This window comes from Phyllobates terribilis, unplaced genomic scaffold (genome assembly GCF_046119375.1).
Source record: "Phyllobates terribilis strain yellow unplaced genomic scaffold, ASM4611937v1 Scaffold_1__5_contigs__length_1240528914, whole genome shotgun sequence".
NCBI classification, from domain to species: Eukaryota; Metazoa; Chordata; class Amphibia; order Anura; family Dendrobatidae; genus Phyllobates; species Phyllobates terribilis.
This window is the reverse complement of record NW_027362761.1, coordinates 619,971,441-620,115,619: the sequence shown is the minus strand read 5'-3', so window position 1 is coordinate 620,115,619 and position 144,179 is coordinate 619,971,441. Positions and strand designations below refer to the sequence as shown.

Genomic DNA, 144,179 nt, shown 5'->3' with positions numbered 1-144,179 from the left:
TGTGGCAGGAGTGATAGCGTGAGGGCAAAGTAAGGGGCAGTATGTGGCAGGAGTGATAGCGTGAGGGCACAGTATGGGGCAGTATGTGGCAGGAGTGATAGCGTGAGGGCACAGTAAGGGGCAGTATGTGACAGGAGTGATAGCGTGAGGGCACAGTATGGGGCAGTATGTGGCAGGAGTGATAGCGTGAGGGCACAGTATGGGGCAGTATGTGGCAGGAGTGATAACGTGAGGGCACAGTATGGGGCAGTATGTGGCAGGAGTGATAGCGTGAGGGTACAGTATGGGGCAGTATGTGGCAGGAGTGATAGCGTGAAGGCACAGTAAGGGGCAGTATGTGGCAGGAGTGATAGCGTGAAGGCACAGTATGGGGCAGTATGTGGCAGGAGTGATAGCGTGAGGGCACAGTAAGGGGCAGTATGTGGCAGGAGTGATAGCGTGAGGGCACAGTATGGGGCAGTATGTGGCAGGAGTGATAGCGTGAGGGCACAGTATGGGACAGTATGTGGCAGGAGTGATAGTGTGAGGGCACAGTAAGGGGCAGTATGTGGCAGGAGTGATAGTGTGAAGGCACAGTATGGGGCAGTATGTGGCAGGAGTGATAGCATGAGGACATAGTATGGGGCAGTATGTGGCAGGAGTGATAGTGTGAGGGCACAGTAAGGGGCAGTGTGTGGCAGAAGTGATAGCATGAGGGCACAGTATGTGGCAGTATGTGGCAGGAGTGTTAGCGTGAGGGCACAGTATGGGGCAGTATGTGGCAGGAGTGATAGCGTGAGGACACAGTATGGGGCAGTATATGGCAGGAGTGATAGCGCGAGGGCACAGTATGGGGCAGTATGTGGCAGAAGTAATAGCGTGAGGGCACAGTAAGGGGCAGTATGTGGCAGGAGTGATAGCGTGAGGGCACAGTAAGGGGCAGTATGTGGCAGGAGCGATAGCGTGAGGGCACAGTATGGGGCAGTATGTGGCAGGAGTGATAGCGTGAGGGCACAGTATGGGGCAGTATGTGGCAGGAGTGATAGTGTGAGGGCACAGTAAGGGGCAGTATGTGGCAGGAGTGATAGTGTGAGGGCACAGTAAGGGGCAGTGTGTGGCAGAAGTGATAGCATGAGGGCACAGTATGTGGCAGTATGTGGCAGGAGTGTTAGCGTGAGGGCACAGTATGGGGCAGTATGTGGCAGGAGTGATAGCGTGAGGACACAGTATGGGGCAGTATATGGCAGGAGTGATAGCGCGAGGGCACAGTATGGGGCAGTATGTGGCAGAAGTAATAGCGTGAGGGCACAGTAAGGGGCAGTATGTGGCAGGAGTGATAGCGTGAGGGCACAGTATAGGGCAGTATGTGGCAGGAGTGATAGCGTGAGGGCACAGTATAGGGCAGTATGTGGCAGGAGTGATAGCGTGAGGGCACAGTATGGGGCAGTATGTGGCAGGAGTGATAGCGTGAGGGCACAGTATGGGGCAGTATGTGGCAGGAGTGATAGCGTGAGGGCACAGTATGGGGCAGTATGTGGCAGGAGTGATAGCGTGAGGGCACAGTATGGGGCAGTATGAGCCATGAGTGATAGTGTGAGGGCACAGTATGGGGCAGTATGTGGCAGGAGTGATAGTGTGAGGGCACAGTATGGGGCAGTATGTGGCAGGAGTGATAGCGTGAGGGCACAGTATGGGGCAGAATGTGGCAGGAGTGACAGCGTGAAGGCACAGTATGGGGCAGTATGTGGCAGGAATGATAGCGTGAGGTCACAGTAAGGGGCAGTATGTGGCAGGAGTGATAGCGTGAGGGCACAGTATGGGGCAGTATGTGGCAGGAGTGATAGCGTGAGGGCACAGTATGGGGCAGTATGTGGCAGGAGTGATAGCGTGAGGGCACAGTATGGGGCAGTATGTGGCAGGAGTGATAGCGTGAGGGCACAGTATGGGGCAGTATGTGGCAGGAGTGATAGCGTGAGGGCACAGTATGGGGCAGTATGTGGCAGGAGTGATAGCGTGAAGGTACAGTATGGGGCAGTATGTGTCAGGAGTGATAGCGTTAGGGCACATTAAGGGGCAGTATGTGGCAGGAGCGATAGCGTGAGGGCACAGTATGGGGCAGTATGTGGCAGGAGTGATAGCGTGAGGGCACAGTATGGGGCAGTATGTGGCAGGAGTGATAGTGTGAGGGCACAGTATGGGGCAGTATGTGGCAGGAGTGATAGCGTGAGGGCACAGTATGGGGCAGTATGTGGCAGGAGTGACAGCGTGAAGGCACAGTATGGGGCAGTATGTGGCAGGAGTGATAGCGTGAGGGCACAGTATGGGGCAGTATGTGGAAGGAGTGATAGCGTGAGGGCACAGTATGGGGCAGTATGTGGCAGGAGTGATAGCGTGAGGGCACAGTATGGGGCAGTATGTGGCAGGAGTGATAGCGTGAGGGCACAGTATGGGGCAGTATGTGGCAGGAGTGATAGCGTGAGGGCACAGTATGGGGCAGTATGTGGCAGGAGTGATAGCGTGAGGGCACAGTATGGGGCAGTATGTGGCAGGAGTGAGAGCGTGAGGGCACAGTATGGGGCAGTATGTGGCAGGAGTGATAGCGTGAGGGCACAGTATGGGGCAGTATGTGGCCGGAGTGATAGCGTGAGGGCACAGTATGGGGCAGGATGTGGAAGGAGTGATAGCGTGAGGGCACAGTATGGGGCAGTATGTGGCAGGAGTGATAGCGTGAGGGCATAGTATGGGGCAGTATGTGGCAGGAGTGATCGCGTGAGGGCACAGTATGGGGCAGTATGTGGCAGGAGTGATAGCGTGAGGGCACAGTATGGGGCAGTATGTGGCAGGAGTGAGAGCGTGAGGGCACAGTATGGGGCAGTATGTGGCAGGAGTGATAGCGTGAGGGCACAGTATGGGGCAGTATGTGGCCGGAGTGATAGCGTGAGGGCACAGTATGGGGCAGGATGTGGCAGGAGTGATAATGTGAGGGCACAGTATGGGGCAGTATGTGGCAGGAGTGATAGCATGAAGGCACAGTATGGGGCAGTATGTGGCAGGAGTGATAGCGTGAGGGCACAGTATGGGGAAGTATGTGGAAGGAGTGATAGCGTGAGGGCACAGTATGGGGCAGTATGTGGCAGGAGTGATAGCGTGAGGGCACAGTATGGGGCAGTATGTGGCAGGAGTGATAGCGTGAGGGCACAGTATGGGGCAGTATGTGGCAGGAGTGATAACGTGAGGGCACAGTATGGGGCAGTATGTGGCAGGAGTGATAGCGTGAGGGCACAGTATGGGGCAGTATGTGGCAGGAGTGATAGTGTGAGGGCACAGTATGGGGCAGTATGTGGCAGGAGTGATAGTGTGAGAGCACAGTATGGAGCAGTATGTGGCAGGAGTGATAGCGTGAGGGCACAGTATGGGGCAGTATGTGGCAGGAGTGATAGTGTGAGGGCACAGTATGGGGCAGTATGTGGCAGGAGTGATAATGTGACGGCACAGTATGGGGCAGTATGTGGCAGGAGTGATAGCGTGAGGGCACAGTATGGGGCAGTATGTGGCAGGAGTGATAGTGTGAGGGCACAGTATGGGGCAGTATGTGGCAGGAGTGATAGCGTGAGGGCACAGTATGGGACAGTATGTGGCAGGAGTGATAGCGTGAGGGCACAGTATGGGGCAGTATGTGGCAGGAGTGATAGCGTGAGGGCACAGTATGGGGCAGTATGTGGCAGGAGTGATAGCGTGAGGGCACAGTATAGGGCAGTATGTGGCAGGAGTGATAGCGTGAGGGCACAATATAGGGCAGTATGTGGCAGGAGTGATAGCGTGAGGGCACAGTATGGGGCAGTATGTGGCAGGAGTGATAGCGTGAGGGCACAGTATGGGGCAGTATGTGGCAGGAGTGATAGCGTGAGGGCACAGTATGGGGGAGTAAGTGGCAGGAGTGATAGCGTGAGGGCACAGTATGGGGCAGTATGTGGCATGAGTGATAGCGTGAGGGCACAGTATGGGGCAGTATGTGGCAGGAGTGATAGTGTGAGGGCACAGTATGGGGCAGTATGTGGCAGGAGTGATAGCGTGAGGGCACAGTATGGGGCAGTATGTGGCAGGAGTGACAGCGTGAAGGCACAATATGGGGCAGTATGTGGCAGGAGTGATAGCGTGAGGGCACAGTATGGGGCAGTATGTGGAAGGAGTGATAGCGTGAGGGCACAGTATGGGGCAGTATGTGGCAGGAGTGATAGCGTGAGGGCACAGTATGGGGCAGTATGTGGCAGGAATGATAGCGTGAGGGCACAGTATGGGGCAGTATGTGGCAGGAGTGATAGAGTGAGGGCACAGTATGGGGCAGTATGTGGCAGGAGTGATAGCATGAGGGCACAGTATGGGGCAGTATGTGGCAGGAGTGATAGCGCGAGCGCACAGTATGGGGCAGTATGTGGCAGGAGTGATAGCGTGAGGGCACAGTATGGGGCAGTATGTGGCAGGAGTGATAGCGTGAAGGCACAGTATGGGGCAGTATGTGGCAGGAGTGATAGCGTGAGGGTACAGTATGGGGCAGTATGTGGAAGGAGTGATAGCGTGAGGGCACAGAATGGGGCAGTATGTGGCAGGAGTGATAGCGTGAGGGCACAGTATGGGGCAGTATGTGGCAGGAGTGATAGCGTGAGGGCACAGTATGGGGCAGTATGTGGCAGGAGTGATAGTGTGAGGGCACAGTATGGGGCAGTATGTGGCAGGAGTGATAGCGTGAGGGCACAGTATGGGGCAGTATGTGGCAGGAGTGATAGCGTGAGGGCACAGTATGGGGCAGGATGTGGCAGGAGTGATAACGTGAGGGCACAGTATGGGGCAGTATGTGGCAGGAGGGATAGCATGAAGGCACAGTATGGGGCAGTATGTGGCAGGAGTGATAGCGTGAGGGCACAGTATGGGGCAGTATGTGGAAGGAGTGATAGCGTGAGGGCACAGTATGGGGCAGGATGTGGCAGGAGTGATAATGTGAGGGCACAGTATGGGGCAGTATGTGGCAGGAGTGATAGCATGAAGGCACAGTATGGGGCAGTATGTGGCAGGAGTGATAGCGTGAGGGCACAGTATGGGGCAGTATGTGGAAGGAGTGATAGCGTGAGGGCACAGTATGGGGCAGTATGTGGCAGGAGTGATAGCGTGAGGGCACAGTATGGGGCAGTATGTGGCAGGAGTGATAGCGTGAGGGCACAGTATGGGGCAGTATGTGGCAGGAGTGATAGCGTGAGGGCACAGTATGGGGCAGTATGTGGCAGGAGTGATAGCGTGAGGGCACAGTATGGGGCAGTATGTGGCAGGAGTGATAGCGTGAGGGCACAGTATGGGGCAGGATGTGGCAGGAGTGATAATGTGAGGACACAGTATGGGGCAGTATGTGGCAGGAGTGATAGCATGAAGGCACAGTATGGGGCAGTATGTGGCAGGAGTGATAGCGTGAGGGCACAGTATGGGGCAGTATGTGGCAGGAGTGATAGCGTGAGGGCACAGTATGGGGCAGTATGTGGCAGGAGTGATAGCGTGAGGGCACAGTATGTGGCAGTATGTGGCAGGAGAGATAGCGCGAGGGCACAGTATGGGGCAGTATGTGTCAGGAGTGATAGCGTGAGGGCACAGTATGGGGCAGAATGTGGCAGGAGTGATAGCGTGAGAGCACAGTATGGGGCAGTAAGTGGCAGGAGTGATAGTGTGAGGGCACAGTATGGGGCAGTATGTGGCAGGAGTGATAGCGTGAGGGCACGGTATGGGGCAGTATGTGGCAGGAGTGATAGCGTGAGGGCACAGTATGGGGCAGTATGTGGCAGGAGTGATAGCGTGAGGGCACAGTATGTGGCAGTATGTGGCAGGAGTGATAGCGTGAGAGCACAGTATGGGGCAGTATGTGGCAGGAGTGATAGCGTGAAGGCACAGTATGGGGCAGTATGTGGCAGGAGTGATAATGTGAGGGCACAGTATGGGGCAGTATGTGGCAGGAGTGATAGTGTGAGGGCACAGTATGGGGCAGTATGTGGCAGGAGTGATAGCATGAGGGCACAGTATGGGGCAGTATGTGGCAGGAGTGATAGCGAGAGGGCACAGTATGGGGCAGTATGTGGCAGGAGTGATAGCGTGAGGGCACAGTATGGGGCAGAATGTGGCAGGAGTGATAGCGTGAAGGCACAGTATGGGGCAGTATGTGGCAGGAGTGATAGCGTGAAGGCACAGTATGGGGCAGTATGTGGCAGGAGTGATAATGTGAGGGCACAGTATGGGGCAGTATGTGGCAGGAGTGATAGCATGAAGGCACAGTATGGGGCAGTATGTGGCAGGAGTGATAGCGTGAGGGCACAGTATGGGGCAGTATGTGGCAGGAGTGATAGCGTGAGGGCACAGTATGGGGCAGAATGTGGCAGGAGTGATAGCGTGAGAGCACAGTATGGGGCAGTATGTGGCAGGAGTGATAGCGTGAGGGCACAGTATGGGGCAGTATGTGGCAGGAGTGATAGCGTGAGGGCACGGTATGGGGCAGTATGTGGCAGGAGTGATAGCGTGAGGGCACAGTATGGGGCAGTATGTGGCAGGAGTGATAGCGTGAGGGCACAGTAAGGGGCAGTATGTGGCAGGAGTGATAGCGTGAGGGCACAGTATAGGGCAGTATGTGGCAGGAGTGATAGCGTGAGGGCACAGTATAGGGCAGTATGTGGCAGGAGTGATAGCGTGAGGGCACAGTAAGGGGCAGTATGTGGCAGGAGTGATAGCGTGAGGGCACAGTATGGGGCAGTATGTGGCAGGAGTGATAGCGTGAGGACACAGTATGGGGCAGTATGTGGCAGGAGTGATAGCGTGAGGGCACAGTATGGGGCAGTATGTGGCAGGAGTGATAGCGTGAGGGCGCAGTAAGGGGCAGTATGTGGCAGGAGTGATAGCGTGAGGGCACAGTATAGGGCAGTATGTGGCAGGAGTGATAGCGTGAGGGCACAGTATAGGGCAGTATGTGGCAGGAGTGATAGCGTGAGGGCACAGTATGGGGCAGTATGTGGCAGGAGTGATAGCGTGAGGGCACAGTATGGGGCAGTATGTGGCAGGAGTGATAGCGTGAGGGCACAGTATGGGGCAGTATGTGGCAGGAGTGATAGCGTGAGGGCACAGTATGGGGCAGTATGTGGCAGGAGTGATAGCGTGAGGGCACAGTATGGGGCAGTATGTGGCATGAGTGATAGTGTGAGGGCACAGTATGGGGCAGTATGTGGCAGGAGTGATAGCGTGAGGGCACAGTATGGGGCAGTATGTGGCAGGAGTGATAGCGTGAGGACACAGTATGGGGCAGTATGTGGCAGGAGTGATAACGTGAGGGCACAGTATGGGGCAGTATGTGGCAGGAGTGATAGTGTGAGGGCACAGTATGGGGCAGTATGTGGCAGGAGTGATAGTGTGAGAGCACAGTATGGAGCAGTATGTGGCAGAAGTGATAGCGTGAGGGCACAGTATGGGGCAGTATGTGGCAGGAGTGATAGTGTGAGGGCACAGTATGGGGCAGTATGTGGCAGGAGTGATAGTGTGAGGGCACAGTATGGGGCAGTATGTGGCAGGAGTGATAGCGTGAAGGCACAGTATGGAGCAGTATGTGGCAGGAGTGATAGCGTGAGGGCACAGTATGGGGCAGTATGTGACAAGAGTGATAGTGTGAGGGCACAGTATGAGGCAGTATGTGGCAGGAGTGATAGCGTGAGGGCACAGTATGGGGCAGTATGTGGCAGGAGTGATAGCGTGAGGGCACAGTATGGGGCAGTATGTGGCAGGAGTGATAGCGTGAGGGCACAGTATGGGGCAGTATGTGGCAGGAGTGATAGCGTGAGGGCACAGTATGGGGCAGTATGTGGCAGGAGTGATAGCGTGAGGGCACAGTATGGGGCAGTATGTGGCAGGAGTGATAGCGTGAGGGCACAGTATGGGCCAGTATGTGGCAGGAGTGATAGTGTGAGGGCACAGTATGGGGCAGTATGTGGCAGGAGTGATAGCATGAGGGCACAGTAAGGGGCAGTATGTGGCAGGATTGATAGCGTGAGGGCACAGTATGGGGCAGTATGTGGCAGGAGTGATAGTGTGAGGCCACAGTATGGGGCAGTATGTGGCAGGAGTGATAGCGTGAGGGCACAGTATGTGGCAGGAGTGATAGCGTGAAGGCACAGTATGGGGAAGTATGTGGCAGGAGTGACAGCGTGAAGGCACAGTATGGAGCAGTATGTGGCAGGAGTGATAGCGTGAGGGCACAGTATGGGGCAGTATGTGGAAGGAATGATAGGTTGAGGGCACAGTATGGGGCAGTATGTGGCAGGAGTGATAGCGTGAGGGCACAGTATGGGGCAGTATGTGGCAGGAGTGATAGCGTGAGGGCACAGTATGGGGCAGTATGTGGCAGGAGTGATAGCGTGAGGGCACAGTATGGGGCAGTATGTGGCAGGAGTGATAGTGTGAGGGCACAGTATGGGGCAGTATGTGGCAGGAGTGATAGTGTGAGGGCACAGTATGGGGCAGTATGTGGCAGGAGTGATAGCGTGAGGGCACAGTATGGGGCAGTATGTGGCAGGAGTGATAGCGTGAGGACACAGTATGGGACAGTATGTGGCAGGAGTGATAGTGTGAGGGCACAGTATGGGGCTGTATGTGACAGGAGTGATAGTGTGAGGGCACAGTATGGGGCAGTATGTGGCAGGAGTGATAGCGTGAAGGCACAGTATGGGGCAGTATGTGGCAGGAGTGACAGCGTGAACTCACAGTATGGGGCAGTATGTGGCAGGAGTGATAGCGTGAGGGCACAGTATGGGCAGTATGTGGAAGGAGTGATAGCGTGAGGGCACAGTATGGGGCAGTATGTGGCAGGAGTGATAGCGTGAGGGCACAGTATGGGGCAGTATGTGGCAGGAGTGATAGCGAGAGGGCACAGTATGGGGCAGTATGTGGCAGGAGTGACAGCGTGAAGGCACAGTATGGAGCAGTATGTGGCAGGAGTGATAGCGTGAGGGCACAGTATGGGGCAGTATGTGGAAGGAATGATAGGTTGAGGGCACAGTATGGGGCAGTATGTGGCAGGAGTGATAGCGTGAGGGCACAGTATGGGGCAGTATGTGGCAGGAGTGATAGCGTGAGGGCACAATATGGGGCAGTATGTGGCAGGAGTGATAGCGTGAGGGCACAGTATGGGGCAGTATGTGGCAGGAGTGATAGTGTGAGGGCACAGTATGGGGCAGTATGTGGCAGGAGTGATAGTGTGAGGGCACAGTATGGGGCAGTATGTGGCAGGAGTGATAGCGTGAGGGCACAGTATGGGGCAGTATGTGGCAGGAGTGATAGCGTGAGGACACAGTATGGGACAGTATGTGGCAGGAGTGATAGTGTGAGGGCACAGTATGGGGCTGTATGTGACAGGAGTGATAGTGTGAGGGCACAGTATGGGGCAGTATGTGGCAGGAGTGATAGCGTGAAGGCACAGTATGGGGCAGTATGTGGCAGGAGTGACAGCGTGAACGCACAGTATGGGGCAGTATGTGGCAGGAGTGATAGCGTGAGGGCACAGTATGGGCAGTATGTGGAAGGAGTGATAGCGTGAGGGCACAGTATGGGGCAGTATGTGGCAGGAGTGATAGCGTGAGGGCACAGTATGGGGCAGTATGTGGCAGGAGTGATAGCGTGAGGGCACAGTATGGGGCAGTATGTGGCAGGAGTGATAGCGTGAGGGCACAGTATGGGGCAGTATGTGGCAGGAGTGATAGCGAGAGGGCACAGTATGGGGCAGTATGTGGCAGGAGTGATAGCGTGAGGGCACAGTATGGGGCAGAATGTGGCAGGAGTGATAGCGTGAGAGCACAGTATGGGGCAGTATGTGGCAGGAGTGATAGTGTGAGGGCACAGTATGGGGCAGTATGTGGCAGGAGTGATAGCGTGAGGACACGGTATGGGTCAGTATGTGGCAGGAGTGATAGCGTGAGGGCACAGTATGGGGCAGTATGTGGCAGGAGTGATAGCGTGAGGGCACAGTATGTGGCAGTATGTGGCAGGAGTGATAGCGTGAGGGCACAGTATGGGGCAGTATGTGGCAGGAGTGATAGCGTGAGGGCACAGTATGGGGCAGTATGTTGCAGGAGTGATAGCGTGAGGGCACAGTATTGGGCAGTATGTGGCAGGAGTGATAGCGTGAGGGCACAGTATAGGGCAGTATGTGGCAGGAGTGATAGCGTGAGGGCACAGTATGGGGCAGTATGTGGCAGGAGTGATAGCGTGAAGGCACAGTATGGGGCAGTATGTGGCAGGAGTGATAATGTGAGGGCACAGTATGGGGCAGTATGTGGCAGGAGTGATATCATGAAGGCACAGTATGGGGCAGTATGTGGCAGGAGTGATAGCGTGAGGGCACAGTATGGGGCAGTATGTGGCAGGAGTGATAGCGTGAGGGCACAGTATGGGGCAGAATGTGGCAGGAGTGATAGCGTGAGAGCACAGTATGGGGCAGTATGTGGCAGGAGTGATAGTGTGAGGGCAAAGTATGGGGCAGTATGTGGCAGAAGTGATAGCGTGAGGGCACGGTATGGGGCAGTATGTGGCAGGAGTGATAGCGTGAGGGCACAGTATGGGGCAGTATGTGGCAGGAGTGATAGCGTGAGGGCACAGTATGGGGCAGTATGTGGCAGGAGTGATAGCGTGAGGGCACAGTATGGGTCAGTATGTGGCATGAGTGATAGCGTGAGGGCACAGTATGGGGCAGTATGTGGCAGGAGTGATAGCGTGAAGGCACAGTATGGGGCAGTATGTGGCAGGAGTGATAATGTGAGGGCACAGTATGGGGCAGTATGTGACAGGAGTGATAGCATGAAGGCACAGTATGGGGCAGTATGTGGCAGGAGTGATAGCGTGAGGGCACAGTATGGGGCAGTATGTGGAAGGAGTGATAGCGTGAGGGCACAGTATGGGGCAGTATGTGGCAGGAGTGGTAGCGTGAGGGCACAGTATGGGGCAGTATGTGGCAGGAGTGATAGCGTGAGGGCACAGTATGGGGCAGTATGTGGCAGGAGTGATAGCGTGAGGGCACAGTATGGGGCAGTATGTGGCAGGAGTGATAGCGTGAGGGCTCAGTAAGGGGCAGTATGTGGCAGGAGTGATAGCGTGAAGGCACAGTATGGGGCAGTATGTGGCAGGAGTGATAGCGTGAGGGCACAGTAAGGGGCAGTATGTGGCAGGAGTGATAGCGTGAGGGCACAGTATGGGGCAGTATGTGGCAGGAGTGATAGCGTGAGGGCACAGTATGGGGCAGTATGTGGCAGGAGTGATAGCATGAGGGCACAGTATGGGGCAGTATGTGGCAGGAGTGATAGCGTGAGGGCACAGTAAGGGGCAGTATGTGGCAGGAGTGATAGCATGAGGGCACAGTAAGGGGCAGTATGTGGCAGGAGTGATAGCATGAGGGCACAGTATGGGGCAGTATGTGGCAGGAGTGATAGCGTGAGGGCACAGTATGGGGCAGTATGTGGCAGGAGTGATAGCATGAAGGCACAGTATGGGGCAGTATGTGGCAGGAGTGATAGCGTGAGGGCACAGTATGGGGCAGTATGTGGCAGGAGTGATAACGTGAGGGCACAGTATGGGGCAGTATGTGGCAGGAGTGATAGCGTGAGGGTACAGTATGGGGCAGTATGTGGCAGGAGTGATAGCGTGAAGGCACAGTAAGGGGCAGTATGTGGCAGGAGTGATAGCGTGAAGGCACAGTATGGGGCAGTATGTGGCAGGAGTGATAGCGTGAGGGCACAGTAAGGGGCAGTATGTGGCAGGAGTGATAGCGTGAGGGCACAGTATGGGGCAGTATGTGGCAGGAGTGATAGCGTGAGGGCACAGTATGGGACAGTATGTGGCAGGAGTGATAGTGTGAGGGCACAGTAAGGGGCAGTATGTGGCAGGAGTGATAGTGTGAAGGCACAGTATGGGGCAGTATGTGGCAGGAGTGATAGCATGAGGACATAGTATGGGGCAGTATGTGGCATGAGTGATAGCGTGAGGGCACAGTAAGGGGCAGTATGTGGCAGGAGTGATAGCGTGAGGGCACAGTAAGGGGCAGTATGTGGCAGGAGTGATAGCGTGAGGGCACAGTATGGGGCAGTATGTGGCAGGAGTGATAGCGTGAGGGCACAGTATGGGGCAGTATGTGGCAGGAGTGATAGCGTGAGGGCACAGTATGGGGCAGTATGTGGCAGGAGTGATAGCGTGAGGGCACAGTATGGGGCAGTATGTGGCAGGAGTGATAGCGTGAAGGCACAGTATGGGGCAGTATGTGGCAGGAGTGATAGCGTGAGGGCACAGTATGGGGCAGTATGTGGCAGGAGTGATAGCGTGAGGGCACAGTAAGGGGCAGTATGTGGCAGGAGCGATAGCGTGAGGGCACAGTATGGGGCAGTATGTGGCAGGAGTGATAGCGTGAGGGCACAGTATGGGGCAGTATGTGGCAGGAGTGATAGTGTGAGGGCACAGTAAGGGGCAGTATGTGGCAGGAGTGATAGCGTGAGGGCACAGTAAGGGGCAGTATGTGGCAGGAGTGATAGTGTGAGGGCACAGTAAGGGGCAGTGTGTGGCAGAAGTGATAGCATGAGGGCACAGTATGTGGCAGTATGTGGCAGGAGTGTTAGCGTGAGGGCACAGTATGGGGCAGTATGTGGCAGGAGTGATAGCGTGAGGACACAGTATGGGGCAGTATATGGCAGGAGTGATAGCGCGAGGGCACAGTATGGGGCAGTATGTGGCAGAAGTAATAGCGTGAGGGCACAGTAAGGGGCAGTATGTGGCAGGAGTGATAGCGTGAGGGCACAGTATAGGGCAGTATGTGGCAGGAGTGATAGCGTGAGGGCACAGTATAGGGCAGTATGTGGCAGGAGTGATAGCGTGAGGGCACAGTATGGGGCAGTATGTGGCAGGAGTGATAGCGTGAGGGCACAGTATGGGGCAGTATGTGGCAGGAGTGATAGCGTGAGGGCACAGTATGGGGCAGTATGTGGCAGGAGTGATAGCGTGAGGGCACAGTATGGGGCAGTATGAGCCATGAGTGATAGTGTGAGGGCACAGTATGGGGCAGTATGTGGCAGGAGTGATAGTGTGAGGGCACAGTATGGGGCAGTATGTGGCAGGAGTGATAGCGTGAGGGCACAGTATGGGGCAGAATGTGGCAGGAGTGACAGCGTGAAGGCACAGTATGGGGCAGTATGTGGCAGGAATGATAGCGTGAGGTCACAGTAAGGGGCAGTATGTGGCAGGAGTGATAGCGTGAGGGCACAGTATGGGGCAGTATGTGGCAGGAGTGATAGCGTGAGGGCACAGTATGGGGCAGTATGTGGCAGGAGTGATAGCGTGAGGGCACAGTATGGGGCAGTATGTGGCAGGAGTGATAGCGTGAGGGCACAGTATGGGGCAGTATGTGGCAGGAGTGATAGCGTGAGGGCACAGTATGGGGCAGTATGTGGCAGGAGTGATAGCGTGAAGGTACAGTATGGGGCAGTATGTGTCAGGAGTGATAGCGTTAGGGCACATTAAGGGGCAGTATGTGGCAGGAGCGATAGCGTGAGGGCACAGTATGGGGCAGTATGTGGCAGGAGTGATAGCGTGAGGGCACAGTATGGGGCAGTATGTGGCAGGAGTGATAGTGTGAGGGCACAGTATGGGGCAGTATGTGGCAGGAGTGATAGCGTGAGGGCACAGTATGGGGCAGTATGTGGCAGGAGTGACAGCGTGAAGGCACAGTATGGGGCAGTATGTGGCAGGAGTGATAGCGTGAGGGCACAGTATGGGGCAGTATGTGGAAGGAGTGATAGCGTGAGGGCACAGTATGGGGCAGTATGTGGCAGGAGTGATAGCGTGAGGGCACAGTATGGGGCAGTATGTGGCAGGAGTGATAGCGTGAGGGCACAGTATGGGGCAGTATGTGGCAGGAGTGATAGCGTGAGGGCACAGTATGGGGCAGTATGTGGCAGGAGTGATAGCGTGAGGGCACAGTATGGGGCAGTATGTGGCAGGAGTGAGAGCGTGAGGGCACAGTATGGGGCAGTATGTGGCAGGAGTGATAGCGTGAGGGCACAGTATGGGGCAGTATGTGGCCGGAGTGATAGCGTGAGGGCACAGTATGGGGCAGGATGTGGAAGGAGTGATAGCGTGAGGGCACAGTATGGGGCAGTATGTGGCAGGAGTGATAGCGTGAGGGCATAGTATGGGGCAGTATGTGGCAGGAGTGATCGCGTTAGGGCACAGTATGGGGCAGTATGTGGCAGGAGTGATAGCGTGAGGGCACAGTATGGGGCAGTATGTGGCAGGAGTGAGAGCGTGAGGGCACAGTATGGGGCAGTATGTGGCAGGAGTGATAGCGTGAGGGCACAGTATGGGGCAGTATGTGGCCGGAGTGATAGCGTGAGGGCACAGTATGGGGCAGGATGTGGCAGGAGTGATAATGTGAGGGCACAGTATGGGGCAGTATGTGGCAGGAGTGATAGCATGAAGGCACAGTATGGGGCAGTATGTGGCAGGAGTGATAGCGTGAGGGCACAGTATGGGGAAGTATGTGGAAGGAGTGATAGCGTGAGGGCACAGTATGGGGCAGTATGTGGCAGGAGTGATAGCGTGAGGGCACAGTATGGGGCAGTATGTGGCAGGAGTGATAGCGTGAGGGCACAGTATGGGGCAGTATGTGGCAGGAGTGATAACGTGAGGGCACAGTATGGGGCAGTATGTGGCAGGAGTGATAGCGTGAGGGCACAGTATGGGGCAGTATGTGGCAGGAGTGATAGTGTGAGGGCACAGTATGGGGCAGTATGTGGCAGGAGTGATAGTGTGAGAGCACAGTATGGAGCAGTATGTGGCAGGAGTGATAGCGTGAGGGCACAGTATGGGGCAGTATGTGGCAGGAGTGATAGTGTGAGGGCACAGTATGGGGCAGTATGTGGCAGGAGTGATAATGTGACGGCACAGTATGGGGCAGTATGTGGCAGGAGTGATAGCGTGAGGGCACAGTATGGGGCAGTATGTGGCAGGAGTGATAGTGTGAGGGCACAGTATGGGGCAGTATGTGGCAGGAGTGATAGCGTGAGGGCACAGTATGGGGCAGTATGTGGCAGGAGTGATAGCGTGAGGGCACAGTATGGGGCAGTATGTGGCAGGAGTGATAGCGTGAGGGCACAGTATGGGGCAGTATGTGGCAGGAGTGATAGCGTGAGGGCACAGTATAGGGCAGTATGTGGCAGGAGTGATAGCGTGAGGGCACAATATAGGGCAGTATGTGGCAGGAGTGATAGCGTGAGGGCACAGTATGGGGCAGTATGTGGCAGGAGTGATAGCGTGAGGGCACAGTATGGGGCAGTATGTGGCAGGAGTGATAGCGTGAGGGCACAGTATGGGGGAGTAAGTGGCAGGAGTGATAGCGTGAGGGCACAGTATGGGGCAGTATGTGGCATGAGTGATAGCGTGAGGGCACAGTATGGGGCAGTATGTGGCAGGAGTGATAGTGTGAGGGCACAGTATGGGGCAGTATGTGGCAGGAGTGATAGCGTGAGGGCACAGTATGGGGCAGTATGTGGCAGGAGTGACAGCGTGAAGGCACAATATGGGGCAGTATGTGGCAGGAGTGATAGCGTGAGGGCACAGTATGGGGCAGTATGTGGAAGGAGTGATAGCGTGAGGGCACAGTATGGGGCAGTATGTGGCAGGAGTGATAGCGTGAGGGCACAGTATGGGGCAGTATGTGGCAGGAATGATAGCGTGAGGGCACAGTATGGGGCAGTATGTGGCAGGAGTGATAGAGTGAGGGCACAGTATGGGGCAGTATGTGGCAGGAGTGATAGCATGAGGGCACAGTATGGGGCAGTATGTGGCAGGAGTGATAGCGCGAGCGCACAGTATGGGGCAGTATGTGGCAGGAGTGATAGCGTGAGGGCACAGTATGGGGCAGTATGTGGCAGGAGTGATAGTGTGAGGGCACAGTATGGGGCAGTATGTGGCAGGAGTGATAGCGTGAAGGCACAGTATGGGGCAGTATGTGGCAGGAGTGATAGCGTGAGGGTACAGTATGGGGCAGTATGTGGAAGGAGTGATAGCGTGAGGGCACAGAATGGGGCAGTATGTGGCAGGAGTGATAGCGTGAGGGCACAGTATGGGGCAGTATGTGGCAGGAGTGATAGCGTGAGGGCACAGTATGGGGCAGTATGTGGCAGGAGTGATAGTGTGAGGGCACAGTATGGGGCAGTATGTGGCAGGAGTGATAGCGTGAGGGCACAGTATGGGGCAGTATGTGGCAGGAGTGATAGCGTGAGGGCACAGTATGGGGCAGGATGTGGCAGGAGTGATAACGTGAGGGCACAGTATGGGGCAGTATGTGGCAGGAGGGATAGCATGAAGGCACAGTATGGGGCAGTATGTGGCAGGAGTGATAGCGTGAGGGCACAGTATGGGGCAGTATGTGGAAGGAGTGATAGCGTGAGGGCACAGTATGGGGCAGGATGTGGCAGGAGTGATAATGTGAGGGCACAGTATGGGGCAGTATGTGGCAGGAGTGATAGCATGAAGGCACAGTATGGGGCAGTATGTGGCAGGAGTGATAGCGTGAGGGCACAGTATGGGGCAGTATGTGGAAGGAGTGATAGCGTGAGGGCACAGTATGGGGCAGTATGTGGCAGGAGTGATAGCGTGAGGGCACAGTATGGGGCAGTATGTGGCAGGAGTGATAGCGTGAGGGCACAGTATGGGGCAGTATGTGGCAGGAGTGATAGCGTGAGGGCACAGTATGGGGCAGTATGTGGCAGGAGTGATAGCGTGAGGGCACAGTATGGGGCAGTATGTGGCAGGAGTGATAGCGTGAGGGCACAGTATGGGGCAGGATGTGGCAGGAGTGATAATGTGAGGACACAGTATGGGGCAGTATGTGGCAGGAGTGATAGCATGAAGGCACAGTATGGGGCAGTATGTGGCAGGAGTGATAGCGTGAGGGCACAGTATGGGGCAGTATGTGGCAGGAGTGATAGCGTGAGGGCACAGTATGGGGCAGTATGTGGCAGGAGTGATAGCGTGAGGGCACAGTATGTGGCAGTATGTGGCAGGAGAGATAGCGCGAGGGCACAGTATGGGGCAGTATGTGTCAGGAGTGATAGCGTGAGGGCACAGTATGGGGCAGAATGTGGCAGGAGTGATAGCGTGAGAGCACAGTATGGGGCAGTAAGTGGCAGGAGTGATAGTGTGAGGGCACAGTATGGGGCAGTATGTGGCAGGAGTGATAGCGTGAGGGCACGGTATGGGGCAGTATGTGGCAGGAGTGATAGCGTGAGGGCACAGTATGGGGCAGTATGTGGCAGGAGTGATAGCGTGAGGGCACAGTATGTGGCAGTATGTGGCAGGAGTGATAGCGTGAGAGCACAGTATGGGGCAGTATGTGGCAGGAGTGATAGCGTGAAGGCACAGTATGGGGCAGTATGTGGCAGGAGTGATAATGTGAGGGCACAGTATGGGGCAGTATGTGGCAGGAGTGATAGTGTGAGGGCACAGTATGGGGCAGTATGTGGCAGGAGTGATAGCATGAGGGCACAGTATGGGGCAGTATGTGGCAGGAGTGATAGCGAGAGGGCACAGTATGGGGCAGTATGTGGCAGGAGTGATAGCGTGAGGGCACAGTATGGGGCAGAATGTGGCAGGAGTGATAGCGTGAAGGCACAGTATGGGGCAGTATGTGGCAGGAGTGATAGCGTGAAGGCACAGTATGGGGCAGTATGTGGCAGGAGTGATAATGTGAGGGCACAGTATGGGGCAGTATGTGGCAGGAGTGATAGCATGAAGGCACAGTATGGGGCAGTATGTGGCAGGAGTGATAGCGTGAGGGCACAGTATGGGGCAGTATGTGGCAGGAGTGATAGCGTGAGGGCACAGTATGGGGCAGAATGTGGCAGGAGTGATAGCGTGAGAGCACAGTATGGGGCAGTATGTGGCAGGAGTGATAGCGTGAGGGCACAGTATGGGGCAGTATGTGGCAGGAGTGATAGCGTGAGGGCACGGTATGGGGCAGTATGTGGCAGGAGTGATAGCGTGAGGGCACAGTATGGGGCAGTATGTGGCAGGAGTGATAGCGTGAGGGCACAGTAAGGGGCAGTATGTGGCAGGAGTGATAGCGTGAGGGCACAGTATAGGGCAGTATGTGGCAGGAGTGATAGCGTGAGGGCACAGTATAGGGCAGTATGTGGCAGGAGTGATAGCGTGAGGGCACAGTAAGGGGCAGTATGTGGCAGGAGTGATAGCGTGAGGGCACAGTATGGGGCAGTATGTGGCAGGAGTGATAGCGTGAGGACACAGTATGGGGCAGTATGTGGCAGGAGTGATAGCGTGAGGGCACAGTATGGGGCAGTATGTGGCAGGAGTGATAGCGTGAGGGCGCAGTAAGGGGCAGTATGTGGCAGGAGTGATAGCGTGAGGGCACAGTATAGGGCAGTATGTGGCAGGAGTGATAGCGTGAGGGCACAGTATAGGGCAGTATGTGGCAGGAGTGATAGCGTGAGGGCACAGTATGGGGCAGTATGTGGCAGGAGTGATAGCGTGAGGGCACAGTATGGGGCAGTATGTGGCAGGAGTGATAGCGTGAGGGCACAGTATGGGGCAGTATGTGGCAGGAGTGATAGCGTGAGGGCACAGTATGGGGCAGTATGTGGCAGGAGTGATAGCGTGAGGGCACAGTATGGGGCAGTATGTGGCATGAGTGATAGTGTGAGGGCACAGTATGGGGCAGTATGTGGCAGGAGTGATAGCGTGAGGGCACAGTATGGGGCAGTATGTGGCAGGAGTGATAGCGTGAGGACACAGTATGGGGCAGTATGTGGCAGGAGTGATAACGTGAGGGCACAGTATGGGGCAGTATGTGGCAGGAGTGATAGTGTGAGGGCACAGTATGGGGCAGTATGTGGCAGGAGTGATAGTGTGAGAGCACAGTATGGAGCAGTATGTGGCAGAAGTGATAGCGTGAGGGCACAGTATGGGGCAGTATGTGGCAGGAGTGATAGTGTGAGGGCACAGTATGGGGCAGTATGTGGCAGGAGTGATAGTGTGAGGGCACAGTATGGGGCAGTATGTGGCAGGAGTGATAGCGTGAAGGCACAGTATGGAGCAGTATGTGGCAGGAGTGATAGCGTGAGGGCACAGTATGGGGCAGTATGTGACAAGAGTGATAGTGTGAGGGCACAGTATGAGGCAGTATGTGGCAGGAGTGATAGCGTGAGGGCACAGTATGGGGCAGTATGTGGCAGGAGTGATAGCGTGAGGGCACAGTATGGGGCAGTATGTGGCAGGAGTGATAGCGTGAGGGCACAGTATGGGGCAGTATGTGGCAGGAGTGATAGCGTGAGGGCACAGTATGGGGCAGTATGTGGCAGGAGTGATAGCGTGAGGGCACAGTATGGGGCAGTATGTGGCAGGAGTGATAGCGTGAGGGCACAGTATGGGCCAGTATGTGGCAGGAGTGATAGTGTGAGGGCACAGTATGGGGCAGTATGTGGCAGGAGTGATAGCATGAGGGCACAGTAAGGGGCAGTATGTGGCAGGATTGATAGCGTGAGGGCACAGTATGGGGCAGTATGTGGCAGGAGTGATAGTGTGAGGCCACAGTATGGGGCAGTATGTGGCAGGAGTGATAGCGTGAGGGCACAGTATGTGGCAGGAGTGATAGCGTGAAGGCACAGTATGGGGAAGTATGTGGCAGGAGTGACAGCGTGAAGGCACAGTATGGAGCAGTATGTGGCAGGAGTGATAGCGTGAGGGCACAGTATGGGGCAGTATGTGGAAGGAATGATAGGTTGAGGGCACAGTATGGGGCAGTATGTGGCAGGAGTGATAGCGTGAGGGCACAGTATGGGGCAGTATGTGGCAGGAGTGATAGCGTGAGGGCACAGTATGGGGCAGTATGTGGCAGGAGTGATAGCGTGAGGGCACAGTATGGGGCAGTATGTGGCAGGAGTGATAGTGTGAGGGCACAGTATGGGGCAGTATGTGGCAGGAGTGATAGTGTGAGGGCACAGTATGGGGCAGTATGTGGCAGGAGTGATAGCGTGAGGGCACAGTATGGGGCAGTATGTGGCAGGAGTGATAGCGTGAGGACACAGTATGGGACAGTATGTGGCAGGAGTGATAGTGTGAGGGCACAGTATGGGGCTGTATGTGACAGGAGTGATAGTGTGAGGGCACAGTATGGGGCAGTATGTGGCAGGAGTGATAGCGTGAAGGCACAGTATGGGGCAGTATGTGGCAGGAGTGACAGCGTGAACTCACAGTATGGGGCAGTATGTGGCAGGAGTGATAGCGTGAGGGCACAGTATGGGCAGTATGTGGAAGGAGTGATAGCGTGAGGGCACAGTATGGGGCAGTATGTGGCAGGAGTGATAGCGTGAGGGCACAGTATGGGGCAGTATGTGGCAGGAGTGATAGCGAGAGGGCACAGTATGGGGCAGTATGTGGCAGGAGTGACAGCGTGAAGGCACAGTATGGAGCAGTATGTGGCAGGAGTGATAGCGTGAGGGCACAGTATGGGGCAGTATGTGGAAGGAATGATAGGTTGAGGGCACAGTATGGGGCAGTATGTGGCAGGAGTGATAGCGTGAGGGCACAGTATGGGGCAGTATGTGGCAGGAGTGATAGCGTGAGGGCACAATATGGGGCAGTATGTGGCAGGAGTGATAGCGTGAGGGCACAGTATGGGGCAGTATGTGGCAGGAGTGATAGTGTGAGGGCACAGTATGGGGCAGTATGTGGCAGGAGTGATAGTGTGAGGGCACAGTATGGGGCAGTATGTGGCAGGAGTGATAGCGTGAGGGCACAGTATGGGGCAGTATGTGGCAGGAGTGATAGCGTGAGGACACAGTATGGGACAGTATGTGGCAGGAGTGATAGTGTGAGGGCACAGTATGGGGCTGTATGTGACAGGAGTGATAGTGTGAGGGCACAGTATGGGGCAGTATGTGGCAGGAGTGATAGCGTGAAGGCACAGTATGGGGCAGTATGTGGCAGGAGTGACAGCGTGAACGCACAGTATGGGGCAGTATGTGGCAGGAGTGATAGCGTGAGGGCACAGTATGGGCAGTATGTGGAAGGAGTGATAGCGTGAGGGCACAGTATGGGGCAGTATGTGGCAGGAGTGATAGCGTGAGGGCACAGTATGGGGCAGTATGTGGCAGGAGTGATAGCGTGAGGGCACAGTATGGGGCAGTATGTGGCAGGAGTGATAGCGTGAGGGCACAGTATGGGGCAGTATGTGGCAGGAGTGATAGCGAGAGGGCACAGTATGGGGCAGTATGTGGCAGGAGTGATAGCGTGAGGGCACAGTATGGGGCAGAATGTGGCAGGAGTGATAGCGTGAGAGCACAGTATGGGGCAGTATGTGGCAGGAGTGATAGTGTGAGGGCACAGTATGGGGCAGTATGTGGCAGGAGTGATAGCGTGAGGACACGGTATGGGTCAGTATGTGGCAGGAGTGATAGCGTGAGGGCACAGTATGGGGCAGTATGTGGCAGGAGTGATAGCGTGAGGGCACAGTATGTGGCAGTATGTGGCAGGAGTGATAGCGTGAGGGCACAGTATGGGGCAGTATGTGGCAGGAGTGATAGCGTGAGGGCACAGTATGGGGCAGTATGTTGCAGGAGTGATAGCGTGAGGGCACAGTATTGGGCAGTATGTGGCAGGAGTGATAGCGTGAGGGCACAGTATAGGGCAGTATGTGGCAGGAGTGATAGCGTGAGGGCACAGTATGGGGCAGTATGTGGCAGGAGTGATAGCGTGAAGGCACAGTATGGGGCAGTATGTGGCAGGAGTGATAATGTGAGGGCACAGTATGGGGCAGTATGTGGCAGGAGTGATATCATGAAGGCACAGTATGGGGCAGTATGTGGCAGGAGTGATAGCGTGAGGGCACAGTATGGGGCAGTATGTGGCAGGAGTGATAGCGTGAGGGCACAGTATGGGGCAGAATGTGGCAGGAGTGATAGCGTGAGAGCACAGTATGGGGCAGTATGTGGCAGGAGTGATAGTGTGAGGGCAAAGTATGGGGCAGTATGTGGCAGAAGTGATAGCGTGAGGGCACGGTATGGGGCAGTATGTGGCAGGAGTGATAGCGTGAGGGCACAGTATGGGGCAGTATGTGGCAGGAGTGATAGCGTGAGGGCACAGTATGGGGCAGTATGTGGCAGGAGTGATAGCGTGAGGGCACAGTATGGGTCAGTATGTGGCATGAGTGATAGCGTGAGGGCACAGTATGGGGCAGTATGTGGCAGGAGTGATAGCGTGAAGGCACAGTATGGGGCAGTATGTGGCAGGAGTGATAATGTGAGGGCACAGTATGGGGCAGTATGTGACAGGAGTGATAGCATGAAGGCACAGTATGGGGCAGTATGTGGCAGGAGTGATAGCGTGAGGGCACAGTATGGGGCAGTATGTGGAAGGAGTGATAGCGTGAGGGCACAGTATGGGGCAGTATGTGGCAGGAGTGGTAGCGTGAGGGCACAGTATGGGGCAGTATGTGGCAGGAGTGATAGCGTGAGGGCACAGTATGGGGCAGTATGTGGCAGGAGTGATAGCGTGAGGGCACAGTATGGGGCAGTATGTGGCAGGAGTGATAGCGTGAGGGCTCAGTAAGGGGCAGTATGTGGCAGGAGTGATAGCGTGAAGGCACAGTATGGGGCAGTATGTGGCAGGAGTGATAGCGTGAGGGCACAGTAAGGGGCAGTATGTGGCAGGAGTGATAGCGTGAGGGCACAGTATGGGGCAGTATGTGGCAGGAGTGATAGCGTGAGGGCACAGTATGGGGCAGTATGTGGCAGGAGTGATAGCATGAGGGCACAGTATGGGGCAGTATGTGGCAGGAGTGATAGCGTGAGGGCACAGTAAGGGGCAGTATGTGGCAGGAGTGATAGCATGAGGGCACAGTAAGGGGCAGTATGTGGCAGGAGTGATAGCATGAGGGCACAGTATGGGGCAGTATGTGGCAGGAGTGATAGCGTGAGGGCACAGTATGGGGCAGTATGTGGCAGGAGTGATAGCGTGAGGGCACAGTATGGGGCAGTATGTGGCAGGAGTGATAGCGTGAGGGCACAGTATGGGGCAGTATGTGGCAGGAGTGATAGCGTGAAGGCACAGTATGGGGCAGTATGTGGCAGGAGTGATAGCGTGAGGGCACAGTATAGGGGCAGTATGTGGCAGGAGTGATAGCGTGAGGGCATAGTAAGGGGCAGTATGTGGCAGGAGTGATAGCGTGAGGGCACAGTATGGGGCAGTATGTGGCAGGAGTGATAGCGTGAGGGCACAATATGGGGCAGTATGTGGCAGGAGTGATAGTGTGAGGGCACAGTAAGGGTCAGTATGTGGCAGGAGTGATAGCGTGAGGGCACAGTAAGGGGCAGTATGTGGCAGGAGTGATAGTGTGAGGGCACAGTAAGGGGCAGTATGTGGCAGGAGTGATAGCGTGAGGGCACAGTATGGGGCAGTATGTGGCAGGAGTGATAGCGTGAGGGCACAGTATGGGGCAGTATGTGGCAGGAGTGATAGCGTGAGGGCACAGTATGGGGCAGTATGTGGCAGGAGTGATAGCGTGAGGGCACAGTATGGGGCAGTATGTGGCAGGAGTGATAGCGTGAGGGCACAGTAAGGGGCAGTATGTGGCAGGAGTGATAGCGTGAGGGCACAGTATAGGGCAGTATGTGGCAGGAGTGATAGCGTGAGGGCACAGTATAGGGCAGTATGTGGCAGGAGTGATAGCGTGAGGGCACAGTATGGGGCAGTATGTGGCAGGAGTGATAGCGTGAGGGCACAGTATGGGGCAGTATGTGGCAGGAGTGATAGCGTGAGGGCACAGTATGGGGCAGTATGTGGCAGGAGTGATAGCGTGAGGGCACAGTATGGGGCAGTATGTGGCATGAGTGATAGTGTGAGGGCACAGTATGGGGCAGTATGTGGCAGGAGTGATAGTGTGAGGGCACAGTATGGGGCAGTATGTGGCAGGAGTGATAGCGTGAGGGCACAGTATGGGGCAGTATGTGGCAGGAGTGACAGCGTGAAGGCACAGTATGGGGCAGTATGTGGCAGGAGTGATAGCGTGAGGGCACAGTAAGGGGCAGTATGTGGCAGGAGTGATAGCGTGAGGGCACAGTATGGGGCAGTATGTGGCAGGAGTGATAGCGTGAGGGCACAGTATGGGGCAGTATGTGGCAGGAGTGATAGCGTGAGGGCACAGTATGGGGCAGTATGTGGCAGGAGTGATAGCGTGAGGGCACAGTAAGGGGCAGTATGTGGCAGGAGTGATAGCGTGAAGGTACAGTATGGGGCAGTATGTGGCAGGAGTGATAGCGTGAGGGCACAGTAAGGGGCAGTATGTGGCAGGAGTGATAGCGTGAGGGCACAGTATGGGGCAGTATGTGGCAGGAGTGATAGCGTGAGGGCACAGTATGGGGCAGTATGTGGCAGGAGTGATAGTGTGAGGGCACAGTAAGGGGCAGTATGTGGCAGGAGTGATAGTGTGAAGGCACAGTATGGGGCAGTATGTGGCAGGAGTGATAGCGTGAGGGCACAGTATGGGGCAGTATGTGGCAGGAGTGATAGTGTGAAGGCACAGTAAGGGGCAGTTTGTGGCAGGAGTGATAGCGTGAGGGCACAGTATTGGGCAGTATGCGGCAGGAGTGATAGCGTGAGGGCACAGTATGGGGCAGTATGTGGCAGGAGTGATAGCGTGAGGGCACAGTATGGGGCAGTATGTGGCAGGAGTGATAGCATGAGGGCACAGTATGGGGCAGTATGTGGCAGGAGTGATAGCGTGAGGGCACAGTAAGGGGCAGTATGTGGCAGGAGTGATAGCGTGAGGGCACAGTGTGGGGCAGTATGTGGCAGGAGTGATAGCATGAGGGCACAGTATGGGGCAGTATGTGGCAGGAGTGATAGCGTGAGGGCACAGTATGGGGCAGTATGTGGCAGGAGTGATAGCGTGAGGGCACAGTATGGGGCAGTATGTGGCAGGAGTGATAGCATGAAGGCACAGTATGGGGCAGTATGTGGCAGGAGTGATAGCGTGAGGGCACAGTATGGGGCAGTATGTGGCAGGAGTGATAGCGTGAGGGCACAGTAAGGGGCAGTATGTGGCAGGAGTGATAGCGTGAGGGCACAGTATGGGGCAGTATGTGGCAGGAGTGATAGCGTGAGGGCACAGTATGGGGCAGTATGTGGCAGGAGTGATAGCGTGAGGGCACAGTATGGGGCAGTATGTGGCAGGAGTGATAGCGTGAGGGCACAGTATGGGGCAGTATGTGGCATGAGTGATAGTGTGAAGGCACCAGGTACTTGTCAATAGATCATTAGAGGGTCAATGTGCTATTTATTGCTGTTATAGACAACACAATGACTGGAAATACAGCCATCTTAATGTGGCCATATATATCCACCAAAGAAGTGTTTGACTAAAGCCCCCCATACAATTTGCATCGCTATCGGTAACCATTGTAATAGTTCAGACTTTGTGGCAACTTGGTATAATGGAAACACAATAAGATATAGAGAAAAACCCTGAAATAAGGAAAGCATATCATTTATTAAATCAGAGATAAACTCAAGTGATGAAGCTGATGATGTAGGAAGTGTTAGTCCTGTGATCTATGATGTCACAGTACATAATGATGTAAAACAGACATCAATTCAGACCTTTATGAGATCGCAAAATGTGATGATGTAAGGAGAGAAGTCAGTCCAGTGCTATGACATCACAGTGATGATGTAAGAAGAGGGGTTAGTCCAGTGCTCTATGACATCACAGTGATGATGTAAGAAGAGGGGTCAGTCCAGTGCTATGACATCACAGTGATGATGTAAGAAGAGGGGTCAGTCCAGTGCTATGACATCACAGTGATGATGTAAGAAGAGGGGTCAGTCCAGTGCTATGACATCACAGTGATGATGTAAGAAGAGGGGTCAGTCCAGTGCTATGACATCACAGTGATGATGTAAGAAGAGGGGTCAGTCCAGTGCTATGACATCACAGTGATGATGTAAGAAGAGGGGTCAGTCCAGTGCTATGACATCACAGTGATGATGTAAGAAGAGGGGTCAGTCCAGTGCTCTATGACATCACAGTGATGATGTAAGAAGAGGGGTCAGTCCAGTGCTCTATGACATCACAGTGATGATGTAAGAAGAGGGGTCATTCCATTGCTCTATGACATCACAGTCAGTAACAGATAAAGTTTAGTTTTAAATCACAACATTGATCATTCCAGGTGAAGTTCTTATCTGTGGCTATGGCAGTGCACATATTGGTCAGGGGATCATCCGGCTCATCCGCTCCCCAGTTCATGTAGTCTGTTGGTTCCTTATCTGTCCAGTACAAGTGGCCCCAAATTCGGTGCCGGCGAAGTCCAATCCACAGTCCAGCAGTTTGTCCATTGATGTTGCCCAGTGCACCGGCCACCAGGCGTTGGGTGCGGTTGTTTGGGACGCTGAATAAATCGGTGTAGTAATGGCGACAATAGCGCAGGGCATCCCACCAGGTCAGAGACATCATCACCAAGTACATATCGCCTGTGTCACCTGTCACAGATAACATGTATCAAGAATCGGAGACGGACACGGATATCACTAGAGCTTCAGTATGACAGCAAATCAAGCTAGTTTTCAAGGCATACATTTTAGAGATGCAAATATCCATGAAACCACTACTGTCCTGTGCACTTTGCGTAAATGTGTCATAACAGATCGAAAATTAATCAAAAATATGTGGAAGAAGAGCAAAGAAGTTGCAGAATTGAAATAGAGGAAGGGAAGGAAGAGTCTTGAGGAGAGAGGGACAGTGAAGACTGCAGGAGAGAGGAACTGTGGAGGCTGCAGGAGAGAATGAACTGTGGAGGCTGCAGGAGAGAGGAACTGTGGAGGCTGCATGAGAGAGGAACTGTGGAGGCTGCAGGAGAGAATGAACTGTGGAGGCTGCAGGAGAGAGGAACTGTGGAGGCTGCAGGAGAGAGGAACTGTGGAGGCTGCAGGAGAGAATGAACTGTGGAGGCTGCAGGAGAGAGGAACTGTGGAGGCTGCAGGAGAGAGGAACTGTGGAGGCTGCAGGAGAGAAGGACTGTCGAGACTGGGGGAGGGAGGGACTGTCGAGACTGGGGGAGGGAGGGACTGTGGACTGGGGAACGGAGAGACTGTGGAGACTGGGAATCGGAGGAGACAGATGAGCCTAGAAGAGAGACAGTCAAGACTGTGAGGGGACAGAGAAGCATAGACAAAAACAATAAAGGAACCTGGAGGTAGAAGTTATGGATTTTGGAGGAAAGAGGGAAGGAGGTGGCGAGAGAGATGGACAGAGGGGACCTAGGAACCTGAAGGAGGGAAAGGAAAGAGGAGTCTGAAGGAGGCAGGGGACAGAGGAGCCTCAAAGAGGGAGAGATCAGATGAGCCTGTAGGGGGTAAGGATGATGGAGTGAGGGTTCATAGGAGCCGGAAAAAGGGAGGGTTCAGAAGAGCCTATAGCAGGGAAAGGATAGGTGAGCCTGGAGCAGGGAGGGGATGGAGGGATTAGGAGTTTAAAAGCATGGATGGAACCGAGGTGTTAAAATTATTTTAGGGATTCAGTTACTCTGGTAGGCATTAGGCCTTAGGTAACATTCACACAGGCAATGCAGTTTTGATCCAAACATGTGCAGTTTTTATTGATTTCCACAGGTTGCACTGCACCAAAACAACAAAATCATAAACATAAATACCTAGCCTTGTCCAGGCGCTAACTAAACAGTATAGACCCCGACTCAGACATGGCTGAGCTAGCCCCACTTTGGTTAAACAAAACTGTCACCTATCATGGCTCAGTTTGGGGATTCAATTCGGTGACCTGTTGCTGTGTGGTCGGTTTCTCTGTCTGCTGAGCTATTGCCCTTTCTTCCCTGTCTAAATGTGATGGTTTCTATTGTCTTTATTTTCCATTATTGGTTTGCTCCTCACCAGATGTTTCTCATTTTTCTGTTTTAGTTTGCCCTATCACATTCTTGGTTGGGTTCACCCTTCACTGCACTTCCTTGCTGGCTATACCTCTTGGTGTATGCGTGTTCAGGAGTTCCAGCTCTTCAGCTAAGGGTTTACCTTGTTTGATAAACTCCAGTTGTATTCCTGCAGTGAATCTGTTTGCTTTCCTTCCAAGCACCTTTTCCTTTTAACACTGTTAGGTTTCTAAGAGGTTACTTGTTCCTTTTATTTTGGTTCTCCTTAGTTTTCCCTTCCTACCCAATATTAACGTGTTTTAGTTTCTTACCCTGGGTTTTCATATTTTACTTCACACTTTCCTCTTCCCTTGTTTGCAGTGTGTTGCAGCCTCCCCTCTGGTTCCTCTGGAGGTACGAGAAACCACTCAACAGCCTTTTCGGGAGTTAGGTCCAAGGTGGTGCTTTTAGTTGTGCAGCTAGGGCCTTTCTAGTCTGTACAAGGACCAGTTGGGTGTAGGTGCGGTGTCTCCCTGTGGTTGAACAGACCTTTTTCCGTTACCCATGTGTGATTGTGTACACGTTCATAACACTATTGTCTATAGCAACCACTGATACTTGCAGTTTGGTGCACATGACCTGTGCTGACTCTTCTCAAAGACATTCTGGCTTGTTTCTGTCTTTAACTTCAAGACACATTCAGTCTGCTCAGCCTCCTCAGCAGACTCACTGCTAGCCAGGTGTATTAATCAAAGCCTATAGAGCTAGGATTTTTGGACAGTGGCAAAGTTCCTGCCACTTTGACACCCTCAAGGTTGGCTTCTGAACGAGCCAACCAGCAAGGGCTTTCGAGCGACGCTCTTTTACTTGTCCTTTCACTTTGTTCCCACGACAAAACAAATCATTATGCCTGGCCCCTTGCGTAAACCAACTATTGGATCCTAGGGAACCCCATTTAAATTTTCCATGGTACCTTTTACTGTTAAGTCTCTAAGCTGGGTAGTCCCATACTTGTCCAGGGACTCCTCCAGGTCAGAAATATTGGCTTCAGGGGAGGCTTCCTCATTCTCGTTTCTAGCCAGTACAGTGAATGAAAATTCTCCATTTACATCATGTGACCTTGTTACCATAGTGACTCCTGGCGACATACCGGACTACTGGGTGTTACAGCTTTAGCCCATAAATCCGAGAATAAAGGAAAATCTCGACCGATGAGAGCACAACCAGAGAGGAAAAAATAGCCTTGGAGGAATGTATGTGCAAATAATTAACCAAATGGGAAAACCTATGTAAATATCCCTCTATATCAGTGTCAGGAATCACCACACAGGGACAACACCGGGGAGATCACGCAATATCTCACCGTGCCGTCACGCTGTCAGTATTTCGTCCGGAGTCGCGAGCACGCGATCCAGACTACTCTCTACGTAGGTATCGGTAAGAGACCAGTGAGCGTATGGCGCAACACCCTGTGTTCCACAGCCTGAAATCCTTTTTTACGTATGGTCACTGTCAGCTTCACGATAGCCCAATTATTAATACTCTCTGCCACCACCGGCCATGTTTAAAATATAATACAGGCCTGGCCGGATGCCTGCGTTTTGGTAGCATATATGGCTTCGGGGACGGGAATGATTACAGAACAAAAGAAACAGGACTATTACATTTTATATTTAATCCAAAAGGGAGGCAGTGTTTAGGAAAAATATATACAAGGATGGCACAAAGGAGACATTAAAATACATACGCAGTTACATAAAATAAACAGGAGGAAAGAAGATAACTTTACTTACACTATACGATCGCTGAGACGATTCAATATAGGTGGAGGAGGGGCTCTCCAGTCGGATTATACTGTTATTGAACAGGACCCGTTGCTTATAATTCTTATTCCCCCCCTGGCAATGAGTGCTCCTGTCTTCTCCATGGATTCTCTTATACCTAAGGGGAGATCTGGCCACATGCCCCTCGTGGTGACATCATGTGGGCCGGTCTCCAGCCTGTACATTTTTATTAAAAATGCTGACTTCTGTGATAACTCATCGCTCGTTGATTGCTGTAGCAGTAGCGTGCAAACTATGCCACTTTTTCCCTTATGATTTTATCTTTATTTAGATATCACACATCACATAGCTAAAGTCTGCCATTCTGATATTTTTGCGCTACAGCTCCCTGATTTTGGTTACAGCCCTGGAAAACTACCTATACATTCCTGGGCTGATTTGGTCACTCTACATATGGGTCCTGTTACTGTCGGACATATGGAACTCATAATATTTCATAGATCATATCGGAGTCGATATGGCTATGGCTGCTGGCCGGGGATTGTTGTGAGTGCCTATGAACTTAACGAACCATTTCCTCTTTCCTCCAAACTCTGGCCTGGGAGAAGGTGTCAATCTATCTCAGGTCTGTGTTTTAATTACCTCCTGCGTCTTTCAGAGACAAGATGCTTGCTTCCTAACAAAGTTATAACACTCCTTGGCTGGCATCGTTTGCATTAGCTATTTCTCAGGCATGTGCTAATTGGGGCTTTTGTGCTGAGCAGAAGGGGAATAAGGGAGGGGGTGAACATCTATGTCAGGCAGATATGGAAGAACATTTTCCTGATACTAATATTTTCCTGACAATCAGGCTATAAAAATTAGCTTTTAATATTTATATTAAAATGTGTAGAGGGTACTAAAATGTTATCCCTAATCTGCCTTTAATAAATATTAAAAGCTAAGTTTTACAGCCTGATATAGAGAGGGATATTTACATAGGTTTTCCCATTTGGTTAATTACCGACAAGAGCATGCAAAAAGTCCTTGACTATTCCACTTGGTGGGACATGGAACCACAGTCAGTGCGTATGACGTCCTGGGCCTTGGGATAGTTCTTGATGTCTCCATGGATACACCTTACCCCACCCCCTTCCCAGGGACTAGCACATGCAGAAATGTGACCCTTGGCAGGTTCACCAAACTCCCTGAGTCCAGAAGTCTCATCACTTGGACACTGTTTATAGTCACCTGGCATGCCTGGGGCTCTCGCCAAGATGAGGAACTGCACTGCAGGCAGGGTAAGCGAAGTAACAGTAACTCCGGCCTACACTGCAGTCCGTCGGCTCTGAGATCAAGGGACAAATGGTGTTACATGCACGCCGCTAGGTTCAGATAGGGCGAGACGTGTTTCATGAATTCTTTGGAATCCTGGGGGAACCGTTACTCAGGGTGACCATAGGCGGCAGCCTCTCTCAGGCACAGAATAGATTCAATTGCTGACCAGACACATCTGACAAGAGTCTTTTTCAACAGTTTAACAGTGGAATTTAATCCAAAGCACGGCCAGTGCAATTCAGGGATATTACAGCAACAATCTTCATTACAGTACAGTCTGAGTTTCTTGAGCAACCGGCTCCAGTAACAATACAGTAGTTTCTTCACAAGGCACAGTATTACAGTCTCTTCAGTAGCATAATTCAGCATAGATTAGATATCTTGGCAGCACACTTCTTTTCATACACAACCACAGGCTTTTCCTTCACAAGGACACAATAGTACACATCATTCTTTATCCTGCATGGAGATGGAGGGGGGGGGATTTGATGAGGGAGCTGATCCCTATGACACAATTCCTTCCAGTCCTTATCTTCTTGCCCAATAATACTCTGCACTGTTAGTTCAGGGAGTTTATCAGACCTGTGTTTAATTTCTCTTCTGATGTGAATCCTGTTCAGTTGCCTTCCGTCAGATTCAGATAACACACCACCACCTTTCTCTTCAGCTTCAGCCAGACTACAATAACAAGTTCCCCACAATCCCCTGGGGCTCTGCTAAAACACTCCCTGTCTCCTGTGACTGTGTTAACCATTCTAGTTGCTGGATGCTTCTGAAGCACAACACTTCTTCTGCATGTCACACTCTTCCCTCCTTTTTGAATGTTGTCCTCAACATTTGTCTTAATTGGTCAATCTGACCAATTCTGAGACAGTGGTGAAAGCTTAGTAACTATATATATATAAATTTGTCATTGTCAAATTGGTATAACATTTATAAACATTGATAATAATCTATTCTTAAGACCTTTTTTTTGTAGGACTCCTGTAAGAAATAAACAATTAACACAATTAAAACAATCAGCATCTCTTCTGCTAGAGCTTTTCGCACGTCTTAAACCAGCTTTTTCTCTCACTAGGATAAAACAAGTCTTTCCATCAGGTAACATTGTCCATACTGTCTCTCGTTGGTGAATACCACTCAAGTGGGCTTACCTGGTCTGCAGACAGAGATACCTGTTTCCAGTCGACAGTCCTTGGCACTTGACTCGGTTTCCAAGTGTCTCATACATCTGCATCACGGGCCTCCTCACTTCTTGAGTCGACATCCTCCTGGTGGGTTGTTCCTCAGATACCATGGGTTCTTCGGTTACAGGAGTTTCTTCTGCTGCACTCATTTCTCGTACTTCCTCAGATGATCTTGGAGCTGCCTCTGCAAGTTTCTGTACTTCTCTTGAACCGTCCGTTTCCACCTGCTCTGGTAATTCTGGTACTCCTAAGTGTCGATTGGTCTCTTCAGTGACCGGTGTTCGATCATCAGATCTGAATTGGACTTTATCTGTACTCCTTGGTACAAACTCTGGAGCCTCAGGATTTAGTTCACTTTCTTGAGGATAGTACGTCCCTCTCCTTGCCAGTCCGAAAAAAACAATGGTGTGCTCTTCCTCATCAGAACTTTCAAGGTCACTATCCACCTCCAGAGCTTCAGTCTGTGGTGGTCCCTTAGTCGATCTCGGTCGATGTCGGTCTGCTTCTGGGAAGGCTTGTTGTGGTGGGAGATAATCACAGAGTAGTAATAAATTCCGATGGACTATTCTGGTTTTCTCGTCCCCTCTTTCCAATCGGATTTCATACACTGGACTGTCATCGGCTTTCCTCTTTACGACCACATACACTTTGTCTTCCCAATACGAACAAAGTTTTCCTGGACCACCTTTCTCACGTACGTTCTTGACTAGACTCCGGCTTCCCAGTGCCAATTCTGCTCCATAACATTTTCGATCATAGTACTCCTTACTCTTGCTCTGTCCTTGCGTAACCACTTTGGACGCTATGTTGTACGCCTCTGCCATCCGCTCCTTCCATTTCCGAACGTACTCCGGATATGTTCTGTAAGTCTCTGACACCGGAGTATCAAACATGATGTCGATTGGCAGTCTTGGTGATCGTCCAAAAAATAGGAAGAAGGGTGAATAACCCATTGTATCGCTCTTTGTACAGTTATAGGCATGTACCACTTTTGACAGAGAACTCTTCCAGTCTTTCTTGTCGTCAGCTGTTAAAGTGCGCAACATTGAAAATAATGTCCGGTTTGACAAAGAGCTGGATCTCAAATTCTCTTCCTTGGTCATGGTGTAACCTCGTAGGGAACCCAAACCTCAAAGCAAAATCATTGAAGATCTTCTCTGCCCCTGTTCGACCAGCTTTATTGGTGGTAGCATATGCTTGGGAAATTCGAGGAAAATGGTCCATCACCACCAATATGTATTCGTAACCACCCCAAATGGATACGTAGTTTGGATGTTGCCCATAGGTGACCGGGTTGATGTGTTAGGACGTTTATCTTTCAGACACCCACACTCCCTGGTCACTTACCTCTCGATATCTCTCTGCATGTACGGACAGAAGAACGTTCACGGATCAAGTTGGTTGTCCTTTCCACTCCCAGTTGTCCCATGTTTTCATGGAGTTCGTTGAAGACCAACTGACGGAATACTCTGGGTAGTACCAACTGCTGGTTTTGTCCTCCTTTACAATACAGGATACCATCTTCACTGAGGTAGAGCTTCGTCCATTCTTTAACTAAAACAGATACTGCTAGTGACTCATTGTCTCTCTCCCGTTTACTTGGAAACCGATTTTGGTCCACATAAAGTAGTATTCTACCAATTACCTGATCTTCCCGTTGTACTCTACGGATTTTTCCTTTTGGTAGTTGTTGAATGGACAGGGGGTGATCTTATTCTCTCGCTTTTATGGTGGTTTCCACTGTCAACGGACACCACAATGGTGCGTCTTCCTCTTGATAAGCTTGCATTGCTTGGGTAGTGCTCTCAATTGCTTCCAGACTGACTTCCTCCGAGCATTCTTGCATGAACTCCTCAGGCTCTAGTGGCATTCTTGACAATCCGTCAGCACAAGCATTGCATTTTCCTGGCCTGTAGTTGATGCTGAAATTGAAGTCAGCTAGTTGAGCGACCCATCTCTGACCCGTTGCATTCAGTTTGGCTGTAGTGAGGACAAAGGTCAAAGGGTTGTTGTCAGTGTATACCTCAAACTCTTTGCTGTAGTAGAGATAATCTCTAAATCGTTCACAGATAGCCCATTTCAATGCCAGGAACTCCAATTTTCCAGAATGTAGATGGTAATTCTTCTCGGTGTCTGTCAACGTTCTAGAACCGTAACCGATGACTCTCAATTTTCCATCTTGATGCTGGTACAGGGCATTTCCCAGTCCAACTTGAGAAGTGACACAATGAAGAACAAATGGTAAGTTGAAATCAGGATATTCCAAGGTGGGTGGTTTTACCAGGTAGTCTACTAGTTCTTTCAATACCTCCTGGTGGTCTGCTGTCCAGAAAATAGGCTATTGGGACGAAACGGCGTTGTTTTTCTCCGTGGGTGTTGTTGACTCTGTCGTCCCCCCCAAGAGGAAGTATAGCGGGGCGGCAATCCTGGAGAAGTTCCGAACAGAAGTACGATAGTAGGAGAGGAATCCTAAGATCTGCCTCAACTCCCTGACAGTAGAGGACTACTTGTCTTTTAAGGCCAGTACCGGAGTGATTTCTCCTGGGTCCATGCTATATATCTTTCTCCGGACACAATTTAACTTAGAAATCGGACTTGCCTTTTGAACAGTTCACACTTCTTTGGGGTCAACTTAACTCCATGTTGTTGATACCGCTGTAATACGGTCCTCACGTGTTCAACATGTTCCCGGAAGGTTTTGCTGTGTACCACATTGTCATCCAAGTACGGCTGGCAGATATCATCCCTCAATCCTTCTAAACATGTCTCCATACTCCTCTGAAATTCTGCTGGAACTGAACTGAGCCCAAATGGTATGCGGATCCACTCATATAACCCCCACGGTGTGATGAATGCAATCAAGGGTCTACTGGACTCTTCAACAAACCCTTGATGGTATGCTTTACCCTGATCGAGGACAGAGAACCAGGTATTTCCTGATAGGCTATCCAGCATATCTTGAATCTTTGGTATCGGGTGCCGATCAGGTAATGACTTTTGGTTTAGTTCCCAGTAATCACTGCAGAGTCTCAACGTACCGTCCTTCTTGCTAACACAAACAATAGGAGAGGAATAAATAAGATGCCTTCGACTTTTGGACCCAACCTCTGTTGATTAGATCTTGTAAATACTCTTTCACTTCACGATGTAATGGCTTCGGCACAGACATGTAACTTCTGATTACTGGGGTCATGTCTTTCAAATTGATTTTCAATTGCAACGACGGGATACAGTCTATATCAGAGTCATCTTTAGAGAATGCACGACACTCTTCTCTCAGCATCCATTTTGCTACCTCTCTATCTTCAGCACACAAGTGTTCCAGGGGTACTGGGGGATCCCAGGACCCCGAGGTGGGTCGTGCAATTTACTCCCCTGGGAAATTCCTGTTCCTTGGTGGGGAGACTGAATTCACGGTAGACCCCTGGGCGGGTCTCACACTGGCTGTATATACCGTTTTAACGGTTTCAATGTGACGTAACACAGTCTTTGGACCCAGTCTAATTTCGTGTTTTGTAGTATTCATCACCGGTACTATAACATGAGCAAACCCACCAGTAGGAATCGTAAGCACAGTCTCACCTTGAACTAGGGCTTCCGGAAGTCCTGAGGAGTCTTTTGGCACAAAGTCTTTTCTGGGTTTTTCCTCCCGGTTCTACCAGGATTCCAAACCTCACCCCCCATTTGGTTTGCAGGGATGATGGATGGGCGTAAGCCTACCTTGACTTCTTTTAGGTCCATTGTATTCTGTGCTTTCTTTACTCTATGAATCACATTTTCCGCTACGGCGTTGGGTATGGCAAGCGATATGGCAATTGCATCCACCACCAGTGTCCCTGACTTGTGTTTCGTGATGACCTCACTGATTACATTATAACCCAGGATAGGATCATCTGCCACGTTCTGATCTCTGGTCATGACAAAAAGTACCAAAAGCTCAATGGCATTGTTCGTGGCCCTCAGTTGGAAAGTCACTTCCACCCAGCCTATGAAAGGGATTTCAGTTTGGTTGACAGCTTTGCCGTGGAGTTCCACTGGTCCTAAGAGTTCTTTAGCGACCGAAGGCAGGTATGTGGCAGGTAGCGTCTTCTCCATTCTTCATTTAAAAGGCTCGCTTGGGCTCCTGTGTCCTACAGTGCTTTTACCAGGAGTCCATCTAGCTGGCACTGTATAAAGCACCTTTCACCGATTAGGCTTTACTGACCGAGGAAATCTCCTCCTTGGAGTAAATTGTTTGACCTCCGCACTGGGCATTAAGTAACTGATGCCCCTGTCTCTCTTGCAGCTGTTGTAGACGGGATCACACTTGGGGATAGTACTGACGCAGCCGTTTTACCTCATGCGCCGTTCTGGGGTTTGGTGAGATTTGGATTTGCTTCTGGGGCCTACTCTGTGTCGTGGTTACGAGTTGCCCCGCACTGGTAACCGCCTGTCTTTTAACCCAGACGACCGTGACCATTGGCATTCCTTGGCATAATGTCCTTCCTCACCACATCTTAGACTGTAGACACACACCGTACTCTGATTTGATGAACAGCATGCTTCACAAGCCGGGTATCTTCTGTTTTGGAACCCACTCCTGGGTTTGAGGGATATCGGTTCTGGCCTGGAACGAATCAACTTTTTCATCTCAATCAACTCAGCTCACAGTTCTCCTATTACTTCCTCCCAGTCAACGCTGGCGGTCCTCTCTTTTGTTGGTGGTTTAAGGTTCCCTCTCGGAGGTGGCACTGGATGGTCTCCATGATGATCTTCGGACTGGCCACCGGGGGTCTCCAACTTCAGCTGACACTAGTGTTGAGCGATACCTTCCGATATCGGGAAATATCGGATCGGATTGGATCGGACCGATACCCAAAAAATATCGGATATCGCCGATTCCGATACCGGAAACCAATGCAAGTCAATGGGACACAAATATTGGAATGAAAATAAACCCTTTCTTTCCTTGTAGGTTAATTCTACATGAAGGAAAACAACTAACAATAATGTAGAATGTATTATGCGAAAAGCCGGCAATTCAGCAGTGGCATACACCGGTACCCTACAATTTAGAACAGAAAGAATAGAGCATCACACATAGATTAGATAGATAGAAACATGTCAGTCACATATATAAGAAGTACAGTGATAGTGTTGATTACTGTACTTGTCATTTAGTGTTAAAATAAAGGATTTATTTAAAAAAAAATTGGCGTGGGGTTCCCCGTAATTTTAGTCTCTAGCGGAGGTTAAGCAGACGGCTGGGGAAGATGTTTGAAGCCTGGGAAGGGGGTAATACCCACGGAGCTTCCCAGACTACTAATATCAGCCCCCAGCTGAATACCTAGCCTTTACTAGCTATTAAAATGGGGGACCCCCAAAAAAATGACGTGGGGTCCCCCCTATTTTAATAGCTAGCAAAGGCTAGGCAGACAGCTGGGGGCTGATATTAATAGCCCAGGAAGGGTGCCATGACTATTGGTCCCCTCCCAGGCTAGAAACACCAGCCGTCAGCCACCCCAGAAATGGCGCATCCATAGGATGCGCCAATTTTGGCACTTAGCCTCGCTCTTCCCACTGCCCTGTAGTGGTGGCAGTGGGGTAATAGGGCTGGGGTTGATGTCAGCTTATAATGCCAGCTGACATCAAGCCCAGGTTAGTAATGGAGAGGCGTCTATAAGACACCCCCATTACTAACCCCATAGTCAAAGTTAAAAAAAACACAAACACCTAGAATAAAGTCCTTTAATTGAAATAAACACACAATTCTTTATTGTTCTAAATTAAACCATACTTACCATCACGCCCATTCCAGCTGAAGCCAATGTCTTCTGCAATAAAAGTAAAATAATAAAGCAACCTCATCCTTACCTTTCCATGGTTCCCACGACGGCTCCAGCTCTGCTACATTCACATGACAGGCTGGAGCGCAGCAGAACGCTGCCATCCAGCTTGCCATGCCGCAGACACTGAGAAGCGCAGGCATGCTTGCGCTCCTCAGTGTCTGGCTGTGACGGCATCCAGATGAGCCGAATTCATTTCCAATGAACTCAGCTCACCTCATGCACGTCACTGACAGCATGGGAGAATTCTACTGCGCATGCGGTGAGCGTGAGAGAATTCTCCCACGCTGTCAGTGACGTGCATGAGGTGAGCTCATGTCCAATGAACTCAGCTCACCTCATGCACGTCACTGACAGCGTGGGAGAATTCTACTGCGCATGCGGTGAGCGTGAGAGAATTCTCCCACGCTGTCAGTGATGTGCATGAGGTGAGCTCATGTCCAATGAACTCAGCTCACCTCATGCACGTCATTGACAGCGTGGGAGAATTCTCCTGCGCTCAGCGCTTGAGCAGGAGCATTCTCCCACGCTGGGATGGCATTGAGATGACAGGCTGGATCGCAACTGAGTGCTGCCATCCAGCATGCCATCCTTCATAGACACTGCAGAGCGCAGGCATTATGGGAAATTCCGATTCCGGTATTCGATATTCTAAAAGTATCGGAACTCAGTATTGGAACTCCGATACCGCGAATATCGGTCGATACCCGATATTTCAGTATCGGAATGCTCAACACTATCTGACACATTTTGGTGATTTTAGGAGCAGAGCCTTTCTTTAACTTCTGTTCACTCTCTGACTCCTAACTAGCGGCCTCATTCATTTTTTCAATTATGACTTCGTCCAGAATGCCAGGATCTTCATGGTACTGTTTCAGCAGCAACTTGAAGTCTTTGCTGATTTACCCCATTCCCAATGATCTCAAGAACTTCTTCTGGACTAGTCTAGCATCAAACTTCTCCTCCGCTTCTACATCTCTGGATGCAAACATCAGTCTATCCTTCAGTTCAATTGCTCTGAACAATAAACTTTGGGGTGATTCATTATTTTTCTGTGAGAGGTTAATGAGTTGGTGGAACAATTCTGAAGTACTCTCTCTACTTTATAGTGCCCTTTTAAAATCATCTTCAGCTGTTGCAAGGTCAATTGACTCTTCATTTCTAGCATACTATGGAAGTTCAGTCCTGGGCTGATCACTTTCACCACCCCCTCGACGATCTCATCTGGTTGGTAGCCTTTCTGTAAGCCTGCATCGATCTGGTGCAACAAATTCCTATAAGACAGTTTCTCTTTCTGTTCACACTCTCCAATCTGTCCTAGAATCTTGAATTCTTTCCTTTTGGTGATTTCTGGTGTTAGAGAGGACTGTCTTCCTGATTTATCTAACCTGAGCAGGGTAAAGGTTCTGTCTGAGTCTGTCACCCGTTCAGAGGTTTTGGTTGATTCCTGAAGGGCTGTTGTTAGGGCTTTGAATTGTTCTTTCAATTCCTGTAGTTCAGTCTGTGGACGGAGATTCCCGCTTTTGGTAATTGGTGCCGCCCCTCCATCCTCCAACTTCAACCTGGTTAGAAACTGTGTTAGCTCCTGGAGGAACGTTCCCATGATGTCTTCAGCTTCTTTCTCCCTCAGCTCATCCATTTTTGCATTAATGGCAGCTAACAGTTGCCTGCGGTTGTGTGCTTTAGAAATCTGTTCTACTGACATCTTTATATGTTCTGCTACTGTTCTCAATACTTCACAGGTTAACTGAAGAATCAGCTCACTAATTCTGCCTATTTGTGTTTCCACATCCATTGCTGCTTAGAGTTTTCTTTAGGGTTGGTCCCCTTTAACTGGTGTAGCAGAGTTCAGTTGAGGTGCTGTGCTGCTGTTTTCTTCCTGATACTTTTCCTCTTCTCCCTCTACACGCTAATTCCCACTCAGGATTCCCTGTATGGCCACCAATGTTACACGCATGCCACAGGGTTCAGATAGGGCGAGACGGGTTTAATTTATTTTTTGGAATCCTGGGGGCGACCATAGGCTGCAGCTTCTCTCAGGCACACAATAGATTCAATTGCTGACCAGACACATCTGACAAGAGTCTTTTTCAACAGTTTAACAGTGGAATTTAATCTGAAGCACGGCCAGTGCAATTCAGGGATATTACAGCAACAATCTTCTTTACAGTACAGTCTGAGTTTCTTGGGGAACCAGCTCCAGTAACAATGCAGTAGTTTCTTCACAAGGCACAGCATTACAGTCTCTTCAGTAGCATAATTCAGCATAGATTAGATCTCTTAGCAGCACACTTAAATTCGTACACAACCACAGGCTTTTCCTTCACATGAACACAATAGCACATAGCATTCTTTATCCTGCATGGAGATGGAGGGGTGGAGGGTTTGATGAGGGAGATGATCCCTGTGACACAATTCCTTCCAGTCCTTATCTTCCTGCCCAATAATACTCTGCACTGCTAGTTCAGGGAGTTTATCTGACCTGTGTTTAATTTCTCTCCTGATCTGAATCCTGTTCAGTTGTCTACTGTCAGATCCACATAACACACCACCACCTTTCTTTTCGGTTTCAGTCAGACTACAATAACAAGTTCCCCACAATTCCCCTGGGGCTCTGCTAAAATACTCCTTGTCTCCTGTGACTGTGTTAACCCCTCTAGTTGCTGGATGCTTCTGAAGCACAACACTTCTTCTGCATATGTCAAAATGGCTAATACAGTTATATGAAAAAGTTTGGGCACCCCTATTAATCTTAAGCTTAATGTTTTATAAAAATTGGTGTTTTTGCAACAGCTATTTCAGTTTCATATATGTAATAACTGTTGGACACAGTAATGTTTCTGCCTTGAAATGAGGTTTATTGTACTAACAGAAAATGTGCAATCTGCATTCAAACAAAATTTGACAGGTGCATAAGTATGGGCACCCCACCAGAAAAGTGACATTAATATTTAGTAGATCCTCCTTTTGCAAAAATAACAGCCTCTAGTCGCTTCCTGTAGCTTTTAATGATTTCCTGGATCCTGGATGAAGGTATTTTTGACCATTCCTCTTTACAAAACAATTCCAGTTCAGTTAAGTTTGATGGTCGCCGAGCATGGACAGCCCTCTTCAAATGATCCCACAGATGTTCAATGATATTCAGGTCTGGGGACTGAGATGGCCATTCCAGAACATTGTAATTGTTCCTCTGCATGAATGCCTGAGTAGATTTGGAACGGTGTTTTGGATCATTGTCTTGCTGAAAGATCCATCCCCTGCGTAACTTCAACTTTGTCACTGAATCTTGAACATTATTGTCAAGAATCTGCTGATACTGAGTGGAATCCATGCGTCCCTCAACTTTAACAAGATTCCCGGTGCCGGCATTGGCCACACAGCCCCAAAGCATGATGGAACCTCCACCAAATTTTACTGTGGGTAGCAAGTGTTTTTCTTGGAATGCTTTGTTTTTTTGCCGCCATGCATAACGCCTTTTTATATGACCAAACAACTCAATCTTGGTTTCATCAGTCCACAGGACCTTCTTCCAAAAAGAAATTGGCTTCTCCAAATGTGCTTTTGCATACCTCAGCCGACTCTGTTTGTGGCGTGCTTGCAGAAACGGCTTCTTTCGCATCACTCTCCCATACAGCTTCTCCTTGTGCAAAGTGTGTTGTATAGTTGACCGATGCACAGTGACAGCATCTGCAGCAAGTTGATGCTGCAGCTCTCTGGAGGTGGTCTGAGGATTGTCCTTGACTGATCTCACCATTCTTCTTCTCTGCCTTTCTGATGTTTTTCTTGGCCTGCCACTTCTGGCCTTAACAAGAACTGTCCCTGTGTTCTTCCATTTCCTTACTATGTTCCTCACAGTGGAAACTGACAGGTTAAATCTCTGAGACAGCTTTTTGTATCCTTCCCCTGAACAACTATGTTGAATAATCTTTGTTTTCAGATCATTTGACAGTTTTTTTGAGGAGCCAATGATGCCACTCTTCAGAGGAGATTCAAACAGGAGAACTACTTGCAAGTGGCCACTTTAAGTAGCTTTTCTCATGATTGCATACACCTGGCTATGAAGTTCAAAGCTCAATGAGGTTACATAACCAAAAAAAGTGCTTTAGTAAGTCAGTAAAAAGTAGGTAGGAGTATTTAAAACAAGAAAATGATAAGGGTGCCCATACTTATGCACCTGTCAAATTTTGTTTGAATGCAGATTGCACATTTTCTGTTAGTACAATAAACCTCATTTCAAGGCAGAAACATTACTGTGTCCAACAGTTATTACATATATCAAACTGAAATAGCTGTTGCAAAAACACCAATTTTTATAAAACATTAAGCTTAAGATTAATAGGGGTGCCCAAACTTTTTCATATAACTGTATATGACCCAGATGCAACACCTCCAACACATAATGGTCCGAGATGTAATCTTTGAACCTGGCTCTGACCCCTCCTGGGTCTTTGTCTGCCCCTCAGACGTGGCCTTGGGCCCTTCTTTTGGGTCTCCCAGAAATGTGACCTCAGGCTCCCTGATTGCTCAGGGAGTTCTCCATGGCCAAGTATCTTTCCACAAAGCTCACAAGGTCATCTGCATTCTGGGGATCTCCTTGGACAACCCAGCTTTGCACGGATTTTGGACGGGAGTGGATAAATTGATCCACCACCATGCTTTCCACCATCTGTACTAGAGGTTTTGAGCTGTAGCCATTTTTGCGCCAGGTGTAACAGGTCGAACACCTGGGACTAGGGAGGTTTGTCCCTTTGTTAGCACCAGAGGTGCACCCGTTGTGCTCGGACTGCCAGGGTGGCGCCCAAATGTGCAATAATCTCTGCCTTCAGCTTGTTGTATTCCTTGGCATCCTGTGGGGCAAGCTCATAGAACATTTTCTGCAGTGCCCCAGTAAGGTATGGAGATAGGACCTATGCTTATTGCTCTGGGGACACTTTCACTCTGTCTGCCACCCTCTCAAATACAATCAGGAATGTCTCAACGTCATCTTCCAGGGTCATCTCCTGTAAGGTCTTCTGTACCGTTCGCCTCACCCGGTTACCTTGACTTTGCCTGGTGGGTGGTGCCATCTCTCTGGCCTGGACAGTTTCTCCCTTGCGAGCCATCTGCTGCTGAACCTGCTGTAACTGCTGCCGCTGTTGATACTACTAGATCAGGAGTGTGTTGGTTTCCTGTTGCATCCGCTGCTGCTTCTACTGCAGCACCTGGACTCATTTCTGAACAAGCTCTTCCATGCCTTCAGACTGTCTTTACAATGCTCTAGCTGCCTTTACCCAGGACATTCAATCTTTACACTGCAATCGTCTGTGCTCTCTGGGACTTGACACCCGCATTTCATAAACTGATTGTAGGACATAACCCACTCTGGTAGGCATTAGGCCTTAGGTAGAGTTCACACAGGCAATGCGGTTTTGGTCCAAACATGTGCAGTTTTTATTGCTTTTCACAGTTGCACTGTACCAAAACAACAAAATCATAATCATAGATCCCTAGCCTTGTCCAGGCACTAATTAAAAAGTGTAGACCCTGACTACTTCAGACACTGCTGAGCTAGCCCCAGACGGTCAAACAAAACTGCTACCGTCCATAGCAACCACTGATACTTGCGGTTTTCAACACATGTCCTATGCAGGTTCTTCTCAAAGAGATTCTGGCTTCTTTATCTCTTCAACTGCAAGACACATCCAGTCTGCTTGGCCTCCCCAGCAGACTGACTGACTAATGAACACCTAGCCTGGTTATATGCAGAGCTAGGTAGGTGTACTAATCAATGCCTGCAGAGCTAGGATTTAGCCCTAGTCTACCTGGTATTGGTACAATATAGAAGGTACACAGTGGTCAGGTGTTGTCAAAATGTGTATAGATATTTCTGGAGGAGAATACAGGCATCTGAAGACAATATCAGTCTAATAAAGAACCAAAGGGTCTGAAGAATGGCAAGGACATCAGGAGAGGATAAAAGGGACACATGAGAAGAGAACAGTCTGAGGGTGGATACATGGCACTGGAGGGGAATAGATGGTTATACAGGAGAACAGAGGCATCTACAGACAGTATTGGGATGCTAAATAGAAAAAGGGCATCTGAAAAGGATAAAAGATTTGCAAGAGACACAAGCCTGTAATGTACACCATAATCTAGAAGGGACATGGTGGTTAAGAGGAGGTCAGAGGAGCCTGAAGATGGATAGACTTGTACAGAGACAAAACAGAATCATTAATGAGGGGTCTGATGGAAGAAAGAGGCATCTGGAGAGAAGGAAAAAGGGTCTAGAGGGGGACAGAGGCTTCCAGACATAACAGAGAATGGTAACGTTGGGTTATGTTGTCGTAGCCACTGCTAAGAAGGGTACGGTGCAAGCACAAACCATCCTGAAAGGCAATATACACAATGAACATCATGTCTATATATCTAAGTACATTTGGAAATAAAGAATATTTACATTTTATGGAAGTGCTGGATCAATCTCAGCAACATGATGAAAAAGTTCCAGCACTCGCATTTATCAGTCTCCCACCGCTGAGTATATAGTCAGGAGGCAGCAGGCGAGGGGTTAAATACTTAGTGAATCCGGTGTGAGAAGTCATCACAGCTCCCACAGGATACGTATGATGGAGCCTCCACTCACATCCTATTACATGTATCTGCCTTTCTGGTGACGGCTGTAATGGCAGCCATAGTGCAAAAAAGAATATCAAATAGTAAAAGTCAAACTACAAGCCGAAGCCTTCACAGCAGAGGCCATAGGACAGTGGTGGTCCACTGGTGCACTCTTTACCTTGGCAGCTTCTGCTGGTCGGGTTTGTATATGTGGGGGTCACAACGGGGGTGATGCTTGTAGGCATGGAGACTTCACAGGAACAGACAACTCCTGGTCCATAGAAGTTAAGGTAGTCAGCGGTGTTCCCAGCCATGGTGGCCGTCATAGTAATATTACCTGAAGAAACAGTAGAACAGTATCATTAGTCCTGGCAGGCATGTAGGAGAAGGATCCCATCATCGGGCATCTCCATACCCCATGCCTGGTACGTGGCAATCATCTGGAGGTCATCAGAGGGGCTTCCCCAGCAGAATTAACAGCCTGAACGTCAAAATGAATCATACCACCCTACAATAATCATGATGTACAATACAAAGTTATATTGTGATTATTCACCAAGTCCCAGAGAATTCTAAACAGCACGAGATGCGTGAGAATATCACGATACACTTAATCCCATGTGGTCATTCATTTCAAACACATAGGATGACAGAGACTCGAGTTTAAATTAAAAATGTATATTTTTATTCATTATTTATATTAAAAAACAAAAATAGAAATATAACAGGGGACATCCAGGAAAGAGAGATGCAATATACAGCTTGGTCCTATCACATTTGGCATGATTATATAGCAATCAACTAAACCACCTTGTTCACATGATATATATTTAAGTTCGTACGATAAACATATGGAAACAGATTTGACAAAGTGGAAATTGTGCAATGGTCGGTCAATCAATGTAGAATAAAGGATGGGGAATCCGACATTCAATCAAAAGCCATAAAGTGCTAAGTGCTTAATTCATATTTACAAAGAAAATGCCCGTATTGCCCCATTCCATTAGGTGGGCCGGAAACAACTGCTCACTAATATGCTGGGGGACAAGGGATAGTTGATATGCCTATTAAAAATTGCTACAAACTCCTTTTACCTGTCCTACACAATATCATCTCCTCCTCTTACCTGTCCTACACAATATCATCTCCTCTTACCTGTGCTACACATCATCTCCTCCTCTTACCTGTCCTACACATCATCTCCTCCTCTTACCTGTCCTACACAATATCATCTCCTCTTACCTGTGCTACACATCATCTCCTCCTCTTACCTGTCCTACACATCATCTCCTCCTCTTACCTGTCCTACACAACATCATCTCCTCCTCTTACCTGTCCTACACAATATCATCTCCCCCTCTTACCTGTCTTACAAAATATGATCTAACCTTCTTACCTGTCCTACACAATATCATCCCCTCCTCTTACCTGTCCTACTCAATATCATCTCCCCCTCTTACCTGGCCTACACAATATCATCTCCCCCTCTTACCTGTCCTACACATTATCATCTCCCCCTCTTACCTGTCCGACACAATATCATCCCCTCCTCTTAACTGTCCTACTCAATATGTCTTCCTCTTACCTGTCCTACACATCATCTCCTCCTCTTACCTGTCCTACTCAATATCTCTTCCTCTTACCTGTCCTAAACAATATCTATTCCTCTTACCTGCCCTACACATCATCTCCCCCTATTACCTGTCCTACACAATATCATCCCCTCCTCTTAACTGTCCAACACAATATCTATTCCTCTTACCTGTCCTACACATCATCGCCTCCTCTTACCTGTCCTACACATCATCTCCTCCTCTTACCTGTCCTACACAATATCGCCTCCTCTTACCTGTCCTACACATCATCTCCTCCTCTTACCTGTCCTACACAATATTGCCTCCACTTACCTGTCCTACACAATATCTATTCCTCTTACCTGCCCTACACATCATCTCCCCCTCTTACCTGTCCTACACAATATCATTTCCTCCTCTTACCTGTCCTACACATCATCCCCTCCTCTTACCTGTCCTACACAATATCATCCCCTCCTCTAAACTGTCCTACACAATATCATCTCCTCCTCTTACCTGTCCTACACAATATCATCCCCTCCTCTTACCTGTCCTACACAATATCTCTTCCTCTTACCTGTCGTACACATCATCTCCTCCTCTTACCTGTCATACGCAATATCTCTTCCTCTTACCTGTGCTACACATCATCTCCTCCTTTTACCTGTCCTCCACAATATCATCTCCTCCTCTTACCTGTCCTACAAAATATCACCTCCTCTTACCTGTCGTACGCAATATCTCTTCCTCTTACCTGTGCTACACATCATCTCCTCCTCTTACCTGTCCTACACAATATCATCTCCTCCTCTTACCTGTCCTACACAATATCATCTCCTCCTCTTACCTGTCCTACACATCATCTCCTTCTCTTACCTGTCCTACACATCATCTCCTCCTCTTACCTGTCCTACACATCATCTCCTCCTGTTACCTGTGCTACACATCATCTCCTCCTCTTACCTGTCCTACACAATATCACCTCCTCTTACCTGTCCTACACAATATCATCTCCTCCTCTTACTTGTCCTACACAATATCATCTCCTCCTCTTACCTGTCCTACACATCATCTCCTCCTCTTACCTGTCCTACACAATATCATCCCCTCCTCTTACCTGTCCTACTCAATATCATCTCCCCCTCTTACCTGGCCTACACAATATCATCTCCTCCTCTTACTTGTCCTACACAATATCTATTCCTCTTACCTGTCCTACACATCATCTCCTCCTCTTACCTGTCTTACACAATATCGCCTCCTCCTCTTACCTGTCCTACACAATATCTATTCCTCTTACCTGCCCTACACATCATCTCCCCCTCTTACCTGTCCTACACAATATCATCTCCTCCTCTTACCTGTCCTACACAATATCATCCCCTCCTCTAAACTGTCCTACACAATATCATCTCCTCCTCTTACCTGTCCTACACAAAATCATCTCCCCCTCTTACCTGTCCTACACAATATCATCCCCTCCTCTTACCTGTCCTACACATCATCTCCTCCTCTTACCTGTCCTACACATCATCTCCTCCTCTTACCTGTCCTACACATCATCTCCTCCTCTTACCTGTCCTACACATCATCTCCTTCTCTTACCTGTCCTACACAATATCATCTCCTCCTCTTACCTGTCCTACACAATATCATCTCCTCCTCTTACCTGTCCTACACATCACTGCCTCCTCTTACCTGTCCTACACATCATCTCCTCCTCTTACCTTTCCTACACAATATCTCTTCCTCTTACCTGTGCTACAGAATATCATCTCCTCCTCTTACCTGTCCTACACATCATCTCCTCCTCTTACCTGTCCTACACATCATCTCCTTCTCTTACCTGTCCTACACAATATCATCTCCTCCTCTTACCTGTCCTACACAATATCATCTCCTCCTCTTACCTGTCCTACACATCACTGCCTCCTCTTACCTGTCCTACACATCATCTCCTCCTCTTACCTTTCCTACACAATATCTCTTCCTCTTACCTGTGCTACAGAATATCATCTCCTCCTCTTACCTGTCCTAGACATCATCTCCTCCTCTTACCTGTCCTACACAATATCACCTCCTCTTACCTGTCATACGCAATATCTCTTCCTCTTACCTGTACTACACATCATCTCCTCCTTTTACCTGTCCTACACATCATCTCCTCCTCTTACCTGTCCTACACAATATCTCCTCCTCTTACCTGTCCTACACAATATCATCTCCTCCTCTTACCTGTCCTACACAATATCACCTCCTCTTACCTGTCGTACGCAATATCTCTTCCTCTTACCTGTGCTACACATCATCTCCTCCTTTTACCTGTCCTACACAATATCATCTCCTCCTCTTACTTGTCCTACACAATATCATCTCCTCCTCTTACCTGTCGTACGCAATATCTCTTCCTCTTACTTGTGCTACACATCATCTCCTCCTCTTACCTGTCCTACACAATATCATCTCCTCCTCTTACCTGTCCTACACATCATCTCCTTCTCTTACCTGTCCTACACATCATCTCCTCCTCTTACCTGTCCTACACATCATCTCCTCCTCTTACCTGTCCTACACAATATCACCTCCTCTTACCTGTCCTACACAAGATCGCCTCCTCTTACCTGTCCTACACATCATCTCCTCCTCTTACCTGTGCTACACAATATCATCTCCTCCTCTTACTTGTCCTACACAATATAGCCTCCTCTTACCTGTCCTACACATCATCTCCTCCTTTTACCTGTCCTACACATCATCTCCTCCTCTTACCTGTCCTACACAAAATCATCTCCTCCTCTTACCTGTCCTACACAATATCACCTCCTCTTACCTGTCGTACGCAATATCTCTTCCTCTTACCTGTGCTACACATCATCTCCTCCTCTTACCTGTCCTACACAATATCACCTCCTCTTACCTGTCATAGAATCATAGAATCATAGAATCATAGAATGGTAGAGTTGGAAGGGACCTCCTGGGTCATCTGGTCCAACCCCCTGCTCAAAGCAGGATTCACTAGATCATCTCAGACAGATGTCTGTCCAGCCTCTGTTTGAAGACGTCCATTGAAGGGGAACTCACCACCTCTCGTGGCAGCCTGTTCCACTCATTAATCAACCTAACTGTCAAAAAGTTTTTTCTAATATCTAATCTGTCGTACGCAATATCTCTTCCTCTTACCTGTGCTACACATCATTTCCTCCTCTTACCTGTCCTACACAATATCATCTCCTCCTCTTACTTGTCCTACACAATATAGCCTCCTCTTACCTGTCCTACACAATATCACCTCCTCTTACCTGTGCTACACATCATCTCCTCCTCTTACCTGTCCTACACAATATCACCACCTCCTCTTACCTGTCGTACGCAATATCTCTTCCTCTTACCTGTCCTACACAATATCATCTCCTCTTACCTGTCGTACGCAATATCTCTTCCTCTTACCTGTCCTACACAATATCATCTCCTCCTCTTACCTGTCCTACACATCATCTCTTCCTCTTACCTGTCGTACGCAATCTCTTCCTCTTACCTGTGCTACACATAATCTCCTCCTCTTACCTGACCTACACAATATCATCTCCTCTTACCTGTCATAGAATCATAGAATCATAGAATCATAGAATGGTAGAGTTGGAAGGGACCTCCTGGGTCATCAATATCATCTCCTCCTCTTACCTGTCCTACACAATATCACCTCCTCTTACCTGTCGTACGCAATATCTCTTCCTCTTACCTGTGCTACACATCATCTCCTCCTCTTACCGGTCCTACACAATATCATCTCCTCCTCTTACCTGTCCTACACGATATCATCTCCTCCTCTTACCTGTCCTACACAATATAATCTCCTCCTCTTACCTGTCCTACACAATATCATCTCCTCTTACCTGTCGTACGCAATATCTCTTCCTCTTACCTGTGCTACACATCATCTCCTCCTCTTACCTGTCCTACACAACATCTCCTCCTCTTACCTGTCCTACTCAATATCTCTTTCTCTTAACTGTCCTACACAATATCATCTCCTCCTCTTACCTGTCTTACACATCATCTCCTCCTCTTACCTGTGCTACACATCATCTCCTCCTGTTACCTGTCCTACACAATATCGCCTCCTTTTATCTGTGCTACACATCATCTCCTCCTTCTACCTGTCCTACACAATATCATCTCCTCCTCTTACTTGTCCTACACAATATAGCCTCCTCTTACCTGTCCTACACATCATCTCCTCCTTTTACCTGTCCTACACATCATCTCCTCCTCTTACCTGTCCTACACAATATCATCTCCTCCTCTTACTTGTCCTACACAATATAGTCTCCTCTTACCTGTCCTACACAATATCATCTCCTCCTCTTACCTGTCCAACACAATATCACCTCCTCTTACCTGTCGTACGCAATATCTCTTCCTCTTACCTGTCCTACTCAATATCTCTTTCTCTTAACTGTCCTACACAATATCATCTCCTCCTCTTACCTGTCCTACACAATATCACCTCCTCTTACCTGTCCTACACATCATCTCCTCCTCTTACCTGTCCTACACATCATCTTCTCCTCTTACCTGTCCTACACAATATCACCTCCTCTTACCTGTCCTACACATCATCTCCTCCTCTTACCTGTCCTACACAATATCACCTCCTCTTACCTGTCCTACACAATATCATCTCCTCTTACCTGTCCTACACATCATCTCCCCCTCTTACCGTCCTACACAATATCATCTCCTCTTACCTGTCCTACACATCATCTCCTCCTCTTACCTGTCCTACACAATATCATCTCCTCTTACTTGTCCTACACAATATCATCTCCTCTTACCTGTCCTACACATCATCTCCTCCTCTTACCTGTCCTACACATCATCTTCTCCTCTTACCTGTCCTACACAATATCACCTCCTCTTACCTGTCCTACACATCATCTCCTCCTCTTACCTGTCCTACACAATATCATCTCCTCTTACCTGTCCTACACAATATCATCTCCTCTTACCTGTCCTACACATCATCTCCCCCTCTTACCTGTCCTACACAATATCATCTCCTCTTACCTGTCCTACACATCATCTCCTCCTCTTACCTGTCCTACACAATATCATCTCCTCTTACCTGTGCTACACATCATCTCCTCCTCTTACCTGTCTTACACAATACCACCTCCTCTTAGCTGTCCTACACAATATTGCATCCTCTTACCTGTCCTACACAATATTGCCTCCTCTTACCTGTCCTACACATCATCTCCTCCTCTTACCTGTCCTACACAATATCATCTCCTCTTACCTGTCCTACACATCATCTCCTCCTCTTACCTGTCCTACACAATATCATCTCCTCCTCTTACCTGTCCTACACAATATCATCTCCTCTTACCTGTCCTACACATCATCTCCTCCTCTTACCTGTCCTACACAACATCAAATCCTCCTCTTACCTGTCCTACACAATATCATCTCCTCTTACCTGTCCTACACAATATCACCTCCTCTTACCTGTCCTACACATCATCTCCTCCTCTTACCTGTCCTACACAATATCACCTCCTCTTACCTGTCCTACACAATATCATCTCCTCTTACCTGTCCTACACAATATCATCTCCTCTTACCTGTCCTACACATCATCTCCCCCTCTTACCGTCCTACACAATATCATCTCCTCTTACCTGTCCTACACATCATCTCCTCCTCTTACCTGTCCTACACAATATCATCTCCTCTTACTTGTCCTACACAATATCATCTCCTCTTACCTGTCCTACACATCATCTCCTCCTCTTACCTGTCCTACACATCATCTTCTCCTCTTACCTGTCCTACACAATATCACCTCCTCTTACCTGTCCTACACATCATCTCCTCCTCTTACCTGTCCAACACAATATCATCTCCTCTTACCTGTCCTACACAATATCATCTCCTCTTACCTGTCCTACACATCATCTCCCCCTCTTAAGTGTCCTACACAATATCATCTCCTCTTACCTGTCCTACACATCAACTCTTCCTCTTACCTGTCCTACACAATATCATCTCCTCTTACCTGTGCTACACATCATCTCCTCCTCTTACCTGTCTTACACAATACCACCTCCTCTTAGCTGTCCTACACAATATTGCATCCACTTACCTGTCCTACACAATATTGCCTCCTCTTACCTGTCCTACACATCATCTCCTCCTCTTACCTGTCCTACACAATATCATCTCCTCTTACCTGTCCTACACATCATCTCCTCCTCTTACCTGTCCTACACAATATCATCTCCTCCTCTTACCTGTCCTACACAATATCATCTCCTCTTACCTGTCCTACACATCATCTCCTCCTCTTACCTGTCCTACACAACATCAAATCCTCCTCTTACCTGTCCTACACAATATCACCTCCTCTTACCTGTCATAGAATCATAGAATCATAGAATCATAGAATGGTAGAGTTGGAAGGGACCTCCTGGGTCATCAATATCATCTCCTCCTCTTACCTGTCCTACACAATATCACCTCCTCTTACCTGTCGTACGCAATATCTCTTCCTCTTACCTGTGCTACACATCATCTCCTCCTCTTACCGGTCCTACACAATATCATCTCCTCCTCTTACCTGTCCTACACGATATCATCTCCTCCTCTTACCTGTCCTACACAATATAATCTCCTCCTCTTACCTGTCCTACACAATATCATCTCCTCTTACCTGTCGTACGCAATATCTCTTCCTCTTACCTGTGCTACACATCATCTCCTCCTCTTACCTGTCCTACACAACATCTCCTCCTCTTACCTGTCCTACTCAATATCTCTTTCTCTTAACTGTCCTACACAATATCATCTCCTCCTCTTACCTGTCTTACACATCATCTCCTCCTCTTACCTGTGCTACACATCATCTCCTCCTGTTACCTGTCCTACACAATATCGCCTCCTTTTATCTGTGCTACACATCATCTCCTCCTTCTACCTGTCCTACACAATATCATCTCCTCCTCTTACTTGTCCTACACAATATAGCCTCCTCTTACCTGTCCTACACATCATCTACTCCTTTTACCTGTCCTACACATCATCTCCTCCTCTTACCTGTCCTACACAATATCATCTCCTCCTCTAACTTGTCCTACACAATATAGTCTCCTCTTACCTGTCCTACACAATATCATCTCCTCCTCTTACCTGTCCAACACAATATCACCTCCTCTTACCTGTCGTACACAATATCTCTTCCTCTTACCTGTCCTACTCAATATCTCTTTCTCTTAACTGTCCTACACAATATCATCTCCTCCTCTTACCTGTCCTACACAATATCTCCTCCTCTTACCTGTCCTACACATCATCTCCTCCTCTTACCTGTCCTACACATCATCTTCTCCTCTTACCTGTCCTACACAATATCACCTCCTCTTACCTGTCCTACACATCATCTCCTCCTCTTACCTGTCCTACACAATATCACCTCCTCTTACCTGTCCTACACAATATCATCTCCTCTTACCTGTCCTACACAATATCATCTTCTCTTACCTGTCCTACACATCATCTCCCCCTCTTACCGTCCTACACAATATCATCTCCTCTTACCTGTCCTACACATCATCTCCTCCTCTTACCTGTCCTACACAATATCATCTCCTCTTACTTGTCCTACACAATATCATCTCCTCTTACCTGTCCTACACATCATCTCCTCCTCTTACCTGTCCTACACATCATCTTCTCCTCTTACCTGTCCTACACAATATCACCTCCTCTTACCTGTCCTACACATCATCTCCTCCTCTTACCTGTCCTACACAATATCATCTCCTCTTACCTGTCCTACACAATATCATCTCCTCTTACCTGTCCTACACATCATCTCCCCCTCTTACCTGTCCTACACAATATCATCTCCTCTTACCTGTCCTACACATCATCTCCTCCTCTTACCTGTCCTACACAATATCATCTCCTCTTACCTGTGCTACACATCATCTCCTCCTCTTACCTGTCTTACACAATACCACCTCCTCTTAGCTGTCCTACACAATATTGCATCCTCTTACCTGTCCTACACAATATTGCCTCCTCTTACCTGTCCTACACATCATCTCCTCCTCTTACCTGTCCTACACAATATCATCTCCTCTTACCTGTCCTACACATCATCTCCTCCTCTTACCTGTCCTACACAATATCATCTCCTCCTCTTACCTGTCCTACACAATATCATCTCCTCTTACCTGTCCTACACATCATCTCCTCCTCTTACCTGTCCTACACAACATCAAATCCTCCTCTTACCTGTCCTACACAATATCATCTCCTCTTACCTGTCCTACACAATATCACCTCCTCTTACCTGTCCTACACATCATCTCCTCCTCTTACCTGTCCTACACAATATCACCTCCTCTTACCTGTCCTACACAATATCATCTCCTCTTACCTGTCCTACACAATATCATCTCCTCTTACCTGTCCTACACATCATCTCCCCCTCTTACCGTCCTACACAATATCATCTCCTCTTACCTGTCCTACACATCATCTCCTCCTCTTACCTGTCCTACACAATATCATCTCCTCTTACTTGTCCTACACAATATCATCTCCTCTTACCTGTCCTACACATCATCTCCTCCTCTTACCTGTCCTACACATCATCTTCTCCTCTTACCTGTCCTACACAATATCACCTCCTCTTACCTGTCCTACACATCATCTCCTCCTCTTACCTGTCCTACACAATATCATCTCCTCTTACCTGTCCTACACAATATCATCTCCTCTTACCTGTCCTACACATCATCTCCCCCTCTTACCTGTCCTACACAATATCATCTCCTCTTACCTGTCCTACACATCATCTCCTCCTCTTACCTGTCCTACACAATATCATCTCCTCTTACCTGTGCTACACATCATCTCCTCCTCTTACCTGTCTTACACAATACCACCTCCTCTTAGCTGTCCTACACAATATTGCATCCACTTACCTGTCCTACACAATATTGCCTCCTCTTACCTGTCCTACACATCATCTCCTCCTCTTACCTGTCCTACACAATATCATCTCCTCTTACCTGTCCTACACATCATCTCCTCCTCTTACCTGTCCTACACAATATCATCTCCTCCTCTTACCTGTCCTACACAATATCATCTCCTCTTACCTGTCCTACACATCATCTCCTCCTCTTACCTGTCCTACACAACATCAAATCCTCCTCTTACCTGTCCTACACAATATCATCTCCTCTTGCCTGTCCTACACATCATCTCCTCCTCTTACCTGTCCTACACATCATCTCCTCCTCTTACCTGTCCTACACAATATCATCTCCTCTTACCTGTCCTACACATCATCTCCTCCTCTTACCTGTCCTACACAACATCATCTCCTCCTCTTACCTGTCCTACACAATATCATCTCCCCCTCTTACCTGTCTTACAAAATATGATCTCCCCTTCTTACCTGTCCTACACAATATCATCCCCTCCTCTTACCTGTCCTACACAATATCATCTCCCCCTCTTACCTGTCCTACACAATATCATCTCCCCCTCTTACCTGTCCTACACAATATCATCCCCTCCTCTTACCTGTCCTACTCAATATCATCTCCCCCTCTTACCTGGCCTACACAATATCATCTCCTCCTCTTACTTGTCCTACACAATATCATCTCCCTCTCTTACCTGTCCTACACAATATCATCTCCCCCTCTTACCTGTCCGACACAATATCATCCCCTCCTCTTAACTGTGCTACTCAATATGTCTTCCTCTTACCTGTCCTACACATCATCTCCTCCTCTTACCTGTCCTACTCAATATCTCTTCCTCTTACCTGTCCTACACAATATCTATTCCTCTTACCTGCCCTACACATCATCTCCCCCTCTTACCTGTCCTACACAATATCATCTCCTCCTCTTAACTGTCCTACACAATATCTATTCCTCTTACCTGTCCTACACATCATCTTCTCCTCTTACCTGTCCTACACATCATCGCCTCCTCTTACCTGTCCTACACATCATCTCCTCCTCTTACCTGTCCTACACAATATCGCCTCCTCTTACCTGTCCTACACATCATCTCCTCCTCTTACCTGTCCTACACATCATCTCCTCCTCTTACCTGTCCTACACAATATTGCCTCCTCTTACCTGTCCTACACAATATCTATTCCTCTTACCTGTCCTACACAATATCATTTCCTCCTCTTACCTGTCCTACACAATATCATCCCCTCCTCTAAACTGTCCTACACAATATCATCTCCTCCTCTTACCTGTCCTACACAAAATCATCTCCCCCTCTTATCTGTCCTACACAATATCATCCCCTCCTCTTACCTGTCCTACACAATATCTCTTCCTCTTACCTGTCGTACACATCATCTCCTCCTCTTACCTGTCCTACACATCATCTCCTTCTCTTACCTGTCCTACACAATATCATCTCCTCCTCTTACCTGTCCTACACAATATCATCTCCTCCTCTTACCTGTCCTACACATCACTGCCTCCTCTTACCTGTCCTACACATCATCTCCTCCTCTTACCTGTCCTACACAATATCGCCTCCTCTTACCTGTCCTACACATCATCTCCTCCTCTTACCTGTCCTACACAATATCTCTTCCTCTTACCTGTGCTACAGAATATCATCTCCTCCTCTTAGCTGTCCTACACATCATCTCCTCCTCTTACTTGTCCAACACAATATCACCTCCTCTTACCTGTCATACGCAACATCTCTTCCTCTTACCTGTGCTACACATCATCTCCTCCTTTTACCTGTCCTACACAATATCATCTCCTCCTCTTACCTGTCCTACACAATATCACCTCCTCTTACCTGTCGTACGCAATATCTCTTCCTCTTACCTGTGCTACACATCATCTCCTCCTCTTACCTGTCCTACACAATATCATCTCCTCCTCTTACCTGTCCTACACATCATCTCCTTCTCTTACCTGTCCTACACATCATCTCCTCCTCTTACCTGTGCTACACATCATCTCCTCCTCTTACCTGTCCTACACAATATCACCTCCTCTTACCTGTCCTACACAATATCATCTCCTCCTCTTACTTGTCCTACACAATATCATCTCCTCCTCTTACCTGTCCTACACATCATCTCCTCCTCTTTCCTGTCCTACACAATATCATCCCCTCCTCTTACCTGTCCTACTCAATATCATCTCCCCCTCTTACTTGGCCTACACAATATCATCTCCTCCTCTTACTTGTCCTACACAATATCTATTCCTCTTACCTGTCCTACACATCATCTCCTCCTCTTACCTGTCCTACACAATATCGCCTCCTCTTCTTACCTGTCCTACACAATATTGCCTCCTATTACCTGTCCTACACAATATCTATTCCTCTTACCTGCCCTACACATCATCTCCCCCTCTTACCTGTCCTACACAATATCATCTCCTCCTCTTACCTGTCCTACACAATATCATCCCCTCCTCTAAACTGTCCTACACAATATCATCTCCTCCTCTTACCTGTCCTACACAAAATCATCTCCCCCTCTTACCTGTCCTACACAATATCATCCCCTCCTCTTACCTGTCCTACACAATATCTCTTCCTCTTACCTGTGCTACACATCATCTCCTCCTCTTACCTGTCCTACACATCATCTCCTCCTCTTACCTGTCCTACACATCATCTCCTCCTCTTACCTGTCCTACACATCATCTCCTCCTCTTACCTGTCCTACACATCATCTCCTTCTCTTACCTGTCCTACACAATATCATCTCCTCCTACCTGTCCTACACAATATCATCTCCTCCTCTTACCTGTCCTACACATCACTGCCTCCTCTTACCTGTCCTACACATCATCTCCTCCTCTTACCTGTCCTACACAATATCTCTTCCTCTTACCTGTGCTACAGAATATCATCTCCTCCTCTTACCTGTCCTACACATCATCTCCTCCTCTTACCTGTCCTACACAATATCACCTCCTCTTACCTGTCATACGCAATATCTCTTCCTCTTACCTGTACTACACATCATCTCCTCCTTTTACCTGTCCTACACAATATCATCTCCTCCTCTTACCTGTCCTACACAATATCATCTCCTCCTCTTACCTGTCGTACGCAATATCTCTTTCTCTTACTTGTGCAACACATCATCTCCTCCTCTTACCTGTCCTACACAATATCATCTCCTCCTCTTACCTGTCCTACACAATATCATCTCCTCCTCTTACCTGTCCTACACATCATCTCCTTCTCTTACCTGTCCGACAGATCATCTCCTCCTCTTACCTGTCCTACACATCATCTCCTCCTGTTACCTGTGCTACACATCATCTCCTCCTCTTACCTGTCCTCCACAATATCACCTCCTCTTACCTGTCCTACACAAGATCGCCTCCTCTTACCTGTGCTACACATCATCTCCTCCTTTTACCTGTCCTACACATCATCTCCTCCTCTTACTTGTCCTACACAATATAGCCTCCTCTTACCTGTCCTACACATCATCTCCTCCTTTTACCTGTCCTACACATCATCTCCTCCTCTTACCTGTAGTACACAATATCATCTCCTCCTCTTACTTGTCCTACACAATATAGCCTCCTCTTACCTGTCCTACACAATATCATCTCCTCCTCTTACCTGTCCTACACAATATCATCTCCTCCTCTTACCTGTCCTACACAATATCACCTCCTCTTACCTGTCGTACGCAATATCTCTTCCTCTTACCTGTGCTACACATCATTTCCTCCTCTTACCTGTCCTACACAATATCATCTCCTCCTCTTACTTGTCCTACACAATATAGCCTCCTCTTACCTGTGCTACACATCATCTCCTCCTCTTACCTGTCCTACACAATATCATCTCCTCCTCTTACCTGTGCTACACAATATCACCACCTCCTCTTACCTGTCGTACGCAATATCTCTTCCTCTTACCTGTCCTACACATCACCTCCTCCTCTTACCTGTCCTACACAATATCACCTCCTCTTACCTGTCGTACGCAATATCTCTTCCTCTTACCTGTCCTACACATCATCTCCTCCTCTTACCTGTCCTACACAATATCATCTCCTCCTCTTACCTGTCCTACACATCATCTCTTCCTCTTACCTGTCGTACGCAATCTCTTCCTCTTACCTGTGCTACACATAGTCTCCTCCTCTTACCTGTCCTAAACAATATCATCTCCTCCTCTTACCTGTCCTACACAATATCACCTCCTCTTACCTGTCGTACGCAATATCTCTTCCTCTTACCTGTGCTACACATCATCTCCTCCTCTTACCGGTCCTACACAATATCATCTCCTCCTCTTACCTGTCCTACACGATATCATCTCCTCCTCTTACCTGTCCTACACAATATCATCTCCTCCTCTTACCTGTCCTACACAATATCATCTCCTCTTACCTGTCGTACGCATATCTCTTCCTCTTACCTGTGCTACACATCATCTCCTCCTCTTACCTGTCCTACACAACATCTCCTCCTCTTACCTGTCCTACACAATATCATCTCCTCCTCTTACCTGTCTTACACATCATCTCCTCCTCTTACCTGTGCTACACATCATCTCCTCCTCTTACCTGTCCTACACAATATCACCTCCTCTTACCTGTCCTACACAATATCGCCTCCTTTTATCTGTGCTACACATCATCTCCTCCTTCTACCTGTCCTACACATCATCTCCTCCTCTTACCTGTCCTACACAATATCATCTCCTCCTCTTACTTGTCCTACACAATATAGCCTCCTCTTACCTGTCCTACACATCATCTCCTCCTTTTACCTGTCCTACACATCATCTCCTCCTCTTACCTGTCCTACACAATATCATCTCCTCCTCTTACTTGTCCTACACAATATAGCCTCCTCTTACCTGTCCTACACAATATCATCTCTTCCTCTTACCTGTCCTACACATCATCTCCTCCTCTTACCTGTCCTACACATCATCTCCTCCTCTTACCTGTCCTACACATCATCTCCTCCTCTTACCTGTCCTACATATCATCTCCTCCTCTTACCTGTGCTACACATCATCTCCTCCTCTTACCTGTCCTACACAATATCACCTCCTCTTACCTGTCCTACACAATATCGCCTCCTCTTACCTGTCCTACACATCATCTCCTCCTTTTACCTGCCATACACATCATCTCCTCCTCTTACCTGTCCTACACAATATCATCTCCTCCTCTTACTTGTCCTACACAATATAGCCTCCTCTTACCTGTCCTACACATCATCTTCTCCTCTTACCTGTCCTACACAATATCATCTCCTCCTCTTACTTGTCCTACACAATATAGCCTCCTCTTACTTGTCCTACACAATATCATCTCTTCCTCTTACCTGTCCTACACATCATCTCCTCCTCTTACCTGTCCTACACATCATCTCCTCCTCTTACCTGTCCTACATATCATCTCCTCCTCTTACCTGTGCTACACATCATCTCCTCCTCTTACCTGTCCTACACAATATCACCTCCTCTTACCTGTCCTACACAATATCTCTTCCTCTTACCTGTCGTATGCAATATCTCTTCCTCTTACCTGTGCTACACATCATCTCCTCCTTTTACCTGTCCTACACATCATCTCCTCCTCTTACCTGTCCTACACATCATCTCCTCCTCTTACCTGTCCTACACAATATTATCTCCTCCTCTTACTTGTCCTACACAATATAGCCTCCTCTTACCTGTCCTACACAATATCATCTCCTCCTCTTACTTGTCCTACACAATATCATCTCCTCCTCTTACTTGTCCTACACAATATCGCCTCCTCTTACCTGTCATACACATCATCTCCTCCTCTTACCTGTCCTACACATCATCTCCTCCTCTTACCTGTCATACACATCATCTCCTCCTCTTACCTGTGCTACACATCATCTCCTCCTCTTACCTGTCCTACACAATATCACCTCCTTTTACCTGTGCTACACATCATTTCCTCCTCTTACCTGTCCTACACATCATCTCCTCCTCTTACCTGTCCTACACAATATCATCTCCTCCTCTTACTTGTCCTACACAATATCACCTCCTCTTACCTGTCCTACACATCATCTTCTCCTCTTACTTGTCCTACACAATATCATCTCCTCCTCTTACTTGTCCTACACAATATCATCTCCTCCTCTTACTTGTCCTACACAATATCGCCTCCTCTTACCTGTCCTACACATCATCTTCTCCTCTTAGCTGTCCTAAACAATATCATCTCCTCCTCTTACTTGTCCTACACAATATCATCTTCTCCTCTTACTTGTCCTACACAATATCGCCTCCTCTTACCTGTCCTACACATCATCTTCTCCTCTTACCTGTCCTACACATCATCTCCTCCTCTTACCTGTCCTACACAATATCACCTCCTTTTACCTGTGCTACACATCATCTCCTCCTCTTAACTGTCCTACACAATATCATCTCCTCCTCTTACTTGTCCTACACAATATCACCTCCTCTTACCTGTCCTACACATCATCTCCTCCTCTTACCTGTCCAACACATCATCTCCTCCTCTTACCTGTCCTACACAATATCATCTCCTCTTACCTGTGCTACACATCATCTCCTCCTCTTACCTGTCCTACACATCATCTCCTCCTCTTACCTGTGCTACACATCATCTCTTCCTCTTACCTGTCCTACACAATATCGCCTCCTCTTACCTGTGCTACACATCATCTCCTCCTCTTACCTGTCCTACACATCATCTCCTCCTCTTACCTGTGCTACACATCATCTCCTCCTTTTACCTGTCCTACACATCATCTCCTCCTCTTACCTGTCCTACACAATATCATCTCCTCCTCTTACTTGTCCTACACAATATAGCCTCCTCTTACCTGTCCTACACAATATCATCTCCTCCTCTTACTTGTCCTACACAATATCATCTCCTCCTCTTACTTGTCCTACACAATATCGCCTCCTCTTACCTGTCATACACATCATCTCCTCCTCTTACCTGTGCTACACATCATCTCCTCCTCTTACCTGTCCTACACAATATCACCTCCTTTTACCTGTCCTACATATCATCTCCTCCTCTTACCTGTCCTACACAATATAGCCTCCTCTTACCTGTCCTACACAATATCATATCCTCCTCTTACTTGTCCTACACAATATCATCTCCTCCCCTTACCTGTCCTACACAATATCATCTCCTCCTCTTACCTGTCCTACACATCATCTTCTCCTCTTACTTGTCCTACACAATATCATCTCCTCCTCTTACTTGTCCTACACAATATCATCTCCTCCTCTTACTTGTCCTACACAATATCGACTCCTCTTACCTGTCCTACACATCATCTTCTCCTCTTACCTGTCCTACACAATATCATCTCCTCCTCTTACTTGTCCTACACAATATCATCTCCTCCTCTTACTTGTCCTACACAATATCGCCTCCTCTTACCTGTCCTACACATCATCTTCTCCTCTTACCTGTCCTACACAATATCACCTCCTTTTACCTGTGCTACACATCATCTCCTCCTTTTACCTGTCCTACACATCATCTCCTCCTCTTACCTGTGCTACACATCATCTCCTCCTCTTACCTGTCCTACACAATATCATCTCCTCCTCTTACTTGTCCTACACAATATCGCCTCCTCTTACCTGTCCTACACATCATCTCCTCCTCTTACCTGTCCTACACAATATCGCCTCCTCTTACCTGTCCTACACATCATCTCCTCCTCTTACCTGTGCTACACATCATCTCCTCCTCTTACTTGTCCTACACAATATAGCCTCCTCTTACCTGTCCTACACATCATCTCCTCCGTTTACCCGTCCTACACATCATCTCCTCCTCTTACCTGTCCTACACATCATCTCCTCCTCTTACTTGTCCTACACAATATAGCCTCCTCTTACATGTCCTACACAATATCATCACCTCCTCTTACCTGTCGTACGCAATATCTCTTCCTCTTACCTGTGCTACACATCATCTCCTTCTCTTACCTGTCCTACACAATATCATCTCCTCCTCTTACTTGTCCTACACAATATAGCCTCCTCTAACCTGTCCTACACATCATCTCCTCCTCTTAACTGTCCTACACAATATCACCTCCTCTTACCTGTCGTACGCAATATCTCTACCTCTTACCTGTCCTACACATCATCTCCTCCTCTTACCTGTCCTACACATCATCTCCTCCTCTTACCTGTGCTACACGTCATCTCCTCCTCTTACCTGTCCTACACAATATCATCTCCTCCTCTTACTTGTCCTACACAATATCGCCTCCTCTTACCTGTGCTACACATCATCTCCTCCTCTTACCTGTCCTACACATCATCTCCTCCTCTTACCTGTCCTACACAATATCGCCTCCTCTTACCTGTGCTACACATCATCTCCTCCTCTTACCTGTCCTACACATCATCTCCTCCTCTTACCTGTGCTACACATCATCTCCTCCTCTTACCTGTCCTACACAATATCGCCTCCTCTTACCTGTGCTACACATCATCTCCTCCTCTTACCTGTCCTACACATCATCTCCTCCTCTTACCTGTCCTACACATCATCTCCTCCTCTTACCTGTCCTACACATCATCTCCTCCTGTTACCTGTCCTACACAGTATCATCTCCTCCTCTTACCTGTCCTACACAATATAGCCTCCTCTTACATGTCCTACACAATATCATCACCTCCTCTTACCTGTCGTACGCAATATCTCTTCCTCTTACCTGTGCTACACATCATCTCCTTCTCTTACCTGTCCTACACAATATCATCTCCTCCTCTTACTTGTCCTACACAATATAGCCTCCTCTTACCTGTCCTACACATCATCTCCTCCTCTTAACTGTCCTACACAATATCACCTCCTCTTACCTGTCGTACGCAATATCTCTACCTCTTACCTGTCCTACACATCATCTCCTCCTCTTACCTGTCCTACACAATATCATCTCCTCCTCTTACCTGTCCTACACAATATCATCTCCTCCTCTTACTTGTCCTACACAATATAGCCTCCTCTTACCTGTCCTACACATCATCTCCTCCTCTTAACTGTCCTACACAATATCACCTCCTCTTACCTGTCGTACGCAATATCTCTACCTCTTGCTGTCCTACACATCATCTCCTCCTCTTACCTGTCCTACACAATATCATCTCCTCCTCTTACTTGTCCTACACAATATCATCTCCTCCTCTTACTTGTCCTACACAATATCGCCTCCTCTTACCTGTCCTACACAATATCACCTCCTCTTACCTGTCCTACTCAATATCATCTCCTCCTCTTACCTGTCCTACACATCATCTCCTCCTCTTACCTGTCCTACACAATATCTCTTCCTCTTACCTGTCCTACACATCATCTCCTCCTCTTACCTGTCCTACACAATATCTCTTTCTCTTAACTGTCCTACACAATATCATCTCCCCCTCTTACCTGTCCTACACAATATAATCTCCTCCTCTTACCTGTCCTACACAATATCACCTCTACTTACCTGTCCTACACAATAGCTCTTCCTCTTACCTGTCCTACACAATACCATCTCCTCCTCTTACCTGTCCTACACAATATCTCCTCCTCTTACCTGTCCTACACATCATCTCCTCCTCTTACCTGTCCTACACAATATCTCTTCCTCTTACCTGTCCTACACAATATCATCACCTCCTCTTACTTGTCCTACACAATATTATCTCCTCCTCTTACTTGTCCTACACAATATAGCCTCCTCTTACCTGTCCTACACATCATCTCCTCCTCTTACCTGTCCTACACAATATCTCTTCCTCTTACCTGTCCTACACAATATCATCTCCTCCTCTTACTTGTCCTACACAATATTATCTCCTCCTCTTACTTGTCCTACACAATATAGCCTCCTCTTACCTGTCCTACACATCATCTCCTCCTCTTACCTGTCGTACGCAATATCTCCTCCTCTTACCTGTCCTACACATCATCTCCTCCTCTTACCTGTCGTACGCAATATCTCTTCCTCTTACCTGTGCAAGACATCATCTCCTCCTCTTACCTGTCCTACACAATATCATCTCCTCTTACCTGTGCTACACATCATCTCCTCCTCTTACCTGTCCTACACATCATCTCCTCCTCTTACCTGTCCTACACATCATCTCCTCCTCTTACCTGTCCTACACAATATCATCTCCTCCTCTTACTTGTCCTACACAATATCATCTCCTCCTCTTACTTGTCCTACACATCATCTCCCCCTCTTACCTGTCCTACACAATATAATCTCCCCCTCTTACCTGTCCTACACAATGTCATCTCCTCCTCTTACTTGTCCTACACAATATCATCTCCCCCTCTTACCTGTCCTACACAATATCATCCCCTCCTCTTACCTGTCCTACACATCATCTCCTCCTCTTACCTGTCCTACACATCATCTCCTCCTCTTACCTGTCCTACACATCATCTCCTCCTCTTACCTGTCCTACACAATATTGCCTCATCTTACCTGTCCTACACAATATTGCCTCCTCTTACCTGTCCTACTCAATATCTCTTCCTCTTACCTGTCCTACACAATATCTGTTCCTCTTACCTGTCCTACACAATATTGCCTCCTCTTACCTGTCCTACTCAATATCTCCTCCTCTTACCTGTCCTACACATCATCTCCTCCTCTTACCTGTCCTACACATCATCTCCTCCTCTTACCTGTCCTACACAATATCACCTCCTTTTACCTGTGCTACAGATCATCTCCTCCTCTTAACTGTCCTACACAATATCATCTCCTCCTCTTACTTGTCCTACACAATATCACCTCCTCTTACCTGTCCTACACATCATCTTCTCCTCTTAATTGTCCTACACATCATCTCCTCCTCTTACCTGTCCTACACATTATCTCCTCCTCTTACCTGTCCTACACAATATCGCCTCCTCTTACCTGTCCTACACATCATCTCCTCCTCTTACCTGTCCAACACATCATCTCCTCCTCTTACCTGTCCCACACAATATCGCCTCCTCTTACCTGTGCTACACATCATCTCCTCCTCTTACCTGTCCTACACATCATCTCCTCCTCTTACCTGTGCTACACATCATCTCCTCCTCTTACCTGTCCTACACAATATCGCCTCCTCTTACCTGTGCTACACATCATCTCCTCCTCTTACCTGTTCTACACATCATCTCCTCCTCTTACCTGTCCTACACATCATCTCCTCCTTTTACCTGTCCTACACATCATCTCCTCCTCTTACCTGTCCTACACAATATCATCTCCTCCTCTTACTTGTCCTACACAATATCATCCCCTCCTCTTACCTGTCCTACACAATATCATCTCCTCCTCTTACCTGTCCTACACATCATCTCCTCCTTTTACCTGTCCTACACATCATCTCCTCCTCTTACCTGTCCTACACAATATCATCTCCTCCTCTTACCTGTCCTACACAATATCATCTCCTCCTCTTACCTGTCCTACACATCATCTCCTCCTCTTACCTGTCCAACACATCATCTCCTCCTCTTACCTGTCCCACACAATATCGCCTCCTCTTACCTGTGCTACACATCATCTCCTCCTCTTACCTGTCCTACACAATATCACCTCCTCTTACCTGTCCTACACAATATCATCTCCTCCTCTTACCTGTCCCACACAATATCGCCTCCTCTTACCTGTGCTACACATCATCTCCTCCTCTTACCTGTCCTACACAATATCGCCTCCTCTTACCTGTCCTACACATCATCTCCTCCTCTTACCTGTGCTACACATCATCTCCTCCTCTTACCTGTCCTACACAATATCGCCTCCTCTTACCTGTGCTACACATCATCTCCTCCTCTTACCTGTTCTACACATCATCTCCTCCTCTTACCTGTCCTACACATCATCTCCTCCTTTTACCTGTCCTACACATCATCTCCTCCTCTTACCTGTCCTACACAATATCATCTCCTCCTCTTACTTGTCCTACACAATATCATCCCCTCCTCTTACCTGTCCTACACATCATCTCCTTCTCTTACCTGTCCTACACATCATCTCCTCCTTTTACCTGTCCTACACATCATCTCCTCCTCTTACCTGTCCTACACAATATCATCTCCTCCTCTTACTTGTCCTACACAATATCATCCCCTCCTCTTACCTGTCCTACACAATATCTTCGACTCTTACTTGTCCTACACAATATCATCTCCTCCTCTTACTTGTCCTACACAATATCATCTCCTCCTCTTACTTGTCCTACACAATATCATCTCCTCCTCTTACTTGTCCTACACAATATCGCCTCCTCTTACCTGTCATACACATCATCTCCTCCTCTTACCTGTGCTACACATCATCTCCTCCTCTTACCTGTCCTACACAATATCACCTCCTTTTACCTGTGCTACACATCATTTCCTCCTCTTACCTGTCCTACACATCATCTCCTCCTCTTACCTGTCCTACACAATATCATCTCCTCCTCTTACTTGTCCTACACAATATCATCTCCTCCTCTTACCTGTCCTACTCAATATCATCTCCTCCTCTTACCTGTCCTACACATCATCTTCTCCTCTTACTTGTCCTACACAATATCATCTCCTCCTCTTACTTGTCCTACACAATATCATCTCCTCCTCTTACTTGTCCTACACAATATAGCCTCCTCTTACCTGTCCTACACATCATCTTCTCCTCTTACCTGTCCTACACATCATCTCCTCCTCTTACCTGTCCTACACAATATCACCTCCTTTTACCTGTGCTACACATCATCTCCTCCTCTTACCTGTGCTACACATCATCTCCTCCTCTTACCTGTCCTACACAATATCATCTCCTCCTCTTACTTGTCCTACACAATATCATCTCCTCCTCTTACTTGTCCTACACAATATAGCCTCCTCTTACCTGTCCTACACATCATCTTCTCCTCTTACCTGTCCTACACATCATCTCCTCCTCTTACCTGTCCTACACAATATCACCTCCTTTTACCTGTGCTACACATCATCTCCTCCTCTTACCTGTGCTACACATCATCTCCTCCTCTTACCTGTCCTACACAATATCATCTCCTCCTCTTACCTGTCCTACACATCATCTCCTCCTCTTACCTGTCCTACACAATATCGCCTCCTCTTACCTGTCCTACACATCATCTCCTCCTCTTACCTGTCCTACACATCATCTCCTCCTCTTACCTGTGCTACACATCATCTCCTCCTCTTACCTGTCCTACACAATATAGCCTCCTCTTACCTGTCCTACACATCATCTCCTCCTCTTACCTGTCCTACACATCATCTCCTCCTCTTACCTGTCCTACACAATATAGCCTCCTCTTACCTGTCCTACACATCATCTCCTCCTCTTACCTGTGCTACACATCATCTCCTCCTCTTACTTGTCCTACACAATATAGCCTCCTCTTACCTGTCCTACACATCATCTCCTCCTCTTAACTGTCCTACACAATATCACCTCCTCTTACCTGTCCTACACAATATCATCTCCTCCTCTTACTTGTCCTACACAATATCATCTCCTCTTACCTGTCGTACACAATATCTCTACCTCTTACCTGTCCTACACATCATCTCCTCCTTTTACCTGTCCTACACATCATCTCCTCCTCTTACCTGTGCTACACATCATCTCCTCCTCTTACCTGTCCTACACAATATCATCTCCTCCTCTTACTTGTCCTACACAATATCGCCTCCTCTTACCTGTCCTACACATCATCTCCTCCTCTTACCTGTCCTACACATCATCTCCTCCTCTTACCTGTCCTACACAATATCGCCTCCTCTTACCTGTCCTACACATCATCTCCTCCGTTTACCCGTCCTACACATCATCTCCTCCTCTTACCTGTCCTACACATTATCATCTCCTCCTCTTACTTGTCCTACACAATATAGCCTCCTCTTACCTGTGCTACACATCATCTCCTCCTCTTACCTGTCCTACACATCATCTCCTCCTCTTACCTGTGCTACACATCATCTCCTCCTCTTACCTGTCCTACACAATATAGCCTCCTCTTACCTGTCCTACACATCATCTCCTCCTCTTACCTGTCCTACACAATATAGCCTCCTCTTACCTGTCCTACACATCATCTCCTCCTCTTACCTGTGCTACACATCATCTCCTCCTCTTACTTGTCCTACACAATATAGCCTCCTCTTACCTGTCCTACACATCATCTCCTCCGTTTACCCGTCCTACACATCATCTCCTCCTCTTACCTGTCCTACACATTATCATCTCCTCCTCTTACTTGTCCTACACAATATAGCCTCCTCTTACCTGTCCTACACAATATCATCACCTCCTCTTACCTGTCGTACGCAATATCTCTTCCTCTTACCTGTGCTACACATCATCTCCTTCTCTTACCTGTCCTACACAATATCATCTCCTCCTCTTACTTGTCCTACACAATATAGCCTCCTCTTACCTGTCCTACACATCATCTCCTCCTCTTAACTGTCCTACACAATATCATCTCCTCTTACCTGTGCTACACATCATCTCCTCCTCTTACCTGTCCTACACAATATCATCTCCTCCTCTTACCTGTCCTACACAATATCATCTCCTCCTCTTACTTGTCCTACACAATATAGCCTCCTCTTACCTGTCCTACACATCATCTCCTCCTCTTAACTGTCCTACACAATATCACCTCCTCTTACCTGTCGTACGCAATATCTCTACCTCTTACCTGTCCTACATATCATCTCCTCCTCTTACCTGTCCTACACAATATCATCTCCTCCTCTTACTTGTCCTACACAATATCGCCTCCTCTTACCTGTCCTACACAATATCACCTCCTCTTACCTGTCCTACTCAATATCATCTCCTCCTCTTACCTGTCCTACACATCATCTCCTCCTCTTACCTGTCCTACACAATATCACCTCCTCTTACCTGTCCTACTCAATATCATCTCCTCCTCTTACCTGTCCTACACAATATCTCTTCCTCTTACCTGTCCTACACAATATCATCTCCCCCTCTTACCTGTCCTACACAATATAATCTCCTCTTCTTACTTGTACTACACAATATCGCCTCCTCTTACCTGTCCTACTCAATATCTCTTTCTCTTAACTGTCCTACACAATATCATCTCCCCCTCTTACCTGTCCTACACAATATAATCTCCTCCTCTTACCTGTCCTGCACAATATCACCTCTTCTTACCTGTCCCACACAATAGCTCTTCCTCTTACCTGTCCTACACAATACCATCTCCTCCTCTTACCTGTCCTACACATCATCTCTTCCTCTTACCTGTCCTACACAATATTATCTCCTCCTCTTACTTGTCCTACACAATATAGCCTCCTCTTACCTGTCGTACGCAATATCTCTTCCTCTTACCTGTGCAAGACATCATCTCCTCCTCTTACCTGTCCTACACAATATCATCTCCTCTTACCTGTGCTACACATCATCTCCTCCTCTTACCTGTCCTACACATCATCTCCTCCTCTTACCTGTCCTACACAATATCATCTCCTCCTCTTACTTGTTCTACACAATATCTCCTCCTCTTACTTGTCCTACACAATATCATCTCTTCCTCTTACCTGTCCTACACAATATCATCCGCTCCTCTTACCTGTCCTACACAATATCGCCTCCTCTTACCTATCCTACACATCATCTCCTCCTCTTACCTGTCCTACACATCATCTCCTCCTCTTACCTGTCCTACACAATATCTCCTCCTCTTACCTGTCCTAGACAATATATCTTCCTCTTACCTGCCCTACACATCATCTCCTACTCTTACCTGCCCTACACATCATCTCCTCCTCTTTCCTTTCCTACACAATATCTATTCCTCTTACCTGTCCTACACAATATCGCCTCCTTTTATATATATATATATATATATACATACACAGGGTGGGCTATTTATATGGATACACCTAAATTAAATGGGAATGGTTGGTGATATCAACTTCCTGTTTGTGGCAGATTAGTATATGGGAGGGGGAAAACTTTTCCAGATGGTTGATGACCATGGCGGCCATTTTGAAGTTGGCCATTTTGGAATGCAACTTTATTTTTTCCAATGGGAAGAGGGTCATTTGACACATCAAACTGATTGAGAATTTCATAAGAAAACCAATGGTGTGCTTGGTTTTAACGTAACTTTATTCTTTCATGATTTATTTACAAGTTTCTCTTTGTTTACAGCCATTGACGTGTTGCAGAGGTTAACACGTGAGGAGCGGATAGAAATTGTGTTGATGTCTGATGAATGCAGTACCCGGGTCATTGCAGCAGATTTCAATGCAAGACACCCTACGAGACCACGCATCTCCCATGCTACAGTTTGCAAACTGCTTGCCAAATTTCATGAAACAGGTTCAGTGTTGGATTTGCAAAAATGTGGACGCAAGAAAACTGTGACTAATGAAGAAACCTCAGTGGCTGTCCTAGCTTCATTCAGCAAGAGCCCACAGCGTAGCACTCACTGCATGTCACTGGAGAGCGGCATCAGTCCAACATCCCCTCACAAATGGCACCTTCCAAATTCCAGCTGCTGCAGCATTTCAATGAGGATGACCCAGATCGGAGCACTGAATCTGCAGAATGGGCAAAACAAAAATTGGAACAGAACCCTCAGTTTACACAGAACATTATGTTCATGATGAGGCAGACTTTTTTGTGAATGGTGAAGTTAACAAACAAAACCACCGATATTGGTCTGACACTAACCCACAGTGAATATATCCCTACAAGACTGTTGGAACCCAAAAAATTATGGTATGGTGTGGTATATGAGGTACAAAGATAGTGGGGCCATTCTTCATCAGTGGAAACCTCAATGCCACTGGATATATGAAATTGCTACATGATGATGTGTTGCCCTCTTTATGCACTGAAGATGGCACGTTCCCTGAGTTTTTCCAACAAGACGGTCACCACCACATTACGGGTGTCAGGTCCGAGCATTCCTACATGAACAGTTTCCTGGAAAGTGGATTGGTCGTCGTGGGCCAGGTGAATGGCCACCAAGGTCTCCCGATCTGACCCCCTTAGACTTTTATCTTTGGGGTCATCTGTCTATGCTGGGGGCAATGGTCTATGCTGTGAAGATACGAGATGTGCAGCATCTGAAACAACGGAAACTGGAGCCTGTGCTAGCATTTCTTCTGCGGTGTTGCTATCAGTGTGTCAAGAGTGGGAGAAGAGGGCGGCATTGACAATCCAACACAATGAGCAGCACTTTAACACATTTTATAAGTGGTTATAAACTTGTAAAAAACTCATGAAAGAATAAAGGTACGTTAAAACCAAGCACACCATTGTTTTTCTTATGAAATTCTCAATAAGTCTGATGTGTCACATGACCCTCTTCCCATTGAAAAAAATAAAGTTGGACCCAAAATGGCCGACTTCAAAATGGCCACCATGGTCACCACCCATCTGGAAAAGTTTTCCCCCTCCCATATACTAATGTGCCACAAACAGGAAGTTGATATCACCAACCATTCCCATTTTATTTAGGTGTATCCATATAAATGGCCCACCCTGTATATACAGTTAGGTCCATATATATTTGGACAGAGACAACATTTTTCTAATTTTGGTTCTACACATTACCACAATGAATTTTAAAGAAAACAATTCAGATGCAGTTGAAGTTCAGACTTTCAGCTTTCATTTGAGGGGATCCACATTAAAATTGGATGAAGGGTTTAGGAGTTTCAGCTCCTTAACATGTGCCACCCTGTTTTTAAAGGGACCAAAAGTAATTGGACAGATGAAATAATTGTAAATAAAATGTTCATTTCTAGTATTTGGTTGAAAACCCTTTGTTGGCAATGACTGCCTGAAGTCTTGAACTCATGGACATCACCAGACGCTGTGTTTCCTCCTTTTTGATGCTCTGCCAGGCCTTCACTACGGTGGTTTTCAGTTGCTGTTTGTTTGTTGGCCTTTCTGTCTGAAGTTTAGCCTTTAACAAGTGAAATGCATGCTCAATTGGGTTGAGATCAGGTGACTGACTTAGCCATTCAAGAATATTCCACTTCTTTGCTTTAATAAACTCCTGGGTTGCTTTGGCTTTATGTTTTGGGTCATTGTCCATCTGTAGTATGAAACGACGACCAATCAGTTTGGCTGCATTTGGCTGGATCTGAGCACACAGTATGGCTCTGAATACATCAGAATTCATTCGGCTGCTTCTGTCCTGTGTCACATCATCAATAAACACTAGTGACCCAGTGCCACTGGCAGCCATGCATGCCCACGCCATCACACTGCCTCCGCCGTGTTTTACAGATGCTGTGGTATGCTTTGGATCAGGAGCTGTACCGCGCCTTCGCCATACTTTTCTCTTTCCATCATTCTGGTAGAGGTTGATCTTGAGAATGTTCTTCCAGAACTGTGCTGGCTTTTTTAGATGTTTTTTTAGCAATGTCCAGTCTAGGCTTTTTCTCCTTGATGCTTATGAGTGGCTTGCACCATGCAGTGAACCCTCTGTATTTACTTTCATGCAGTCTTCTCTTTATGGTAGATTTGGATATTGATACGCCTACCTCCTGGAGAGTGGTGGTCACTTGGTTGGCTGTTGTGAAGGGGTTTCTCTTCACCATGGAGATTATTCTGCCATCATCCACCACTGTTGTCTTCCGTGGGCGCCCAGCTCTTTTTGCATTGATGAGTTCACCAGTGCTTGCTTTCTTTCTCAGGATGTACCAAACTGTAGATTTTGCCACTCCTAATATTGTAGCAATTTCTCGGATGTGTTTTTTCTGTTTTTGCAGCTTAAGGATGACTTGTTTCACCTTCATGGAGAGCTCCTTTCACCGCATGTTTACTTCACAGCAAAACCTTCCAAATGCAAGCCCCACACCTCAAATCAACTCCAGGCCTTTTATCTGCTTAATTGAGAATGACATAACGAAGGGATTGCCCACACCTGTCCATGAAATAGCCTTGAAGTCAATTGTCCAATTACTTTTGGTCCCTTTAATAACAGGGTGGCACATGTTAAGGAGCTGAAACTCCTAAACCCTTCATCCAATGTTAATGTGGATACCCTCAAATGAAAGCTGAAAGTCTGAACTTCAACTGCATCTGAATTGTTTTGTTTAAAATTCATTGTGGTAATGTCTAGAAGCAAAACTAGAAAAATGTTCTCTCTGTCCAAATATATATGGACCTAAATGTATATACACTGCTCAAAAAAATAAAGGGACCACTGAAATCCCCCCTCCTAGATGTGAATGGATGAAATCTTCTCATTGAACACTTTGTTCTGTATAAAGCTGAATGTGCTGAGAACAAAATCACACAAAAATCATCAATGGAAATCACATTTATTAACCAATGGAGGCCTGGATGTGGAGTCACCCCCAAAATTACAGTGGAAAAACCCACTACAGGCCGATCCAACTGTGATGTAATGTCCTTAAAACAAGTCACAATGAGGCTGAGTATTGTGTGTGGCCTCCACGTGCCTGTATGACCTCCCTACAACGCCTGGGCATGCTCCTGATGAGGCTGAGTATTGTGTATGGCCTCCACGTGCCTGTATGACCTCCCTACAACGCCTGGGCATGCTCCTGATGAGGCTGAGTATTGTGTGTGGCCTCCACGTGCCTGTATGACCTCCCTACAACGCCTGGGCATGCTCCTGATGAGGCTGAGTATTGTGTGTGGCCTCCACGTGCCTGTATGACCTCCCTACAACGCCTGGGCATGCTGCTGATGAGGCTGAGTATTGTGTGTGGCCTCCACGTGCCTGTATGACCTCCCTACAACGCCTGGGCATGCTCCTGATGAGGCTGAGTATTGTGTGTGGCCTCCACGTGCCTGTATGACCTCCCTACACCGCCTGGGCATGCTCCTGATGAGGCTGAGTATTGTGTGTGGCCTCCACGTGCCTGTATGACCTCCCTACAACGCCTGGGCATGCTGCTGATGAGGCTGAGTATTGTGTGTGGCCTCCACGTGCCTGTATGACCTCCCTACAACGCCTGGGCATGCTCCTGATGAGGCTGAGTATTGTGTGTGGCCTCCACGTGCCTGTATGACCTCCCTACAACGCCTGGGCATGCTGCTGATGAGGCTGAGTATTGTGTGTGGCCTCCACGTGCCTGTATGACCTCCCTACAACGCCTGGGCATGCTGCTGATGAGGCTGAGTATTGTGTGTGGCCTCCACGTGCCTGTATGACCTCCCTACAACGCCTGGGCATGCTGCTGATGAGGCTGAGTATTGTGTGTGGCCCCCACGTGCCTGTATGTTCTCCCTACAACGCCTGGGCATGCTCCTGATGAGGCTGAGTATTGTGTGTGGCCTCCACATGCCTGTATGACCTCCCTACAACGCCTGGGCATGCTCCTGATGAGGTTGCGGATGGTTATTTGAGTGTTCCCTTTATTTTTTTGAGCAGTGTATATATATATATAAAAAGTTTAAATCACCCCCCTTTCGCCCCATTCAAAATAAAACAATAAAAAAAAATCAAATATACACATTTGGTATCGCCGCACTCAGAATCGCCCGATCTATCAATATAAGAAAATAATCCAATTGGTAAAAGGCGTAACGAGAGAAAGAATCCAAACACCATAATTACAGTTTTTTGGTCGCCGCAACATTGCAATAAAATGCAATAATGGGCACTCAAATATTGTATCTACCCCAAAATGGTATCAATAAAAACATCAGCTTGGCATGCAAAAAATAAGCCCTCACCCGGCCCCATATCCTGAAAAATGGAGATGCTGCGGGTTTCGGAAAATGGCTTCTTTTTTTGTTTAACAAACTTTGGATTTTTTTTTCACCACTTTAATAAAAAAGAACCTATAGATGTTTGGTTTCTACAAACTTGTAATGACCTGGAGAATCATAATGGCAGGTCAGTTTTAGCATTTAGTGAAGATGGTAAAAAATAAAAACAACTGTGGAATTGCACTTTTTTTCTTTGCAATTTCACAGCACTTGAAATATTTTTCCCGTTTTCCAGTACACAATATGGTAAAACCAATGGTGTCCTTCAAAAGTACAACTCGTCCTGCAAAAAACAAGCCCTCACACGGCCGACCGAAAAATAAAAAAGTTATGGCTCTGGGAAGAAGAGGAGGAGTGATTTATGGGTTGTCTTCATAAATCACTGTTGGTTGAGTTGATGGCTTACCAAGTTTGCCGAATGGTTTAACCAAATGGCCTCTTGAATTCAGACACATACTCTACTTTCAGACACCTGTTTTCTGCTAGACCACAAATGTCAAACTCTATCACGTGTGCCAAATCTGGCCCGTAGGGTAGTTTTATTTGGCCCACGACACCAGAACCACCATCCCTATGTGGGGCCTATTATTCTGTATGGAGGACTATGGAAAAATGGCAAAACAAAATACAAAGATGCAGCACAGTCTATACATCGGCAGGGGTCCGGCCACTCAGGGTTAAATACACACGGTTCAGCTCACCACATGCAAGCTCCTCTCTAGAGCAAGCCTCTCCAAAAACTGACCAACACCTGAGTGAAAAGGCTGGCTATTTAAAGCCCAGACCACACCCTGGGGTGGAGATATGGAAAACAACCTCCCGTCCGCTCTATGGTCGTTCTCATAAAACACGCCCATTAAACATGGCTGATTGACCCTCTCTGCACCTACCATACAGGAGAAAAACTTCCATGTTTCACATCACTGTAGCTAATAGCCTCAGTGAAACATATCTCCCCTCCAGTATTCTGCCACTGACGTTGTCACATACTGTATACTGGTTGGCCCGTGACTTTTTCCAAGTTTTTCATTTTGGCCCTCTGTGTATTTGAGTTTGACATCCCTGTGCTAGACCAAGAAATTGAACTTTCTCCAAGCTTGAACAAATTACCGCTTGTTGATTTACGATCAGTTAAGTCCCCGGCCCAGTCTGCATCCACATACAGTGGGGAAAAAAAGTCTTTAGTCTGCCACCAATTGTGCAAGTTCTCCCACTTAAAAAGATGAGGTCGGCCTGTAATTGACATCATAGGTCGACCTCAACTATGAGAGACAAAATGAGAAAACAAATCCTGAAAATCACATTGTCTGATTTGGAAAGACATTTTTTTCAAATTTTGGTGGAAAATAAGTATTTGGTCAATTAAAAACAAGCAAGATTTCTGGCTCTCACAGACCTGTAACTTCTTCTTTAAGAGGCTCCTCTGTCCTCCACTCATTACCTGTAGTACTGGCTCCTCTGTCCTCCACTCATTACCTGTAGTACTGGCTCCTCTGTCCTCCACTCATTACCTGTAGTACTGGCACCTGTTTTGAACTTGTTATCAGTATAATAGACACCTGCCCGCAACCTCAAACAGTCACACTCCAAACTCCACTATGGTGAACACCAAAGAGCTGTCGAAGGACACAGAAACAAAACTGTAGCCCTGCACCAGGCTGGGAAGACTGAATCTGCAATAGGCAAGCAGCTTGGTGTGAAGAAATCAACTGTGGGAGCAATAATTTGAAAATGGAAGACATACAAGGCCACTAATAATCTCCCTCGATCTGGGGCTCCACACAAGATCTCACCCCGTGGGGTCAAAATGATCTCAAGAACAGTGATCAAAAATCCAAAACCCACATGGTGGAACCTAGTTAATGACCTGCAGAGGGCTGGAACCAACGTTACACAGGCTACCATCCGTAACACACTACGCCGCCAGGGACTCAGATCCTGCAGTGCCAGACGTGCCTCCCTGCTTAAGCCATTACATATCCGGGCCCGTCTGTAGTTTGCCAGAGAGCATTTGGATGATCCAGAAGAGTATTGGAAGAATGTCATATGGTCAGATGAAACGAAAGCAGAACTGTTTGGTAGAAACACAACTCGTCGTGTTTGGAGAAGAAAGAATGCTGAGTTGCATCTAAAGAACACCATACCTACTGTGAAGCATGCGGGTGGCAACATCATGCTTTGGGGCTGTTTCTCTGCCAAGGGACCAGGACGACTGATCAATGTACATGAAAGAATGAATGGGGCCATGTATCGTGAGATTTTGAGTGCAAACCTTCTTCCATCAGCAAGGGTATGGAAGATGAAATGTGGCTGGGTCTTTCAGCATGACAATGATCCCAAGCACTCCGCCAGGGCAACAAAGGAGTGGCTTCTTAAGAAGCATTTCAAGGTCCTGGAGAGGCCTAGCCAGTCTCTAGATCTAAACCCTATAGAAAACCTTTGGAGGGAGTTGAAAGTCCGTGTTGCCCAGCGACAGCCCCAAAACATCACTGTTCTAGAGGAGATCTGCATGGAGGAATGGGCCAACATGCCAGCAGCAGTGCGTGCCAACCTTGTGAAGACTTACAGAAAACGTTTCACCTCGGTCAACAAAGGATATATAACAAAGTATTTAGATGAACTTTTGTAATTGACCAAATACTTATTTTCCACCAAAATGTTAAAACATTTTCTTTCCAAATCAGACTGTGATTTTCAGGATTTGTTTTCTTATTTTGTCTCTCATAGTTGAGGTCGACCTATGATGTCAATTACAGGCCTCGCTCATCTTTTTAAGTGAGAGAACTTGCACAATTGGGGGCTGACTAAATACTTTTTTCCCCACTGTTGCCTGTGAGATTTACAGTGAAGGAAATAAGTATTTGATCCCTTGGTGTTTTTGTAAGTTTGCCCACTGACAAAGACATGAACAGTCTATAATTTTAAGGGTAGGTTAATTGTAACATTGAGAGATAGAATATCCAAAAAAAAAAAAAAGAAAATCACATTGTATAAAATAGATAAATGTATTTGCATTTTGTAGTGAGAAATAAGTATTTGATCCCCTACAAACCATTATGAGTTCTGGCTCCTACAGACCAGCTAGACGCTCCTAATCAACTCGTTACCTGCATTAAAGACAGCTGTCTTACATAGTCAGCTGTATAAAAGACTCATGTCCACAGACTCAATTAATCAGTCAGACTCTAACCTCTACAACATGGGCAAGACCAAAGAGCTTTCTAAGGATGTCAGGGACAAGATCATAGACCTGCACAAAGCTGGAATGGGCTACAAAACCATAAGTAAGACGCTGGGTGAGAAGGAGACAACTGTTGGTGCAATAGTAAGAAAATGGAAGAAATACAAAATGACTGTCAATCGACATCGATCTGGGGCACCATGCAAAATCTCACCTTGTGGGGTATCCTTGAAGGTGCGAGATCAGCCTAAAACTACACGGGGGAACTTGTTAATGATCTCAAGGCAGCTGGGACCACAGTCACCAAGAAAACCATTGGTAACACATTACGCCTTAAAGGTTTAAAATCCTGCAGTGCCCGCAAGGTCCCCCTGCTCAAGAAGGCACATGTGCAGGCCCATCTGAAGTCTACCAGTGATCACCTGGATGATTCTGTGAGTTATTAGGAGAAGGTGCTGTGGTCAGATGAGACAAAAATTGAGCTCTTTGGCATTAACTCAACTCACCGTGTTTCGAGGAAGAAAAATGTTGTCTATGACCGAAAGAACACCATCCCCACTGTCAAGCATGGAGGTGGAAACACTATGTTTTGAGTTTTTTTCTCTGCTAAGGGCACAGGACTACTTCACTGCATCAATGGGAGAATGGATGGAGCCATGCACCATAAAATCCTCAGTGACAACCTCCTTCCCTCTGTCTAGACATTAAAAATGGGTCATGGCAGGTTCTTCCAGCAAGACAATGACCCAAAACATACAGCCAAGGCAACAAAGGAGTGGCTCAAAAAGAAGCACATTAAGGTCATGGAGTGGCCTAGCCAGTCTCCAGACCTTAATCCCAGAGAAAACTTATGGAGGGAGTTGAAGCTCCGAGTTGCCAAGCGACAGCCTCAAAATCTTAATGATTTAGAGATGATCTGCAAATAGGAGTGGACCAAAACTCCTCCTGACATGTGCGCAACCCTCATCATCAACTACAAAAAACATCTGACTGCTGAGCTGCCAACAAGGGTTTTGCCACCAAGTATTAAGTGTTGTTTGCCAGAGGGATCAAATACTTATTTCTCACTGCAAAATGCAAATAAATTTATCTAATTTATACAATGTGATTTTCTTGATATTTTTTTGGATATTCTCTCAATGTTAAAATTAACCTACCCCTAAAATTATAGACTGTTCATGTCTTTGTCAGTGGGCAAACTTACAAAAACAACAAGGGAGCAAATACTTATTTCCTTCACTGTACATCTCCTGTTGCAGATATCCTTAAATTTATGTCTTTAGTTTCTTTCAAATATCGAAAACTCTCTTAACAGCATTCCAGTCTTTTTGGCGCGTTTTTTCCACATATCTGCAGAGAATTCCCATTGTTGCTGTGATATCCGGTCGAGTCATAGTTGCTATGTGTAGAAGTGCCTCCATTGCCTGTCTGTATTTATCATTCATAGGTAACAGATCATCTTCTCCTTCGCACTTTAAGTAGGCTGCTTCCATTGGAGTTGATTCACCTTTGGCTTCTGACAATCCAAACTGATTCAGAATTGAGTTGATTTTTGCACTTTGGTTTAGAAGAAAGCTTCCATCATCTTCTTCTCTCTGGACCTGGATTCCTGGATAACATGTTGCATTTCCAAGGTCTTTAGTTTCAAAATGCTGATTCAGAATTTTTGTCATCTTTGCAATTTCTGTTTCCTCTTGATGAACCATAATCACATCGTCCACATATAAGAGAATATACATCCACTTTCCGTCTGTACATTTTGTGTATAAACAGGGATCTGCTCGACCTCTTTTAGATCCTTCTTCCAATAAGACTTCATTTATTTTGGTGTTCCTGGCTCTTGCTGATTGCTTAAGGCCATGGTCAGAATTTTGTAGTTTGGAAACCAGATTCTCTTCCCCCTCTTTGATGTAACCCTCAGGTGGAGTGAATCACAAGTCCTCTTCAATGTCACTATTTAAAAAGGCATTTTTGATGTCCAAATGTCTGACAAGCATCTTCTGCTCAGCAGCTATAGTCATCAGAGTCCTGAATGTGGTCAGCTTAGTAACTGGAGAAAGTGTGGCATCATCATCTTCACCATATTTCAGGGAATATCCTGTTGTGACTAAACATACTCTAAATCTGTGAACCTTGCCTTCAGAATCATACTTGGTCTTAAACCCCATTTACCTTTGATTACTTTCTTGCCTTGTAGTTTGGTGAGTTTCCGCATGTGAAGTTGATGAAGGGACTTCATCTCCTCATTAGCAGCATTAATCCACTTCAGTTTTTCATGGACAGGTAGCTGTTGCATCTCATCCCACGACTGCCTGACTCAGGTAATGTTAGGACAGATGCTTAAAATGACATGTAAAAGTTTGTGCACCCCTGGTCAAAATTACTGTTATTGTGAACAGTGAAGCAAGTTGAGGATGAAATGATCTAAAAGGCCTAAAGTTACAGATGACACATTTCCTTTGTATTTTAGGCAGAAAAAAAATATGTTCATATTTTACATTTTAAAAATTACAAAGAGGAAAATGGGCCAATGCAAAATTTGTGCACCCTGTGATTTTTAATTTTTCTATATATCCTTACAAGTTTATGCTGGACACTTATCCGTGAGCCTGGGATTCCTGTGAGTATCAGGTGATATGAGCTAATTACCTTTTTTTCAGTCCAATAATAATAATGTAGTGTCGGCGTCTCTGCCCCCTGCCTGACAGAAACGCCGATCTACTCACCGCCGCGGCTCCGGTCCGGCGTTCCCTGCTCCTCACCCTGTCCTCTTTGCACCACGCGTGGATCCCCGGCCTCTGTTCTTAGGGCACGGGGACGCGCGCGCCGTCCTAAAAGTCCCCAGCCAATGGCTGGAGGACTGCCCCTACTTTAGGCACTTCCTCCATAATGGAGGTGCCTGTGCAAAGTTGTTGTTTGTGTGTTAACACTCTCTCCAGCCCTCAGGTTCCCGTGCCCGCCAGCCTGTCTATCAGCCGTGCCCACCAGCCTGTCTATCAACCGTGCCCACCAGCCTGTCTATCAGCCGTGCCCGCCAGCCTGTCTATCAGCTGTGCCCGCCTGCCTATCAGCCATGCCCGCCAGCCTATCAGCTGTGCCCGCCTGCCTATCGGCCGTGCCCGCCTGCCTATCGGCCGTGCCCGCCAGCCTGTCTATCAGCCGTGCCCGCCTGCCTGTCTATCAGCCGTGCCCATCTGCCTATCAGCCTTGCCCGCCTGCCTATCAGCCGCACCCGCCTGCCGGTCTATCTGCCGTGCCCACCTGCTTGTCTACCCGCATCACCTGCCTGTCTGCCAGCCGTGCTCATCAGCTGTGCCTGTCGGCTTCGGCCATCAGTCCCGTGGGAGTCGCCTGCTCTCACACGAGGTCGGTCCCAGAGTGGCACCTGGTTCACCTTCCCAGTCCCTCCTTGGTTCACGGAGTTGACTAAGCCGCCATGTGGCCAGGGTCGATCCGGATAGGCACTTAGTTACGCCCCTCTGGTCCCTCCTTGTATCACAGCACAGAGGTTCCACCACCCGGATCCGTAACAAATCATAATAATTGTTATTTATATAGTGCCAACATATTCCGCAGCACTTTACAATTAAGCGGGGACATGTACAGACAATACATTCAATACAAGGTAAGACAGTTTAAACAGTTACATCAGGAGTGAGGTCGCTGCTCGCAAGCTTACACTCTACAATCTGGTAAATTTGCATCACCGGCCTTTCCTTACGATGATAGTGAACAAGCCATGATCCTAACAGGCCAATTAAGGTCTGAAACCATGGTCAAAGTTATCTGAGCTTACAAATTTCCATGGGTGCCAAAACTTTTGCATCGGTCCATTTTCCTTTTTGTAATTTTTAAAATGTAAAAAATTACAATATATTTATTTTGTTGTTGCCTAAAATACAAAGGAAATGTGTCATCTGTAACTTTAGGTCTTTTAGAGATGATTTCATCTTCAACTTGCTAAACTGTTCACAATAACAGTAATTTTAACCAGGGATGCCCAAACTTTTACATGTCGTTGTAGCTAGTATACCCTTGTTTGATCTCGACGATTTCCTGACTTCAGGCACACCTGATTTTTTTTCTGTTGCTTCTTCAGTGATTGAAGAACCAAACCAAACTTCTACATCCTTTTTCTTGTTATTTTGAAATTGTGACTGAGATTGTTGTTGCTTCAGCTGGACTATTGATATGATGTTATGAAACTGGAGTGACACGAAGATCTCATTAATCATTACATCTCTGCTTATTGTGACCTTGTTTGTTTCTCGGTGCAGGATTCTATATCCTTCCTGGGTTTCACTGTAGTCCACCAGGATACCTTCCTTTGCATGAGATTCCCACTTGGTACATTTTTCCTTGGGCATATGTACAAATACTTTACTTCAGAATATTCTTATGTGTTGTAGCTCAGGCTTCTTGCTGTTCCATTGCTCAAATGGAGTTTTCTCAGTACCTTTACCTTTTAGTCTGTTTTGAAGATAGCAAGCTGCCACGATTGCTTCATCCCAATACGTGGTTGGTAACTCTGCGTCAAATAGCATACTTCTTCCACTTTCACAAAGTGTCTGGTTCCTTCTTTCCGTTACATCATTTGGTCAGGGTTGTACGGTACAGTGGTCTGAAACACGATTCCATTTTTCCTTAAAACGCTTTGTGTCTTATTACTTGTATATTCAGTTCCATTATCTGCACTCAGAATTTTTGTCATCCTCCCAAATTTGTTATATACTTCAGAGAGATATATTTCAAGTTTCTCTGGAATCTCATCTTTGCTGTGAAGCAGATAGACAACTGTATATCTTTAATAATCATCAATAAATATGAGAATATATATCTTCTTTCCAGGAGTCTGAGTACTCATTGGACCACAAACATCTGTATGAATTAAGTCCAGAAGCTGTTCTGATTTTGTAGTACTATTCTGAAAGGATTTTCTTGATTTTTTCCCTTTTAGACAACTATTACATTTCATTCTCTAATTACACAGATCGACTGTAATACCATCAGCAAGTTGTTTTTAACTAACTTTCTTATTGCTTCTGAATCTCTATGTGCAAGGTGCCTGTGCCATACATGGGGTGGTAGATCGGCTCACTCGGCAGCTCACAGATGTAGACACAGGAACATTTTCTTATTTGAAGCTTCTGCTGGTTTATTAAAGTATTGCATAAACCAGTGTAAAGTTTGTCAAAACAAACATGACCTTTCTGGCATAATGGGAAAGCAAAAGAAAATGTATAGCACAGTCCATATACCTGCGGGAATCCACCCTCTCAGGATACAACCGGGTTCAGCATCAGCACAGTTTAACAGAACACTTCTCTGGAGCTGTGTCCTCCAGACACACTGAGCACCTAATGACTCAAAAGGCTGGTTATTTATATCCCAGACCACACCCAGGGGTGGAGATATGATGATCAACCTCCCACCCACTCTTTGGATATTCACATAAAAGCTAGCCCTTAAAATGGCTGATTAACCTCTCTCAGCCCATAGAGTCACACAAGGTGTGGGAAAGACTAATTTCACGAAGGGACGAGGGGGAGGAAGCCCAAACACTAGGGAAAGGGGGAGTAGAGACCCCTAGGCAGATCTAATATCCCCCTGCCTACCCTACCGTCCCCCATATAGGTTCCACACTTATTGCCGCGCAGGACTCTAAACCCTGTATGTCCCCAGAGCTTAGCCCTAGATAGGGAGGGGGAGGGGTGAGCAGTGGTCAGGCCCCACTACAAACTAAAGACAACAAGTTGGACAAACAAAGGGGATAAACTTAGCTTGAGCAGACACCAGAGGAGTAACGCCAATTGTCCTCCAAGGGCACCAGAGAGGAAACCAGCCAACAGCTAGTGCTCTAAGCATGCACATAGTTACATAGAAGTTAAATAGAAGTATCACCGGTGATTGCCTGGAGCAAACTGAGTTTTTTTAACTCCCATGCAAGGGTGGGTCAATTGGCAGCAGGAGGGAGGTCACTGCTGGGTCTTAAAGCAAGAATTAAGAAGGTGTCTGCAATGCCAAGCACAGTGACCTTCTACAGCCAGATCCAGAGCGACTGTCTATTATACCTGACACACCCGCAACACTTAGAGTGCTGGAGTAAACTTCCAGATTTCAAATCACTGAAGCCAATAGCCTCAGTGCTACATATCTCCCCTCCAGTACTTCGCCAGTGACTTTGCCACAATAGATGCAATTCTTGTGCTGTTCATGTTTAGCAGTGTATACACTTTCCTTGCATTTTAGCTGGTACAACTCATCTTTGATTTTCCTTCTGCTTGTGTGTGACTTTCTTTTGAGATGATACAGCTGTAATTTTTAAATGTAACTTCATTCCCTTGTCTTGTGAGTTTCTTCACAGATAACAAATTGATTTCAAGACTAGGGACATAGAGACTGTCCTTTACTGGGATCTTTCTGCTTTGTGTTGGGGTAACTTGACAATTAATGTAACCATCTCCTATTTATTTTTGGGGAGATCTTCGGTTTTTAAAGTGGATTCTGCTTTGGATACCCCACTGCAGCTTACACTTTCTGTTTTTCGCTTATATTCATCTACAAGCTTTCCCTTGACATACTCACATCTAGTGCAGTTACACGTGTGTCATAGCTTTCTGGTAGACCGCTTAGTAGTAGTGCAGCAACATGGAAATCCTTTAGATCTTCCCCAATGTCCCACAATTTCTAGAGTATTTCTTATGTAATCCTGCCTATCTTGGCCCTTATTTTGCTTAGACTGATAACGCTTTCTCAGTAAATAGAGCTTATTGCTGAGATTTATCCTTTCATGCACTTTCTGCAGCTGTTCCCACATTTCTTTTGCACAATCGTATCATCTATACTGAGGGAGATGGTGCTTTGTGCTTTATGATCCTTCTTTACCATGTTTTCTGGTAGTGGGTCAGGTCTAGACTCCTGTATATATTTCCACGTACCTTCTCTTATCAGCAGCATCTTTACCTTGAATTTCCAGTATTGGTAATTCTGTTTACTCAGATTTGGCACTGTGAACTTCACAGAGTTGCTGCAGGCAGCCATATTTGCTTCTTCTTTTTCTTAGTACACTGTTGTTCTCTCTCCTCTGGGCTGTTCTGTGTCTTTGGGTTTCTTGGCCCATAACCTGTTGGCACTGTATTAATCTGTGTACTGTCTAGCTGTTCAACAGTGAATATATATTTATTCAGGAACAAAGATAACACAACTTACAACTGGTATTTCCTATAGCTTAGGATCTTAGCATCTTGTCTGTCAGCTTGCAAACTGAAAGTAAAAATGTGCTTCAGCTACACACACAGTGAGCAGGAACTTCTTGTTTTTTTTTAAAGTGTTTTCCTGGCTATATAACACCATTTCTGGAGACAGTAACTCATGCACTATTAAACAGTAGTAAATAGTAGTTGCTGCAATATTTATAGTAATAAGCATTATTCCAACACATTCTCATCTCCTGTTTCCTTTCCTACATAATATCGCCTACTCTTACCTGTTCGAGACATTCTCAACACCTTCTACCTGTGCTTCTCATTCTCATCATCTCCTCTTACATATTCCACACATTTGCATCTTCTCTTTTCTGTCCTACACATTATTACATCCTCTTACCTGTCCTACACATTATCTCAGATTCTTATTTTACCTACACATTCTCATTATCTCCTCTTACCTGCATCACATATTCTCATCGCCTCATGTTACCTGTACTACATATTCTCAACACCTCCTCTTACCTGTCCTACACATTCTCATTGCCTCCTCTTCCCTGTCCTACACATTTTCACCTCCTCTTACCTGTCCTACACATTCTTATTGTCTCCTCTTACCTGTACCACATATTCTCATCGCCTCATTGTTACGGATCCGCGGGTGGTGGAACCTCTGTGCTGCGGTGTAAGGAGGGACCAGAGGGGCATGACTACTATAAGTACCTACTCGGCCTGACCAAGGTCGCACGGCGGCTCAGTCGACTCCGTGAACCAGGGAGGGACCGAGCAGAGGGACCAGGTGCCACTCTGGGACCGACCTTGTATAAGAGCAGGTGACTCCCAGGGGTCAGATGGCAGGAACTGACCGGTACAGCGGATGAGCACTGCAGGCAGGCTGGCGGGTGGTTCGCGTAGACAAGCTGACAGATTCGGCTGATAGCCAGAAGGGTGCTCCGGGTAGGCAGGCTCGCGGGCACAACAAGGTAACTGGCAGGTGCTTTCAGGTAAGCAGACTGGCGGGCACGGCAGGTAACAGATAGGTGCTTCCAGGTAAGCAGGCTGGCGGGCACGGCAAGTAACAGGCAGATGCTTCCAGGTAAGCTGGCGGGCAGAGCTCACAGACAGACTGGCGGACTGGACTGTAGACAGACTGTCGGGCTGGATAGTAGTCAGACTGGCGGACTGAACTGAAGAACAGACTGGCGGACAGGACTGACTAGTAGAGGGACCTGAGGGCTGAAGCAACAGTAAAAATGACAGAGCAACAACCTTGCACGGACACCTCCATATTGGAGGAGGTGCTTTAAATAGGGAAAGTCCTCCGGCAATTGGCCGGGGACTTTTTAGGACGGCGCGCGCGGCCCCTTAAAGAGGGAAGGAGTGCACGCGCGCCCTAAGCACAGTGCCCGGGAAGCTGTGTGCACCAGCAGCAGCAGCAGGGAGGCCGGAAGACGCCGGACCAGGAGAGCGGCGGTAAGGGGGACGGCACCTCTGCCTGGGAGGGGGCAGAGACGCCGGTGCTACAGTACCCCCCCTTTACGCCCCTTCTATTTTAGGCCTGCAAGAAATTATTTAAGAAGAAGAGGGGCATGTATGTTCTCCTTGGGTTCCCAAGACCTCTCCTCCGGGCCAAACCCCTTCCAATTCACCAGAAAAAAGGTTTTTCCTGTTACCCTTTTGGTGGCCAAAATGTTCTCTACCTCATAGACGTCCTCAGCGGAGACCGGAGCTGGGGTGGTACCTGGATCGTCAGAAAAAGAATTAAAAACAACTGATTTGAGGAGAGATACGTGGAAGGAGTTGGGAATCCGTAAGGTGGCCGGGAGTTTTAGCTTCTAAGCCACGGGATTGATTTGGTTGAGAACCTCAAACAGACCGATGTACTGCGGACCCAACTTATACGATGGTATTTTGAGATGAACATATTTGGAGGAGAGCCAGACCCTGTCTCCCGGACAGAATTGAGGCGGATCCAGACGTCTTATCAGCATGTTTCTTCATCCGATCTAGTGTCTTCCCAAATAGTAGAAAATTTGCTGACCAGAGACTCCGCGGCAGGATTGTCCAATGAAGCGGAGACGGGAAACGGAATCCGGGGGTGTTGACAGTAGACCACAAAGAACGGGGATTTGGAAGAAAACTCGCTCTCATGGTTGTTATAGGAGAACTCGGCCCATGGTAGGAGCTCAACCCAATCGTTATGGTGATCGTTGACGAAGTGCCGGAGAAAGCTGGTAAGGACCTGGTTGATACGTTCCACTTGACCATTGGACTGAGGATGATAAGCAGAGGAGAAATCCAAGGAGGCGTCCAGCAGCTTACATGTAGCTCTCCAGAAGCGGGAAGTGAACTGGACCCCGCGATCCGACACAATGTGGAGGGGTAGGCCGTGGAGACGAAAGATGTGATGGATGAAGTCCTTATCCAGCACAGATGCAGACGGGGACCAAGCAGAGGGATGAAGTGGGCCATTTTAAAAAAGCGGTCATCGACCACCCAAATGACAGTACAACCTGCAGAAACAGGGAGATCCGTAATAAAGTCCATAGCAATGTGTTGCCACGGAGCGGAAGGTACGGGAAGAGGAAGGAGACGGCCGGCTGGAAGATGCCTGGGAACCTTGTTACGGGCACAGGAGGAACAAGCCGTGATGAAATCCGCAACATCCTTGAGTAGGGAAGGCCACCAGTAATGCCGGGCGATGAGCAGAAAGGTCTTCCTCTGGCCAGCATGGCCAGCTAGTTTAGATGAATGGCCCCAGAGAAGAACCTTCTTACGATCCGGAACCGCTACAAAAGTCTTACCGGGTGGAAGACGATACAGGTCAAACGGAGCCATTACTTTGGAAGGGTCGATGATATGCAGAGACTCCTCCTCTTGGTTGGAAGACAGGAATGAGCGGGATAGAGCTTCGGCTTTAATGTTCTTGTCCGCAGGGCGGTAATGTAGAGTAAAGCAGAATCGGGCAAAGAACAGAGACCACCGGGCCTGACGCGGATTGAGTCTTTGGGCGTTTTGTAAATAGGCCAGGTTTTTGTGATCAGTGTAGATGACCACCAGGTGCAGAGCCCCCTCCAGCAGGTAGCGCCACTCCTCCAGCGCCAATTTGATGGCAAGCAGCTCACGATCTCCTATGGAATAGTTGTGCTCGGACGAGGAGAAGAGCTTGGAGAAGCCGCAGGGAGGGAGGTCGCGTGCCCTAAGCACAGTACCCGGGAAGCTGCGTGCACCAGCAGCAGCAGCAGGGAGGCCGGAAGATGCTGGACCAGGAGCGCGGTGGTAAGGGGGACGGCGTCTCTGCCTGGCAGGGGGCAGAGATGCCGATGCTACACTCATCTTACCTGTAATACATATTCTCACCTACTCTTACCTGTTCTGCACATTCTCATCGTCTCCTCTTACCTGTCCTACACATTCTCATCATTTCCTCTTACCTGTCCTACACATTTTCACCTACTCTTATCTGTAATACATATTCTAACCTCCTCTTACCTGTACCACATATTCTCACCCCCTTTTACCTGTCCTACACATTCTTGTCTCCTCTTAGCTTTCCTACACATTCTCATCTCCTCCTCTTACCTGTAATACATATTCTCACCCCATTTTACCTGTCCTACACATTCTCATCTCCTCTTACCTTTCCGGCACATTTTCATCTCCTCCTCTTAGCTTTCCTACACATTTTTATCTCCTCTTCTTTCCTGTCCTACACAATATCTCTGATTCCTATTTTTCTACACATTCTCATCTCCTCTTCACTGTCTAATACACTCTCCTCTCCTCCTATTCTTTGTCCTACACATTCTCATCAACTTGTCCTATCCGTCCTACATATTCCCATTGCCTCCGCTTACCTGTCCTTCAAACTATCACCTCCTCTAACGTGACCTTTCCATTCTTACCACCTCCTCTTACCTGTACTGTACAACTATAACTACTTGGACTATGATGTCATTACAGGGTGCAATTTCTGTATGGAGGAAGGAGGCTTTGGAATTATCTCCCATGGTCAACCAAACAAACATCAATCCAACACTGGTGACCAGTGGCATGACTGATCTCCACTGCATGGCTTCACATAGCTGTAAAGGGAATCTGTCAGCAGATTTTTGCTACGTAATAATCTAAAGACAGCTTGAGGTAGGGACTGAAACAATGAATTCAGTGATGTGTCACTTATCAATCGGTGTGCTGTTATTTACTTACAATGAAGGTTTTATCATCAGAACCTTATCACTGTTTGGACTACAGCAGTGTGTGAGACCTAGTCTTACTCCGCCCCCTCCTTTGATAGGCAGATCACTATTTATAGACAATGTAATGTACAGACCAAAAGTTTGGAGACACCTTCTCAATTAAAGATTTTTCTGTATTTTCAGTACTTTGAAAATTGTACATTCACACTGAAGGCATCAAAACTATGAATTAACACATGTGGAATTATATACTTAACAAAAAAGTGTGAAACAACTGAAAATATGTCTTATATTCTAGGTTCTTCACAGTAGCCACCTTTTGCTTTGATGACTGCTTTGCACACTCTTGGCATTCTCTTGATGAGCTTCAAGAGGTAGTCACCGGAAATGGTCTTCACTTCACAGGTGTGCCCTGTCAGGTTTAATAAGTGGGATTTCTTGCCTTATAAATGGGGTTGGGACCATCAGTTGTGTTGTGCAGAAGTCTGGTGGATACACAGCTGATAGTCCTACTGAATAGACTGTTAGAATTTGTATTATGGAAAGAAAAAACCAACTAAGTAAAGAAAAACAAGTGGCCATCATTACTTTAAGAAATGAAGGTCAGTCAGTCTGAAAAATTGGGCAAACTTTGAAAGTGTCCCCAAGTGCAGTTGCAAAAACCATCAACGCTACAAAGAAACTGGCTCACATGAGGACCGCCCCAGGAAAGGAAGACCAAGAGTCACCTCTGCTTCTGAGGATAAGTTTATCCGAGTCACCAGCCTCAGAAATCGCAGGTTAACAGCAGCTCAGATTAGAGACCAGGTCAATGCCACACTGAGTTCTAGCAGCAGACACATCTCTACAACAACTGTTAAGAGGAGACTTTGTGCAGCAGGCCTTCATGGTAAAATAGCTGCTAGGAAACCACTGCTAAGGACAGGCAACAAGCAGAAGAGACTTGTTTGGGCTAAAGAACACAAGGAATGGACATTAGACCAGTGGAAATCTGTGCTTTGGTCTGATGAGTCCAAATTTGAGATCTTTGGTTCCAACCACCGTGTCTTTGTGTGACACAGAAAAGGTGAACGAATGGACTCTACATGCCTGGTTCCCACCGTGAAGCATGGAGGAGGAGGTGTGATGGTGTGGGGGTGCTTTGCTGGTGACACTGTTGGGGATTTATTCAAAATTGAAGGCATACTGAACCAGCATGGCTACCACAGCATCTTGCAGCGGCATGCTATTCCATCCGGTTTGCGTTTAGTTAGACCATCATTTATTTTTCAACAGGACAATGACCCCAAACACCTCCAGGCTGTGTAAGGGCTATTTGACTAAGAAGGAGAGTGATGGGGGGCTACGCCAGATGACCTGGCCTCCACAGTCACCAGACCTGAACCCAATCGAGATGGTTTGGGGTGAGCTGGACCGCAGAGTGAAGGCAAAAGGGACAACAAGTGCTAAGCATCTCTGGGAACTCCTTCAAGATTGTTGGAAGACCATTTCCGGTGACTACCTCTTGAAGCTCATCAAGAGAATGCCAAGAGTGTGCAAAGCAGTCATCAAAGCAAAAGGTGGCTACTGTGAAGAACCTAGAATATAAGACATATTTTCAGTTGTTTCACACTTTTTTGTTACGTATATAATTCCACATGTGGTAATTCATAGTTTTGACGCCTTCAGTGTGAATGTACAATTTTCATAGTCATGAAAATACAGAAAAATCTTTAAATGAGAAGGTGTGTCCAAACTTTTGGTCTGTACTGTACATACAGAGCCTGGTGTAGGCGGGGTTAACTGTGGTGTGGGCAGGGGAAGCTTTATGATCTCTGCTTCATCCTATATGTAAGAACTCTGATTGTATCACAACAGTTGCATCCAGTAAACTAAGTGATACATCCCTGGAATCAGGGTCACTTGCCCTATATTATGCTATTATTAGATTAAAGAGCAAAAACCTGGTGACAGATTCCCTTTAAGGATGATAAGCTGGAATGGCCAGGAAGCTATGGTAGACTCCTCTGGTGTATTATAGATCTTAGATTAATACTGAATATAGAAATATAGAACAAGACTCACTACTAAAGCTGTAGGACAATGCCCAAACCTCATTTTTCGAGAGCTGCTGGATGAGGTGAGATCCCATGGAAACTGTCACTTGCGCCCAGGAATATTTCCAGAGTTTGGACATAGTGTCATTCCAGGTGGCATTTGATGGGAATGAAAGTCCATCCATTATCACTCCGGCTGTTTCATCAGAGATGGAAAGTACCTGCACCAAGGTGGTCAAACCTGAAGGAGCGTGCACCAGCTGGCTTGTTTGGAACATGGAGATAGGCATCACAATGGACATGAAGGGTTTAAGGAATGTTCCTCCATAATTAGCGCTTCCAGAACAGATGATGACAACCATCACGTCATGGTCACTATCTATGTGGAGAGCGGAGGTGCTAATCGGCTGCATCAATACCTCTCCCTGTCCTAGGTTCTTGGTGGCCACTACACCAGACTTGTCAGAAACCTTCACACTAGTGGATACAGAAGCGATAACATAGATGATATCGTCTTTTCGGAGTGGAACAGAAGGTAGAGGAACAAGATAGGACTTATCCCAGCTGGAGACTGGAAGCAGCTGCTCGTACGTGTAGCCGTAGTTATATCGGGGATAACGCTGAAATATTTGGTGTCCACTAACAACCACAATAGGTTTGTCGGCCTGGATGAAGGATCCCGTGAGGTCGCCCCCATACATCTGGAACTGAGCAGCCTGGAACGCTGAGAGTTTAAAGGTCACGGAGCTGCCGGAGGACAGGGACAACCCTCTGAATGTTACTGGGCCACCTTGTAAAGTGACAGTCACCGAGGTGTCTGTGTTCAGGCTCAAGATGGCAAATTGTGAGTTACCAGGAAGGGCTGAGTTTGGGGTGATGACATAGTACTGCAGATCTAGAAGCTCAATCGGGTAGATGTAGGAGTAGTCATAGCCATTGGTAGCCCACACCTCGCTGATAACACAAATGCTGTCATTTGCAGAGACAAGAACGATCCCAGATGGGGAGATATCACTGCTAGCCAACATGGCAGAGCTGGGCAGCGTGACATTCATCATCTCACCCTGCTGGAGGGTGTAATTGTAGTGGAAGCTGGTGCCCTGCACAGTGATGTTCACCAATGTACAGCAACTGAGACCATGGAGGATAAGATCAAACTGGGTGTAGTAGGGTCCTACTGGGAGGACTTCCAGGAAACTGGTGACAAACTGCTCCCCCATGAAGAATGAAGATGATCCTAAAAAAGAGAGCACAAAGACACAGCTGTGAACTGGACGTCACCATCATCATCATCAACAAATCATCATCAGAATCTGTCATCATCACATTGGCCTGATCATTAATGTAACTGTCATTATGTAGTAGGATCTGGGTCCTGAGACCCTCATCAATCACACAAATCATCATTATTCAGACCCTCACAGGAGAACAGTGACATCAACCAGACATTCAAAGGAGGTCACTCACATCAGCCAGATCCTCACAGGAGGAGAGTGACATCAGCCAGATCCTCACAGGAGGAGAGTGACACCAGCCAGATCCTCACAGGAGGAGAGTGACACCAGCCAGATCCTCACAGGAGGAGAGTGACAACAGCCAGATCCTCACAGGAGGAGAGTGACACCAGCCAGATCCTCACAGGAGAGTGACACCAGCCAGATCCTCACAGGAGGAGAGTGACACCAGCCAGATCCTCACAGTAGGAGAGTGACACCAGCCAGATCCTCACAGGAGGAGAGTGACACCAGCCAGATCCTCACAGGAGGAGAGTGACATCAGCCGGATCCTCACAGGAGGAGAGTGACACCAGCCAGATCCTCACAGGAGGAGAGTGACATTAGCCAGATCCTCACAGGAGGAGAGTGACATCAGCCAGATCCTCACAGGAGGAGAGTGACATCAGCCAGATCCTCACTGGAGGAGAGTGACATGAGCCAGATCCTCACAGGAGGAGAGTGACATGAGCCAGATCCTCACAGGAGGAGAGTGACATGAGCCAGATCCTCACAGGAGGAGAGTGACATCAGCCAGATCCTCGCAGGAGGAGAGTGACATCAGCCAGATCCTCACAGGAGGAGAGTGACACCAGCCAGATCCTCACAGGAGGAGAGTGACACCAGCCAGATCCTCACAGGAGGAGAGTGACACCAGCCAGATCCTCACAGGAGGAGAGTGACAACAGCCAGATCCTCACAGGAGGAGAGTGACACCAGCCAGATCCTCACAGGAGAGTGACACCAGCCAGATCCTCACAGGAGGAGAGTGACACCAGCCAGATCCTCACAGTAGGAGAGTGACACCAGCCAGATCCTCACAGGAGGAGAGTGACACCAGCCAGATCCTCACAGGAGGAGAGTGACATCAGCCGGATCCTCACAGGAGGAGAGTGACACCAGCCAGATCCTCACAGGAGGAGAGTGACATTAGCCAGATCCTCACAGGAGGAGAGTGACATCAGCCAGATCCTCACAGGAGGAGAGTGACATCAGCCAGATCCTCACTGGAGGAGAGTGACATGAGCCAGATCCTCACAGGAGGAGAGTGACATGAGCCAGATCCTCACAGGAGGAGAGTGACATGAGCCAGATCCTCACAGGAGGAGAGTGACATCAGCCAGATCCTCGCAGGAGGAGAGTGACATCAGCCAGATCATCACAGGAGGAGAGTGACATCAGCCAGATCATCACAGGAGGAGAGTGACATCAGCCAGATCCTCACAGAAGGAGAGTGACATCAGCCAGATCCTCACAGGAGGAGAGTGACATCAGCCAGATCCACACAGGAGGAAAGTGACATCAGCCAGATCCTCACAGGACGAGAGTGACATCAGCCAGATCCTCACAGGAGGAGAGTGACATCAGCCAGATCCACACAGGAGGGGAGTGACATCAGCCAGATCCACACAGGAGGAGAGTGACATCAGCCAGATCCTCACAGGAGGAGAGTGACATCAGCCAGATCCACACAGGAGGAGAGTGACATCAGCCAGATCCACACAGGAAGAGAGTGACATCAGCCAGATCCTCACAGTACGAGAGTGACATCAGCCAGATCCTCACAGGAGGAGAGTGACATCAGCCAGATCCACACAGGAGGAGAGTGACATCAGCCAGATCCACACAGGAAGAGAGTGACATCATCCAGATCCTCACAGGAGGAGAGTGACATCAGCCAGATCATCACAGGAGGAGAGTGACATCAGCCAGATCCTCATAGGAGGAGAGTGACATCAGCCAGATCCTCACAGGAGGAGAGTGACATCAGCCAGATCCCCACAGGAGGAGAGTGACATCAGCCAGATCCTCACAGGAGAGTAACATCAGCCAGATCGTCACAGGAGGAGAGTGACATCAGCCAGATCCTCGCAGGAGGAGAGTGACATCAGCCAGATCCTCACAGAAGGTCAGGTATGTTACACAGGCCCTCACAAGGGGTCACTCACATCAGTCAGATCTTCAAAGAAGGTCAGTCACATCAGCCAGATCCTCACAGAAGGTCAGTCACATCAGCCAGATTCTCACAGGAGGAGAGTGACATCAGCCAGATCCTCACAGGAGGAGAGTGACATCAGCCAGATCCTCACAGGAGGAGAGTGACATCAGCCAGATCCTCACAGGAGGAGAGTGACATCATCCAGATCATCACAGGAGGAGAGTGACATCAGCCAGATCATCACAGGAGGAGAGTGACATCATCCAGATCATCACAGGAGGAGAGTGACATCAGCCAGATCCTCACAGGAGGCGAGTGACATCAGCCAGATCCTCACAGGAGGAGAGTGACATCATCCAGATCATCACAGGAGGAGAGTGACATCAGCCAGATCCTCACAGGAGGAGAGTGACATCATCCAGATCCTCACAGGAGGAGAGTGACATCATCCAGATCATCACAGGAGGAGAGTGACATCAGCCAGATCATCACAGGAGGAGAGTGACATCAGCCAGATCCTCACAGGAGGAGAGTGACATCAGCCAGATCCTCACAGGAGGAGAGTGACGTCACCCAGATCCTTACAGGAGGAGAGTGACATCAGTCAGATCCTCACAGGAAGACATTGACATATACATTGACACATACGTGTGCAGCAGAAGATGTCAGATTCAGAGCCCCTTGGTACAGATGCTTCAATGTCATCATTGCTCTTCATCTGACAATCCATTTGCTTATTCCCCAGGTATGTGGCTTCCCATCTGCATACTCATCTTGCAGATTTCCTGATCCCCTTTCATACTGTATCTGTCTTTGCTGCTATGTGGTTTCCTGCATGTTTATCCCCTCAATTCATTGATGCTAATGTTTTTCTCTGTCCTTTTGGGTTTGTCGATTTCCTGAATGCATTTTAGCTTCTGTCTCCTAATTATCCCCTCCTGTATTTCTGTGAGGAGGTGAAGCAGCTGCCATGTTCCCCCCTGAAGACATCAATGCTACTGTGGAATAGAAAATGTGGAATGTTTTGTTCCTGATATGTTTTCTTGAGGAAACAACTGTTGTTTTCCCTGTGGGCTGCAGTGCTGACCGGCGGCCACAAGATGTCACTGTCTTCATTTTCACTGTTGTATAGAATGTAGGTGAAAGGTGAAATCTGCCCAGTAGCACAGCAGAGATAGACAGCAGGCACAAAGACAGTGTGAGGGTTAACTAGAGGTACAGCCCATAATGGGAGTTCTGTGGGATCCTGAGAGAAGAGAATCCATTTTAGTCAGTCAAGAAGAGGAAGGGAAAGAGAGAATACAGGTTTTTCGTAGTGTGAAACTACAAGGCTCATAAGGAAAAGGATCTAGTTACAGAGGCGGCAGGATGACACAGGTGAGAGGGGAACTCTGCAAGAGAAAGGCTTAGAAGTCCAGTAAGCGTACTGTCCAGCGAGAAGGGGACCTAAGGACGAGGTAGCACTCTGCTGTGGGTACTGAAGGTACTGTACAGTGAGAAGGGGACCTTAGGACGAGGTACTGCTCTGCTGTGGGTACTGAAGGTACTGTACAGCAAGAAGGGGACCTTAGGACGAGGTACCGCTCTGCTGTGGGTATTGAAGGTACTGTACAGCGAGAAGGGGACCTTAGGACGAGGTACCGCTCTGCTGTGGGTATTGAAGGTACTGTACAGCGAGAAGGGGACCTTAGGACGAGGTACCGCTCTGCTGTGGGTATTGAAGGTACTGTACAGCGAGAAGGGGACCTAAGGACGAGGTAGCACTCTGCTGTGGGTACTGAAGGTACTGTACAGTGAGAAGGGGACCTTAGGACGAGGTACTGCTCTGCTGTGGGTACTGAAGGTACTGTCCAGCGAGAAGGGGACCTTAGGATGAGGTACCGCTCTGCTGTGGGTATTGAAGGTACTGTACAGCGAGAAGGGGACCTTAGGACGAGGTACCGCTCTGCTGTGGGTACTGAAACAGGGAGCAAGTTTCTACAAGTGCCCCCTGGGACTGATTTAAGCAGGACACAGGGTATCAGGGCATAGCGACACATGTGGACCCATATAGCTCTACTCCTAAGCAAAATGCAGGCGTTTACGATCTCTCCTCATTCCTGTTGCCAGAAACAAAGTGCAGACTGTAATTCATAGAATGGAGCCAATGTATTGTGTGGGAAGTGAGGAGGAATGCAGAACCTGTTACTCCCTGTTCACCTGTTTGACTGTGCATAAAAAGAACACGGTTTATAACAGCTGGTTTGGCTTCTTGACTGAAAGGGTTAAACAGGATGGTTCTGCACCCATCCCATTAATAGGAACTGTGGAGATCTCAGATCTCGAAGCATTATCGTACATGCAACCCCACAGTACACAACTCCCTATTGTGGGCCAGAATGAGGAAGACGTGTCACTCGAGCATGGCGATTACACGTCTGTGACCTGTCTCTATGCGTCTCTCCTCCTGCTCACGTGTGACCTGTCTCCATGCGTCTCCTCCTCCTGCTCACGTGTGACCTGTCTCCATGCGTCTCCTCCTCCTGCTCACGTGTGACCTGTCTCCATGCGTCTCCTCCTCCTGCTCACGTGTGACCTGTCTCCATGCGTCTCCTCCTCCTGCTCACGTGTGACCTATTCCATGCTTCTCCTCCTCCTGCTCACGTGTGGCCTATTCCATGCGTCTCCTCCCTCCTGCTCACGTGTGGCCTATTCCATGCGTCTCCTCCTCCTGCTCACGTGTGGCCTATTCCATGCGTCTCCTCCTCATGCTCACGTGTGGCCTATTCCATGCGTCTCCTCCTCCTGCTCACGTGTGGCCTATTCCATGAGTCTCCTCCTCCTGCTCACGTGTGGCCTATTCCATGCGTCTCCTCCCTCCTGCTCACGTGTGACCTGTCTCCATGCGTCTCCTCCTCCTGCTCACGTGTGACCTGTCTCCATGCGTCTCCTCCTCCTGCTCACGTGTGACCTGTCTCCATGCGTCTCCTCCTCCTACTCACGTGTGACCTGTCTCCATGCGTCTCCTCCTCCTGCTCACGTGCAGCCTGCCTCCATGCGTCTCCTCCTCCTGCTCACGTGTGGCCTGTCTCCATGCGTCTCCTCCTCCTGCTCACGTGTGACCTGTCTCCATGCGTCTCCTCCTCCTGCTCACGTGTGGCCTATTTCATGCGTCTCCTCCCTCCTGCTCACGTGCGGCCTATTCCATGCGTCTCCTCCTCCTGCTCACATGTGACCTGTCTCCATGCGTCTCCTCCTCCTGCTCACGTGTGACCTATTCCATGCTTCTCCTCCTCCTGCTCACGTGTGGCCTATTCCATGCGTCTCCTCCCTCCTGCTCACGTGTGGCCTATTCCATGCGTCTCCTCCTCCTGCTCACGTGTGGCCTATTCCATGCGTCTCCTCCTCCTGCTCACGTGTGGCCTATTCCATGCGTCTCCTCCTCCTGCTCACGTGTGGCCTATTCCATGAGTCTCCTCCTCCTGCTCACGTGTGGCCTATTCCATGCGTCTCCTCCCTCCTGCTCACGTGTGACCTGTCTCCATGCGTCTCCTCCTCCTGCTCACGTGTGACCTGTCTCCATGCGTCTCCTCCTCCTGCTCACGTGTGACCTGTCTCCATGCGTCTCCTCCTCCTGCTCACGTGTGACCTATTCCATGCTTCTCCTCCTCCTGCTCACGTGTGGCCTATTCCATGCGTCTCCTCCCTCCTGCTCACGTGTGGCCTATTCCATGCGTCTCCTCCTCCTGCTCACGTGTGGCCTATTCCATGCGTCTCCTCCTCATGCTCACGTGTGGCCTATTCCATGCGTCTCCTCCTCATGCTCACGTGTGGCCTATTCCATGCGTCTCCTCCCTCCTGCTCACGTGTGACCTGTCTCCATGCGTCTCCTCCTCCTGCTCACGTGTGACCTGTCTCCATGCGTCTCCTCCTCCTGCTCACGTGCAGCCTGTCTCCATGCGTCTCCTCCTCCTGCTCACGTGTGACCTGTCTCCATGCGTCTCCTCCTCCTGCTCACGTGTGACCTGTCTCCATGCGTCTCCTCCTCCTGCTCACGTGCAGCCTGTCTCCATGCGTCTCTTCCTCCTGCTCACGAGCGACTATTCCATGTGCACTTGAAGCTTTATAAATTTAGTGAAACAGGTCTGTCATGACCATGGTCTGCCTCCATTAGTGCGGCTCTTTAATTGTGCAACAGAAATACGCCAGAAGTGACCAGAAGGTACCAATAACCACTGTTTTTAAAATGTACTTAGATTTTCTTTTTTCCCTACAATTAGGGTACATGCCCATGAACAGGAATAGCAGCTCACCTGCGCTGCATCCAAAATGCTCCATTCTACAGTACAAGCACAGTAGATGGGATTTAACGCTGTGTAAACTCACCCACGGTGCGGGTTTACAAGCCGCAGCATGTCAATTTCTGTAGTGGAGACGCAAGTCATTACATGCGGTGGATCCACATGTACTGACAAAACAAGTGCGGCATCAGAATACGCTGTGTCTAAAGCGCTGCTGGTTCCTGATCATGGGGCGTACACTTACTCTTCCACCATGCTTACATTTGCCCTGACAGGTTTTGCTCCACTAATCTTCACTCTCCTTCGCTATCCGCAAACCCTAGCATCCTCTAACCAAATAATCATTTCTCCTTCCATCTTATCTCACCACCTGACTTCATCTGCCAACCAGCTCCTCAACCTCAAGTCTCTCCTACTAAAACAGCCGGCCTCTCTCCTTCTCCCACCTGCTCTCCCTCTCTCTGCTTCTCCTCACTGCTGGCAAAATATCTCCCAATCCTGGACCCCCACAGCTGATACCGCCCATTAATTCCCCCTCCTATCGCTCCCAACCCAATATAAACTACCGCAATCTCTCCTACGTGAACCCTACGTAAAACCTCTCTCTGGAACGCCCGCTCTATCTGCAATAAACTCCATGTGACTCATGACCTCTTTACCTCTCGTAATCTCTCCTTCGTGGGCCCCATCGAAACATGGCTGACACCCTCCGTCACTGCCTCCCCTGCTGCGCTGTGTTATGGCGGCCTCCACTTCACTCACACTCCTCGCCCTGTTAACAGAAATGGTGGAGAAGTGTGTCTTCTCCTTTCTGCCAACTGCACCTTCAACTCAATCCCACCTCTACCCTCCCTTATCATCTCTTCTTTTGAAGTCCACTCTGTCTGCATCTACTCTCCCTCCAACATCCAAGTGGTTATCATATACCGACCTCCAGCCCCAGCCACTGCCTTTATTGACCAATTATCTACCTGGCTTCTTCATGTTCTCTCTGCTGACATTCCCACCATCAACATTGGTGAGTTCAACATCCCCACTGACACCCACCAGTCAGCAGCCTCCAAACTTCTGTTGCTTACTTCATCTTTTTGACTTACTCAGTGGTCCTCCTCAGCCACCCACACAGATGGACATATGTAGCACCCTGAGGATTCGGCTGCTACAGGGGTATTGCACCTCAACCCAGAGGTGTGATATTCCACTCCCGGATAAGGATGGAGAGTGGGACTGAGCTCGGTAGGCTGCATGCACTACACACATCCCATTTCCGAGGAGCAGACCAACGGTACTCCCACTTAGAAATGTGCAGGTACGACCGAGTCTGTTCCTGGCTGGAGTGGGAGGGGGGTGGTACATCCCAGTAGTGTAGGGGCAGATAGGGGGAGCAGCCTGGGTAAAGATAGGAGCTCATTGGGTGCTGGTCACCTGAGCTCACACATAGAGGGAGTATTTAAGGTGGGCACCATCTAAGGTCAGTCAGTCTTTGCAGAGGAGTCAGTCTGCCACAGTCGGTCAGTCTGGCAGAGTCAGTAAGAAGAAGAGGTCCAGATGAGCCTGCAGAGAGAGAGTGGAGCAGAGAAGGAAAGACCCAGAGAGGGAAAAAGAAAGGACTCTGAGAACCCAAATTCAATCCCCGGGTGAAGAGTCGGCAATAGGGTACCGGATCCCAAACTGGTGGGGGCAAAAGCACACCCTAGCCAGAGACCGGAGGCCGTGGGCAGCGTCTGCCACGGCCACCCACCACATCCACCCCGAAGGCAAACCACGTGGAGGGTCAGGGAACCCAAGGCCAAGGGTCTCCCAACAGAAGGCCCGAGGGAGCTGGACCTAGGTGGATCACTAGTGGGGACGGCCAGAGGAAAGGACAGAAGGAGAGCTCAGGGTCACGCTCCGGACTTGTTTGGGGGTTTGCTGAATCCAGGACCTGGTGGACGCAGCACGGCTCGGGTGGTCACTTGAAGCTGGAGTGACCGGAACATCAGCAGTGAGTAAATACCCTAAACTGCACAGCCCGACTCTGTCTTCACTTAACATCTACGCTGCACCACCACAACCCCCATCCTCTGCACCTGACCCCCTGAGGCTATACCCCACCCGTTGGGGGTTATACTACCAAAAGCTGCACCAACACCATCAGCCTCAGCGGACCCTGCTGCAGCGGCGGCCATAGTGACCGCAATACAACGGGTGGCGTAGTCGACAATAAAGAACTTAATAACATCTGTAGGACTGCCACATACAACTGAGCTTGACACCCTGGGCACGGACCGGGTCACAGCCACTCGGCGACTACAACTCCCATCTGATCCGGCTCCGGGTATTCCCCCTAAAGAATATGGCCCAGGGGGCGCGTCACATACATTGGACCTTATCTTCACCTGACTCTGCTCCCTATCTAACCTCACAAACTCCCCTCTTCCCCTATCTGACCACCATCTACTTACATTCTCATCCCTGTCCTCACCTGCCACCCATGTCCAGCAACTAGCGCACCCCCACAGAAACCTCACATCTAGACATTCACACACTCTCTGACTGTTCTACCACTGGCATCTATTTCTTCCCTCCACAACACAGACCGCACCACTGCCTTCTACATTGCCACTCTCGCATCAGATATTGAAGCGGCCGCCCATCTTGTGTATGGCAGAGTCTGACGAATCATTAGACAACCCTGGCACAATAACCTCACTAAAAGGCTTGGCGAGTGTCCAGGGTTGCGGAACGGCATTGGAAGAAAACACATTTGCAAGATGACTTCACTACAAAGCAAGAATTTATTGTTCGACCACCACAGACCAATGTATAACAGACCAATGCCCTTACCCCATAACCTCCCTCTCCAACATCACTGAAGGAGAGCTTACTCGCCTCCTCTCCAAATCACACCTCACCACTTGTGCAATTGACCCCATCCCACCTCCTCCCCAACTTCAATCCCACACTCATCTCATCCCTAACCCATCTCTTCAACCTATCACTAACTTCTGGTACATTCGCCTCTGCTTTCAAACATGCCACAATCACGCCCTTCCTCAAAAAGTCATCCCTCGACCCAACCGCTATGTCCAGTTATCGCCCCATATCGCTGCTCCCATTCGCCTTCAAACTTCTTGAGCAACATGTTCATGCTGAACTTTCCTCTCACCTCTCATCTAACTCGCTCTTCGACAACCGACAATCCAGCTTCCGTACCCACCATTCCACAAAAACTGCCCTGACCAAAGTTACTAATGACTTACAGCCAAAGCTAACAGACAATTCTTTAACCTCCTCCTTCTTGACCTGTCCTCTGCCTTCGACACAGTTGACCACTGCTTCCTACTATAGATCCTCTCTTCCTTTGGCGTCAAAGACCTTGCCCTATCCTAGATCTCCACACATTTAGCTTCTCCCACTTCCACACTACCTCCTCATCCCACCCTCTCTCTGTTGGAGTCCCTCAAGTCTTTGTCCTAGGACCCCTACTCTTCTCCATCTATACCCTTGGCCTGGGACAACTCATAAAGTCCTATGGCTTCCAGTACCATCTGTACGCTGATGACATGTAGATGTACCTCTCTGGCCCAGACGTCACCTCTCTGCTGTCCAGAATCCAAGAGTGTCTATCAGCCATATCCTCCTTCTCCTCTCGCTTCCTCAAACTCAATGTGGACAAATCTGAACTCATCATCTTTCCTCCATCTCACGTATCTTCCCCACCTGATCTATCACAATAAATGATATCACGCTTTCCCCTGTACCGGCAATCGCTGAATGGAGTAACCCTTGACTCTGCCCTGGTCTTCAAACTGACTGCACATCCACGCTCTCTGCACCTCCTGTCGCCTCCAGCTTAAAAATATTTCCAGAATCCGTCCCTTCCTAAACCCTTAATCTACTAACATGCTTGTGCATGTCTGCATCATCTCCCGCCTCGACTACTGCAACATCCTCCTTTGTGGCCTTCCTGCTAACACTCTCGCACCCCTCCAGTCCATCCTTAATTCTGCTGCCTGACTAGTTCATCTCTCTCCTCGCTACTCCTCTGCTTTCCCCCTTTGCAAATCCCTTCACTGGCTCCCAATTGCCCAGCGTATCCAGTTCAAACTACTAACACTGACCTACAAAGCCGTCCATAACTTCTCTCCTCCGTACATCTCTGAACTAATCTCCTGATATATTCGCTCACGTAACCTCCGGTCCTCCCAAGACCTCCTTCTCTCCTCCACACTTTTTCGTTCCTCACCCAATCGCCTCCAAGACTGCTCCCGAATATCCCCCATCCTCTGGAATTCTGTGCCTCAACACGTCCGATTATCCACCACACCTGGATCCTTCAGACGAACCTGAAAACCCATCTCTTCAGGAAAGCCTACAGCCTGCCATGACCATACTGCCTCCTCAACACAATCAGAGCTACTGCAACCCCCCAACCTACTATCTCCTCTCCCATTCCTGTAGAATGTAAGCCCACCAGGGCAGGGTCCTCCTCCCTCTGTACCCGTCTATCATTGTTAGTTCTTTACTGTAAGTGATATCTGTATCTGGTATGTAACCCCTTCTTATGTACAGCACCATGAAATCAATGGCGCTATAGAAATAATAATAATAACCCAGACTGTCACAGGAGTACAATGTCACTACTCACAGGAGGTCAGGCACATCAGACAGATTCTCACAGAAGGTCAGTGATGTCAACCAGACTCTCACAGGAGGTCAGTGATGTCAGCCAGATCCTCACAGGACATTGACGTCACCCAGAACCTCAAATGACAGTGACTTTACACAGACACTCACAAAAAGGTTAGTGACACCACCCAGACTCTCGCAGGAGGACAGAGACTTCAGCCAGGTTCTCACAGGAGGTCAGTAATGTCAACCAGACTCTCACAGGAGGTCAGTGACGCTACTCAGATACGCACAGGAGGTTAGTGATGTCAGCCAGATCCTCACAGGACATTGACGTCACCCAGAACCTCAAATGACAGTGACTTTACACAGACACTCACAAAAAGGTTAGTGACGCCACCCAGACTCTCGCAGGAGGACAGTGACTTCAGCCAGGTTCTCACAGGAGGTCAGTAACACTCCCGACACTAAATGGAAGTCAGTGACGCTATTTTGACCCTCACAGGAGGTCAGTGATGTCAGACAAATCCTCATAGAAGATCCCCCAAAAGGTCAGTAATGAAACCCAGATCCTCACATAAGAATAGTGATGTTACCCAGACCCTTGCAGCAGGTCAGTGACGTCAGCCAGATCCTCATAAGAGGTCAGTGACATCATCTAGACCACATATGTCAGACTCTGGCCTGTGGGCAGCAGGGTGAGTATGTTTAGCCCGTGACGCCGGGTGGGTCCCCCGAGTATATTTGGCCATTGCACTTTCAACTATACCGGCATCCTATATACTAATACAGTTGAAAGCAATGATGGAGGAAGGAGTGCCAGCTGACGCTCCCCCTCCATCATTCCCCCTCTGTGTCTGATGTCTCCACGAAGTGGGCTCGATGATGTTATTACAACGCGCACGCTGTATCGAGCAGTGCGGAGGACCAGAAGACACCATGGGGAGAACGGGCAGCGGTGAGCATTTATTTACACTGACAAACAATAGGGTCACAATGTTATGAACTTGTGACTTTCAGGCTCCATATCTCACCATCCACTACGGCTTTGAACATGAGACCACCATCATTTCATAGACCGTCATCTTGGCTATCTCATACATAAATGTGACTTGCAGCTATTTAGCATATGATTAGTTATGCAGATTCTTGTTATCTCACTGCATTGTTACTGTTTTGCTCCTAGTGATGGAAAAATATTTTTCTTCCTGTTAATACAAAATACAACCTGTTCTCACATCCCTAATAGCTCCGTGTGTTATTAGGTTGATTGCCAAAGGAAAGGTCACTAGTTCGAAGGAGCCGCCATGAAGAAGATTTCCCAAGAGAAAAGGCATCATCCAGCTCATCGATAGCGGTCTCTCGGCCAAGAAAATTGCCAAACTGCATCATGTGAGTGGCATGACAGTTGGAAGAATACGAAATGAAGTCCGTCCATCCATTCAGAAGCCAAGAGGTGGACGTCCAGGCAAAATATCGAAGTCAACAACTTTGGTCATCGTAAGGTCTATCATTTCTGGCAGTGGAGGTGGCTCGCATGCTTCGTAATAGTGAGATCACAGACGTTCATGCAAGCACCGTGCGATGCACTTTGCTCAAGCCTCAACTTCAATATCATCATAAGAAGCGTCGGCTCGAGTTGGCAAAAAAGTACGAAAAGTGGACATTGTAAGATTGGAAACAATGAGACAAAAGTCAATAGACGAGGCTCTGATGGATGCAAATGGGTCTGGAAGAAACAAGGGAAAAAGGGGCTAAAGGATTGAGAAACTGAAGGAACTGTCAAGTTTGGTGAAGGAAGCCTGATGATATGTTTTTTTTTTCACAGCCAAAGGCGTTGGATACTTAACCAGAATCGGTGGTGGTCTCAATGCTGAGCTACAGTATATGTGAGTATCCTACAAGACGAGTTACTTGGTACACTCAAGTACTATGGGTATGAAAAGGATGACATAATGTTCCAGCAAGGCAATGACCCGAAGCATACGTCAAGATTGGAGAAGAAATGGTTCAATGACAATGAATTAGAGGTGCTGGTTTGGCCCCCACAGTCCCCAGACCTCAACCCAATTGAACACTTGCCGGTAGAGTTAAATAAAAAGCTGTATACATACCCAAGTGAGTCGAACAGTATGCACCAAGTTTGAGAAATTGAAGAAGAGACTTGGGATCAGATTTCGGTTGAGGAATGCTTAAATCTGATAAAGAACATGCTCAGAAGGATTCAGGCAGTGTTGAACGACAAAGGTGGATTTACAAAATACTGACAAAATAATAAAAAATTAAATTTAGATCTTTAGGAGCAAAACAGTAACAATGCAGTGACATGACAAGAATCTGCATAACTAATCATATGCTAAATAGTTGCAAGTTTAAATTATGTATGAGATAGCCAAGATGATGGTCTATAAAATGATGGGAGTCTCACGTTCAAAGCCGTAGTGGATGGTGAGATATGGAGCCTGAAAGTCACAAGTTCATAACATTGTTACCCTTTTGCTCGTCAGGGTATACCTTTATAGGATCCTGACACCCCGATGGGTGTTTCAGTAGATACCTTCATCAGGGAAGAAAGGCATGGAAATCTACTTCCATATTATTTCAAGAAAATTTGATTGAGAATACAACTAATGGAATTCGATATAATACTGGAAGATGCGCCACCAGGTCAGAAGGCACTCAACAAGTTACTGGTGAAGAGGCAATGGTTGACCGGAGTATGATCAATGCTCATGACGCACCAGGACCAAAGCCACAAGGACGTGTTGGTGCTGATATCACTTGGTATAAAGGGAAGATCAAAAGCTGTAGAGATATCATGAAGTTCAGAACTTGAAATGTACGAACCAAGGCAAACTCAACATCGTCAAAGCCAAAATAAACAGAACAGGACTCAATTTACTCAGAATTAGTGAATTAAGATGTACTCAATCCGGACATTTCCAGTCAAACGAACATAGGGTCTACTATTCTGGCAACAATAAGATGAACTGGTGTTGCGTTTATTCTCAAAAGAAGATTGTCCGGCACTGTCCTGAAGTACAATCCAGTCAGTGATAGAGTCATCACCATCACAGTTACAAAAGTCTACTACTCACCAACAACAGATGCTGAGGAGGATGACGTTTAACTATTCTATGATCAAGGTCAAGAAGATATCTACAAGACATCAAAACAAGACTTAGTCATAATCATGGGAGACTTGAATGCCAAAGTGGGCCATGGCAAACATGGAACCATTGTGGGGCTTGGTGAACGAAACGAGACTTCATTGAATTTTGGATGACAAATCAACTGTCCATCCTAAACACCTTCTTCTAAAAACAAAAACCAAGACTCTACACATGGACATCACTGAATGGGGCCTATAAGAATCAGTTTGATTACATACCAGTGCATCTCACTAAATTAGAATATCATCGAAAAGTTAATTTATTTCTGGTCTTCAATACAAAAAGTGAAGCTCCTATATTATATAGAGTCATTACACACAGAGAGATCTATTATATAGAGTCATTACACACAGAGGGATCTATTATATAGAGTCATTACACACAGAGGGATCTATTATACAGAGTCATTACACACAGAGCGATCTATTATATAGAGTCATTACACACAGAGAGATCTATTATATAGAGTCATTACACACAGAGGGATCTATTATATAGAGTCATTACACACAGAGGGATCTATTATACAGAGTCATTACACACAGAGGGATCTATTATATAGAGTCATTACACACAGAGGGATCTATTATATAGAGTCATTACACACAGAGTGATCTATTATATAGAGTTATTACACACAGAGGGATCTATTATATAGAGTCATTACACACAGAGTGATCTATTATAGAGTCATTACACACAGAGGGATCTATTATATAGAGTCATTACACACAGAGTGATCTATTATATAGAGTCATTACACACAGAGCGATCTATTATATAGAGTCATTACACACAGAGGGATCTATTATATAGAGTCATTACACACAGAGGGATCTATTATACAGAGTCATTACACACAGAGCGATCTATTATATAGAGTCATTACACACAGAGAGATCTATTATATAGAGTCATTACACACAGAGGGATCTATTATATAGAGTCATTACACACAGAGGGATCTATTATATAGAGTCATTACACACAGAGGGATCTATTATACAGAGTCATTACACACAGAGGGATCTATTATATAGAGTCATTACACACAGAGGGATCTATTATATAGAGTCATTACACACAGAGTGATCTATTATATAGAGTTATTACACACAGAGGGATCTATTATATAGAGTCATTACACACAGAGTGATCTATTATAGAGTCATTACACACAGAGGGATCTATTATATAGAGTCATTACACACAGAGTGATCTATTATATAGAGTCATTACACACAGAGCGATCTATTATATAGAGTCATTACACACAGAGGGATCTATTATATAGAGTCATTACACACAGAGGGATCTATTATATAGAGTCATTACACGCAGAGGGATCTATTATATAGAGTCATTACACGCAGAGGGATCTATTATGACTCGCCCCCTGGGCCGTGGGGCACTCGGATCCGGGCAGTAGGGGAACGATGGGAGTAGTAGTGGCAACCCGGTTCAGTGGCTCAGGGTGGTCAGGCCAGTGGTAGTCCGTTATGTGCTGAGGTTTATGTCCGACTACGCCACCCGTGGATTTGCGGTTATTAGGAACCGCCGCTGCATGCAGACCGCTGGGGCTGATGAGGTGTGCAGCTAGGGTAGTGTGACTCCCCACGGGAAGAGTGCGGCCCCAGGGCAGTATAGTGGATGGTGGGAGTGATGGTAGTGAGGGTCCCAGTGCCGGTAGTGCTGGAGACGCGAAGGAGCACACAGACAATAGGTTGCAGTCCAGGGTCTTTACTGAAACAGGTAAACTGACCCATAAACAGTCCCAGCTAGGAGGGGACCTGGATGTCTGAGAGCAACGGGGAAATTGGCCCTGGTCAGGGTGAGGGTGTAGGCCTACCGTGCTTTCTGCGCTCCTTCTGGCTATCTCCTCCTGATAGGGTAACAGCCCACGTTTCCGAGCTTTCCGTGTATTCTCGCCTGTATGGCCTGCGACGTGGGTTCCTTTCTGCTCCCAGCCTTGTACGGCTTTACTGGTCCCTTCGGTTGTGGCAGGGCCTCCAGGCTTCTTAGGCCAAGGAATATACAGTCCCTTGCGGACTGGTTCTCTGCTGGGGGATGTGGAATCCTTCCAGCCTCAGACACCAAAGTCTGGTAAGGTCAGTCTCTGATTTGCCAAGACAGGCTCTCTTCGCCTCTCGTCTCTGGCTGGTGGCTCTCCTACTGCCACACTTCCTCTTAGGTGCAATCAACTTTCTGTCCCTGCTCCACTCTGGGACACGTCTCAGTGCTGAGACAGGCCATCCAGTTCTCTCTAACCCTGCTCTCAGTACCAGCTTTTATAGGGGCAGCCTGCTCCCCCTACTGGCCTGAGACAGGAGGTACTGCATGCTAATGTTCCCCTGACTAGAGAACCTCCCCCTTGCTCTCAGACACAGCTTTAATTACACTTGTGGCATCCAGGCCAGGGTGACACATTCCCCCCTAGTGAAATTTAGTACTCCGGGACTAAACAGCAAACAAAGACAATATGCATAACAATAAAACATTAACAGGAAAGTGACGCACAGATTGAGTTCTTAAGGTCACAGTGTGGTCTGTGACCGGGTGTCCATATCACCAGAACAACGGGAGCCTTAACCAGGTGGGGGTCTGTCCTACCCCAAGTCCTTTACAGTCTTAGTTCATTCCTTGGTTAGGCTCCGAACGCAGTCCATACAAGGTCCCGGTTATAAAAAGTCCATAACCTTCGAGTCTGTACGGTAGCTGCAAGAAACTGAAACACACTATTAATAAATATGCATTAACTTTGGCAAACATTTTAACATTTGGCAACAAGGTTATTTACAATCTTAGTACACTCTATATTCTCCAGCGAGCGGGTATCTGTCCCTTTGTGCTCCTGGTTGACCTACGTAGCCCACTGTCTGGTGGTGGACCAACCTGGCTTTCCCCACTAGCGTTAGGGGCACAGCTACCAGCTGGGTGTACAGGTAGGGCAGGCAGCTGTCTGCGGGTCCTTTGGCTTATCGCAGGCATGGCAGGCTCACTGTCAGCAGAGGGTTGACTCTCCTGGGCTGCTGGTACAGGCTCTTCTGCCTCTGGAACCGCTTGCTCCTCTTCACCTTCCGGCTCTGGTGTTGGTTGTTGCTGTGCCGGTTGCAGGAAATGCAGGACGGGTACCACTATGGCATCATTTATGCGAGTCCAGGACTGAGGGAACTCTCCGAGAACGGTGCTGATCATTTCTTCCTTGTCCTCTGCGGGTTCAAGGTCACTCTGATCCTCTTCTGCACTACGGAGTTGCTCGGGGCACCTTTTGAGGTGGTCTCTGGAGACGGTACTAGTGGTTTCTCCTCCGTCCTTGGTGATCACGCACACCTTTGGGTTGTCGTGGTCAGACTGCAGTACGGTGTAGGGTTCCCTTTCCCACTGGTCGTCCAACTTATGTAGCCTTCTTTTTCGCTTTAGGACTTGCTCACCAGGTTCTAGGGGACCAGCAGGGGCGTTTTGGTTGAAGAGTTTTTCTTGCCTCTCTCTCACCTGGGCCAGGCTCTTCTCCACACTCTCCTGTACCTTCTTGTACTGCAGTTGCCTTTCCGTATCCCAGTCCGCATCCGGGGAGGTGTCCTCAGGTATTAGGACTCCCATCTCCAGGTCTACGGGCAGCTTACCTGGTCTAGCTCGCATCAGGTAAGCCGGGGTGCAGTTTGTAGCATTCACCGGGATATTGTTGTATAGGTCTATCAGGTCCGGCAGTTTTTCTGGCCACAGGCTGCGTTCCTCCAGGGGCAACGTCTTCAGGAGATCGATAACTATATTGTTCATCTTCTCACACATCCCGTTGGTTTGTGGATGGTAAGGTGTTGTCCGAATCTTCTTACAGCCATAGAGGTTGCAGAACTCCTGGAAGATTTCAGCCTCGAACGCTGGACCCTGGTCTGTCAGGACCTGTTCCGGATACCCGTGTGGACGGCAGAAGTATTGCTGGAAGGCTCTGGCCGCTGTTTGGGCTGTCAAGTCCTTTACCAGGACCACCACGAGAAAACAGGAATAGTGGTCCACGATTGTCAGGGCATAGATGTATCCGGACCGGCTTGGAGCCAATTTGACATGGTCCAGAGCTACCAGCTCAAGAGGCTGCATGGTGATGATGGGCCTCAAGGGTGTCTTCTGGCTGGCACGGTCCTTCCTCCTCAGGTGACAAGGGCCACAGTCTCTGCACCATTTTTCTACAGCTCCTCTCATGCCGACCCAAAAGAACCTTCCTCTTAGCAGGAACTCCAATTTCTTCCAACCGAAGTGTCCCGCTCTGTCATGGTAAGCCCCCAAGACCATAGCTGCATCCCGCCTTGGGACCACGACTTGCCAGGTCAGCTCGTGCGTCCGGTGGTTGACAATCCTTCTGCACAACTTGCCTTCGTAGAGGAACAGCTTGCTCTTCTCTTTCCATAGCTGCTTGGCTTCCTCTGGGGCTTCCGGATCCATGCGGGCGTCTTCCTGGGTCAGCAGATCTTTCACCAGGCGGATGGCAGGGTCACTATCTTGGGTCTTGGCCCAGCTGTGGTGAGGTAGTGGATTGATCATCACGGTTGTTAGATCCTCCTCCTTCACACGGTGAGAGTGTTGAGCGGCTCCATACCGGTGAAACGCGGGGAGTTCTACCGCCACAAGCTCTTCTGGGTCTTCGTCACCTTCAGGTAAGTGAGGCATCCTTGATAGGGCGTCAGCGTTGGCATTGGTTTTGCCGGCCCGGTACTTGATCACGAAGTCATAGTTGGAGAGACGGGCCATCCACCGCTGTTCTAGGGCACCCAGTCTTGCATTGTCCAGGTGTGTCAACGGGTTGTTGTCCGTGTACACTATGAACTTTGCGGAGGCCAGGTAATGTTTGAAGCGTTCCGTCACGGCCCACACCACCGCCAAGAATTCTAGCTTGAAGGAGCTGTAATTCTCCGGGTTCCTCTCGGTGGGTCTCAGCTTCCGGCTGGCGTACGCGATCACCCTTTCTCTGCCCTGTTGGTTTTGGGACAGTACGGCTCCCAGTCCCACATTACTGGCGTCTGTGTGAAGGATAAAAGGCTGGCCATAATCAGGGTAGGCCAGGATCTCATCCCCCGTGAGGGCCATCTTCAACTGGCGGAAGGACTCCTCTTCCGGTTTATCCCACTTGAAGGGTGGCTTTTGACTCCTGGACTTAGACTGTCCGATCAGGAGGTCCTGCATAGGAGCTGCCATCTTAGTGAACCCGGGGATGAACCTTCGGTAGTAGCCTACCAACCCGAGAAACTGTCTCACCTCTTTGATGTTCGAGGGGCTTGGCCAGCTCTTGATTGCCGTGACCTTGTCAGGGTCGGGGGCCACTCCTTCCGCGCTTACCACGTGCCCTAGGTACTGGACCTTTGGTTTCAGCAGGTGACACTTCGATGGTTTCACCTTCAGGCCGTAGCCTGCCAGGGCTTCGAACACCTCGGCCAGGTGCTTTAGATGGTCCTCGTAGGTTTTCGAATAGACGATCACGTCGTCCAGGTAAAGGAGGACCGTCTCGAAGTTTCGGTGCCCTAGACAGCATTCCATCAGCCGCTGGAAGGTCCCTGGTGCGTTGCAGAGCCCGAAAGGCATACAGTTGAACTCACTCAGTCCCATCGGGGTGGTGAAGGCGGTCTTCTCCTTGTCAGCCTCTGCCACAGGAACCTGCCAGTACCCGCTAGTAAGGTCCAAAGTAGAAAAGAAGTTAGCTGATTTTAGTGCGGCTAAAGACTCCTCTATTCTAGGCAGCGGATATGCGTCTTTGTGGGTGATACGGTTGATTTGTCTATAGTCGACGCACATTCTCATGGTGCCGTCTTTCTTTTTCACCAGAACCAAGGGGGCTGCCCAGGGGCTACAGCTATCTCGAATGACCCCAGCTTCTTTCATTTCTCTTAGCATGCCCTTTGCGTTCTGATAATGTGCAGGGGGTACAGGTCGGTGTCTTTCTTTTATCGGTGGGTGGCTCCCTGTGGGGATGTGGTGTTCTATCCCTTTTACTCTGCCGAAGTCTAGCGGGTGCTTACTAAAGACTCTCTCATACTCCTGTACCACCCGGTAGACTCCTTGTTTTTGGTGCAGGGGAGTGGAGTCAGCACCCACGTGGAGTTTCTGGCACCAGTCCTCCTTTTGTTTCTGGGAGCCATTACCCTCCGCCTGTGGAGATGGAGGCAAGGGTTCCACGGCCCTGATAGCTTTGTGTTCGACGACAAACAGTTTGGCGAGTGTAGCGTACCTGGGTAAGTGTACTTCCCTCTCCCCAATGTTGAGGATGCGGACGGGCACCCTCCCATGACGGACATCAACCACCCCCCGGGCGGTCAAAATGGTGGGCCTGCTGTCTGAGTACACGGGTTCTACCATGGCTTGGTAGTCTCTACCTCTCAACCCGATTGCAGTCCGACACCAGATCATCATTTCACTTTTGGGAGGCATGGAAATGGGGAATGGGTCACTCAGTCTTACGCTACCGATCTCACCACCAGACAGTTCTACCTGCTTCCGTCTCATCAGGGCTTTTATCTCCTTGTTGAGGACTCTCTGTTGGCTGGAACTAGCATTCACCGCCACCTGTTGTAAGATTACAATTACCTCTGAAAGACAATTTTCAATTACGTTAGTACCCACAGTTATTTTAGGGTGACTTTCACGACGGTCAATGTCCACAATAATCACTCCCTGTGCCGGTAGTTCAACTTTACCAATCTTAATGGTCATCTCCTTGAACCCCATCTGCGGCACGGGTAAGCCATTACTGGCGATGATGCTCAAGTTACTGTCTGGATACTGTGTGATATCAGCATCAGTCCAATACTGCTTAAAAAGTACATAAGGGATAGTGGTTACTTGCGACCCAGTATCCAGCAAGGCGCTCATGGGGATACCGTCCAGCACCACGGGTAAAACCGGGCACCCCCCAACGTACTTATCACGCCAATTATAAGGGCCTGGTGATCTTATGCCTGGGGGTTGGCCATCTGCCCCAGGTTGGACCCGTTTAAATTACAGTACCTGGAAATGTGTCCGGGCTGGTTGCATCGACGGCAAATGGGCTGTCCATCCTCTGCATAGTGGTCTGTGGGCCTCCCTCGGAACGACGGGATCCTCCTCTGTCGACGCCACGGGACATCCTCCGGACTTGAAGCCAGCTCGATGGGTCTTGACGGGTCCACTTGCAACGCCTGGACGGTCCTGGTCAACGCCGCGACGCTCCTGGTCAGCTCCTGGACTTGGTGGTGCAGGTCTTTCGACGGGGCTTGGTTCAGGGCCTGTGCATCAGCCCCCACGGGATCTATAGAGGAGGGCGCCGCCTCCTGGTGGTAGGTGAGAGCAGGGCGCCGGGGGTTTATAGCGCCACTGGTTGCAGATTCACGGAGCACCCTTATGGCCCTGTCCTTAAATTGGGCAAAGGTCAGGTCGGGGTTCTGAAAGAACATGAGGCGCAGTTGGGCCCTGTGGGCGCTAGACAGCAGACCTTCTATGAATTGTTCTGTTAGCTTATCCGTTTCCTACACACTGCCAGGGTCAGTTTGTTGAATAGCCCTCAAGGCTTCCTGCAGATTTAGGGCATAGTCTCTGATGCTGTCCTGTGCCCGCTGCTTACATCCATAGAACCTCATTTTAATCTCAGCGGAGGTACGTGTGTCAAAGGTACCCCGCAGCCGGGCCAGAATACCCTTCACAGTCATTTTCTCCTCAGTGGGCCATGATTTTACCTCCCTTTGGGCTGCGCCAGTTAACTGCCCTGTTAGTATGCTGACCTTCTGTTCCTCTGTCAGGGGGTAAACGTGGAACAAACTGTATAGCCTTTCCTTGAAGTCAGTTAGGGCATGGGGCTCCCCTGAGTATTTGAGCAGCCAGGCCGCTCCAGGGATGTAGGGCAGGGAAAAGGGCATCACCGCTGCTGCAGCTGCGTTGGTGGTAGTGGGGGCCTCTGTGTCCGACATCTTCCTCCCCCCTAGTCAAGCGTGGCCTACCTTGAGACGATCCTCTTCTGTAGGCCGCGGCTCCGCTGCTGCTGCTCTGGACGAGGACCTGGCGTCGCGTCCTGATGACGTCAGCGTCGCTCTCTCTCCCTTCCAGGACTTTGCGCAGCGTCGGTGCGTGGGGCGGAGCTTCGGATCTCGCGCGGTTTTGACGTCCACGCCCCTCTTCTTCCCGCGCGGCGTCCTGAAGATGGCGTCCGATGGCGGGAAACAGCTGCGGATGGCGGGAAGACGGCAGAAGACGGCGGGAAACGGTCCAAGATGGCGTCTAATGGCGGGAATCGGCTCCGGATGGCGGGAAACGACTCCGGACAGCGGGAAACTTCGCCACAGGTAAGTTATAAAAGTCTTTTTCAGGCAAGCAGTACCCGGTGGTTGCGGGCACGAAATCCTGCCGACTATGCCAAAGCTGACTCGCCCCCTGGGCCGTGGGGCACTCGGATCCGGGCAGTAGGGGAACGATGGGAGTAGTAGTGGCAAACCGGTTCCGTGGCTCAGGGTGGTCAGGCCAGTGGTAGTCCGTTATGTGCTGAGGTTTATGTCCGACTACGCCACCCGTGGATTTGCGGTTATTAGGAACCGCCGCTGCATGCAGACCGCTGGGGCTGATGAGGTGTGCAGCTAGGGTAGTGTGACTCCCCACAGGAAGAGTGCGGCCCCAGGGCAGTATAGTGGATGGTGGGAGTGATGGTAGTGAGGGTCCCAGTGCCGGTAGTGCTGGAGACGCGAAGGAGCACACAGACAATAGGTTGCAGTCCAGGGTCTTTACTGAAACAGGTAAACTGACCCATAAACAGTCCTAGCTAGGAGGGGACCTGGATGTCTGAGAGCAACGGGGAAATTGGCCCTGGTCAGGGTGAGGGTGTAGGCCTACCATGCTTTCTGCGCTCCTTCTGGCTATCTCCTCCTGATAGGGTAACAGCCCACGTTTCCGAGCTTTCCGTGTATTCTCGCCTGTATGGCCTGCGACGTGGGTTCCTTTCTGCTCCCAGCCTTGTACGGCTTTACTGGTCCCTTCGGTTGTGGCAGGGCCTCCAGGCTTCTTAGGCCAAGGAATATACAGTCCCTTGCGGACTGGTTCTCTGCTGGGGGATGTGGAATCCTTCCAGCCTCAGACACCAAAGTCTGGTAAGGTCAGTCTCTGATTTGCCAAGACAGGCTCTCTTCGCCTCTCGTCTCTGGCTGGTGGCTCTCCTACTGCCACACTTCCTCTTAGGTGCAATCAACTTTCTGTCCCTGCTCCACTCTGGGACACGTCTCAGTGCTGAGACAGGCCATCCAGTTCTCTCTAACCCTGCTCTCAGTACCAGCTTTTATAGGGGCAGCCTGCTCCCCCTACTGGCCTGAGACAGGAGGCATTGCATGCTAATGTTCCCCTGACTAGAGAACCTCCCCCTTGCTCTCAGACACAGCTTTAATTACACTTGTGGCATCCAGGCCAGGGTGACACAATTATATAGAGTCATTACACACAGAGGTGTCAGGCAAAATGTATTTTTGGTCCCAGTTTTAAAAAAAAATGAAAGCGGTCTTAAATTTCCACCCCTGTCCATTTGTAAGACATAGAACTGCAGTGCTGGCCCCCACCCTAAGAATTTTTATTAGCGTCGTAAACCCTCAGCGCAGAGCAGCGTCTAGTTTGAACTGGTCTCTCCCTGCAATTCTATTGTTTAGCTGAACAAACGTTTAATGTCAATTTTAAGAACGCACAGGACTGTCACAAACACAGGGACCACATTTTTGGAATGCTCACCTTTTTCCCATTATAATAGTATATCTTGCATAACTGAGAAACGACCGGGAACTGGGATAATGGATTCTGAGCTTATGAGCGTCATAGCGATTTCATATTTGATATCAATCTTCATGAATAGTGGTGACGGTCAAGATGAGTGTAACATACCTGGCGGCGTCCTTGCATGGTGGTCCATCTCCCACTGTGCAAGAGGGCGCACTTGATCTCCTGTCCAGAATGTCTCTCTGGCTTCCCTCCATGCTGTCTGTTTGTGTCTGTTTCTGCTGCTTAAGGGCGGCGCCCGATCACTTCCTGCCTTTTGTACCTGCTGTGGGTCACACCCCTTGTGCGTCCTCAGCCTATTGCTGTCTGTCACTTGGTATATAGCTCAGCAGCTCCCTTCTATCCCTGCCTGAGCATAGTGTTTCCTTCAGTGTGTGCTTGCACTCTGAAGGTGCCAGGTCCCGTCTCTTGTCTCCTGCTTTTTGTATCAGTTCCCGTGTCTGAACTGAGTCCTGTATGTCTCCTGCTTTGCGGTATCAGCTCCCGTGTCTGAACTGAGTCCTGTATGTCTCCTGCTTTGCGGTATCAGCTCCCGTGTCTGAACTGAGTCCTGTATGTCTCCTGCTTTGCGGTATCAGCTCCCGTGTCTGAACTGACTCCTTTCTGTGTTCTCTTGTCTGTCCTGTCTGAACACGCTCCTAGCCTGTTCCTCTCGCCTTCTAGTGGCCGATTTCCTAGACCCGCTCCTGTGTCTGGTCTGTCCTGTCTGAACACGCTCCTTGCCTGTTCGTTCCGCCTTCTAGTGGCCGATTTCCTAGACCCGCTCCTGTGTCTGGTCTGTCCTGTCTGAACACGCTCCTTGCCTGTTCGTTCCGCCTCTCTGGGGGCCGTATTCCCAGACCCGCTCCTGTATCCCTCTGCAGTGTCGGTCTCCTCCGTACACTCAGTTCCAGTCTGAACTCTCTCCTGTCCTTTACCTGTTTTGCCTCTATGTCCGTTCCCTTCCTTTTTCTGCAGAGTCTGAACTCGTACCTAACTCCTGCTTGTTGTCTCTGCAAGTACTGTGTGAGTATCTGGCTCTGTCTTTCCCTTCCTGTCTGTTCCGTGTGAACAGAGCCCTGTCCTCCCTGCTCAGCCTTGTCTGCACTCTAGCTGTGCTTGCCTGTAACCCTCTGCCTGTATTGTTCCTGAGTCCCGGTGTGTACTGGGTCCTATCCCGCCTGTGTTCCTACCTGCTAGTGCCTCCCTGTCTGCACACTAGCTGTGCTTGCCTTTACCCCCCTGCCTGCATACCCGCCTGCCTGCATACCAGTCGTGCCTGCCTATACCCACCAGTCTGTGTGCCAGCCTACCAGCCTGTTCCTGTATTCCCCTGTGTGGGTCAACAGCCGTGTCCGGGGTCTGTCCTGGAGTAGCACCTGGTCCCTCTGCTCGGTTCCTCCTTGGTGCACTGGCGTCGTATGCCGTCGTGCGACCCTGGTCGGATCGGGTGAATACTTAGTCACGCCCCTCCAGGCATTCACTCTCCGGCACGGTCCAGTGGAATCACTACCAATCACACGCACACGCCGCTTAGCCCGGGCGTGTGCATAACAGCATGCTCAGGCCATGGTTCCCGTTGAGCCCCACGGCCTTCGCTCTTTGAGAAGTTTTTCCAGCGAATACATGCATTAAAATAAAATAAATAAATTTTTTTCCCCCCTTTAGCTGAGTTCCAGGCGAGTTACGCACCCGTCCAGATGGATCTATCAGCCCTCGTTCCTGCGGATCCGCCACGTTACTATGGGGATCCAAGACAGTGTCGTGCATTTGTGGAGCAATGCATGCTACACTTTAAGGCCTACCCTCTCTATTTTCCTTCCGATTGGGCTAAAGTGGCCTTTATGATTGACTACCTAGCGGGTGATGCCTTGAAATGGGTCACCCCCCTATGGGAAGCATGGGATCCTGTCATCCTTGACCTGCAGGCCTTCCTGGTGGCCTTTCGTATGGTCTTCGAGGACCCTAACTCTGAAGCCCCTGCTGAAGCTTCACTTCCCAATATCCCGGAGCAGCCCCGACGGGTAATGTGTGTGGGTAGCGCAATAGTCCTCCAGCCCAATGAGACTACTGCCCACCCAGAATCCTCACAGGGTGACTACGCTTTCCGGAATACTTCTCTCAACCTCAAGAGGCAGTCCAGACGTGCTAGACTTAGAGGCAAGCCGTCACGCCAGGGTCTGTCCTCCCTGAGACCTCCTGACCCCAACCTTGAAGTCCCTACTGAAGCTTCATCTCCCTGTATCCCGGAGAAACCCCAATGGGTAATGTGCGTGGGTAGTGCACCAGTTCTCCTGGCTGAAGAGACTTCTGCCCATCCAGACTCCACACAGGAGAACTTCCTGCACCCGGCATCAGATGCTTCTTTCTCTTTAACCGGTGTGCATGTCCAAGGATGCTCCAAAGCTGTGGTTACCTCAGAGTCTGTGCACCTCTACTACCTGGCGGAGGATCCCCTGTTGCCTCCTGAACCCTCCGGGATACCACTCGATGACAAATGGAGAGAGACTTCTCTACACCCGGTACTCAATACTTTGTCCGCTTCGTCCTGTGAGCCTGACAATGGGTACCCTAAAGTGGTAGTTACCTCCGAGTCTCTACACCCCTCCGACCAGGCGGAGGATCTCCAGTTGTCTCCTGAACCCTTCGGGGTGCTACCTGGTAGCGAAAGGACAGAGACTCTCCTATACTCTGTACCTGATACCTCGCTCGCTTCGTCCAGTGAGTCCAACTTAGTGTACTCCGAAGCAGAGGTTACTCCTGAGTCTCTACACCCCTCCGACCAGGCGGAGGACCTCCAGTTGTGTTCAGAATCCTTCGGGGTGCCACCTGGTGGTGAATGGACAGAGACTTTCCTATATCCTGGATCTGATACCTCGCTTGCTTCGTCCAGTGAGTCCGACCTAGTGTACTCTGAAGCAGAGGTTACCCGTGAGTCTCTACACCCCTCTGACCAGGCGGAGGACCGCCAGCTGTCTCCAGAACCCTTCGGGGTGCCGCCTGGTGGTGAAAGGACAGAGACTTTCCTATACTCGGTACCCGATACCTCGCCTGCTTCCTCCAGTGAGTCCGACCTAGTGTACTCTGAAGCAGTTGTTTTCTCTGAGCCTCTGCACTCTTCTGACCCGGCGGAGGACCTCCAGTTGTTTCCTGAATCCTCCGGGATACCACCAGATAACAAAGAGACAGTGACTTTTCCTCATTATGTACCTGATAACCCGTCTATTTCTTCCTGTGAGCTTGACAAGATGTACCTCGAAGCAGAGATTACCCTTAAGTCTCTGTCCCCCTCCAACCCAGTGAACGACTGGCCCTCGAATTCCCTGCGGAAGATTCTGGCAGGCCTGAAGAAGAGGGGGCGTAAGGGGGGAGGTACTGTAACATACCTGGCGGCGTCCTTGCATGGTGGTCCATCTCCCACTGTGCAAGAGGGCGCACTTGATCTCCTGTCCAGAATGTCTCTCTGGCTTCCCTCCATGCTGTCTGTTTGTGTCTGTTTCTGCTGCTTAAGGGCGGCGCCCGATCACTTCCTGCCTTTTGTACCTGCTGTGGGTCACACCCCTTGTGCGTCCTCAGCCTATTGCTGTCTGTCACTTGGTATATAGCTCAGCAGCTCCCTTCTATCCCTGCCTGAGCATAGTGTTTCCTTCAGTGTGTGCTTGCACTCTGAAGGTGCCAGGTCCCGTCTCTTGTCTCCTGCTTTTTGTATCAGTTCCCGTGTCTGAACTGAGTCCTGTATGTCTCCTGCTTTGCGGTATCAGCTCCCGTGTCTGAACTGAGTCCTGTATGTCTCCTGCTTTGCGGTATCAGCTCCCGTGTCTGAACTGAGTCCTGTATGTCTCCTGCTTTGCGGTATCAGCTCCCGTGTCTGAACTGACTCCTTTCTGTGTTCTCTTGTCTGTCCTGTCTGAACACGCTCCTAGCCTGTTCCTCTCGCCTTCTAGTGGCCGATTTCCTAGACCCGCTCCTGTGTCTGGTCTGTCCTGTCTGAACACGCTCCTTGCCTGTTCGTTCCGCCTTCTAGTGGCCGATTTCCTAGACCCGCTCCTGTGTCTGGTCTGTCCTGTCTGAACACGCTCCTTGCCTGTTCGTTCCGCCTCTCTGGGGGCCGTATTCCCAGACCCGCTCCTGTATCCCTCTGCAGTGTCAGTCTCCTCCGTACACTCAGTTCCAGTCTGAACTCTCTCCTGTCCTTTACCTGTTTTGCCTCTATGTCCGTTCCCTTCCTTTTTCTGCAGAGTCTGAACTCGTACCTAACTCCTGCTTGTTGTCTCTGCAAGTACTGTGTGAGTATCTGGCTCTGTCTTTCCCTTCCTGTCTGTTCCGTGTGAACAGAGCCCTGTCCTCCCTGCTCAGCCTTGTCTGCACTCTAGCTGTGCTTGCCTGTAACCCTCTGCCTGTATTGTTCCTGAGTCCCGGTGTGTACTGGGTCCTATCCCGCCTGTGTTCCTACCTGCTAGTGCCTCCCTGTCTGCACACTAGCTGTGCTTGCCTTTACCCCCCTGCCTGCATACCCGCCTGCCTGCATACCAGTCGTGCCTGCCTATACCCACCAGTCTGTGTGCCAGCCTACCAGCCTGTTCCTGTATTCCCCTGTGTGGGTCAACAGCCGTGTCCGGGGTCTGTCCTGGAGTAGCACCTGGTCCCTCTGCTCGGTTCCTCCTTGGTGCACTGGCGTCGTATGCCGTCGTGCGACCCTGGTCGGATCGGGTGAATACTTAGTCACGCCCCTCCAGGCATTCACTCTCCGGCACGGTCCAGTGGAATCACTACCAATCACACGCACACGCCGCTTAGCCCGGGCGTGTGCATAACAATGAGGTCTCCCTCTTGGATGTGGGACCCCCCCACACCAAGATATGAAATCTGAAGGATTTTTAGGTCTTCTGCAGCTGGGTGGGCTCACAAAGCCGAGCCCCCTGGTGAAGTGATCAAAATGGGTGTTTCCTAATCGTTTGGCCCGTTAGTAAAAACCAGAACGGCCATTTTCCAAGTCATTCTTCTCAGGGACGTCAGACGCATGCACACCACGCTGCGTAGAAGAATCACCTCTAATTTACGGGGAGCTGTCCCCACCACAGAATCTGAGATCATCACCTTGTGAAGCAGGTTTTACTATTACTTATCCCTTCTATTTTAATAACTGTTTATGCATATATGTAAATTGTCTCTTTTATAATATCTTGTATATATTTTGTAAACACTGCCCCCTTTGGGAGTAAATCATTATTATTTACCAGTTTCGTTCTTCTTGTCCTATGTCGAGCAAACACATTCCTCACCCGCTAATTCACGTTACCTAACGGGTACCCGATCCACCTGTTAAGCGATCGGTGGTGGCAGTATACCAGTATTTATGTGATATTGTGGTTTGAGGGTGGCTGGTCGGAGGTATATATACGTTCCTGGAAGGAACTGGTGGTATATATACGTCCTGTCACATCACGTGCCGCAATAGCCGACATAAATTAGAGCAGCTGCACCCGTGCTTATCCTCGGTCAATACCGTGTTTGACCAGCAGGATAAGGGGGCGCCAGAGAGCTGCAAGGTCTGACCCAAAAGTGGGTGTTGTTTTCCTGACAAATTGGTGGCAAGCGGTGGGATCATAGGACATTAGTGATCTGGTTTGAGCAATCATTCCTCTCACTGAAAACTTGCACAAAAGTTTTGGAAGATCGAACTCAGTGTTTATTAGATCTGAGACATTACTGTATGTGTAGCAGTTGCCCCTACCCTTCTCTTGTTTTTCTATCCTATCTTTTATTTGGCAATAATGGCTACACGTGGAGAGCCCTGGTATCACCAGCAGATGAAGGACACTATCACTGCTCTCTGTGTGCTGAGGCAGATTGACCCCACGGGCAAAAACAAGGCCCAAATGATTGCGAAACTGTTACAAGGTACTGCAGAACCTGTCCGACAGCAGAGCCCTGATGATGGGGCGGCCAGCCAAGGCCCGGATGGCGCTGCTGCAGGGGTCCCACCTGTGATTGCCTGCCATACCCGCAACCAGGGTAGTGTGGACCCCTACCTGCAGATGGCCTTGGAGGAGCTCGCCGCAGACGATCGTGATGGACGACTGCAGCTGATCCTGAGATACCAGGAGCGAGAGGCTGCTGAGCGACAAGCCCAAGCTGACCGAGAGACTGCTGAGCGACAAGCCCAAGCTGACCGAGAGGCTGCTGAGCGACAAGCCCAAGCTGACCGAGAGGCTGCTGAGCGACAAGCTGACCGACAACACCAGCTGGAGCTAGCCCGGATTCAGAAGGAGTCGCCCTCTACGCAGACCCGTGAGTCCAACAGTGCCAGCTGCTTTAAACCTCGTCCTGAGCACTTCCCTGTGATGGAAAAGGATGGGGACTTGGACACATTTCTGCGAGGCTTTGAAAATGCCTGCAGGCAGTATCAGCTGCCAACAGACGAGTGGGCAAAATATTTAACCCCAGGACTCCGAGGAAAAGCTTTGGAGGTGTTTGCTTCCCTCCCTCGAGAGCAAGATGGAGACTATGAGGCCGTCAAGCAGGCCCTGATAAAAAAGTATCAGCTGACTGCGGAGGTGTACCGGAAAAAGTTCAGAGCCCTCCAACGTGGACCACATGACACCTACAGCGATGTGGTAGACGGGCTCCGAACCAACTTTGAGCAGTGGATCCAAGGACTGTCAGCGACCACGTTTGAGCAGCTAAAGGACCTGATGGTGAAAGACCAGTTCCTGCATCTGTGTCCGACTGAGGTACGGCAGTTCGTGATGGATCGGGAGCCACCAGATGCCAATAAAGCAGCGCAGATCGCAGACACCTACGAGGCTAACCGGAGACCGGAGGTGCGGAAGCCGGTCGTCACCAGCTGGAAAGGGGGTAAGCCACCATCCCTGCCCCTGCCAGCCGAGCTTCCGGAGGCCTGTTCCCCGTTACCAAGGCCCTGCCTGCATCTGATGCCCGCAGGTGTTATTTCTGCAACCAGACTGGTCATCTCAGTGCCACTTGCCCAGGGAAGCAGAGGAAGAACCCCCCATCCAGGGCCTAAGGCATCAGTTCTTTTGGTGGGTGGGCCAGTTGGGAGGGCCTATGAAAACTTGCAGTCTGTCAGGGTGGGGAACACTCTCACTATAGGCCTCAAGGACACTGGGGCCGAACGAACCCTCACCCGACCCGAACTGGTGTCCGCTGAAGCGCTTATTCCAGGAAAGACCCTGACTGTCACCGGGATTGGGGGTGTCCGATGCCCCTTGCCCATGGCCCGGGTTTTTATTGATTGGGTGCGGGGAGTGGGGTGAAGGAAGTGGGAATATCTGCAAACCTACCTGCAAATGTTTTGATGGGAACTGATTTGGGGAGGATGTTTGCTTATTATGCCCCTGACACCCCTCCCAGATCTGATACGGTTGGTAAGGTTAATGCTATTAATGGGAATGTCAATGCTTTACATGATGATGATAATGATGATGATGATGAGGATGATGATGATGATGATGATGCTGCATTGGAAGGTGCAGGATAACTCAGCCATGTCACTCTGCGGGGTGATGTTGCTGAGGATCCCCTAGCAGGAGCAAAGGTCAGTGCCAAGGGTAATGGGGAGAGGCACGAGGACCATGAAGCAGGTGGTGCTGTGCCAGTGACTAGTGTCACAACAGAAGGTGACCTGGCTGATAGTCGCTGTCCCATACGTAGCACTGTGCCTGAGGTAATGGAGGATGATGGAGAAGTAGTTCTCATGGCCTCGCAGGCTAATGAGACAGTGTTATTCCCCGGGGAGACGGCCTATATAGCTGCTGTTACCCGCAGTCAGAGTGCCCAGAACGCAAGTAACGCCCTGCCTTCTGGACCCTCCTCGGACAGAGGAATAACAGGATCAGGTATGGACCCAGAGCCGGTCCCAGAGGGTCCCAGTGAGGACGTGGCCTTAACCTCACTTCTGTCTTCCTCCAGCCAGGAGTTTCAGGCAGCTATGCACTCAGATGCTAGCCTAGAGACGTTAAGGAGCCTCGGTGAGAAACCCACCTCCGAGTCGGATAAGGAGAGGGTATTCTGGGACCAAGGGAGGTTGTACCGGGAGACAGTTCCCTGTACACCCCAACAGGAGTGGCTGAGGGAAAGACAGCTGGTCATCCCCTACCAATTCAGGGATGAGTTGTTGCGGATCGCCCATGAAATTCCACTCGCTGGACACTTGGGGGTCAGCAAAACCAAGGCCCGGCTGTCTCATCACTTTTATTGGCCCAAAATGAGGACGGATGTGGTGAACTACTGTCGCTCCTGTACCACATGTCAAAGAGTGGGAAAGTCAGGGTCGGCCCCCAAAGCCCCCCTGATCTCTTTGCCAGTGATAGAGGAGCCTTTCCAGAGGATTGCTGTGAACATTGTGGGACCACTGGCCATGCCCAACAGCTCTGGAAAACGGTTCATCCTTACCGTGGTAGACTATGCTACCCGGTATCCGGAGGAAGTAGCCCTGTCCTCAATTAGGGCGGATAAGGTGGCGGACGCCCTCTTGGCCATCTTTTCGCGAGTAGGATTTCCCAGGGAGATGCTTACCGACCAGGGGACTCAGTTCATGTCACGCTTAATGGAGGCCCTATGTAAGAAAATGCAGGTGCAGCATTTGGTATCGAGCGCGTATCATCCCCAAACCAATGGTTTGTGTGAGCGATTCAACGGTACCCTCAAACAGATGTTAAAAATGCTGGTTGAGACCCAGGGTCGCGACTGGGAGCGTTACCTCCCACACCTGTTATTTGCTTACAGAGAGGTTCCACAGGCCTCGACGGGGTTCTCCCCCTTTGAGCTCCTGTATGGCAGGCGTGTCCGAGGACCCCTTGGGTTGATAAGGGAATTCTGGGAAGAAGAGCCGAGCTCCCCAGGAATGTCCATCGTGGAGTATGTCATGCGCTTCCGTGACAAGATGCAGACCTTGACGCAGTTGGTGCATGACAACATGGCGCAAGCCCAGGCTGACCAGAAGCATTGGTACGACCAGAACGCCCGAGAACGGACCTACCAGGTGGGTCAGAAGTTGTGGGTGCTGGTCCCCGTACCAAAGGACAAGCTTCAGGCGGCCTGGGAAGGCCCGTACGTCATTCACCAACAGCTCAACCCGGTCACCTACGTGATCACACTTGACCACGAGAGGGGTAGGCGGAAGGCGTTTCACGTTAATATGATGAAGGCTCATCAAGAACGTGGAACCTGCGTCCTACCGGTCTGCAACCTGCCCGAGGATGGGGAGGATGACCCCCTGTTGGACATGCTCGCCCAAGCGAAGGCCAGCGGGTCCCTAGAGGATGTTGAGATAAGCGCCTTGCTATCTGCAGACCAGAGGTCTCAGCTGCGAGCAGTGCTGAAACCCTTCCAAGCAGTGTTCATCAACATGCCTGGCAGTACTGAGGCAGCGGTCCATGAAGTGGACACCGGGAATCATGCCCCACTCCGGCGGACAGCCTATCGAATCTCCGACGAGGTGCAGCATGTCATGCGCCAGGAGGTCGAGGAGATGCTGAAGCTGGGGGTGATTAAGCGGTCCAAGAGCGCGTGGGCCTCACCTGTAGTCCTGGTGCCAAAGAAGGATCGGACCACCCGGTTCTGTGTGGACTACAGGGGGCTCAACGCTATCACAGCCTCTGATGCACAACCAATGCCACGCATTGAGGAGCTGCTGGAGCGGTTAGCCAGTGCGAGCTATCTCTCCATTATGGATTTGAGTCGGGGATATTGGCAGATTCCCTTGAGCCCCGGGGCCCAGGAGAAGTTCGCCTTTATCACACCCTTCGGATTGTATGAATCCACGGTCATGCCTTTCGGCATGAAAAATGCCCCTGCCACTTTCCAGTGAATGGTCAAATACCTGCTCCAGGGACTGGAGAGGTACGCAGTGGCGTACCTGGATGACATTGCCAACTTCAGTCCCACCTGGGAGGATCACCTCGAGCATCTGCAGCAGGTGCTCGGGCGCATTCACCAGGCGGGCTTGACCATCAAGCCGGGAAAGTGGTGACGGTCAAGATGATGTCTCCCTCTTGGATGTGGGACCCCCCCAAACACCAAGATATGAAATCTGAAGGATTTTTAGGTCTTCTGCAGCTGGGTGGGCTCGCAAAGCCGAGCCCCCTGGTGAGGTGATCAAAATGGGTGTTTCCTAATCGTTTGGCCCGTTAGTAAAAACCAGAACGGCCATTTTCCAAGTCATTCTTCGCAGGGACGTCAGATGCATGCACACCACGCTGCGTAGAAGAATCACCTCTAATTTCCGGGGAGCTGTCCCCCCCACAGAATCTGAGACCATCACCTTGTGAAGCAGGTTTTGCTATTACTTATCCCTTCTATTTTAATAACTGTTTATGCATATATGTAAATTGTCTCTTTTATAATATCTTGTATATATTTTGTAAACACTGCCCCCTTTGGGAGTAAATCATTATTATTTACCAGTTTCGTTCTTCTTGTCCTATGTCGATCAAACACGTTCCTCACCCGCTAATTCACGTTACCTAACGGGTACCCGATCCACCTGTTAAGCGATCGGTGGTGGCAGTATACCAGTATTTATGTGATATTGTGGTTTGAGGGTGGCTGGTCGGAGGTATATATACGTTCCTGGAAGGAACTGGTGGTATATATACGTCCTGTCACATCACGTGCCACAATAGTCGACATAAATTAGAGCAGCTGCACCCGTGCTTATCCTCGGTCAATACCGTGTTTGACCAGCAGGATAAGGGGGCGCCAGAGAGCAGCAAGGTCTGACCCAAAAGTGGGTGTTGTTTTCCTGACAAGAGGGATCTATTATATAGAGTCATTACACAGAGAGTGATCTATTATATAGAGTCATTACACACAGAGGGATCTATTATATAGAGTCATTACACACAGAGGGATCTATTATATAGAGTCATTACACACAGAGCGATCTATTATATAGAGTCATTACACGCAGAGGGATCTATTATATAGAGTCATTACACGCAGAGGGATGTATTATATAGAGTCACTACACGCAGAGGGATCTATTATATAGAGTCATTACACACAGAGGGATCTATTATATAGAGTCATTACACACAGAGTGATCTATTATATAGAGTCATTACACACAGAGTGATCTATTATATAGAGTCATTTCACACAGAAAGGTCTATTATATAGAGTCATTACACACAGAGCGATCTATTATATAGAGTCATTACACACTGAGGGATCTATTATATAGAGTCATTACACGCAGAGGGATGTATTATATAGAGTCATTACATGCAGAGGGATCTATTATATAGTCATTACACACAGAGGGATCTATTATATAGAGTCATTACACACAGAGTGATCTATTATATAGAGTCATTACACACAGAGGGGTCTATTATATAGAGTCATTACACACAGAGCGATCTATTATATAGAGACATTACACACAGAGGGATCTATTATATAGAGTCATTACACACAGAGGGATCTATTATATAGAGTCATTACACGCAGAGGGATGTATTATATAGAGTCATTACACGCAGAGGGATCTATTATATAGAGTCATTACACACAGAGGGATCTATTATATAGAGTCATTACACACAGAGTGATCTATTATATAGAGTAATTACACACAGAGGGATCTATTATAAAGAGTCATTACACACAGAGGGATCTATTCTATAGAGTCATTACACACAGTGTGATCTATTATATAGAGTCATTACACACAGAGTGATCTATTCTATAGAGTCATTACACAGAGAGTGATCTATTATATAGAGTCATTACACACAGAGGGATCTATTCTATAGAGTCATTACACGCAGTGTGATCTATTATATAGAGTCATTACACGCAGAGGGATCTATTCTATAGAGTCATTACACGCAGAGTGATCTATTATATAGAGTCATTACACGCAGAGGGATCTATTCTATAGAGTCATTACACGCAGAGTGATCTATTATATAGAGTCATTACACACAGAGGGATCTATTATATAGAGTCATTACACACAGAGTGATCTATTATATAGAGTCATTACAAAGAGTCATCTATTATATAGAGTCATTACACGCAGAGTGATCTATTATATAGAGTCAATACACGCAGAGTGATCTATTATGTAGAGTCATTACACACAGAGGGATCTATTATATAAGGTCATTACACACAGAGTGATCTATTATATAGAGTCTTTACACACAGAGTGATCTATTATATAGAGTCATTACACGCAGAGTGATCTATTATATAGTCATTACACAAAGAGTGATCTATTATATAGAGTCATTACACGCAGAGGGATGTATTAAATAGAGTCATTATACGCAGAGGGATGTATTATATAGAGTCATTACACGCAGAGGGATCTATTATATAGAGTCATTACACACAGAGGGATCTATTATATAGAGTCATTACACACAGAGTGATCTATTATATAGAGTCATTACACACAGAGTGATCTATTATATACAGTCATTACACACAGAGGGATCTATTATATACAGTCATTACACACAGAGGGATCTATTATATAGAGTCATTACACACAGAGGGATCTATTATATAGAGTCATTACACACAGAGGGATCTATTATATAGAGTCATTACACACAGAGGGATCTATTATATAGAGTCATTACACACAGAGGGATCTATTATATAGAGTCATTACACACAGAGGGATCTATTATATAGAGTCATTACACACAGAGCGATCTATTATATAGAGTCATTACGCACAGAGGGATCTATTATATAGAGTCATTACACGCAGAGGGATCTATTATATAGAGTCATTACACACAGAGGGATCTATTATATAGAGTCATTACACACAGAGTGATCTATTATATAGAGTCATTACACACAGAGTGATCTATTATATAGAGTCATTTCACACAGAGGGGTCTATTATATAGAGTCATTACACACAGAGCGATCTATTATATAGAGTCATTACACACAGAGGGATCTATTATATAGAGTCATTACACGCAGAGGGATGTATTATATAGAGTCATTACACGCAGAGGGATCTATTATATAGTCATTACACACAGAGGGATCTATTATATAGAGTCATTACACACAGAGTGATCTATTATATAGAGTCATTACACACAGAGGGGTCTATTATATAGAGTCATTACACACAGAGCGATCTATTATATAGAGACAATACACACAGAGGGATCTATTATATAGAGTCATTACACACAGAGGGATCTATTATATAGAGTCATTACACGCAGAGGGATGTATTATATAGAGTCATTACACGCAGAGGGATCTATTATATAGAGTCATTACACACAGAGGGATCTATTATATAGAGTCATTACACACAGAGTGATCTATTATATAGAGTAATTACACACAGAGGGATCTATTATAAAGAGTCATTACACACAGAGGGATCTATTCTATAGAGTCATTACACACAGAGGGATCTATTATATAGAGTCATTACACACAGAGTGATCTATTGTATAGAGTCATTACACAGAGAGTGATCTATTATATAGAGTCATTACACACAGAGGGATCTATTCTATAGAGTCATTACACGCAGTGTGATCTATTATATAGAGTCATTACACGCAGAGGGATCTATTCTATAGAGTCATTACACGCAGAGTCATCTATTATATAGAGTCATTACACACAGAGGGATCTATTATATAGAGTCATTACACACAGAGTGATCTATTATATAGAGTCATTACAAAGAGTCATCTATTATATAGAGTCATTACACGCAGAGTGATCTATTATATAGAGTCAATACACGCAGAGTGATCTATTATGTAGAGTCATTACACACAGAGGGATCTATTATATAAGGTCATTACACACAGAGTGATCTATTATATAGAGTCTTTACACACAGAGTGATCTATTATATAGAGTCATTACACGCAGAGTGATCTATTATATAGTCATTACACAAAGAGTGATCTATTATATAGAGTCATTACACGCAGAGGGATGTATTAAATAGAGTCATTATACGCAGAGGGATGTATTATATAGAGTCATTACACGCAGAGGGATCTATTATATAGAGTCATTACACGCAGAGGGATCTATTATATAGAGTCATTACACGCAGAGGGATGTATTATATAGAGTCATTACACGCAGAGGGATCTATTATATAGAGTCATTACACACAGAGGGATCTATTATATAGAGTCATTACACACAGAGGGATCTATTATATAGAGTCATTACACACAGAGCGATCTATTATATAGAGTCATTACGCACAGAGGGATCTATTATATAGAGTCATTACACACAGAGGGATCTATTATATAGAGTCATTACACGCAGAGGGATCTATTATATAGAGTCGTTACACACAGAGGGATCTATTATATAGAGTCATTACATGCAGAGGGATCTATTATATAGTCATTACACACAGAGGGATCTATTATATGGAGTCATTACACACAGAGGGATCTATTTTATAGAGTCATTACACACAGAGGGATCTATTATATAGAGTCATTACACACAGAGGGATCTATTATATAGAGTCATTACACACAGAGGGATCTATTATATAGAGTCATTACACACAGAGCGATCTATTATATAGAGTCATTACACACAGAGGGATCTATTATATAGAGTCATTACGCACAGAGGGATCTATTATATAGAGTCATTACATACAGAGGGATCTATTATATAGAGTCATTATACACAGAGGGATCTATTATATAGAGTCATTACACACAGAGGGATCTATTATATAGAGTCATTACACACAGAGGGATCTATTATATAGAGTCATTACACACAGAGCGATCTATTATATAGAGTCATTACACACAGAGGGATCTATTATATAGAGTCATTACGCACAGAGGGATCTATTATATAGAGTCATTACATACAGAGGGATCTATTATATAGAGTCATTACACACAGAGGGATCTATTATATAGAGTCATTACACACAGAGGGATCTATTATATAGAGTCATTACACGCAGAGTGATCTATTATATAGAGTCATTAGATGCAGAGGGATCTATTATATAGAGTCATTCCACACAGAGGGATCTATTATATAGAATCATTACACACAGAGGGATCTATTATATAGAGTCATTACACACAGAGGGATCTATTATATAGAGTCATTCCACACAGAGGGATCTATTATATAGAGTCATTACACACAGAGCGATCTATTATATAGAGTCATTACACACAGAGGGATCTATTATATAGAGTCATTACGCACAGAGGGATCTATTATATAGAGTCATTACACACAGAGGGATCTATTATATAGAGTCATTACACACAGAGGGATCTATTATATAGAGTTATTACACACAGAGGGATCTATTATATAGAGTCATTACACGCAGAGGGATCTATTATATAGAGTCATTACACACAGAGGGATCTATTATATAGAGTCATTACACACAGAGGGATCTATTATATAGAGTCATTACACACAGAGTGGTCTATTATATAGAGTCATTACACAGAGGGATCTATTATATAGAGTCATTACACACAGAGCGATCTATTATATAGAGTCATTACACACAGAGTGATCTATTATATAGAGTCATTACACACAGGGATCTATTATATAGAGTCATTACACACAGAGGGATCTATTATATAGAGTCATTACACACAGAGTGATCTATTATATAGAGTCATTACACACAGGGATCTATTATATAGAGTCATTACACACAGGGATCTATTATATAGAGTCATTACACACAGAGGGATCTATTATATAGAGTCATTACACACAGAGGGATATATTATATAGAGTCATTACACACAGAGTGATCTATTATATAGAGTCATTGTAGCGCTGGCGTCCCTGCCCTCTGCTAGGCAGGGACGCTGTTCCCCTCACCTCTCCGCTCCGAGCCCGGCGTCCTCCTCCCGCTCTGCTGGCAGCGCGTGCTCCTTCCCTGCCACGGTGCTTAGGGTGCGCGCGCTCCCCCCCTCTTAAAGGGGCCGCGCGCGCCGTCCTAAGGAGTCCCCTGCCAATGGCCGGAGGACTTCACCATATATAAGGCACCTCCTCCAAAATGGAGGTGCCCGAGCAATGTTGTTGCACTGTTCACTACTCTGCTTCAGCCCTCAGGTCCCGTTGCCAGTTACCCGCCAGATACCTGCCAGATTCCTGCCAGCTTGCTGTCTTATTCCTGCTTGATATTCTGCTACCTGCCTGCTAGCCTGAGGTCCGACGGTCTGCCTTACAACTCCTGTCAGTCTGTCTAAGGACCAGCTTGCCCGCTCACCTGGGAGCGCACATCAGCTACCTGCCTGCTTGCCTGAGGTCCGACGGTCTGCCTTCCAACTCCTGTCAGTCTGTCTATGGACCAGCTTGCCCGCTCACCTGGGAGCGCACATCTGCTACCTGCCTGCTAGCCTACCTGGAGGCTCCGCCGTCACGTGCTGTGACCACCTGCCTGTCCAGTGACTCCTGCCCGCTCACCTGGGAGCGCTCATCTCTGCTGCCTGTCTGCTAGCCTACCTGGAGGCTCTGCCGTCACGTGCTGTGACCACCCGCCTGTCCAGAGACTTCTGCCCGCTCACCTGGGAGCGCTCATCTGCCGCCTGTCTGTTGGTCTTCCTGGAGGCTCCGCCGTCACATGCTGTGACCACCCGTTTATCCAGAGACTCTCGCCTGCTCACCTGGGAGCTCACGTCTACCATCAGCCGCCACAGGTCGTACCAACCCTTTACCCAGAGACTGCCCCGGTCACTTGCCGTGACCATCTGCCCGTTCATCCAGAGACTGCCCAGATCACTTGCCGTGACCTCCTGCCCGTTCTTCCAGAGACTGTCCCGGTCACCTGTTGTGACTGCCTGCCTGGTCGCCACCCGCTCCCTTACAAGGACCGCCCCCTTGTATAGTAGCTCAGAGGTTCCGCCTCCCAGACCCGTTACAGTTTGCTCGGGCCATGGAACCCGGTGGCACCCAAGCTCCCTCGCTCTCGGACCTGTGTCATGAACTGTCCCGTCAGAGGTCCCAACAGGAGTCCATCCTGGGTCACCTGCGGAATGTCAATTCTCGCCTGGACACTCTGACTGCTCCGCCAGCAACCTCCGCCAGTGCCATGACTCGCAATCCGGCAGCTCCGCTGCCCACTAATACCATGGTATCCTACCCCGGACCCCGGCTTTCTGCACCTCCTCGCTTTGGAGGCGACTCCGCCCAGGCTCGGGGCTTCATAAATCAGTGCACCCTGCACTTTGAACGCTTGTCCCACCAGTTTAACTCCGACCGGGCCAAAATTGCCTTCATCATGTCCCATCTCACCGGGGAGGCCCTGGCCTGGCTAAATCCTCTATGGGAGAGAGGAGACCCCCTGGTGTCCGACTTGCCTGCCTTTCTCACGGCTTTCCGGAAAGTCTTCGACGAACCCGGACGGAAGACCTCATCCGCATCATCACTGCTACGCCTCCGTCAGGGAAGTCTCACCGTGGGCCAATATGTCATACGGTTCCGTACAATTGCCTCGGAGCTGGCCTGGGATAACGACGCTCTGGTATCCGTCTTCTGGGAGGGTCTGTCCAGCCGTATTAAAGATGAACTTGCCGGTCGGGACATTCCTACCACTCTCGATGACCTAATAACTCTTGCCACCCGGATTGACCTACGGTTCCAGGAGCGTGCCAAAGAGGTCACCTGTGAGAGGAGGTTTCCACGTCTAGCTCCTACTTTTCAGAAACCCTTCACTCCCTCCGTCTCTCCCCAGGTACACTCTCCTGAGCCTATGCAGGTCGACCAGACCAAGATGGTCAAAACCCGTCAGGACTTACGCCGTGCCGAGGGGAGCTGCTTCTACTGTGGCAGTAAGGAGCACCAGATCCGTGCCTGCCCGGAGAGGTCGGGAAACGCCTGTGTCTAGGTTCGCTCAGAGAGGTCGACCTAGACAAGAATAAATCCTCTCCATCTCTGCTGCTGTCAGTCTCAATCGTCTGCGGGGAGAACCGTTATTTCGAACTAGCCCAACTTGACTCTGGAGCAGCCGGGAATCTTATTTCACAGTCCCTGGTAGAGAAATACCGCATCCCCACCAAACCTCTGGCTGTACCCTTGTCTGTTGCTGCCGTGGATGGGGGTCTCTTACCACGCCCCATCCAACTCATCACCGAATCCATTACTCTGCAGGTGGGAATGCTGCATTCTGAGAGTATCTCCTTTCATGTTCTGCCTGGACTCTCTCACGCCCTCTTGCTAGGTCTACCTTGGCTCCAGAGACATGCACCCGTGCTTGACTGGCAGACCGGAGAAGTCCTTCGCTGGGGACAGGACTGCCATAAGACCTGTCTGGTTCCCGTCCATCCCGTCCGTCCTTCTCCTACCCCAGCTAATCTACCTGGACTTCCGATTCCTTATTGGTCTTATGCTGATGTCTTTAATAAAAAGGAGGCAGAGACACTACCCCCTCATAGACCATACGACTGCCCTATCGACCTGTTACCCGGTACTACTCCTCCCCGTGGGCGTATTTATCCATTATCCGCTGCTGAGACCCGGTCGATGTCCGAATATATTGAGGAGAATCTGGCCCGGGGATTCATCCGGAAATCTACCTCCCCGGCGGGAGCAGGCTTCTTTTTCGTAAAAAAGAAGGACGGCTCTCTCCGTCCCTGTATAGACTATAGAGGCCTTAACCAGATCACGGTGAAGAATAAGTACCCCCTTCCGCTCATTCCGGAGTTATTTGATCGTCTGAGGGGGGCTAGAATCTTCACCAAACTGGACCTCCGTGGGGCGTACAACCTGGTTCGTATCCGTCAGGGGGATGAATGGAAGACGGCATTCAACACCCGGGACGGCCACTATGAATATCTGGTAATGCCCTTTGGTCTCTGTAACGCTCCTGCCGTCTTTCAAGAGTTGGTCAATGACATCTTCCGGGACCTTCTCTACTCCTGCGTAGTGGTGTACCTGGGCGACATCTTGGTCTTCTCTCCGGATCTCCAGACTCACCGGAGGGACGTTCGTCAGGTCCTGCTCAGGCTCAGGCAGAATCACCTCTTCGCTAAATACGAGAAGTGCCTCTTTGAGCAGACCTCGCTTCCGTTTTTGGGCTACATTATTTCTCAGACCGGCCTACGAATGGATCCAGAGAAACTGTCTGCCATCGAGAAATGGCCTCGACCGGAGGGGTTGAAGGCCATTCAGCGGTTCCTGGGCTTCGCCAACTACTACCGCCTCTTCATACCACACTTCTCTTCCCGGACTGCCCCAATTTCCGCGCTCACCCGTAAGGGTACTAATCCCAAAGAGTGGCCGCCCGAAGCAGAGGAGGCCTTTCTTTCCTTAAAACAGGCCTTCTCTTCCGCCCTGGTGCTGCATCGCCCGGACGGCAACAAGCAGTTCTTCCTGGAAGTTGACGCCTACTCCTCTGGAGCCGGAGCGGTACTTACTCAAAAATCATCTTCCGGGAGGATGGTAACTTGCGGCTTCTTCTCTAAACTCTTCTCCTCCTCAGAGCGCAATTATTCCATAGGAGACCGAGAGTTATTGGCCATCAAACTGGCATTGGAGGAGTGGCGTTACCTGCTCGAGGGGGCTCTTCACCCGGTAATAATTTACACTGACCACAAGAACTTGGCTTACCTCCAGCATGCCCAGAGACTTAACCCGCGCCAAGCCCGGTGGTCCTTGTTTTTTGCTCGCTTTGATTTTGTTCTTCATTTTCGCCCGGCTGACAAAAACGTCAAGGTGGACGCCTTGTCTCGATCCTTTCTGGTGTCTGATCTCGAGGAAGATCCGAAACACATCATCGATCCCGCCAGAGTAATGCAGGTGGCTCCCGTGAGTCTAAATCGTCTCCCTCCCGGAAAGACGTTCGTATCAGTACCTGATCGGGAGAAGATCCTTCACTGGGGTCACTCGTCTAAACTGGCTGGCCACGCCGGTCAGAAAAAGACCCTCCAGCTTATTACCCGGCACTACTGGTGGCCTACCTTGCACAAGGACGTAATAGACTTTGTTTCTGCCTGTGTGTCCTGCGCCCGCAACAAGGTTCAAAGACATCTGCCAGCCGGTCGCCTCCTTCCGCTTTCTGTACCTGCTGCCCCCTGGCAGCATATAGCAATGGACTTTATAACTGACCTCCCAGTCTCTGCCGGTTGTACGGTCATTTGGGTGGTCGCTGACCGCTTCTCCAAGATGGCTCATTTCGTTCCCCTGCCAGGCCTCCCGTCTGCACCCGAGCTAGCTAAAGACTTTATTCGTCACATCTTTCGTCTTCATGGCCTGCCCCTCCACATCGTGTCGGATCGTGGGGTACAGTTCACCTCACGCTTCTGGAGAGCCACTTGTAAACTGCTAGACGTCACCCTGGACTTCTCTTCCGCTTACCACCCACAGTCCAATGGTCAAGTGGAGCGGATCAATCAGAACCTGACCAGTTACCTCCGGCACTTCGTTAATGCCCATCATTCAGACTGGGTGGATCTCCTACCATGGGCCGAGTTCTCTTATAACAATCACGAGAGCGAATCCTCCTCCAAATCCCCGTTTTTTGTAGTCTTCGGTCAGCATCCTCGGATTCCTTTTCCTGTCTCCACCTCTGTGGACAACCCGGCTGCGGAATCTCTCGTTAGCAAATTTTCCTCCATTTGGGAGAGTACCCGATCCGCACTCCTTCAGTCGTCCGAACGGATGAAAAGACACGCTGACAAAAAACGCCTGGATCCTCCACAATTTCGTCCTGGAGATAAAGTCTGGCTCTCATCTAAATATGTCCGACTCAAGATACCTTCTTACAAGTTAGGGCCTCGGTTCATCGGTCCTCTGGAGGTCATCAGTCAGATCAACCCGGTGGCCTATAAATTGAAACTCCCGGCCAACTTACGGATCCCTAACTCCTTCCATGTATCTCTCCTCAAACCTGTGGTACTTAACTCTTTTTCCAAGTCTACAGGTACGCCTCCTGCTCCGGTTTCTGCTGAGGACGAGTTTGAGGTAGAGAACATTCTTGCCACCAAAAGGGTAAGAGGAAAGACCTTTTTTCTAGTAGATTGGAAGGGGTTTGGTCCTGAGGAGAGAACGTGGGAGCCCCGGGAGAACATCCATGCCCCGCTCATCCTTGCTAAATTTCTGTCTGGCCTAAAAAAGGGGGGGCCTAAAGGGGGGGGTACTGTAGTGCCGGCGTCCCTGCCCTCTGCTAGGCAGGGACGCTGTTCCCCTCACCTCTCTGCTCCGTGCCCGGAGTCCTCCTCCCGCTCTGCTGGCAGCGCGCGCTCCTTCCCGGCCACTGTGCTTAGGGCGCGCGCGCTCTCCCTCCCTCTTAAAGGGGCCGCGCGCGCCGTCCTAAGGAGTCCCCGGCCAATGGCCGGAGGACTTCACCATATATAAGGCACCTCCTCCAAAATGGAGGTGCCCGAGCAATGTTGTTGCACTGTTCACTACTCTGCTTCAGCCCTCAGGTCCCGTTGCCAGTTACCTGCCTGATTCCTGCCAGAGTCCTGCCAGCTTGCTGTCTTATTCCTGCTTGATATTCTGCTACCTGCCTGCTAGCCTGAGGTCCGACGGTCTGCCTTACAACTCCTGTCAGTCTGTCTAAGGACCAGCTTGCCCGCTCACCTGGGAGCGCACATCAGCTACCTGCCTGCTTGCCTGAGGTCCGACGGTCTGCCTTCCAACTCCTGTCAGTCTGTCTATGGACCAGCTTGCCCGCTCACCTGGGAGCGCACATCTGTTACCTGCCTGCTAGCCTACCTGGAGGCTCCGCCGTCACGTGCTGTGACCACCTGCCTGTCCAGTGACTCCTGCCCGCTCACCTGGGAGCGCTCATCTCTGCTGCCTGTCTGCTAGCCTACCTGGAGGCTCTGCCGTCACGTGCTGTGACCACCCGCCTGTCCAGAGACTTCTGCCCGCTCACCTGGGAGCGCTCATCTGCTGCCTGTCTGTTGGTCTTCCTGGAGGCTCCGCCGTCACATGCTGTGACCACCCGCTTATCCAGAGACTCTCGCCTGCTCACCTGGGAGCACACGTCTACCATCAGCCGCCTCCGGTCGTACCAACCCTTTACCCAGAGACTGCCCCGGTCACTTGCCGTGACCATCTGCCCGTTCATCCAGAGACTGCCCCGGTCACTTGCCGTGACCTCCTGCCCGTTCTTCCAGAGACTGTCCCGGTCACCTGCTGTGACTGCCTGCCTGGTCGCCACCCGCTCCCTTACAAGGACCGCCCCCTTGTATAGTAGCTCAGAGGTTCCGCCTCCCAGACCCTCCCCCAGAGGGATCTATTATATAGAGTCATTACACACAGAACGATCTATTATATAGAGTCATTACACACAGAGCGATCTATTATATAGAGTCATTACACACAGAGGGATCTATTATATAGAGTCATTACACACAGAGGGATCTATTATATAGAGTCATTACACACAGAGGGATCTATTATATAGAGTCATTAGACACAGAGGGATCTATTATATAGAGTCATTACACACAGAGCGATCTATTGTATAGAGTCATTACACACAGAGCGATCTATTATATAGAGTCATTACACACAGAGGGATCTATTATATAGGGTCATTACACACAGAGCGATCTATTATATAGAGTCATTACACACAGAGGGATCTATTATATAGAGTCATTACACACAGAGCGATCTATTGTATAGAGTCATTACACACAGAGGGATCTATTATATAGAGTCATTACACACAGAGGGATCTATTATATAGAGTCATTACACACAGAGGGATCTATTATATAGAGTCATTTCACACAGAGGTCTAGTGTGAAGTCTCCACAATCAGTAATGGTTTGGGGGGCCATGTCATCTGCTGGTGTAGGTCCACTGTGTTTTATCAAGACCAAAGTCAGCGCCGCCGTCTACCAGGACATTTTACAGCACTTCATGCTTCCCTCTGCCGACAAGCTTTATGGAGATGGAAATGTCCTTCTCCAGCAGGACTTGGCCCCTGTCCACACGGCCAAAAGTACCAACATCTGGTTTACACACAACAGTATCACTGTGCTTGATTGGCAGCAAACTCGCCTGACCTTAACCCCATAGAGAATCTATTATAGAGAATCTATGGGGTATTGTCAAGAGGAAGATGAGAGACCCCAGAGCCAAACAATGCAGACGAGCTGAAGGCGGCTATCAAAGCCATCCGGGCTTCCATAACACCTCACCAGGGCCACAGGCTGATCCCTCCATGCCACAGGCTGATCCCTCCATGCCACAGGCTGATCCCTCCATGCCACATTGATGCAGTAATTGATGCACAAGGAGCCGACCAACTATTGAGGGTATTCTCTGTGTGTAATGACTCTATATAATAGACCCCTCTGTGTGTAATGACTCTATATAATAGATCCCTCTGTGTGTAATGACTCTATATAATAGATCCCTCTGTGTGTAATGACTATATAATAGATCGCTCTGTGTGTAATGACTCTATATAATAGATCCCTCTGTGTGTAATGACTCTATAATAGGTCCCTCTGTGTGTAATGACTCTATATAATAGATCCCTCTGCGTGTAATGACTATATAATAGATCGCTCTGTGTGTAATGACTCTATATAATAGATCCCTCTGTGTGTAATGACTCTATACAATAGATCCCTCTGTGTGTAATGACTCTATATAATAGATCGCTCTGTGTGTAATGACTCTATATAATAGATCCCTCTGTGTGTAATGACTCTATATAATAGATCTCTCTGCGTGTAATGAATTATATAATAGATCGCTCTGTGTGTAATGACTCTATATAATAGATCCCTCTGTGTGTAATGACTCTATATAATAGGTCCCTCTGTGTGTAATGGCTCTATAAAATAGATCCCTCTGTGTGTAATGACTCTATATAATAGATCGCTCTGTGTGTAATGACTCTATATAATAGATCCCTCTGTGTGTAATGACTCTACATAATAGATCGCTCTGTGTGTAATGACTCTATATAATAGATCCCTCTGTGTGTAATGACTCTATATAATAGGTCCCTCTGTGTGTAATGGCTCTATAAAATAGATCCCTCTGTGTGTAATGACTCTATATAATAGATCCCTCTGTGTGTGATGACTCTACATAATAGATCGCTCTGTGTGTAATGACTCTACATAATAGATCGCTCTGTGTGTAATGACTCTATATAATAGATCCCTCTGTGTGTAATGACTCTATATAATAGATCCCTCTGTGTGTAATGACTCTATATAATAGATCCCTCTGTGTGTAATGACTCTATATAATAGATCGCTCTGTGTGTAATGACTCTATATAATAGATCGCTCTGTGTGTAATGACTCTATATAATAGATCCCTCTGTGTGTAATGACTCTATATAATAGATCCCTCTGTGTGTAATGACTCTATATAATAGATCGCTCTGTGTGTAATGACTCTATGTAATAGATCACTCTGTGTGTAATGACTATATAATAGATCGCTCTGTGTGTAATGACTCTATATAATAGATCGCTTTGTGTGTAATGACTCTATATAATAGATCCCTCTGTGTGTAAAGACTCTATATAATAGATCCCTCTGTGTGTAATGACTATATATAATAGATCGCTCTGTGTGTAATAACTCTATATAATAGATCCCTCTGTGTGTAATGACTCTATATAATAGATCCCTCTGTGTGTAATGACTCTATATAATAGATCGCTCTGTGTGTAATGACTCTATATAATAGATCACTCTGTGTGTAATGACTATATAATAGATCCCTCTGTGTGTAATGACTCTATATAATAGATCCCTCTGTGTGTAATAACTCTATATAATAGATCCCTCTGTGTGTAATGACTCTATATAATAGATCCCTCTGTGTGTAATGACTCTATATAATAGATCGCTCTGTGTGTAATGACTCTATATAATAGATCACTCTGTGTGTAATGACTATATAATAGATCCCTCTGTGTGTAATGACTCTATATAATAGATCCCTCTGTGTGTAATAACTCTATATAATAGATCGCTCTGTGTGTAATGACTCTATATAATAGATCGCTCTGTGTGTAATGACTCTATATAATAGATCCCTCTGTGTGTAAAGACTCTATATAATAGATCCCTCTGTGTGTAATGACTCTATATAATAGATCACTCTGTGTGTAATGACTCTATAGAATAGATCGCTCTGCGTGTAATGACTCTATAGAATAGATCGCTCTGCGTGTAATGACTCTATATAATAGATCCCTCTGTGTGTAATGACTCTATATAATAGATCCCTCTTTGTGTAATGACTCTATATAATTGATCACTCTGTGTAATGACTATATAATAGATCCCTCTGTGTGTAATGACTCTATATAATAGATCCCTCTGTGTGTAATGACTCTATAGAATAGATCGCTCTGCGTGTAATGACTCTATAGAATAGATCGCTCTGCGTGTAATGACTCTATATAATAGATCCCTCTGTGTGTAATGACTCTATATAATAGATCCCTCTGTGTGTAATGACTATATAATTGATCACTCTGTGTAATGACTATATAATAGATCCCTCTGTGTGTAATGACTCTATATAATAGATCCCTCTGTGTGTAATGACTCTATAGAATAGATCCCTTTGTGTGCAATGACTCTATAGAATAGATCCCTCTGTGTGTAATGACTATATAATAGATCCCTCTGTGTGTAATGACTCTATAGAATAGATCCATCTGTGTGTAATGACTCTATAGAATAGATCCCTCTGTGTGTAATGACTCTATATAATAGATCCCTCTGTGTAATGACTCTATAGAATAGATCCCTCTGTGTGTAATGACTCTATAGAATAGATCCCTGTGTGTAATGACTCTATAGAATAGATCCCTCTGTGTGTAATGACTCTATATAACAGATCCCTCTGCATGTAATGACTCTATATAATAGATCGCTCTGTGTGTAATGACTCTATATAATAGATCACTGTGTGTAATGACTCTATATAGTAGATCCCTCTGCGTGTAATGACTATATAATAGATCCCTCTGTGTGTAATGACTCTATATAATTGTTAGAACCTTGTTCTTAGGTTTTTTCCTTGCTGGTCACATGACCTTGTTGGCCTATTTAATCCTGCTCCGCCCTTCTGGCTTTGCTGGACTTCATTGTATATCTACTTTCTAGCTAGCCTGTGCTCTGTATCTAACTCTGTTAGTTTGCTTGGTCTACGGACCTCTATGTTCTATATATTTTGTTTGTTCGTCTGTCTGCTACTATTTCTGTTAGGAGGTGTCCCATTTTCCTCCCAGTCCTTAGTACTTGTAGGGATTCCTT

At 48.4% G+C, this 144,179-nt stretch overlaps 1 protein-coding gene across 1 annotated transcript; it reads right to left on the bottom strand.

Moving 5' to 3' along the window:
- Positions 1-25,744: 25,744 nt before the first annotated feature.
- LOC141169763 (uncharacterized) lies at positions 25,745-93,016 on the bottom strand. The gene is made up of 3 exons (XM_073655120.1): positions 92,709-93,016; positions 44,845-45,003; positions 25,745-26,577 (listed from the first exon to the last, which is right to left on the bottom strand). The coding sequence occupies exons 1-3, from the start codon at positions 92,980-92,982 to the stop codon at positions 26,219-26,221; spliced, it is 792 nt and encodes a 263-aa protein (XP_073511221.1). The 5' UTR covers positions 92,983-93,016; the 3' UTR covers positions 25,745-26,218.
- Positions 93,017-144,179: the final 51,163 nt, after the last annotated feature.

What these genes read in the sequence shown, in the direction of transcription:
- LOC141169763 (XM_073655120.1), bottom strand. Translation starts at nt 92,982, where the DNA reads ATGTCCATTGTGATGCCTATCTCCATGTTCCAAACAAGCCAGCTGGTG. An exon ending in ATTGTCCTACAGCTTTAGTA is followed by an intron (nt 45,004 to 92,708) that starts GTGAGTCTTGTT and finishes CTGTTTCTTCAG; the next exon opens with GTAATATTACTATGACGGCC. An exon ending in GACCAGCAGAAGCTGCCAAG is followed by an intron (nt 26,578 to 44,844) that starts GTAAAGAGTGCA and finishes TATCTGTGACAG; the next exon opens with GTGACACAGGCGATATGTAC.